At 46.1% G+C, this 144,179-nt stretch overlaps 4 protein-coding genes and 1 long non-coding RNA gene across 18 annotated transcripts in view; 4 read left to right on the forward strand and 1 right to left on the reverse strand.

The window, feature by feature from the left end:
* The first annotated feature begins 17,260 nt into the window (after window positions 1-17,260).
* Window positions 17,261-76,458, forward strand: CCDC120 (coiled-coil domain containing 120). Of its 7 annotated transcripts, none has more exons than XM_056540902.1 (11): window positions 17,261-17,271; window positions 50,313-50,361; window positions 57,300-57,372; window positions 61,782-61,915; window positions 63,133-63,249; window positions 66,192-66,432; window positions 67,309-67,359; window positions 67,968-68,130; window positions 68,747-68,848; window positions 70,524-71,402; window positions 75,182-76,458. In XM_056540902.1, exons 3-11 carry the CDS (start codon window positions 57,336-57,338, stop codon window positions 75,288-75,290), a joined length of 1,833 nt encoding a protein of 610 aa, XP_056396877.1. In that variant the 5' UTR covers window positions 17,261-17,271; window positions 50,313-50,361; window positions 57,300-57,335; the 3' UTR covers window positions 75,291-76,458. The 7 variants fall into 7 exon arrangements, with proteins under 7 accessions (XP_056396877.1, XP_056396875.1, XP_056396874.1 ...); XM_056540900.1 differs by lacking the exon at window positions 17,261-17,271 and adding an exon at window positions 21,772-21,844; XM_056540899.1 differs by lacking the exon at window positions 17,261-17,271 and adding an exon at window positions 21,796-21,875 and having other exon boundaries at window positions 75,182-76,457.
* A 2,084-nt stretch (window positions 76,459-78,542) lies between these two features.
* On the reverse strand, window positions 78,543-84,624 carry LOC130291682 (uncharacterized). 4 transcript variants are annotated; one of them, XR_008847998.1, is made up of 3 exons: window positions 84,490-84,624; window positions 83,311-83,436; window positions 78,543-79,373 (listed from the first exon to the last, which is right to left on the reverse strand). It is a non-coding gene; the product is annotated as an uncharacterized LOC130291682 (long non-coding RNA). The 4 variants fall into 4 exon arrangements; XR_008847997.1 differs by lacking the exon at window positions 84,490-84,624 and adding an exon at window positions 84,174-84,210; XR_008847995.1 differs by lacking the exon at window positions 84,490-84,624 and adding an exon at window positions 84,113-84,200.
* UBA1 (ubiquitin like modifier activating enzyme 1) lies at window positions 84,493-118,970 on the forward strand. 4 transcript variants are annotated; one of them, XM_056540781.1, is made up of 26 exons: window positions 84,493-84,610; window positions 98,426-98,539; window positions 98,658-98,716; window positions 99,655-99,823; window positions 99,973-100,107; window positions 100,705-100,811; window positions 102,845-102,935; window positions 104,094-104,226; window positions 104,330-104,427; window positions 105,215-105,361; window positions 105,449-105,625; window positions 105,706-105,816; window positions 106,964-107,044; window positions 107,181-107,336; window positions 107,557-107,722; window positions 108,679-108,875; window positions 110,746-110,810; window positions 111,859-112,054; window positions 112,147-112,221; window positions 112,302-112,491; window positions 112,582-112,670; window positions 114,420-114,512; window positions 114,723-114,914; window positions 114,994-115,095; window positions 115,949-116,049; window positions 117,854-118,970. In XM_056540781.1, exons 1-26 carry the CDS (start codon window positions 84,554-84,556, stop codon window positions 117,987-117,989), a joined length of 3,237 nt encoding a protein of 1,078 aa, XP_056396756.1. In that variant the 5' UTR covers window positions 84,493-84,553; the 3' UTR covers window positions 117,990-118,970. The 4 variants fall into 4 exon arrangements, with proteins under 4 accessions (XP_056396756.1, XP_056396757.1, XP_056396759.1 ...); XM_056540782.1 differs by lacking the exon at window positions 84,493-84,610 and adding an exon at window positions 84,674-84,694; XM_056540784.1 differs by lacking the exon at window positions 84,493-84,610 and adding an exon at window positions 84,776-84,795.
* Window positions 118,971-128,063: 9,093 nt separating this feature from the next.
* Window positions 128,064-137,279, forward strand: LOC130291683 (transforming protein RhoA-like). The gene is made up of 5 exons (XM_056540786.1): window positions 128,064-128,210; window positions 130,552-130,709; window positions 131,030-131,150; window positions 135,025-135,155; window positions 136,427-137,279. Exons 2-5 carry the CDS (start codon window positions 130,554-130,556, stop codon window positions 136,598-136,600), a joined length of 582 nt encoding a protein of 193 aa, XP_056396761.1. The 5' UTR covers window positions 128,064-128,210; window positions 130,552-130,553; the 3' UTR covers window positions 136,601-137,279.
* Window positions 137,280-141,773: 4,494 nt separating this feature from the next.
* LOC130291684 (ficolin-2-like) overlaps window positions 141,774-144,179 on the forward strand; it is an 8,688-nt gene continuing 6,282 nt past the window's right edge. Inside the window, exon 1 of one of the 2 annotated variants that reach the window (XM_056540788.1) lies at window positions 141,774-142,111. In XM_056540788.1, coding sequence (XP_056396763.1) covers window positions 142,039-142,111 — 73 coding nt within the window. In that variant the 5' untranslated portion in view covers window positions 141,774-142,038. The remainder of the gene's footprint in view (window positions 142,112-144,179) is intronic. The other variant, XM_056540787.1, reaches the window with a different exon arrangement.

Here is a 144,179-nt window from a genome sequence, read left to right on the forward strand (position 1 = left end):
TGTATGCAGGTACGTGGGTGGCTGGGGGCACTCTGTTTATACCTGTATGCAGGTACGTGGGTGCCTGGGGGGGGGCAGTCTGTTGATACCTGTATGCAGGTATGTGGGTGGCTGGAGGGGAGTCTGTTTATACCTGTATGCAGGTACGTGGGTGGCTGGGGGGGAGTCTGTTTATACCTGTATGCAGGTACGTGGGTGGCTGGGGGGCAGTCTGTTTATACCTGTATGCAGGTACATGGGTGGCTGGGGGGCAGTCTGTTTATACCTGTATGCAGGTATGTGGGTGGCTGGGGGCACTCTGTTTATACCTGTATGCAGGTACGTGGGTGGCTGGGGGCAGTCTGTTTATACCTGTATGCAGGTACATGGGTGGCTAGGGGGGGGCAGTCTGTTTATACCTGTATGTAGGTATGTGGGTGGCTGGAGGGGAGTCTGTTTATACCTGTATGCAGGTACGTGGGTGGCTGGGGGGGAGTCTGTTTATACCTGTATGCAGGTACGTGGGTGGCTGGGGGGAGTCTGTTTATACCTGTATGCAGGTACGTGGGTGGCTGGGGGGGAGTCTGTTTATACCTGTATGCAGGTACGTGGGTGGCTGGGGGGCAGTCTGTTTATACCTGTATGCAGGTACGTGGGTGGCTGGGGGGGAGTCTGTTTATACCTGTATGCAGGTACGTGGGTGGCTGGGGGGAGTCTGTTTATACTTGTATGCAGGTACATGGGTGGCTGGGGGGCAGTCTGTTTATACCTGTATGCAGGTACGTGGGTGCCTGGGGGGCAGTGTGTTTATACCTGTATGCAGGTATGTGTGTGGCTGGGGGGGCCGTGTATTTATACCTGTATGCAGGTATGTCGGTGGCTGGGGGGGCAGTCTATTTATACCTGTATGCAGGTACGTGGGTGGCTGGGGGGAGTCTGTTTATACTTGTATGCAGGTACATGGGTGGCTGGGGGGCAGTCTGTTTATACCTGTATGCAGGTACGTGGGTGCCTGGGGGGCAGTGTGTTTATACCTGTATGCAGGTATGTGGGTGGCTGGGGGGGCCGTGTATTTATACCTGTATGCAGGTATGTCGGTGGCTGGGGGGGCAGTCTATTTATACCTGTATGCAGGTACGTGGGTGGCTGGGGGGCAGTCTGTTTATACTTGTATACAGGTACGTGGGTGGCTGGGGGGCAGTCTGTTTATTCCTGTATGCAGGTACATGGGTGGCTGGGGGCAGTCTGTTTATACCTGTATACAGGTACGTGGGTGGCTGGGGGGCAGTCTGTTTATACCTGTATGCAGGTATGTGGGTGGCTGGGGGGGGCCGTGTATTTATACCTGTATGCAGGTATGTCGGTGGCTGGGGGGCAGTCTGTTTATACCTGTATGCAGGTACGTGGGTGGCTGGGGGGGCAGTCTGTTTATACCTGTATGCAGGTATGTGGGTGGCTGGGGGGGCCGTGTATTTATACCTGTATGCAGGTATGTCGGTGGCTGGGGGGGGGCAGTCTGTTTATACCTGTATGCAGGTACATGGGTGGCTGGGGGGCAGTCTGTTTATACCTGTATACAGGTACGTGGGTGGCTATGGGGCAGTCTGTTTATACCTGTATGCAGGTACATGGGTGGCTGGGGGGAGTCTGTTTATACCTGTATGCAGGTATGTGGGTGGCTGGGGGGCAGTCTGTTTATTCCTGTATGCAGGTACATGGGTGGCTATGGGGCAGTCTGTTTATACCTGTATCCAGGTATGTTGGTGGCTGGGGGGCAGTCTATTTATACCTGTATGCAGGTACGTGGGTGGCTGGGGGGGGCAGTCTGTTTATTCCTGTATGCAGGTACATGGGTGGCTATGGGGCAGTCTGTTTATACCTGTATGCAGGTACGTGGGTGGCTGGGGGGGCAGTCTGTTTATACCTGTATTCAGGTACGTGGGTGGCTTGGGGGCAGTGTGTTTATACCTGTACGCAGTTACGTGGATGGCAGTCTGTTTATACCTGTATGCAGGTACGTGGGTGGCTGGGGGGCAGTCTGTTTATACCTGTATGCAGGTACGTGGGGGGCAGTCTGTTTATACCTGTATGCAGGTACATGGGTGGCTGGGGGGAGTCTGTTTATACCTGTATGCAGGTACGTGGGTGGCTGGGGGGAGTCTGTTTATACCTGTATGCAGGTACGTGGGTGGCTGGGGGGCAGTCTGTTTATACCTGTATGCAGGTACGTGGGTGGCTGGGGGGCAGTCTGTTTATACCTGTACGCAGGTACGTGGGGGGCAGTCTGTTTATACCTGTATGCAGGTACATGGGTGGCTGGGGGGAGTCTGTTTATACCTGTATGCAGGTACGTGGGGGGCTGGGGGGGCAGTCTGTTTATACCTGTATGCAGGTACGTGGGGGGGCAGTCTGTTTGTACCTGTATGCAGGTACATGGGTGGCTGGGGGCAGTCTGTTTATACCTGTATGCAGGTACATGGGTGGCTGGGGGCAGTCTGTTTATACCTGTATGCAGGTACGTAGGGGGCTGGGGGAGAGTCTGTTTATACCTGTATGCAGGTACGTGGGGGGCAGTCTGTTTATACCTGTATACAGGTATGTGGGTGGCTGGGGGCAGTCTGTTTACACCTGTATGCAGGTACATGGGTGGCTGGGGAGCAGTCTGTTTATACCTGTATGCAGGTATGAGGGTGGCTGGGGAGCAGTCTGTTTATACCTGTATGCAGGTACCTGGGTGGCAGGGGGGGGCAGTCTGTTCATACCTGTATGCAGGTACCTGGGTAGCTGGGGGGCAATCTATTTATACCTGTATGCAGGTATGAGGGTGGATGGGAGGCAGTCTGTTTATACCTGTATGCAGGTACGTGGGTGGCTGGGGGGGAGTCTGTTTATACCTGCATGCAGGTACGTGGGTGGCTGGGGGGAGTCTGTTTATACCTGTATGTGGGTGGCTGGGTGAACAATGACCAGTTCTCTACACTTTAGAAATAGCAACGTAACAGCAGGAAGAACAGCTCTGGAGCACATACTTCTGCTGACATTGATCCCCAGGGTGTGAAGACATCACCACACAACCCTTAGACGCTCTTTATAATGTCTGCACATTGCCTGGTATTTAGTAAATTTTTAACCACATTTACGGCTATAGGTTACCCTGTGTGCACCGGAGGGTGATAAGCATGATGGGAGTGCTGCATTCCCCACACTGATATAATACCTGCTTGTGAATTATTATAGAGGTAATAGTACAGCCACAAATAGGTTAGGTTCTTACAACAGGTAATATGTACAGGGGCCTAACAGGGTATATAGACAGTGGTCTAAATGGATATATAGACAGGGGCCTAACCCGGTATATGGACAGGGGTCTAACAGGGTATATAGACAGGGGCCTAACAGGGTATACAGACAGGGGCCTAAAAGGGTATATAGACAGATGCCCAAAAGGGTATATGGACAGGGGCCTAACAGGGTATATAGACAGGGATCTAACAGGGTATATAGACAGGGGCCTAACAGGGTATATAGACAGGGATCTAACAGGGTATATGGACAGGGATCTAACAGGGTATATAGACAGGGGCCTAAAAGGGTATATGGACAGGGGCCTAAAAGGGTATATAGACAGGGATCTAACAGTGTATATAGACAGGGGTCTAACAGGATATATAGACAGGGGCCTAACAGGGTTTATGGACAGGGGTCTAACAGGGTATATGGACAGGGGCCTAACAGGGTATATGGACAGGGGTCTAACAGGGTATATAGACAGGGCCCTAACAGGGTATATGGACAGGGGCCTAACAGGGTATATAGACAGGGCCCTAACAGAGTATATGGACAGGGGCCTAACAGGGTATATGGACAGGGGCCTAACAGGGTATATGGACAGGGGTCTAACAGGGTATATAGACAGGGGTCTAACAGGGTATATAGACAGGGGTCTAACAGGGTATATGGACAGGGGCCTAACAGGGTATATGGACAGGGGTCTAACAGGGTATATGGACAGGGCCCTAACAGGGTATATGCACAGGGGTCTAACAAGGTATATGGACAGGGGCCTAACAGGGTATATAGACAGGGCCCTAACAGGGTATATGGACAGGGGCCTAACAGGGTATATAGACAGGGCCCTAACAGGGTATATGGACAGGGGCCTAACAGGGTATATAGACAGGGGCCTAACAGGGTATATGGACAGGGATCTAACAGGGTATATGGACAGGGGTCTAACAGGGTATATGGACAGGGGTCTAACAGGGTATATAGACAGGGGTCTAACAGGGTATATAGACAGGGATCTAACAGGGTATATGGACAGGGGTCTAACAGGGTATATGGACAGGGGTCTAACAGGGTATATAGACAGGGGTCTAACAGGGTATATAGACAGGGATCTAACAGGGTATATGGACAGGGGCCTAACAGGGTATATAGACAGGGATCTAACAGGGTATATGGACAGGGGCCTAACAGGGTATATAGACAGGGATCTAACAGGGTATATGGACAGGGGTCTTTTTCATTCTCCCATGATAATGACAATGATGGCGATTATTATATTAATGATGATGATATGGATGGTTATAATAATGTTGGTTTATAGTAATGATGAGGACGATGGTGATCGTTATGTTAGTGATGTTGATGATAGTGATAATGATGCTTATGCTGATGATTATGACAATGAAAATAGTAATGATGATGATGATTATGACAATGAAGAGAGTAATGATGATGATGATGATTATGACAAAGAAGAGTAATGATGATGATGATTATGACAATGAAGATAGTAATGATGGTGATGATGATTATGACAATGAAGAGTAATGATGATGATGATTATGACAATGAAGATAGTAATGATGATGATGATGATTATGACAATGAAGAGTAATGATGATGATGATTATGACAATGAAGATAGTAATGATGATGATGATGATTATGACAATGAAGAGTAATGATGATGATGATTATGACAATGAAGATAGTAATGATGATGATGATGATTATGACAATGAAGAGTAATGATGATGATGATTATGACAATGAAGATAGTAATGATGATGATGATTATGACAATGAAGAGAGTAATGATGATGATGCTGATGATTATGACAATGAAGAGTAATGATGATGATTATGACAATGAAGATAGTAATGATGATGATGATGATGATGATGATTATGACAATGAAGATGTAGTGGAGATGAAGTAATGATGGTGATGATTTGGTGATGTCTGGATTTGTCCTCTGTCACTAGAGGGCGCTGTTGATTCCCATTTTCCTCTTTGTCTCGGCGCAGCTGGAGGCCACAACTTGTTGCAGGAATAAAACCGATCTGCGATGAATGTTACGTCTGTGAACACGACTGGTCTCAATGTATCAGTATAATGTACCGTGTAATCACAAAACACAACATTGCAAATCAGCGTGACACCATAGTGAGCCGCACCTCTGCATAGCGCCTTCTAGTGTCAGAGGGAGAGAACAGCAGCCCCTATGTATGAAGGCCTGCAGCCCCTATGTATGAAGGCCTGCAGCCCCTATGTATGAAGGCCTGCAGCCCCTATGTATGAAGGCCTGCAGCCCCTATGTATGAAGGCCTGCAGGCCCTATGTATGAAGGCCTGCAGCCCCTATGTATGAAGGCCTGCAGCCCCTATGTATGAAGGCCTGCAGCCCCTATGTATGAAGGCCTGCAGCCCCTATGTATGAAGGCCTGCAGCCCCTATGTATGAAGGCCTGCAGCCCCTATGTATGAAGGCCTGCAGCCCCTATGTATGAAGGCCTGCAGCCCCTATGTATGAAGGCCTGCAGCCCCTATGTGTGAAGGCCTGCAGCCCCTATGTGTGAAGGCCTGCAGCCCCTATGTGTGAAGGCCTGCAGCCCCTATGTGTGAAGGCCTGCAGCCCCTATGTGTGAAGGCCTGCAGCCCCTATGTATGAAGGCCTGCAGCCCCTATGTATGAAGGCCTGCAGCCCCTATGTATGAAGGCCTGCAGCCCCTATGTATGAAGGCCTGCAGCCCCTATGTATGAAGGCCTGCAGCCCCTATGTGTGAAGGCCTGCAGCCCCTATGTATGAAGGCCTGCAGCCCCTATGTGTGAAGGCCTGCAGCCCCTATGTGTGAAGGCCTGCAGCCCCTATGTGTGAAGGCCTGCAGCCCCTATGTGTGAAGGCCTGCAGCCCCTATGTGTGAAGGCCTGCAGCCCCTATGTATGAAGGCCTGCAGCCCCTATGTATGAAGGCCTGCAGCCCCTATGTATGAAGGCCTGCAGCCCCTATGTATGAAGGCCTGCAGCCCCTATGTATGAAGGCCTGCAGCCCCTATGTGTGAAGGCCTGCAGCCCCTATGTGTGAAGGCCTGCAGCCCCTATGTGTGAAGGCCTGCAGCCCCTATGTGTGAAGGCCTGCAGCCCCTATGTGTGAAGGCCTGCAGCCCCTATGTATGAAGGCCTGCAGCCCCTATGTATGAAGGCCTGCAGCCCCTATGTATGAAGGCCTGCAGCCCCTATGTATGAAGGCCTGCAGCCCCTATGTATGAAGGCCTGCAGCCCCTATGTATGAAGGCCTGCAGCCCCTATGTATGAAGGCCTGCAGCCCCTATGTGTGAAGGCCTGCAGCCCCTATGTGTGAAGGCCTGCAGCCCCTATGTGTGAAGGCCTGCAGCCCCTATGTGTGAAGGCCTGCAGCCCCTATGTATGAAGGCCTGCAGCCCCTATGTATGAAGGCCTGCAGCCCCTATGTATGAAGGCCTGCAGCCCCTATGTGTGAAGGCCTGCAGCCCCTATGTGTGAAGGCCTGCAGCCCCTATGTATGAAGGCCTGCAGCCCCTATGTATGAAGGCCTGCAGCCCCTATGTATGAAGGCCTGCAGCCCCTATGTATGAAGGCCTGCAGCCCCTATGTATGAAGGCCTGCAGCCCCTATGTATGAAGGCCTGCAGCCCCTATGTATGAAGGCCTGCAGCCCCTATGTATGAAGGCCTGCAGCCCCTATGTGTGAAGGCCTGCAGCCCCTATGTATGAAGGCCTGCAGCCCCTATGTGTGAAGGCCTGCAGCCCCTATGTGTGAAGGCCTGCAGCCCCTATGTGTGAAGGCCTGCAGCCCCTATGTGTGAAGGCCTGCAGCCCCTATGTGTGAAGGCCTGCAGCCCCTATGTATGAAGGCCTGCAGCCCCTATGTATGAAGGCCTGCAGCCCCTATGTATGAAGGCCTGCAGCCCCTATGTATGAAGGCCTGCAGCCCCTATGTATGAAGGCCTGCAGCCCCTATGTGTGAAGGCCTGCAGCCCCTATGTGTGAAGGCCTGCAGCCCCTATGTGTGAAGGCCTGCAGCCCCTATGTGTGAAGGCCTGCAGCCCCTATGTGTGAAGGCCTGCAGCCCCTATGTATGAAGGCCTGCAGCCCCTATGTATGAAGGCCTGCAGCCCCTATGTATGAAGGCCTGCAGCCCCTATGTATGAAGGCCTGCAGCCCCTATGTATGAAGGCCTGCAGCCCCTATGTATGAAGGCCTGCAGCCCCTATGTGTGAAGGCCTGCAGCCCCTATGTGTGAAGGCCTGCAGCCCCTATGTGTGAAGGCCTGCAGCCCCTATGTGTGAAGGCCTGCAGCCCCTATGTGTGAAGGCCTGCAGCCCCTATGTATGAAGGCCTGCAGCCCCTATGTATGAAGGCCTGCAGCCCCTATGTATGAAGGCCTGCAGCCCCTATGTGTGAAGGCCTGCAGCCCCTATGTGTGAAGGCCTGCAGCCCCTATGTGTGAAGGCCTGCAGCCCCTATGTATGAAGGCCTGCAGCCCCTATGTATGAAGGCCTGCAGCCCCTATGTATGAAGGCCTGCAGCCCCTATGTATGAAGGCCTGCAGCCCCTATGTGTGAAGGCCTGCAGCCCCTAGGCGTCTCATCATGACGCATGGTTACATCTATGGAATGATAAACTTCCACGTATAGACATTCTCCAGACGAGAACGAGCTTAGATAGACAAAATACAGGCTGGCACGTTATATGTCTCAGATTAGATAAAAAGGAGCCAAAGATAGAGACATCTGTAGGAATTAGTGTTTGAAAGACTGCAGGATATCAGGGCATAGTGGCTGGAGGGCCACAGGTCAGGGGCCACTAAGATTTAACAAACTACTACTCTCATCATGTCCTGACATAACCACACTCCCACCCACAGCAGCTGGTCCTGTTGCCCCCTCAAATCTTCATGACCCCCGGCTTGATTCTCACTCCCTTGTTTGCTACATTGTAAAGAATCCAACACCGAGCACAGGTTATTAATAACAATTAAAATAAGAGATGAAAGCGACCTGGATCGTCCGCTTCTCTCTGGGTCGCCCCTCGCATGGGTGTCTTCTATGGTACATAAACCCTTATTCATAGGGACCTCCTGCAATGAGGAATATAGAGACTGGGAGCCAACACCAAACTCTGCTCCCGGACCTTCTCAAATCATAAAACCTGGAAAACCAAGCAAAAGTTATACTGCACTGATACACTGTATCAACCACTCAGCTGTGAGCAGGACTGGGTGAAATCGAAGCATGAAGAATAGATAGGAAGATAGATATGAGATAGATAGATATATAGATAAATAGATAGATAGATATGAGATAGATAGATATGAGATAGATATGAGATAGATATGAGATAGATAGATATGAGATATAGATAGATATGAGATTGATAGATAGATAGATATGAGATAGATAGATAAATAAATAGATATGAGATATAGATAGATATGATATAGATAGATAGATATGAGATAGATAGATAAATATGAGATAGATAGATATGAGATATAGATAAATAGATAGATAGATATGAGCTATAGATGAATAGATATGAGATAGATAGATAGATATGAGATAGATAGATCGATAGATAGATAGATATGAGATAGATAGATAGATAGATATGAGATAGATAAATAGATATGAGATAGATAGATATGAGATAGGTAGATAAATAGATATATATCGATAGTGTACCTGCACTTTAGGTGACTTTTCAAGATAAGCAGTTGTATACATGAAAAGCCGCACGATTCGTGACCATTATTTAACCCGTATATGGTATATTCTCAACAGTTTTCTAAAATTTTCAGTTGTCCCTAAGCAAGTGGGTGTAGACTGGCCTTTACAATTTCTCCCATACACGGCAGACACACAGAAGAGGGGATCTATATCTATAGAGCACCCTCAGAAGCAGCAGTATGACAGACATTATAGAGAAGTACTGAGCAATGTAAGCTGTGACTCCAGCACTGGGGTGGGATTTAATACTTACTATAAATCTAAACTCCTTATCTTTCATGATTTTTAACCCTTCCTTCCATTCCTCTACCTGCAGTTCTTTCGGGGATATCCAATTCCTCAGTATGGTTGTCACGATGCCGGCTGGCAGGTAGTGGATCCTCTGTGCCAGAGAGGGATTGGCGTGGACCGTGCTAGTGGACCGGTTCTAAGCCACTACTGGTTTTCACCAGAGCCCGCCGCAAAGCGGGATGGTCTTGCTGCGGCGGTAGTGACCAGGTCGTATCCACTAGCAACGGCTCACCTCTCTGGCTGCTGAAGATAGGCGCGGTACAAGGGAGTAGGCAGAAGCAAGGTCGGACGTAGCAGAAGGTCGGGGCAGGCAGCAAGGATCGTAGTCAGGGGCAACGGCAGAAGGTCTGGAAACACAGGCTAGGAACACACAAGGAACGCTTTCACTGGCACTAAGGCAACAAGATCCGGCAAGGGAGTGCAAGGGAAGTGAGGTAATATAGGGAAGTGCACAGGTGATTACCCTAATTGGAACCACTGCGCCAATCAGCGGCGCAGTGGCCCTTTAAATCGCAGAGACCCGGCGCGCGCGCGCCCTAGGGAGCGGGGCCGCGCGCGCCGGGACAGAACAGACGGGGAGCGAGTCAGGTAGGGGAGCCGGGGTGCGCATCGCGAGCGGGCGCTACCCGCATCGCGAATCGCATCCCGGCTGGCAGCGGGATCGCAGCGCCCCGGGTCAGAGGACGTGACCGGAGCGCTGCAGCGGAGAGAGTGAAGCGAGCGCTCCGGGGAGGAGCGGGGACCCGGAGCGCTCGGCGTAACAGTACCCCCCCCCTTGGGTCTCCCCCTCTTCTTGGAGCCTGAGAACCTGAGGAGCAGACTTTTGTCAAGGATGTTGTCCTCAGGTTCCCAGGATCTCTCTTCAGGACCACAACCCTCCCAGTCTACTAAAAAAAAATTTTTCCCTCTGACCTTTTTGGCAGCCAAAATTTCCTTGACCGAGAAGACGTCCGAGGAGCCGGAAACAGGAGTGGGAGGAACAGATTTGGGAGAAAAACGGTTGAGGATGAGTGGTTTGAGAAGAGAGACGTGAAAGGCATTAGGGATACGAAGAGAAGGAGGAAGAAGAAGTTTATAAGAGACAGGATTAATTTGACACAAAATTTTGAAAGGACCAAGATAGCGTGGTCCCAACTTGTAGCTAGGGACACGGAAGCGGACATATTTAGCGGAGAGCCATACCTTGTCTCCAGGGGAAAAAACGGGGGGAGCTCTTCTTTTCTTATCCGCGAACCTCTTCATGCGTGAAGAAGCCTGTAAGAGAGAATTTTGGGTCTCTCTCCATATAATGGAAAGGTCACGAGAAATTTCATCCACAGCGGGCAGACCAGAGGGCAAGGGGGTAGGGAGGGGGGGAAGAGGGTGACGGCCTACACCACGAAAAATGGGGATTTGGAGGAAGATTCAGAGACCCTGAAGTTATACGAGAATTCGGCCCATGGAAGGAGATCTGCCCAGTCATCCTGGCGGGAGGAAACAAAATGTCGCAAATAATCACCCAAGATCTGGTTAATTCTTTCTACTTGTCCATTGGACTGGGGATGATATGCAGAGGAAAAATTTAATTTAATCTTGAGTTGTTTACAGAGAGCCCTCCAGAATTTAGACACGAATTGGACGCCTCTATCCGAGACAATCTGCGTAGGCAACCCGTGAAGACGAAAAATGTGTACAAAAAATTGTTTAGCCAACTGAGGCGCAGAAGGAAGACCAGGAAGAGGGATGAAATGTGCCATTTTGGAGAATCGATCAACGACCACCCAAATAACAGTGTTGCCACGGGAAGGGGGTAAATCAGTAATAAAATCCATACCAATCAGAGACCAAGGCTGTTCGGGGACAGGCAGAGGATGAAGAAAACCAGCGGGCTTCTGGCGAGGAGTCTTATCCCGGGCACAGATAGTGCAGGCTCGCACAAAGTCCCCAACATCCGTCTCCAGAGTCGGCCACCAATAGAAGCGGGAGATGAGTTGCACAGATTTCTTGATGCCCGCATGACCTGCGAGATGGGAGGAGTGACCCCATTTGAGGATTCCGAGGCGTTGGCGTGGAGAAACAAAGGTCTTCCCTGGAGGAGTCTGCCTGATGGAGGCAGGAGAAGTGGAGATCAGGCAGTCAGGTGGAATGATGTGTTGCGGAGAGAGTTCAACTTCTGAGGCATCCGAGGAACGAGAGAGAGCATCGGCCCTAATGTTCTTATCGGCAGGACGAAAGTGAATCTCAAAATTAAATCGGGCAAAGAACAGAGACCACCGGGCCTGGCGAGGATTCAGCCGTTGGGCAGACTGGAGGTAGGAGAGGTTCTTGTGGTCGGTGTAGATAATAACAGGAGAACTTGATCCCTCCAGCAGATGCCTCCATTCCTCAAGTGCTAATTTAATGGCTAGAAGCTCTCGATCCCCGATGGAGTAGTTCCTCTCCGCTGGAGAGAAGGTCCTAGAGAAAAAACCACAAGTGACAGCATGCCCGGAAGAATTTTTTTGTAGAAGAACAGCTCCAGCTCCCACTGAGGAGGCATCAACCTCCAATAGGAAGGGTTTGGAAGGGTCAGGTCTGGAGAGGACGGGAGCCGAAGAAAAGGCAGACTTGAGTCGTTTAAAGGCGTCTTCTGCTTGAGGAGGCCAGGACTTGGGATCAGCACTTTTTTTGGTTAAAGCCACGATAGGAGCCACAATGGTAGAAAAATGTGGAATAAATTGCCTGTAATAATTGGCGAACCCCAAAAAGCGTTGGATAGCACGGAGTCCGGAGGGGCGTGGCCAATCTAAGACGGCAGAGAGTTTGTCTGGATCCATCTGTAGTCCCTGGCCAGAGACCAAATATCCTAGAAAAGGAAGAGATTGGCATTCAAACAGACATTTCTCAATTTTGGCATAGAGTTGGTTGTCACGAAGTCTCTGAAGAACCATACGGACATGCTGGCGGTGTTCTTCTAGATTGGCAGAAAAAATTAGGATATCGTCCAGATATACAACAACACAGGAGTATAACAGATCACGAAAAATTTCATTGACAAAGTCTTGGAAGACGGCAGGGGCGTTGCACAGTCCAAAGGGCATGACCAGATACTCAAAGTGTCCATCTCTGGTGTTAAATGCCGTTTTCCACTCGTCCCCCTCTCTGATGCGGATGAGGTTATAGGCGCCTCTTAAGTCCAATTTAGTGAAGATGTGGGCACCTTGGAGACGATCAAAGAGTTCAGAGATGAGGGGTAAGGGGTAGCGGTTCTTAACCGTGATTTTATTAAGACCGCGGTAGTCAATGCAAGGACGTAGGGAGCCATCTTTTTTGGACACAAAGAAAAATCCGGCTCCGGCAGGAGAGGAGGATTTACGGATAAAGCCCTTCTTTAGATTCTCCTGGACGTATTCGGACATGGCAAGAGTCTCTGGGGCAGAGAGAGGATAAATTCTGCCCCGGGGTGGAGTAGTACCCGGGAGGAGGTCGATAGGGCAATCATAAGGCCTGTGAGGAGGTAGTGTCTCAGCTTGTTTTTTGCAGAAAACATCCGCGAAGTCCATATAGGCCTTAGGGAGACCGGTTACTGGAGGAACCACAGAGTTACGGCAAGGGTTACTGGGAACTGGTTTTAGACAGTTCTTGGAACAAGAGGACCCCCAACTCTTGATCTCCCCAGTGGACCAATCCAGGGTAGGGGAATGAAGTTGAAGCCAGGGAAGTCCAAGGAGAATTTCCGAGGTGCAATTGGGGAGGACCAAAAGTTCAATCCTCTCATGATGAGATCCGATGCTCATAAGAAGGGGCTCCGTGCGGAAACGTATGGTACAGTCCAATCTTTCATTATTTACACAATTGATGTAGAGGGGTCTGGCGAGACTGGTCACCGGGATGTTGAACCTGTTGACGAGCGAGGCCAAAATAAAATTTCCTGCAGATCCAGAGTCCAAGAAGGCCACAGCAGGGAAGGAGAAGGCAGAGGCAGACATCCGCACAGGCACAGTAAGACGTGGAGAAGCAGAGTAGACATCAAGGACTGTCTCACCTTTGTGCGGAGTCAGCGTACGTCTTTCCAGGCGGGGAGGACGGATAGGACAATCCCTCAGGAAGTGTTCGGTACTAGCACAGTACAGGCAGAGGTTCTCCATACGGCGTCGTGTCCTCTCTTGAGATGTCAGGCGAGACCGGTCGACCTGCATAGCCTCCACGGCGGGAGGCACAGGAACAGATTGCAGGGGACCAGAGGAGAGAGGAGCCGAGGAGGAGAAACGCCTCGTGCGAACAGAGTCCATATCTTGGCGGAGTTCCTGGCGCCTTTCAGAAAAACGCATGTCAATGCGAGTGGCTAGGTGAATGAGTTCATGTAGATTAGCAGGGATTTCTCGTGCGGCCAGAACATCTTTAATGTTGCTGGATAGGCCTTTTTTGAAGGTCGCGCAGAGGGCCTCATTATTCCAGGACAATTCTGAAGCAAGAGTACGGAATTGTACGGCATACTCGCCAACGGAAGAATTACCCTGGACCAGGTTCAACAGGGCAGTCTCAGCAGAAGAGGCTCGGGCAGGTTCCTCAAAGACACTTCGGATTTCCGAGAAGAAGGAGTGTACAGAGGCAGTGACGGGGTCATTGCGGTCCCAGAGCGGTGTGGCCCATGACAGGGCTTTTCCGGACAGAAGGCTGACTACGAAAGCCACCTTAGACCTTTCAGTGGGAAACAGGTCCGACATCATCTCCAGATGCAGGGAACATTGGGAAAGAAAGCCACGGCAAAACTTAGAGTCCCCATCAAATTTATCCGGCAAGGATAAGCGTATCCCAGGAGCGGCCACTCGCTGCGGAGGAGGTGCAGGAGCTGGCGGAGGAGATGACTGCTGAAGCTGTGGTAGTAACTGTTGTAGCATAACGGTCAGTTGAGACAGCTGTTGGCCTTGTTGCGCTATCTGTTGTGACTGCTGGGCGACCACCGTGGTGAGGTCAGCGACAACTGGCAGAGGAACTTCAGCGGGATCCATGGCCGGATCTACTGTCACGATGCCGGCTGGCAGGTAGTGGATCCTCTGTGCCAGAGAGGGATTGGCGTGGACCGTGCTAGTGGACCGGTTCTAAGCCACTACTGGTTTTCACCAGAGCCCGCCGCAAAGCGGGATGGTCTTGCTGCGGCGGTAGTGACCAGGTCGTATCCACTAGCAACGGCTCACCTCTCTGGCTGCTGAAGATAGGCGCGGTACAAGGGAGTAGGCAGAAGCAAGGTCGGACGTAGCAGAAGGTCGGGGCAGGCAGCAAGGATCGTAGTCAGGGGCAACGGCAGAAGGTCTGGAAACACAGGCAAGGAACACACAAGGAACGCTTTCACTGGCACTAAGGCAACAAGATCCGGCAAGGGAGTGCAAGGGAAGTGAGGTAATATAGGGAAGTGCACAGGTGATTACCCTAATTGGAACCACTGCGCCAATCAGCGGCGCAGTGGCCCTTTAAATCGCAGAGACCCGGCGCGCGCGCGCCCTAGGGAGCGGGGCCGCGCGCGCCGGGACAGAACAGACGGGGAGCGAGTCAGGTAGGGGAGCCGGGGTGCGCATCGCGAGCGGGCGCTACCCGCATCGCGAATCGCATCCCGGCTGGCAGCGGGATCGCAGCGCCCCGGGTCAGAGGACGTGACCGGAGCGCTGCAGCGGAGAGAGTGAAGCGAGCGCTCCGGGGAGGAGCGGGGACCCGGAGCGCTCGGCGTAACAATGGTCAATCTAGCAAAAAACAGAATACGATGTAACAGACACTCATATTTCCCCATATTACCGATAGCTCCTTGCAGTATAAACTCTATCGTACGCGGAAATGCATGGTAGACTTAAATTTATTCTTATTTTAATTTAAAAAAAATTTTTTAATTCTTCTCTCCTTCCCTCTGTGCCTGAAGCTGGGAGTGGGGTGGGGGGTGATAATAATGAATTGGTATACTTTTTAGATGTAAACATGTATAAGTTGGTTATATGGTCTTTTTGACTGGTGCTGCTATGTATATCTGAATTGTATACTGTAGTTTTGGAAATTTTACTATTACAATAAAGTGTTAAATAAATAAAAATACTTACTATAAATACCTGTAATTTCTCTGCAGTCTCACTGCCTCTTGTTCTCTCCAGTCATTCTCCACTCATCTTCCTCTCCATAGACTTGTTTGGGCAGCATGTAACGTCATCTCTCAGGGAGCTATTAGTCTGTCTTGTAAATACAAGAGGAAAGTAAGCTTTTTTTTGCATCCTAGTTAGGAAACACTGATTTAGGGGAACCTGCCACTATAATGCAGACTCATGTGTAGTTTTGTGGGCAAAGATTCAATTTTATTTACAATTTATTGATTGAAAACTCATTTCAATCTGGCCTTAAGAGTCTGGTGGGTGGTCTCACTCAATGATTGACAGCCTTCCCTGTATGAGCAAACACACAGATAGATGTCAATTATTAAGTAGAACCTCCCACTGGACACCTAAGGCCAGACTAAGCCAGATTTATCACAGTGATAGGTAAATTTTATGCATTTGTAGACAGTCAAGTCTTTAAGGGGTACTCTGACGTCAGGTGAAAAAAAATGCAAATGCTGCAAAAGCACATAGCATAGTTTACCTGTCTGTCCTATTTCTCATAATATTATTGTTTACTTCCTGTCTGAGAAGTTGCTTAGTACTACAATTCCCAGAATGCATTGCTTTCCTTCAGCTTTTCTTCCCTTAGTTCCCCACCCAAAGCTGCTGTATTCACTCGCTGTCTGCTCCTCTGTCTGTGCTGTAACCACACCTCATTCTTCCCTAAAGGTCCCAATAAAGATATATATGTATATGACAGGGGGAAAGTGAAGCAGACTGTAGGGGCTGGTCAGAGGTGGTGACATCACTCAGGGGGTGGGGCTAGAGTTTGGAGTCAAGATCCAGCCACACCTCCTTAGACAGAGGATGATATGTTGACAGGAGAGAAGGGGGAGCCGGGGAAACAGCACCACATTAACAATGAAAGGACTATTAAACTTCCTGTCAGAGGAGAGGGAAGAGCCGGGAGCTGCTGAGACAATACCACAATGAAGATGAGAGGACAACACAACTTCCTGTCAGGAGAGAGAAAGAGTCGGGAGCTGCTGAGACAACACCACATTGACGATGAGAGAACTACACATCTTCCTATCAGGAGGGAGGGAGGAGCCAGGGAGCTGGAGGCAGCACCACACTAACAATGAGAGGACTACACAACTTCCTGTCAGGACTGTATCAATCAAAAGCATGCTAAAAACGATGAGAAGTGTGATCTATATTAATTAGGTATATATCTTGGGGCGATACTAACTGCCTAACTTTACATTAAAAAATTCCACACCGATTTTGGCGCATTTTTTTTTGTCACAATCCACACCCTATTCCTGCCAAGCTACACCCATTTTTCAGTAAGACAAGCACGAAGCCCAAAAGGGTCTAAAAAGTAGCTTAAAAGCATAATAAATGTGGTTGAAATAATCCTAGTGTGCCTCAAGTTATGGCAAAACTACAACACCCAGCAAGCCCGGACAGCCTTTGGCTGTCCGGGCATGCTGGGAGTTGTAGTTTTGCCCGAGCTGGAGGCAGCCTGGTTGGGAAACACTGCCCTAATGGCTTCACTTTGAGGCTTGAGTGTTAGCTTGCACTTTAACCTTCCACCACCAGATGGCGAACATCCTCCATAAATTACTCTAATCCCCTCTAAACCTTCACCTGAGTCACATGTCTCAGTAGTTTCCCATATTCAGTAGATGGTGAATATAAGAAAACATCTGATTTATGATTTATTTTCAGCAATAATTTTTTTTTCATATTGACCCATCAAGAATAATAAAATCCAATGCATCGTTGTCACGGTAACTTGTGTATATCTATTTCTTCAACAGCTTCTGTAACTATGGCGATTGTCACGTAGGGTTTACTACGTTGCTAGGGCTCCACTGGGAGATGGAGTGAGGCAAACGGCAACACAGTAACAATTGTTCCCTATGGGGAGAATAATATGGGGGGGGGGGTGTTAGGACCTGGGGGGTCCTCATGACATAAGGGTTTATTATAGGGGTAAATGGGAGCCACACCAACCTCTATGTAGTGAGCTCCCCCTAGTGGTGAGGGACTTAATTACCCAACTATGACTGGGAGGGAAGCAGAGGATTTGGTAGAGGATAGATAGATAGATATGAGATAGATAGATAGATATAAGACGATAGATAGATATGGGATATATATATAGATAGATATGAGATAGATAGATAGATGGATATGAGATAGATAGATAGATAGATAGATATGAAATAGATAGATATGAGATAGATAGATATAAGACGATAGATAGATAGATAGATAGATGGATAGATATTAGATAGATATGAGATAGATAGATAGATAGATATGAGATAGATATGAGATAGATAGATATGAGATAGATAGATAGATAGATATAAGACGATAGATAGATATGGGATATATATATAGATAGATATGAGATAGATAGATAGATATGAGATAGATAGATAGATAGATATGAAATAGATAGATAGATAGATATGAGATAGATATAAGACGATAGATAGATAGATGGATAGATATTAGATAGATATGAGATAGATACAGTAGATATGAGATAGATAGAAATGAGATAGATAGATATGAGATAGATAGATAGATAGATAGATATGAGATAGATAGATAGATATGAGATAGATATGAGATACATATGAGATAGATAGATATGGGAAAGATAGATTGATAGATAGATAGATAGATAGATAGATAGATATGAGATAGATATAAGACGATAGATAGATGGATAGATATTAGATAGATTTTAGATATGAGATAGATACAGTAGATATGAGATAGATAGTAATGAGATAGATAGATATGAGATAGATATGAGAGATAGATAGATAGATAGATATGAGATAGATATAAGACGATAGATGGATAGATATTAGATAGATGATAGATATGAGATAGATACAGTAGATATGAGATAGATAGTAATGAGATAGATAGATATGAGACGATGGATAGATGGATAGATATTAGATTAAGATAGGATAGATAGATATAAAATAGATACAGTAGATATGAGATATGTAGATAGTCTTGGACGTGTACAGTAGTTTAAGCAGATTATGACCCACTTTCCTGTAGAAGTAAATGTACGTTTTGCTCGGACGCAGACAGAATACCGATTACCTAGGTTAACCCTTCTATGCCTGGGGCACATGGCCTTCCATATTACAGTGTCTATGTATTCCGACCCCCCCCCCCCCCCCCAGGCCCTTCCTGTTTCCATCACCCCCTTTCTATTCAGGACACTACAGGACTGTTTTCTATCATATAAAGGGATGTCACAGGGACAGGATATGAGCCTCAGTGCAATCTGCAGCCAAATCCATCCATGTCTATTAACCTCTGCATGCCCAGCACCCCGCAGGTGACAGGGAATCTTCAGTGGAAAACATTGGATCCAATATCCCTCTAAGCTGATGACTTCATTACATGGGGTTATATTAAACCACTATCTCCCAATTAATGGTTAAAGGGGTACTCCGGTGGAAAACTTTTTTCTTTTTTTTTTTTTTTATCAACTGGTGCCAGAAAGTTAAACATATTTGTAAATTACTGCTATATAAAAATCTTAATCCTTGTGTATCTTAATCTTGTGTAGTTCTTTGCAGTCTGACCACAGTGCTCTCTGCTGACACCTCTGTCCATGTCAGGAACTGTCAGGAGAGGTCTGCTATGGGAATTTGCTTCTACTCTGGACAGTTCCTGACACGAACAGAGGTGTCAGCAGAGAGCACTGTGGTCAGGTAGAAAAGAAATTAAAAAAGAAAAGAACTTTCTCTGCATTATACAGCAGCTGGAAGGATTAAGATTTTTAAATAGAAGTAATTTACAAATCTGTTTAACATTCTGGCACCAGTTGATAAAAAAAAAAAAAAAAATATTCCACCGGAGTACCCCTTTAAATCTGTTTCTAGGGAAGCTGAATGACAACCAATATGGCAGTCATAATCAGTTCCATAGAGATCACTACCCAGCTTTTCCAAGCCTCTGATTTGAAAATTTGGTAAAGTCTCCTGACTGTCTTGTATAACTATGTGGATTTGACATGTAGGACACTATAGCTGAGGGCCTGGTGGGAGCTGTAATATATGATATATATCAGTGAAGACAAGTCCAGTCCTGGCCCTCACTTTGTCAGTCTATACTGGGGGGCTGGCATTATATTCAGGATGGGCCCTGACACATGGGGAAGCCTCAGTGATGTCTCTGTGGGGCTCCAGGCCCTTGTGCATGGTCTGAGGGTCAGTCCGCAGTATTTGCCATTAAAAGCAATCAGTAGCCAAATGTTGATGTAATATCACTCGGCATTGTTGTCCCCCTGGGTGACAACCAATATGGCACCAGTACAGCTGGGGGGGCTGATCTGACCTTTCTGCCCATTAGACCGGGATTATATCCTATTGGTGGACTTTTGGCATAAATAACCCTTATTCCATGTCAGCAAATGGGCAAAGGCAATAAATAGGTTAAGTAGATATGCCAATATGTTGTAACACTACTGGGTCAGGCACCTGTGCCCACATGCCGTGGTCCTGAATGGGTTAAGCAACTGTGCCCACATGCTGTGGTTCTGAATGGGTTAAGCACCTATTCCCACATGCTGTGGTTCTGAATGGGTTAAGCACCTGTTTCCACATGCTGTGGTTCTGAATGGGTTAAGCACCTGTTTCCACATGCCGTGGTTCTGAATGGGTTAAGCACCTGTGCCCACATGCTGTGGTTCTGAATGGGTTAAGCACCTGTGCCTACATGCTGTGGTTTGGAATGGGTCAAGCACCTGTGCCCACATGCTGTGGTTCTCAATGGGTTAAGCACCTGTGCCCACATGCTGTGGTTCTGAATGGGTTAAGCACCTGTGCCCACATGCTGTGGTTCTGAATGGGTTAAGCACCTGTGTCCACATGCTGTGGTTCTGAATGGGTTAAGCACCTGTTTCCACATGCTGTGGTTCTGAATGGGTTAAGCACCTGTTTCCACATGCTGTGGTTCTGAATGGGTTAAGCACCTGTGCCCACATGCTGTGGTTCTGAATGGGTTAAGCACCTGTTTCCACATGCTGTGGTTCTGAATGGGTTAAGCACCTGTGCCTACATGCTGTGGTTCTGAATGGGTTAAGCACCTGTGCCCACATGCTGTGGTTCTGAATGGGTCAAGCACCTGTGTCCACATGCTGTGGTTCTGAATGGGTTAAGCACCTGTGCCCACATGCTGTGGTTCTGAATGGGTTAAGCACCTGTTCCCACATGCTGTGGTTCTGAATGGGTTAAGCACCTGTGCCCACATGCTGTGGTTCTGAATGGGTTAAGCACCTGTGCCCACATGCTGTGGTTCTGAATGGGTTAAGCACCTCTGCCCACATGCTGTGGTTCTGGATGGGTTAAGCACCTGTGCCTACATGGTGTGGTTCTGAATGGGTTAATTGTGGCCAGATGCTGTGGCACTGAGTGGGTTAAGCACCTGTTCCCACATGCTGTGGTTCTGAATGGGTTAAGCACCTGTGCCCACATGCTGTGGTTCTGAATGGGTTAAGTACCTGTGCCCACATGCTGTGGTTCTGAATGGGTTAAGCACCTGTGCCCACATGCTGTGGTTCTGAATGGGTTAAGCACCTGTGTCCACATGCTGTGGTTCTGAATGGGTTAAGCACCTGTGTCCACATGCTGTGGTTCTGAATGGGTCAAGCACCTGTGTCCACATGCTGTGGTTCTGAATGGGTCAAGCACCTGTGTCCACATGCTGTGGTTCTGAATAGGTTAAGCACCTGTGCCCACATGCTGTGGTTCTGAATGGGTTAAGCACCTGTTCCCACATGCTGTGGTTCTGAATGGGTTAAGCACCTGTGCCCACATGCTGTGGTTCTGAATGGGTTAAGCACCTCTGCCCACATGCTGTGGTTCTGGATGGGTTAAGCACCTGTGCCTACATGGTGTGGTTCTGAATGGGTTAATTGTGGCCAGATGCTGTGGCACTGAGGGGGTTAAGCACCTGTTCCCACATGCTGTGGTTCTGAATGGGTTAAGCACCTGTGCCCACATGCTGTGGTTCTGAATGGGTTAAGCACCTCTGCCCACATGCTGTGGTTCTGGATGGGTTAAGCACCTGTGCCTACATGGTGTGGTTCTGAATGGGTTAATTGTGGCCAGATGCTGTGGCACTGAGGGGGTTAAGCACCTGTGCCCCCATGCCCTGCAGTGAGGCCGCCCTGTACCTGGCAGTGGCCACGGACTGAGCGGCGGAGTCTTTGAGTCTGTGGTAACGAAGAGGTTAAACCTTCATTCCTGGAATTTTTGGAATCCAGAACCTTGAGGTCGGACCGTACCAATTCACAGACAGGTCTGCTGGGGGAGGGAGGATCGAGGACAACCTCTGTGAGGAATGGTTTGATCTTGTAGCCAGGGCTCCCCCGGGTTGGACGCGCAGTTGGTGTGTTCCGCTGGAAGCTCCTGTATGAGCGGAGAGTGCAGGTTGGTACCTGCGGCCGGGGAGGTGAGATCGGTGAGTGCCCGGGACGGGCGATGGGATCGGGGGTGCCCGCTGTGTGTGTGCCCGCCCCGGATCCTACCTGACAGACTGTGATTACCGTGTGTGTGAGCCCCAGACTGATATATTGTACCGCGCGTACTATACGTGTGAGCAGGCGGATGTTTACACTGTGCGGCTGATGCTGTGTGAGTGTATGGAGCGTGTTATGTATATATGTATGTGTATATATGTATATATGTATGGAGCGTGTTATGTATATGTGTATGGAGCGTGTTATGTATATATGTATGGAGCGTGTTATGTATATATGTATGGAGCGTGTTATGTATATATGTATGGAGCGTGGTATGTATGTGTATATATGTATGGAGCGTGTTATGTATATGTGTATGGAGCGTGTTATGTGTATATGTATGGAGCGTGGTATGTATATATGTATGGAGCGTGTTATGTATATATGTATGGAGCGTGGTATGTATGTGTATATATGTATGGAGCGTGTTATGTATATGTGTATGGAGCGTGTTATGTGTATATGTATGGAGCGTGGTATGTATGTGTATATATGTATGGAGCGTGTTATGTGTATGTGTATATGTATGGAGCGTGTTATGTATATGTGTATATGTATGGAGCGTGTTATGTATGTGTATATATGTATGGAGCGTGTTATGTATATATGTATGGAGCGTGTTATGTATATATGTATGGAGCGTGGTATGTATATATGTATGGAGCGTGGTATGTATGTGTATATATGTATGGAGCGTGTTATGTATATGTGTATGGAGCGTGTTATGTGTATATGTATGGAGCGTGGTATGTATGTGTATATATGTATGGAGCGTGTTATGTATATGTGTATATGTATGGAGCGTGTTATGTATATGTGTATATGTATGGAGCGTGTTATGTATGTGTATATATGTATGGAGCGTGTTATGTATATATGTATGGAGCGTGTTATGTATATGTGTATGGAGCGTGTTATGTATATATGTATGGAGCGTGTTATGTATATATGTATGGAGCGTGTTATGTATATATGTATATGTATGGAGCGTGTTATGTATATGTGTATATGTATGGAGCGTATTATGTATAATATATATATTATAATATGTGTGTGTGTATGTATGGAGCGTGTTATGTGTGTAATATGTGTATGTATGGAGCGTGTTGTGTGTGTGTGTGTGTGTATATATGTATGGAGCGTGGTGTGTGTGTGTGTGTATATATGTATGGAGCGTGGTGTGTGTGTGTGTGTATATATGTATGGAGCGTGGTGTGTGTGTGTGTGTATATATGTATGGAGCGTGTTGTGTGTGTGTGTGTGTGTGTGTATATATGTATGGAGCGTGGTGTGTGTGTGTGTGTATATATGTATGGAGCGTGGTGTGTGTGTGTGTGTGTGTATATATGTATGGAGCGTGGTGTGTGTGTGTATATATGTATGGAGCGTGGTGTGTGTGTGTGTGTATATATGTATGGAGCGTGGTGTGTGTGTGTGTGTGTATATATGTATGGAGCGTGGTGTGTGTGTGTGTGTGTATATATGTATGGAGCGTGGTGTGTGTGTGTGTGTATATATGTATGGAGCGTGGTGTGTGTGTGTGTGTGTGTATATATGTATGGAGCGTGGTGTGTGTGTGTGTATATATGTATGGAGCGTGTTGTGTGTGTGTGTGTGTATATATGTATGGAGCGTGTTGTGTGTGTGTGTATATATGTATGGAGCGTGTTGTGTGTGTGTGTGTATATATGTATGGAGCGTGTTGTGTGTGTGTGTGTATATATGTATGGAGCGTGTTGTGTGTGTGTGTGTGTGTATATATATGTACGGAGCGTGTTGTGTGTGTGTGTGTATATATGTATGGAGCGTGTTGTGTGTGTGTGTGTATATATGTATGGAGCGTGTTGTGTGTGTGTGTGTGTGTATATATATATGTATGGAGCGTGGTGTGTGTGTGTGTATATATATGTATGGAGCGTGTTGTGTGTGTGTGTATATATGTATGGAGCGTGTTGTGTGTGTGTGTGTGTATATATGTATGGAGCGTGTTGTGTGTGTGTGTATATATGTATGGAGCGTGTTGTGTGTGTGTGTGTGTGTGTATATGTATGGAGCGTGTTTGTGTTTGTGTGTGTGTGTATATATGTGTGGAGCGTGTTGTGTGTGTGTGTATATATGTGTGGAGCGTGTTGTGTGTGTGTGTGTGTGTGTGTGTGTATGTATGGAGCTTATTATGTATAATATATATATATATATATATATATATATATATATATTATAATATGTGTGTGTTTGTGTGTGTGTATGTATGGAGCGTGGTGTGTGTGTGTGTGTATGTATGGAGCGTGTTGTGTGTGTGTGTGTATATATATGTATGGAGCGTGTTATGTGTATATGTATGGAGTGTGTTATGTGTATGTATATATGTGTATATGTATGAAGCGTGTTATGTAGATGTATGTATGGATCCTGCATACATGTGTGTGTGTGTGTGTATATATATATGTGTGTATGTATGGAGCATGTTATGTGTATATACATGTATATGTATGGAGCGTGTTGTGTGTGTGTGTATATGTATGAAGCGTGTTATGTGTATATGTATGAAGCGTGTTATGTAGATGTATGAATGGAGTGTGCGTACGTGTGTGTGTGTGTGTATATAAATATGTAATATGTGTGTGTATGGAGCGTGTGTGTGTGTGTGTATGGAGCGTGTGTGTGTGTATGGAGCATGGTGTGTGTGTATGGAGCATGGTGTGTGTGTATGGAGCGTGGTGTGTGTGTGTGTGTGTATGGAGCGTGGTGTGTGTGTGTGTATGGAGCGTGGTGTGTGTGTATATATATGTAATATGTGTGTGTATGGAGCGTGATGTGTGTGTGTATGGAGCGTGATGTGTGTGTGTGTGTATGGAGCGTGATGTGTGTGTGTGTGTGTGTATGGAGCGTGATGTGTGTGTGTGTATGGAGCGTGATGTGTGTGTGTGTGTATGGAGCGTGATGTGTGTGTGTGTGTGTGTGTGTGTATGGAGCGTGGTGTGTGTGTGTATGGAGCGTGGTGTGTGTGTGTATGGAGCGTGGTGTGTGTGTGTATGGAGCGTGGTGTGTGTGTGTATGGAGCGTGGTGTGTGTGTGTGTATGGAGCGTGGTGTGTGTATGTGTGTATGGAGCGTGGTGTGTGTATGGAGCGTGGTGTGTGTGTGTGTGTGTATGGAGCGTGGTGTGTGTGTGTGTATGGAGCGTGGTGTGTGTGTGTGTATGGAGCGTGCTGTGTGCGCGTGGAGCGTGCTGTGTGCGCATGTAGCGTGCTGTGTGCGCATGTAGCGTGCTGTGTGTGCGTATGTGTATGGAGCGTGCTGTGTGTGTGTGTGGAGCGTGCTGTGTGCGCATGTAGCGTGCTGTGTGTGTGTGTGTGTGTGTGTGTATGGAGCGTGATGTGTGTGTGTGTGTATGGAGCGTGATGTGTGTGTGTGTGTGTGTGTGTGTATGGAGCGTGTGTGTGTGTATGGAGCGTGGTGTGTGTGTGTGTGTATGGAGCGTGATGGGTGTGTGTGTATGGAGCGTGGTGTGTGTGTATATATATGGAATATATGTGTGTGTATGGAGCGTGATGTGTTTGTGTGTATGTATGGAGCGTGCTGTGTGTGTGTGTATGTATGGAGCGTGCTGTGTGTGTGTATGGAGCGTGCTGTGTGTGTGTGGAGCGTGCTGTGTGTGTGTGGAGTGTGCTGTGTGTGTGTGGAGTGTGCTGTGTGCGCGTGGAGCGTGCTGTGTGCGCGTGGAGCGTGCTGTGTGCGCATGTAGCGTGCTGTGTGTGCGTATGTGTGTGTGCGTGTGTGGAGCGTGCTGTGTGTGCGTATGTGTGTGTAGCGTGCTGTGTGTGCATATCTGTATGGAGCGTGCTGTGTGTGTAGCGTGCTGTGTGTGTGTGTGGAGCGTGCTGTGTGTGTGTGTGGAGCGTGCTGTGTGTGTGTGTGGAGCGTGCTGTGTGTGTGTGTATGGAGCGTGCTGTGTGTGTGTGTGTATGGAGCGTGCTGTGTGTGCGTATGTGTGTGGAGCGTGCTGTGTGTGCGTATGTGTGTGGAGCGTGCTGTGTGTGCGTATGTGTATGGAGCGTGCTGTGTGTGCGTATGTGTGTGGAGCGTGCTGTGTGTGCGTATGTGTATGGAGCGTGCTGTGTGTGCGTATGTGTATGGAGCGTGCTGTGTGTGCGTATGTGTATGGAGCGTGCTGTGTGTGTGTGTGTGTGTATGGAGCGTGCTGTGTGTGTGTGTATGGAGCGTGCTGTGTGTGTGTGTATGGAGCGTGCTGTGTGTGTGTGTGTATGGAGCGTGCTGTGTGTGTGTGTGTATGGAGCGTGCTGTGTGTGCGCGTGTGTTTGGAGCGTGCTGTGTGTGCGTGTGTGTATGGAGCGTGCTGTGTGTGCGTGTGTGTATGGAGCGTGCTGTGTGTGCGTATGTGTATGGAGCGTGCTGTGTGTGCGTATGTGTGTTGAGCGTGCTGTGTGTGCGTATGTGTGTTGAGCGTGCTGTGTGTGCGTATATGTATGGAGCGTGCTGTGTGTGTGTATGGAGCGTGCTGTGTGTGTGTGTATGGAGCGTGCTGTGTGTGTGTGTATGGAGCGTGCTGTGTGTGTGTGTATGGAGCGTGCTGTGTGTGTATGGAGCGTGCTGTGTGCGCGTGTGTATGGAGCGTGCTGTGTGTGCGTGTGTGTATGGAGCGTGCTGTGTGTGTGTGTATGGAGCGTGCTGTGTGTGTGTATGGAGCGTGCTGTGTGCGCGTGTGTGTATGGAGCGTGCTGTGTGTGTGTATGGAGCGTGCTGTGTGTGTGTATGGAGCGTGCTGTGTGTGCGTGTGTGTATGGAGCGTGCTGTGTGTGCGTGTGTGTATGGAGCGTGCTGTGTGTGCGTGTGTGTATGGAGCGTGCTGTGTGTGCGTGTGTGTATGGAGCGTGCTGTGTGTGCGTGTGTGTATGGAGCGTGCTGTGTGTGCGTGTGTGTATGGAGCGTGCTGTGTGTGTATGTGTATGGAGCGTGCTGTGTGTGCGTATGTGTATGGAGCGTGCTGTGTGTGCGTATGTGTATGGAGCGTGCTGTGTGTGTATGTGTATGGAGCGTGCTGTGTGTGTGTGTATGGAGTGTGCTGTGTGTGCGTATGTGTATGGAGCGTGCTGTGTGTGTGTGTGTGTGTGTATGGAGCGTGCTGTGTGTGTGTGTGTGTGTATGGAGCATGCTGTGTGTGTGTATGGAGTGTGCTGTGTGTGTGTGTATGGAGTGTGCTGTGTGTGTGTGTATGGAGTGTGCTGTGTGTGTGTGTATGGAGTGTGCTGTGTGTGTGTGTATGGAGCGTGCTGTGTGTGTGTGTATGGAGTGTGCTGTGTGTGTGTGTATGGAGTGTGCTGTGTGTGCGTATGTGTATGGAGCGTGCTGTGTGTGTGTGTGTGTGTATGGAGCGTGCTGTGTGTGTGTGTGTGTGTATGGAGCATGCTGTGTGTGTGTGTGTGTGTATGGAGTGTGCTGTGTGTGTGTGTATGGAGTGTGCTGTGTGTGTGTGTATGGAGTGTGCTGTGTGTGTGTGTATGTGTATGTGTGTATATATATATATATAGTCCCAAAATAATGCAGCACTACTTATCCAGTCCAGCAAACAATGGTGGTGCCAGCGTCCAAAAAAAGACTCGATCAAAGTCCTCCATAGACAGAAATATATATATTTATATAGCGTGGTGTGTGTGTGTGTATATATGTGTGTGTATATACGTGTATATATATATATATATACACACACTGCTCAAAAAAAACACATTAAACAACACAATGTAACTCCAAGTCACTGACACTTGTGTGAAATCCCACTGTCCACTCAGGAAGAACACTGATTGACAATCAATTTCACATGGAACAGACAACAGGGGGTAATTATAGGCAATTAGCAAGACACCCCCAATAAAGGCGGTTCTGCAGGCTGTGACCACAGACCACTTCTCAGTTCCTATTCTTCCTGGCTGATGTTTTGGTCACTTTTGAAGGCTGGCGGTGCCTTCACTCTAGTGGTAGCATGAGACGGAGTCTACAACCCACACAAGTGGCTCAGGTAGTGTTTCCCAACCTGTTGCAAAGCTACAACTCCCCGCTGCAGACGGTCAGGGGCATGCTGGGAGATGTAGTTTTGAAACAGCTGAAGAGCCTCAGGTTGGGGATCACTGCTGTAGTGGATGCTGTGTGTGTGTGGATATTGTATTTTATACCAGTGGTCTGCAAAATTACAACTTTGGCTGTCCGGGCATGCTGGGAGTTGTAGTCTGGCAACAGCTGGAGGTCCACATTTTGAAAAACACTGTTCTGTACTGTGGATACATATATACAAATTTACCAGTATTTGTTACTTGTTAACTCTGATTGATACATTGTTTCTGCAGTGAGGTGCATTAGTATGTGATCCTCAACCTATGGCTTTCCAGCTACTGGTGAACCACAACTCCCAGCATGCACTGGCAAGAAAAGATCATGAACTGCTGTAAGCTGGTGATTCCCAACCTGTAGCTCTATAGCTGGTGGTGAACTACAACTCCCAGCATTCCCTGACAAGAAGAGATCAGTCTCTCCATGCTGGTGATTTCCGATCTGCGGCTGTCAGGGCATGATGGGAATTGTAGTTTTGCAACAGCTGGAGAACCACATGCTCCTGCGCCCTTGCCCACACCCCACTGTATATACCCATGTAGCTGGTATCGTATGTGGATGTCATGGGGTCTGCCCCCCTTACCATGGTGAGGCGGCACATTGGTAACCCGCCACCGTGTCGTCTGCCGCTGACAGAATGTTTACTCTTGTTTCCAGCGCTCAGGATGTCGCAGCATATGGGAGATTCCATTCATCCCATATGCGCAGATTCAGAGGAGTCTGTCCTGTCCTGTGCTGGGAATCCCATATACTAGTGTCCGCCATCATGGGTCATAACCAGGACCGCCATCCCAAATTCCGGGGCCCCCATACTGCCAGACAGTGCAGAGCCAGCAGTAAGGGGACCCCATTTTATGTTTAATTTGGCCTGGTCCCCTGGCGGCAGTAATGCCCTGATGGCGGCCCCGGTCATAAATAGCAAGGGATCCTGGGAGTTGTAGTTTTGAAAAAATGCATCTCTTCAGGCATGCTGGGAGTTGTAGTTTTGCAACAAGCGACTGTCGGAGCACGCTGGGAGTTGGAGTTATGCAATAGGCGCCGGTCAGGGGATGCTGGGAGTTGTAGATTCGCAACATCTGGGAGTTGCCATTTTGCAACATGGATTTGTCAAGGAATGCTGGGAGTTGCAGTAGCTGGCATTCTAATTGGGAAAACGCTGAACTTGTTTCTAGTTAGTTTTTTCTAACATGGCAACCTTAGTCCTGGAGGCCGTATTGTCACCCAGCTTTCCCAAGAACAGCATATATTTTTTTTTTTTTAGTGATATCTTGACTAGAGATGAGCGAACTTACAGTAAATTCGATTCGTCACGAACTTCTCCGCTCGGCAGTTGATGACTTTTCCTGCATAAATTAGTTCAGCTTTCCGGTGCTCTGGTGGGCTGGAAAAGGTGGATACAGTCCTAGGATACTCTTTCCTGGGAATGTATCCACCTTTTCCAGTCCACCGGAGCACCGGAAAGCTGAACTAATTTATGCAGGAAAGTCATCAACTGCCGAGCCGAGAAGTTCGTGACGAATCGAATTTACTGTAAGTTCACTCATCTCTAATCTTGACGCGTCTCCTTGTGCATGCTGGGGATATTATTTCTTTGTATTATTATGATTTAATATTATTATTTATTTGTTTATATTTCACTTGGTTTATTATTTATTTTATTTAATTTAACTTATTTATTGTTTATGTTTTTACCTAGTTTCTCGTTATATGTTATAGTTTCCTTGTTTCCAGGGCGCTGCACATATGAATCTTATCTGCTGGGGATTTTATAAACAGGAAATAATCTCCTCATAAAAATAATTGACGTCGGTGCTAATTACAATCTCTGGTAACCTGGGTGGAGACGCGCGCGGCGGTGCAGGTGACGGGAGAACGTGATACGGGTGTGTTGGCCCTGGCGTCGTCTCCTTCAGTCCATTGACAGCCAATATGGCAGTGTTTTTCCAAGCAGGGTGCCCCCCGCTGTTGCAAAACTACAACTCCCAGCATGCCCGGACAGCCAACGGCTGTCCGGGCATGCTGGAAGTTGTAGTTTTGCAACAGCTGGAGGCACCCTGCTTGAGAAATCCTGCCATAAGGTCTATGGAAGCTACAGCTATTATAAGCCTTGCTGTAGAAGTTATCACCCAGCTTTCCTAGGAACTGATAGAACTAGGATAAGGCTGAGGAGAGTGACTTCAGGACAACTGTTCTCCTTAGGATACGTTCTTGGTATTTTTGGCTCATCTGTGACGGTAAAATATGTTGATGTATCTGACGGGCGCCCGAAGCTCAGTGCCCGGCGGCCATCTTTCCTCCTTAAAGGGGTATTCCTGGAAAAGAAATGTTGTTTTTTCTTTATATATAATATAATCAACTGGCTTCAGAAAGTAAAACAGATTTGTAAATGACTTCCATTAAAAAAATCTTAATCCTTTCAATAATTATCAGCTGCTGAAGTTGAGTTGTTGCTTTCTGTCTGGCAACAGTGCTCTCTGCTGACATCTCTGCTTGTCTCGGGAACTGCACAGAGAAGAAGAGGTTTGCTACGGGGGTTTGCTTCTAAACTGGGCGGTTCCCGAGACACGTGTCATCAGAGAGGACTTAGACAGAAAAGAACAACTCAACTTCAGCAGCTCATAAGTACTGAAAGGATTAAGATTTTTTTTTTAATTGGAGTCATTTACAAATCTGTTTAACTTTCTGGAGCCAGATGAGATATATACACACATATACAAAAAAGTTTTTTTCCTGGATAACCCCTTTAAGGTCATTGCCAGCTGTATACGAGATGTATATGTGAAATGTAATCTTGTATTATTATACTGTTTCGCCTTGAATAGTCCTGAGCTGCGCAGATACCTGACGCCGTAAACAGAACCAGTTTTTTCAGTGTCTTCTGAGCAAGGGGGTGCCCCAAAATGGCATGCCCCTAAAGCATGGGCGTAATTGTGTGGGCCTTGGTCCCATAAGGTCTCTCTTTCCTATATGAGTATATATGTAGTATAAATGAAGCATTATAGCCGGGGACCCTATTACAGATTAGCATTGGGGCTAGTTATCTACATGTGACGCCACTGTCCTAGTGAGAGCTATTGTGAGCACCCCCCCCCCCCTTTACAATGCTGTATTGGAGTTTAGGGGGCAGTATCTTGTTTCTGCCCTCCGAATGATGTGACAGTTTCGCCTGAGGAGCTTAACCCGTCTTTGACTCTCTGGCGGAGTGTTACTTTAAAGTTGAAGCAAATTTTTTTGAGATAGTTGCTTTAAAATAAAGAAGTTTATAGAAACCGACGGGTTTCGAAATAGAAACAACTTCATCAGGGATGAGCAATGGTGCATTTTAAACATGGCTCCCCATATCTGCTCAGTTAGGGGTCCATTTTCCATGGCAAAAAGATAAACCACAATTCCGAAGAAAAATCGGCTCCAAATGAGGCGCTTCTTGCGATAGTTCTTAAAAACGACTGCATTATTAAAACATACTTTAACGCGTTTTGAAGTTGGAATGTGCATACCTCAACAATAGTGCAAATATATTTAAAACAAGGCACCAGGGGTGATGTCACGTTTAAATTGTCATTGCACTGTTGTTGTGCTGTGAGGAAGTCATTCTGACTTCAAAACACGTTAATGTCAGCTCATTAAAACTGCTGCTCTATTAAAACATACATCAACGCGTGCTATTGTGGACTTATGTACAATAACGCAAATACATTTTAAACATGGCACAGGTGGTGACGTAACATTAAAAATGTCATTGTGGTATGCGCAGTCCTGATGAAGTTGTGGTTCTGATTTTGAAACGTGTTGAATGTTTTAATAAAGCAGCAGTTTTGAAGTCAGAATGGCTTCTTCATCAGGACTGTGCATACCTGAACAATAGCTCAAGGACGTTTTAAACATGGCGGTGGGGGGGGTGACATTACTTTTAAAATGTCATTGCACTATTGTTGAGGTACTCGCAGTCCTGATGAAGTGCTTCTGAGTTCAAAACGTGTTGAAGTTCATTAAAACTGCTACTTTATTAAATCATACTTCAGCACATTTCCAAATCACAATGACCTCTTCAGCAGGACTGTGTACCACAATGACATTTTAAACGGGACATTACCATCCGGCACCATGTTTAAAATTTGTGCTATTGTCGAGGTATGCACAGTCCTGATGAAGGAGTCGTTCTGATTTTGAAACCTGTTGAAGTATTTTTTTAATAAAGCAGCCGTTTTAAACCACTTCAACGTGTTTTTAATTCAGAATGACTTCTTCATCAGGACTGTACATACCTCCACAAGTGCGCAAAAACACTTTAAACATGAGGCCCAGGGGGCGACATCACGCTTAAAATGTCTTTACGCTATTGTTGCGGCACACACAGTCCTGATGAAGTTGTTCTGATTTCGAAACATGTTGAAGTATTTTTTAATAAAGCAGCAGTTTTAGGCTCCTTTCACACTACCCTCAATAGCTGGCCTGTTGGAAGGTAGCGGGAGAAAAATTTGTGCTTGCGACGTCTTTTTCTCCCGCCATCTTCTGGTGGAATAACGTCCGCAATAACGGAAGTCAGAGAATCCTATTCAAGTGAATGCGATCCTCTGTGCCTGTAATGGCCCCTATTGGGCTCCGTCACACTAACATCCGTTAAAGGCAAAAAAAAGGGCCTAAACAGCCATTCGTGGCGGTGTTAAAGTAGCCTTAAAGAACTTCAGCGTGTTTTGAAGTCAGAATGACTTCTTCATCAGGACTTTGTGTACCGCAACAATAGCGCAAAGACATTTTAAGCATGACATTGCCCCCCCCCTGGGCCGCATGTTTAAAATGTCACTGCACTAATGTTGAGGTACTAGCAGTTCTTCTGAAGAAGTCATTCTGACCTCGAAACACGTTGAGATATGTTTTAATGAAGCAGCTGTGACCCCTGAGTACATATAGCCCAATACATGCATCTAAAGGTGTCCTATGCACAACCTTGTTAGAGTGCCTCCATATGTTACAAAATTACAACTCCCAGCATGCCCGGACAGCCGTTGGCTGTCCGGGCATGCTGGGAGTTGTAATTTTGCAACGTATGGAGGTCCCCAGTTTGGAGACCAATGTACTAGGACATATGGGCAGGGGGTCATCTTCACTAGATGTATATAGACACGGCACAGACGCCTCATGGGAACAGTCGACTGTGTCTGCAGAGGCTGAAGACGGCAGCGTCTTGAGGTTGAGGATTAACGCCGGGGGATTATGTCACAAGAAGCCACGTTGCGAGCCCTGGCAGATTGCAGCTTGTTCTGTAACACACCAGAGCGATGAGGTCAGGCATGAAGGCTTTAGCCTAAAGTGCAAGGAGCAAGTTCTGACAGCGCTGTTAGGTTTCCCGAGCCGCAGCGACGACGGATTTTTAAAGAGGAAGTGCACTTTAATGTATGTCTGTCATCGAGACGTGTCTGAGATCTGTGGGGGTCCGCCACCAAGGAAGTAAGTACTGTCACTCTTTAAAGTGATGTCACATGATGACAACTTCTGTCTTTTATACCCAATTAGGGTATTCGAATGTCTAAGCGGGGGTCCCATTTGTTCTAATAATAATAATAATTCTTAAAGGGGTACTCCCCTGAAAAACATTTTTTTTTTTGTAAATCAGCTGGTGCCAGAAAGTTAAACCGATTAGTAAATTACTTCTATTTAAAAATCTTAATCCTTCTAGTACTTATCAGCTGCTGTATGCTCCACAGGAAGTTTTTTATTTTTGAATTTCCTTTCTGTCTGACCACAGTGCTCTCTGCTGACACCTCTGTTCATTTGCTCCTATTCTGGACAGTTCCTGACACGGACAGAGGTGTCAGCAGAGAGCACTGTGGTCAGACAGAAATTAAAGTCAAAAAGAATAGAACTTCCTCTGGAGCATACAGCAGCTGATAAGTACTGGAAGGATTAAGATTTTTTAATAGAAGTAATTTACAAATCTGTTTAACTTTCTGGCACCAGTTGATTTAAAAAAAAAAAATTTTCCCCCAGTGGAGTGCCCCTTTAATTATATAGCGCACATACATTTTGCAGCCTTGTACACTTAGATTGGTCCCTGTCCCAATTGGGGCTCACAATCTAAACCTATCAGAATCTGCGAGCAAATTCTCGAGACTTTGATTTCCTTCGCTTATTTCCGCAGTAAAATCCTGCACGAAATAAGGGCCGATTTTGGGTGGCGCGGGTTCGTTTAGAAATTCCTGATATTGCGCAGGTCACTTCATAAATTTGTGCAAGTGACAGGAAGCCCCTGGATAGTGTAAAATGAAGAGCGAAACGCTCACACACATTCTTATCCCGGCCGGTCTCTGGAATACATTTGCGCAAAAATCGTTCACAAAAATAATTTTTGCGCAAGTGATAAATTTAGTGCGACAACCAGGGCATCTGCTTATTACAGGATCTGCCCTTATCCTCTCCCCCAAAGGCAAATGCAGCCCAGCCTGAGGCTATGTTCACATGATAGAATTTCCGTGCGGAATTCCACACAGACATTCCGTCGTAGCAGAGTCCCATTGATTTTAATGGGATTCTGCTGCGCTATGCACATGGCAGAATTTCCGTGGTAGATGATTTCCGGAGTCCGCAGAAAGAATAGACATGTCTATTCTTTCTGTGGAGTCCGCACAGAAATGCATTGCCGTCTATGAGATGGCGCATTTCCCAGCTGTCCTAGCGCCGGTATTTTCTGCCAGTGGAATGTCCGGAAGGAGATTTTCCGTGCGGACATTGCATCGTCTGAACAGAGCCTGATAGACCTAAGAGCCCAGTCACAATACGGAATGGGCCGTAAGGCTATGTTCACACGCCGGAATGCCTATATGGAAAATCTCCGTGCGGACATTCTGGAGACAGAGGGCCACGCATAATATGCCGGCGCTAGGAACGTGCCGTCTCATAGATGGCTATGCATTCTGTGCGGTGTCCACACAGAATGAACAGAATCCCGTTGAATTCAACAGGACTCGGCTGCTTCGGAATCATTGGAATCCGGCATGGAAATTCCGACGTGTGAATATGGCGTTAGGATAGGTCCAGACCAAGGAATATTTTCAGGCGGAGATCCCGAGGGTGGACTGCGCCAGTGGAATTAGATTCCGCTGACAAAATTAGCAAGATTGTTCTCTCTGCGGCTGATGCTCCTGATGGCGCTGAAATTCTGTAGTGTGCGCTGCGCAGCAGGAAGCCCATTGACAGCAATCAGATTCTGCTACATCGGAATATCCAAATGGAATTCTGCTTGGAATTTCCATAGTGTCAACAGTTTTAAAGGTAAACTTCTACTTTCATTTTTTTAATAATTGTTTTGGTGTGAGGGGGGGGAAAGGTGTAGGGCATAACGAGCAGTCGGGTCCTCACCCACCTGTATTGCAAGATGATGGCTAAAGCCAAAGAAAGAGTTTTTTATTTTCTCTTTGACTGCGAGAACAATGCGCTGTCTGTATGGAAGTCACAGGGATCTATTCAGGAACCAAAACTATTGCTCCATCCTTGGCTGCCTCCAATTACTTCTAGTAACTATGATCGACTTACAGGAAGACTGAACAGTTCATGTAGATTAGTGGGTGTCACCCAGCTTTTCCTGGCATTAAAAATGGCGTACCTGCTTAGTGGTCTGGGTGGGGTGTGTCTGTCGCCGCCCTTCAGTGGTCTCCAAACTGTGGCCCTCCGCATGTTGCAAAACTACAACTCCCAGCCTCTGGCTGTCTGGGCATGCTGGGAGTTGTAGTTTTGAAACCGCTGGAGCCCACTGTCTTAGAAAGATGAATGACTACTGCGGTAGCAGAAATGGCGGCCATACTGGAATGCTGGGTGTCAATCGGTACCCTTCACCATGGGTTGTACCCAACATTCCCAGACATCTGATAGGCAAGTTTGCCTAGTCATGCATCATCCCCCATACTCATAGGATACTATAGGATTGTGTGCATTCCGATGGCGGCTCTTATGATCGTATGCCAATATTATCGAGGTGTGTCTATTTTTCTTGGCCAGTTTATCCCATACACCCCGGAGCAGCTGGGATCTGATATCAGGAACACGTGGCCCTGTGGCTGTGTATAAGACCGTGACGTCCATTATAATCAGTGAACACCCAATACCCTGTATCTGAAACTGGACAGTCCCTTTAAACCATGATTCCCAGCTATTGCAAAACTACAACTCCCATTGTGCCCTGACAGCCTTTGGCCTACAACTTAAATCCATTGTAATCGGTGGACTTTCAGTACCCTGTACCCAAAAATGGACAGTCCCTTTAAACCAGTAACGCCCCCCCCCCCCCCCCCCCAACCTGTGGCACTTCAGCTATTGCAAAACTACAACTCTCATCATGCCCTGACTTGGCCTACTACTTTTATCCATTAAAATCAGTGGACACACATTACCCTATACCCGAAACTGGACAGTCCGTTTAAACCAGTGTTCCCAGCTATTGCAAAACTACAACTCCCATCATGCCCTGACAGCCTTGGGCCTACAACTTTTATCCTATAGAATCAGTGAACACCTAATACCCTGTATCCGAAACTTGACAGTCTCTTCAAACCAGTGTTCCCAGCTATTGCAAAACTACAACTCCCATTGTGCCCTGACAGCCGAAGGCTGTCAGGGCACAATGGGAGTTGTAGTTTTGCAACAGTTGGAGTGCCACCAGTGTTCACTCTATTGTTCCCTGCTTTCGTGGGTGCGATACGTAAGAGAACATCCAGGAAAAATCCCTGCCCCCCATCACCATGACTGTAACTCGTATCTCCAGCGCCGAGAGCTTCCTGGGACATTTCCATACATAGGTGCGAATATCAGAGCTGCTAAATTTAGTGTGTGCGGCCCTTTAAGAAAGCAGGTTCCATTCAGTTCAGTTTTTACGGCCTGGGAAACAGGCTCCTATTTATATGTAATGGTGCCGCCATAGATACTGACTATATGCTCATGCCCTGTCACAGGAAGTGAAGGCGGCCATTTTTAGGGGCATAAAGCCAGGCCTCATGAATATTTCCTGGTCGGTAATAGATGTCGAATGAAAAACCTCTTGTAAAATCTACATGAAATGTCCTGATTTACACAGGTCCTGTCCGTCCAGGTCATTAGGCCCCTGCCGCTATAGTACAAATGCGAAAATACATATATATCAGGCTAGTGTGAACCCAGCCTTAAAGGAAATCTCCTGATACATTGCGGGAGATTTTTTTTTTTGGGGGGGGGGGGGGGGGGGGGGAGCGGTCTTTGTTGTCAGGCTCCGCCTCTTCATACAATGGCTGGGTTAATCGAAACCTGTCTAAGTGTATGTTCGCGCTATGGAATTGTGGGAGAAAATTATTTTTCTGCTTCATGGTAAAATATAGCAGAAATTATGTAGAATTGGTGCTTATTTTTCCAAAGAAATCCCATTTGCTTAAAGGGGTACTCCGCCCCGGTGTTGGGAGATTTATCAAACTAGTGCAAAGGAAAAGTTGCCCATAGCAACCAATCAGATCGCTGCTTTCATTTTACAGAGGCCTTGTTAAAAATGAAAAAAGCGATCTGATTGGTTGCTATGGGCAACTGGGCAACTTTTTCCTCTGCACAGGTTTTAATAAATCTCCCCCCATTATCCCTTCTCCAAAGGAGAGGGGATAACATGTCTGATCGTGGGGGTCTGCGCCACCCTACCAGTCGTCCAGTGCACGGCGCAAACTACGCTCCGTGCCGGATGACTGTCCATCACAACTGCCACTCCCCCTCCCATAGACATGAATGGAAGGGGCGTGGCGTGACTTCACGATCACAGAAGCCTCAGGCTTCAGTGACCGTAACGCCGCCGGCATAGAGATCACGGGGGTCCCATTAGCCGGGTCCCCCGTGATTTAGACTTGTTTAGGATAGGGGATAACATGTCTAGGGGCGGAGTACTCCCTCTAAAGGGGTTATTCTGCCAAAAACAGTTATCCTCCATACAGTCGCAGGGGGTCTAACCTCTGCGGCCCACTGGGGCCTCCCACTCCCTGAATGGAGCTGTGGGGTGGGCATACACTCCATGCCTATTGGAGCGCCAGAGATACAGCGCTGTATCTTTCTCTTAGGGTACGTTCACACGCGCAGATTTTTTAGTGGGTTTTCCGCTGCGTATTTGAAAGTGGGCGGGCTCTTCTCGGCTATCCGCAGCTGATTTTCCGCGGCGGAATGTACACTGTGGAAAATCCGCCGCAAGCCCCATTGAAGTCAGTAGGGACTGTGGCAGATTTTCTGCTGCAGACAGCCGAGAAGAGCCCGCTCACTTCCAAATACGCAGCGGAAAACCCACTAAAAAAAACGCGCGTTTGAACGTACCCTTAGTCTCATTGCCCTGTGTCCTCTGACAAAGCTACATCCGCAGCGAAACATGTCGAGGGAGCCTGAGAGTTAATGTTTTTAATATAGTCCATTCTTGTATGTTACAGATACATACGGTGAGGCGTTACCTCCTATGACTGAGATCTGTAGATCCATAGTGAATTGCATTTCATATATATGGAGAAGTGAGCTCTTAATTTTTAACCCTTTGTGTTTGTGGCATTAATAAAGATTACTTCGGCATATATTTTAGGTGACCACCCTCGGATGATCTAGGAGTGTACTCGGGTATCTTTGGCTCTTCCATAGACCTGTGGCACTTGCCGCTTCATGAATCTGGCATAGCTGGGGGCTCCAGTAGTCGGATCCCCTGCTGAAAGATTGAACATGTTCTTTCCTCCCCTAGAATTCGGTTCTGCGCCAGAAATGTTAGCGTGAAAGTAGTCACTGAGAAACTGATGCACGGTGGAATTCATGCAGAATTTAACCGAGATTCCCCATTGATTTTTTTCGTAGTGTAAACAAGCCCTAAAGGGAAAGCTATCTGTTGCCTATAGCAACCAGTAAGCTCAGCTTTTATTTAGCCGGAGCAGTTTAAGGTATGAAAGCTGAGTTCTGACTGGTTACTATGGGCAACAAAGGCAGTTTCAGTTTCATACAGTTTTTTTCATTATCTCCCCTCCATTAGGCAAGCTGTCTATAAGAAAATCTCTTTGTTGCCAATGGCAACCGATCGCTGCTTGACCAATCACAGCTTCAACTTAAATTCTGAAAGCGCAGCTCTGACTGGTTTCCATGGGCAACAAAGGCAGTTTTAATTTTAAACAGTGTTCGATAATCTCCCGTCAATAAAGCAGACTTATGGAAACGATCTGTAAGATAAAAAAAATTGTCTTTGTTGCCCATGGCAACCATTAAACTCCGGTGGAAAACTTTTTTTTAATTTTTATTTTATTTTTATTTTTTTAAATCAACTCTTTGTACATGACTTCTATTAAAAAAAATCTTAATCCTTCCAGTACTTATTAGCTGCTGAATACTACAGAAGAAATTCTTTTCTTTTTGGAACACAGAGCTCTCTGCTGACATCACGAGCACAGTGCTCTCTGCTGACATCTCTGTCCATTTTAAGAACTGTCCAGAGTAGGAGAAAATCCCCATAGAAAACATATGCTGCTCTGGACAGTTCCTAAAATGGACCGAGATGTCAGTCAGCAGAGAGCACTGTGTTCCAAAAAGAAAAGAATTTCCTCTGTAGTATTCAGCAGCTAATAAGTACTGGAAGGATTAAGATTTTTTTTTAATAGAAGTAATTTACAAATCTGGTTAACTTTCTGATACCAGTTGATTTAAAAAAAATTAAATAAATAAATAAATTAAAAATTTCCACCGTAGTATCCCTTTAACCATTTCCACTTCTGCTCGGCAATCACAGTTTCTACATAATTCTGAAAGCTGAGCTGTAATTGGTTGCTATGGGCAACAAAGACAGATTATTATTTTTTTTTTTTTCTATAGACTGTTCTAATAAGTCTGCCTAATTTTAGGAGGGGTGATCAAACAATGGGAGAGATTTATCAAAACCTGTCTAGAGGAAAAGTTGCTGAGTTGCCCATAGCAGCCAATCAGATCGCTTCTTTCATTTCTGAAAAATGAAAGAAGCGATCTTATTGGTTGCTATGGGAAACTCAGCAACTCTTCCTCTAGAGCAGTGGTCTCCAACCTGCGGACCTCCAGATGTTGCAAAACTACAACCCCCAGCATGCCCGGACAGCCGTTGGCTGTCCGGGCATGCTGGGAGTTGTAGTTTTGCAACATCTGGAGGTCCGCAGGTTGGAGACCACTGCTCTAGAAGGTTTTGGTACATCTCCCCCAATGTCTAAAATGTAACAATTGTCTGTCGAACATAGCAACCAATCAGAGCTCAGATGGTAAAACAAAATAAAAGCTGATCTGTAATGGGTTGCTATGGGCAACAAAGACTGTTTTTTTTGTTTTCTTTCAGATTGTTCTACTAAATCTGTCCTGCTTGAAGGGGCGGAGCCTGACACTGTAATTCTGCTGTGCTCCGCCCCCTGATTTATTTTTTATTTTTAATATGAACCTGTACTAAAGTTCAAGAAGCTATAATAGGACAGGAAGTCCTGTAGATTATAATTAAACGCCTACAAATCCGAACCAATATAAAGTTATAAAGCAATAAAGTAAAATGATGGGCAGGTGCTCCCAGCACTCCCGGGTACACCTCGCCACCTAGATGGCATAAGTGCTGCGGGCCGAATACGAGCGGAGAAGCGACTGGAAGTGGGAGCGGACAGGTAAACCTACCAACTTGTGTGCCCAGGATTCTGTGCTGGCATCAGGGACCACATCTGGATGATTGCCTGGTGTGTACTAACCAATGCGTCTCCAGCTGTTGCAAAACTACAACTCCCAGCATGTTGGACTATATAGTATAGGTCAGTGTTTCCCATTCAGGGGTGCCTCCAGCTGTTGCAAAACTACAACTACCAGCATGTTGGACTATACAGTAGTATATAGTATAGGTCAGTGTTTCCCACTCAGGGGCGCCTCCAGCTGTTGCAAAACTACAACTCCCAGCATGTTGGACTATATAGTATAGGTCAGTGTTTCCCATTCAGGGGTGCCTCCAGCTGTTGCAAAACTACAACTCCCAGCATGTTGGACTATACAGTAGTATATAGTATAGGTCAGTGTTTCCCACTCAGGGGCGCCTCCAGCTGTTGCAAAAAACTGCAACTCCCAGCATGTTGGACTATACAGTAGTATATATAGTATAGGTCAGTGTTTCCCACCCAGAAGTGCCGCCAGCTGTTGCAAAACTACAACTCCCAGCATGTTGGACTATGTAGTAGTATATAGTATAGGTCAGTGTTTTCCATTCAGGGGTGCCTCCAGCTGTTGCAAAACTACAACTCCCAGCATGTTGGACTATGTAGTAGTATATAGTATAGGTCAGTGTTTTCCATTCAGGGGTGCCTCCAGCTGTTGCAAAACTACAACTCCCAGCATGTTGGACTATACAGTAGTATATAGTATAGGTCAGTGTTTTCCATTAAGGGGTGCCTCCAGCTGTTGCAAAGCTACAACTCCCAGCATGTTGGACTATACAGTAGTATATAGTATAGGTCAGTGTTTTCCATTAAGGGGTGCCTCCAGCTGTTGCAAAACTACAACTCCCAGCATGTTGGACTATGTAGTAGTATATAGTATAGGTCAGTGTTTTCCATTCAGGGGTGCCTCCAGCTGTTGCAAAACTACAACTCCCAGCATGTTGGACTATACAGTAGTATATAGTATAGGTCAGTGTTTTCCATTAAGGGGTGCCTCCAGCTGTTGCAAAGCTACAACTCCCAGCATGTTGGACTATATAGTAGTATATAGTATAGGTCAGTGTTTTCCACTCAGGGGTACCTCCAGCTGTTGCAAAGCTACAACTCCCAGCATGTTGGACTATACAGTAGTATATAGTATAGGTCAGTGTTTCCCACTCAGGGCCGCCTCCAGCTGTTGCAAAAAACTGCAACTCCCAGCATGTTGGACTATACAGTAGTATATATAGTATAGGTCAGTGTTTTCCATTCAGGGGTGCCTCCAGCTGTTGCAAAACTACAACTCCCAGCATGTTGGACTATACAGTAGTATATAGTATAGGTCAGTGTTTCCCACTCAGGGGCGCCTCCAGCTGTTGCAAAAAACTGCAACTCCCAGCATGTTGGACTATACAGTAGTATATATAGTATAGGTCAGTGTTTTCCATTCAGGGGTGCCTCCAGCTGTTGCAAAACTACAACTCCCAGCATGTTGGACTATACAGTAGTATATAGTATAGGTCAGTGTTTCCCACCCAGAAGTGCCGCCAGCTGTTGCAAAACTACAACTCCCAGCATGTTGGACTATACAGTAGTATATAGTATGGGTCAGTGTTTCCCACTCGGGTGCCTCCAGCTGTTGCAAAACTACAACTCCCAGCATGTTGGACTATACAGTAGTATATAGTTTAGGTCAGTGTTTCCCACTCAGGGGTGCCTCCAGCTGTTGCAAAACTTCAACTCCCAGCATGCCCGGACAGCCAACGGCTGTCCGGGCATGCTGGGAGTTGAAGTTTTGCAACAGCTGGAGGCACCCTGGTTGGGAACTGCTGGCCTAAGCAAAATCTAGGGCTCCAGACCGGTGGTGTAGGTAGGAAGCCTGTGGAGAGCCCTGGCCGGGTTGCTGGCGCGGCTGCGGGTGAGTCAGGAGTCGGCGCCGGCGTGTTCACACCTGCTGGGTGTAGGGAAGGTTTCTTTGCTCATTTGTATTGAGCAAGGGCCGTGCGGATAGACGTTTCCTGCTGGGCCAGATACCAACCTGTACTGAGGGAAACGCCGACAAGAACCCGCTGTCCGGCGTATGGTGTATCTAAGCCAAGCGTGTGGGATACTGTTGGCCGAGCTGGAGTTTCCAAACCTGTCTCGTGTGTGTGATACTGTCTGTTGTGACCGTCAGGTGTAGGTAGGTTGTATCTAAGCATACAAAGTATTTTAACCTTTCGTGTTACTGTCTGCTGAACCACAGATCTAAGCCTATGATGTGTTACGGCTGTGTTCACACGTAGCGGATACGCTGCCAACTTGCTGCAGATTTTGAGTTTCCTATTGAAGTAAATTGGGAAAATCGGCAACAAATCTGCAGCGTATCCTCAATGGGGAGATTCATCGAAACCTGTGCAGAGGGAAAGGTGACCAGTTACCCATAGCAACCAATCAGATCGCTGCTTTCACTTTTTGAGAAGGAGTCTGAAAAATGAAAGAAGAAATCTGATTGGTTGCTATGAACTGATGTATCTAGGCTTGTCATGTGTGGTACTGCCTGCTGAGCTGATGTATCTAGGCCTGTCATGTACGGTACTGCCTGCTGAGCTGATGTACCTAGGCCTGTCATGTGCGGTACTGCCTGCTGAGCTGATGTATCTAGGCCTGTCATGTGCGGTACTGCCTACTGAGCTGATGTATCTAGGCCTGGCATGTGCGGTACTGCCTGCTGAGCTGATGTATCTAGGCCTGGCATGTACGGTACTGCCTGCTGAGCTGATGTATCTAGGCCTGTCATGTGTGGTACTGCCTACTGAGCTGATGTATCTAGGCCTGTCCTGTGTGATACTGCCTGCTGAACTGATGTATCTAGGCCTGTCATGTGCGGTACTGCCTGCTGAGCTGATGTATCTAGGCCTATCGTCTGTGATACCACCTGTTGAGCTGACAACTAGGCCTGTCATGTACAGTATTGTCATTTGAGATGTTGTATCTAAGCCCATAGTGTTTGATATGTTGTTGCTAGGGTGTGATATTGCCTGCGGGGCTGATGTATCTAAGCCTGTCCTTGTGATACTGCCTGCTGAGTTGATGTATCTAGGCCTATCATGTGTGATACTGCCAGCTGAGCTGATGTATCTAGGCCTATTCTGTGTGATACTGCCTGCTGAGATAATATATCTAGGCCTGTCTTGCGTGATACTACCTGCTGAGCTCATGTATCTAGGCCTATCATCTGTGATACTCCCTGCTGGGCTGAAAACTAGAACATTCATGTAAAATATTGTCTTTTTGAGCCTGTGTATCTAAGCCCATCATGTTTGATACTATATTCCTAAGGCATAATACTGACTGGTGAGAGTGTATGTAAACCTTTTGAGCTATAACAATGTTTCCCAAACAGGGAGCCTCCAGCTGTTGCTTTTGGCTGTTCAGGCATGTTGGGAGTTGTAGTTTTGCAACAGCTGGAGGCACCCTGTTTGTGAAACGCTCCCTGCTGAACCTGTGTATCGAAGCCTTTGACATAGGATAGTGTCTGGGGTGGCAGTGTATGTGATCCTGTTGAACGGTGTATCTAATCCCATTACATGTGATACTCGTGGGATACTCTGTATCTATGTATCTAAGCCTCTGAACCACTACATCCCTCATACTGTAATGTTACAGTGGAACGTATGACCTCCATTAAGCAAACAGGGACACATCCAGAGTGATCGCAGCATTCCTGGGCGACGTGTCATGACCCAGAAAGGCTGGGGATACGATGACATCATCCTGACAGGTGGCTTGTGATAAGGTCTGAGGATGATGTCATCATTACCTGTACAGCTAGGGATGTAGCGATGATGACAGCGCCCTGAGACTTACTTGATCTATAACCTAGATATGTATCTCCGTAAAGCCTACAGGTATCAACCCCTATAGCAGTGGTCTCCAAACTCTGGACCTCCAGCTGTTGCAAAACTACAACTCCCAGCATGCCCGAACAGCCGTTGGCTGTCCGGGCATGCTGGAAGTTGTAGTTTTGCAACAGCTAATCTATTGGTACAATTTGCCGTTCTCTTTGATCATGCCTACTTATTAAAGGGGTACTCTGGTGGAAATTTTTTATTTTTTAAATCAACTGGTGCCAGAAAGTTAAACAGATTTGTAAATTACTTCTATTAAAAAATCTTAATCTTTCCAGTACTTACTTGCTGCTGAATACTATAGAAGAAATACATTTTCTTTTTGGAACATAGAGCTCTCTGCTAACATCACGAGCACAGTGCTCTCTGCTGACATCTCTGTCCATTTTAAGAACTGTCCAGAGTAGGAGAAAATCATAATACAGGGATTTAAAGGGGTACTCAGGTGAAAAACTTTTTTTTTAAATAAAGAAAAATCAACTGGTGCCAGAAAGTTAACCAGATTTGTAAATTACTTCTATTAAAAAATCTTAATCCTTCCAGTACTTATTAGCTGCTGAATACTACAGGGGAAATTCTTTTCTTTTTGGAACACAGAGCTCTCTGCTGACATCATGACCACAGTGCTCTCCTAAAATGGACAGAGATGTCAGCAGAGAGCACTGTGCTCGTGATGTCAACAGAGAGCTCTGTGTTCCAAAAAGAAAAGAATTTCCTCTGTAGTATTCAGCAGCTAATAAGTACTGGAAGGATTAAGATTTTTTTAATAGAAGTAATTTACAAATCTGTTTAGCTTTCTGGCACCAGTTGATTTAAAAAAAATAAATTAAATAAAATAAAGTTTTCCATCGGAGTACCCCTTTAAATCATAACCTCCCTGGAGCTATAGTAGCAGCCATATTGGCTCTCACCCAGCTTTCCTAGGAACAAAATGTGAAATCGCACGTGGACAATTGCGACAGATTAACAAGGAGTCCTAATTTTTATCTTCATCTAAAATTATCCCATTACATAATCCCTTTGTACCAGCGGCAGGGTAGAATTTTAGTTGCAGCGTTCAGCGCGCCAAGGTTAACAATAAGGTGAAATGCATGTACTGTCTTGTGGCGGAACCAAGATAAAGGAGGAGGTTACCTTTAAAAAGTAATCTTACCCCGAACCTGCCCTGTAACAGTACCCAGGAGCGCTGCCACCCTGTGCCCTCACTGGCAATATGGCCGTATCTATTTCCACCATCAGAACCGCTGGCGCGTGTTGGATCTATCAACGCGCAACGTCTGACCGGGACTGAATTCTATATATTGTCAATTACAATCAATGGATATGGCTAGAGCAGTGTCTCCCAACCAGGGGGCCTCCAGCTGTTGCAAAACTACAACTCCCAGCATGCCCGGACAGCCGATGGCGGCAGATGGCTAAATTCCATAGGCGAACTATATAAGGCTTTTTACATGCGTCCAACGGATTGTCAAAATGGACAGCCTGAAAGCGGATGCTAAATACCGTATATACTCGAGTATAAGCCGAGTTTTTCAGCACGATTTTTCGTGCAGAAATTGCCCCCCTCGGCTTATATACGAGTGAACTCTCCGCCTGTCAATCCCTTCTCAGTGGTCTTCAACCTGCGAGCCTCCAGATGTTGCAAAACTAAAACTCCCAGTATGCCCGGAGTTTAGCAACATCTGGAGGTCCGCAGGTTGAAGACCACTGATTGAAGGGATTGACCACAGTGATGATGAAGGGGGGGGGGGGGGTGATGACAGGCGGTGATGATGACGGGGGTGTTAATGACGGGGGGTCTGAATGATGACAGGGGGGAATGATGTATTTCCTACCCTAGACTTATAGTCGAGTCAATAACTTTTCCTGTGTTTTTGGGGTGAAATTAGGGGCCTCGGCTTATATTCGGGTCAGCTTATACTCGAGTATATACGGTAAACAAAATTGGATGGATCTAAAAAAAAAAACATATATGTCAGATGTATGGTAGTACATTTTTTTTATGTTTATTTATTTTTTGTCCATTTTATGTTTAAAAAAATAAATCCTATCCGGTTTCTGTTTCTGCTATTGCCCATGTGTAAAAAACAAAAAAAAAACAAAAAACACATGATGGATTGATCAAAACGTACGGTGATGCGATTTAATGATTTTACATAGACAACAATGTTAAAAAAACTGGATATAATTCAAATCCATTTTTCATCCCCCAAATAAGGCAAAAATTATCAATAGATTTCAATGGGTATGTCTGGATCATTATTTTTCAACTAGCGTGCCTCCAGCTGTTGTAAAACTACAACTCCCAGCCGAAGGCTGTCTGGGCATTGCTGGGGGGGTTGTGGTTTTGAAACAGCTGGAGGTCCACACTTTGGAGACCTAGGCTATAGACCAGTATGCCTCCAACTGTTGCAAAATTACAACTTTTAGCTGTCCGGGCATGCTGGGAGTTGTAGTTTTGCAACAGCTGGAAGTCCGCAGTTTGGAGAGCTACATGTTGGCGGTGTCCACTGTGCCAAAGGCTGTCTGGGCATGCTGGGAGATGTAGTTTTACAACAGCTGTAGGTCCACAGTTTAGAGACCTACGCTATAGAGCAGTGTTTCCCAACCAGGGTGCCTTCAGCTGTTGCAAAACAACAACTGCCAGCATGCCCAGGCGGCATGCTGGCAGTTGTAGTTTTGTAACAGCTGAAGGTCTACAGTATGGAAATTTTAGGCTATTGACCAATGTTTCCCTACCAGCTGCCTCCAGCTGTTGCAAAACTAAGTCTCCCTTGCTGGGAGTTGTAGTTTAGCAACAGCTAGAGGCACCCTGGTTGGGGAAACACTCTTTTAACTATACAATTTGCAAGGGTAGAATGATATGAACTCGAGACCAGGGGGTTTAGCCGTGTAGGTGGATGGGGCAGATGGTATTAAAGGGGTACTCCACTGCCCTGCTTCGGAAGCTCCGCTCCCCAGCGTCCGGAAGTTTTATTGTTCCGAACACTGCGTGCGGGCTTCCGTGTTCCGCGCAGCCCCCTTGTGACGTCATGCCCGCCCCCTCAACGAAAGTCTATGGGAAGGGGGCCGACGGCTCGTGACGTCACGAGGGGCCGCCCTGAACACGGAAGCCAGCACGCAGCGTTCGGGAACAATAAACTTCCGGACGCTGAGGGAGCGGAGCTTCCGAAGCAGGGCAGCGGAGTACCCCTTTAACCCCAGGGGCAACGTGTTATTAACCCCTAATGTTCGTGGCGCCAGAGTGGAACCACCCAAACGATATCTCTAAACGTTATGGTTTAATGGAGGCTTTACTGAGGTCAGACAGTGGTTATAGTCTCTACAGCTCGGCCAGAATCCCAGGGAGGTGACCAGAAACACAGAAGGACCTCGCAGCTTGCTGGGACCAATTATACTTGTAATGGACTCTAGATTCTAGACTTTAGGCCTGACTAGACTGTAGGTAGCGGCAGCAGACATAGACTTGACTTACTGGAAGTGACTGTAGATTTGAGGCCTTCCAGGTAACTGGACACTATACCTGAGACATCTGGACTAGAAATGGGCGAACTTACAGTAAATTCGATTCGTCATGAACTTCTCGGCTCGGCAGTTGATGACTTTTTCTGCATAAATTAGTTCAGCTTTCAGGTGCACCGGTGGGCTGGAAAAGGTGGATAAAGTCCTAGGAGACTCTTTCCTAGGACTGTATCCACCTTTTCCAGCCCACCGGAGCACCTGAAGGCTGAACTAATTTATGCAGGAAAAGTCATCAACTGCCGAGCCGAGAAGTTCGTGACGAATCGAATTTACTGTAAGTTCGCTCATCTCTAATCTGGACATCTGGTCTTGACTGGACCCCAGTAGAAAGAGAAGCCAAAGAGAGAGATTGCAGCACCTCCTTTTCTTATAAAGGGGGCTGAACTAGAAGCCCATAGGTCAAGCTGGGGGTCATGTGTTAAGCTGGTGACTCTCTGGGTAACATAAACATAACATGTGACATCTCAAATGTGGTGCCGGGGTGGAAGGATGCGATGGGGTGTTGCTGAGTGGTGGTGTAGGGTATGTTGGTGTTAACCCTTAATTTTCGTGATGCCAGGGTGTGGATTCCTTATGGTTAATAGTCCTACCGCCAACCGTCCCACAAACGGCAGGGAGAAATAACGGAACGTCCACAGCAGATTTTATGAAGTAACTTTACTGTATATTTTATGCAATGGCATGGAACATAACAGTCTTTTTATAGAGGACCGTAGTTCAGGTTCCTCACAGGTTTGCTGGGACTCCGGAATCAATGAGCTTTTGGTGCTAGCCACAGTGCTACTATTTTTAGGAGATTTGAGTTTCTAGTAGTCACACATAATTCAGTAGTTTGAGCTTTGGGTAACTCGCGGTTTTGTGGCTCCTAGGTATTAGGCTTCAGGCCTAGCTTGAATTGATGATGAGATATGAAATGTGCTTTCTCTGATAATCCGGAACTAAGAGAGAGAATTTAGTGGCAGCAGCCCCTTATATATTAAGGGGGTGGAACAAAGCTTGTTGGATAGCCAAACCTGTCAGTCCTGACCCCTGGAACTCTGGGTGTATCACATGACCCAAAGGTCCTTAAACCATAGCATAACATAAATTAAAGGCACATACAGAGGTATCCTAGATTAATTAAATATATACATTAAATATTAGCATATTAAGGGTCGACTAGGGGTTAGCCCTTCAGGAGAGCCCATTAGCATGGAGGGACTCTGGCTGAGGGGACTCCAGACCAAGTCCTGTACCGGGACACCACATAAATTGTCCTTTAGACAATTACATTAGTCCTCCAAAGGTCCTTTATTCTGTCTATACATTAGCATACTGCCTATATACCTATTACAATAAATAACATGGTACCAACAACAGGGGAGACACTGCAGGAGAGTCCCTGAGGGACTCAACCCGACAGGGCCTAAGTGTAGTGCAGGACTATGTTCTGTACTGGGACATTGCCGTTTCAATAAATTCTACTCCATCGGGGAGTCAGGGGGAGAGCAGGGCCTCCTGTCAGGTGTCACAGGATTTAGCAGGCGTCCGGGCCGGTGAGGTCTGACCGTGTGTGTACCGCGCTGCGCTAGGTGTGTCCGAACAGCCGTATTAGCAGGGAGGGGGTGTGTGATTATTATAAGCATATAATTGTCGCACCAGTCATGTCAGCGCAGCGGACACTGCCAACAACACAGACTGTTATTTGTAGCTGGAAACTTTTTGCCCCCCCCCTTAGAGACCTGCCCTGGTGAATCACCGGGTGCTTCTGTATAACCAGTCCTTCCAATAAATGTGCACGTTACATAAGGTGGCGGGCACAACACGGGCATTCACATGTGACAATATGGCGTCTGCCTTATAAACAGCTACAACATCAGTAGGGAGCAACAGAGCGGCCCCTCAAATGGTAAACTGGAGCCCCCGCATATTGCTCATTCATGCGCCCATCTTGGGAGAGAAGGGTCAGACACTTGTTCGGGGGGGGGGGACTTCATGGCCGCCATCTTAGTTGCCGCGTTGCTTTCCCAGCAACAGACATGACTGACTTGGTACAAGATCTGGAGCCCGGGCCACACACAGATGTAGCAGAGCTCGGTGGGATTTCTTGTACTCTTATACCATGTACCGTACACGGATGATGTAGTAGAGACAGTAGCAAGATAATTGCAAAAGTTTCAATTCTTATTCATTTGTATTTTCCTATTTTTTTTTTTTTTCAGATTCGGGGCAGCATTGTGAGGTGAATGGCCGTCTGCTGGGTCACAAACGGTAAGAAATGTCACTGTATGTCAAGGGCTATGAATGGGGTAGGGGGAGGGGGGGGATAAGCGGCACCCAGATACCTCCGGTGACATAGGACCAGATTAGCTGATGTGTGTGTGTAAGCTCCGGTACAAAGTCCCCTTAATTCATAAGTCGTCCTTTCCTGGTGTGATCGTTTTCTGGGAAAGCTTAGTGGCGGCCAATAAGGCTGCCATTATAGCTGCCATGGGGGACTGTCATCCGGCTTGTCATATTTTTAAAGCAATTTTGAAATCCTGCGCATGGGCCATGAATGAACATTGAGGCACACGCGCACAAAGGGAGTCTGACAGGATATGGGCCGGACTCTCACATGCCAGGCACGTGCGCAGGATTTTAACACTGCTCGCCGCTCAGAGTGGACTGTGTATGGCAGGGTGGACTGTGTGTATGGCTGTGTATGGCAGGGTGGACTGTGTATGGCAGGGTGGACTGTGTATGGCTGTGTATGGCAGGGTGGACGGTGTATGGCAGGGTGGACGGTGTATGGCAGGGTGGGCGGTGTATGGCAGGGTGGGCGGTGTATGGCAGGGTGGGCTGTGTATGGCAGGGTGGGCTGTGTATGGCAGGGTGGGCTGTGTATGGCAGGGTGGGCGGTGTATGGCAGGGTGGGCGGTGTATGGCAGGGTGGACGGTGTATGGCAGGGTGGACTGTGTGTATGGCTGTGTATGGCAGGGTGGACTGTGTATGGCAGGGTGGACTGTGTATGGCTGTGTATGGCAGGGTGGGCGGTGTATGGCAGGGTGGGCGGTGTATGGCAGGGTGGGCGGTGTATGGCAGGGTGGGCTGTGTATGGCTGTAAACGGCCATTACAAAATCCCATTAAGTTCTATGGGATTTTTACATTACGTTGTAACCCATCATAGCCCGTTATTAATAACTGGTTACAACGGATAATGTAAAAATCCCATAGACTTTAATGGGATATTGTAACGGACGTCTTTAAGGGTTTTCATAATGGAACATTAAAACGGAAGAACTTTATAGTGTGAAAGCAGCCTTATGGAACGCATTATTACTGTAACATGTACATGACTGAGCATAAACCATGTGACAGAAGCAGGGATCAGTCTAATGAAAATATGGGTGATGCTGATATCCCAATAGTCCAACCCCCCCCCCCCCCCCCCCACACACACACACACACACACACACATACACATACACACACACCTGCATTTTTGGGAAGGGGTATGGTATTTTAGTAACGCCACAGAACACGGCACATTTTTGGGTGAAGGAGGACTCGCTCAGCTTTCTATCAAGGTATGTGCAGAATGTCATCCACCCTGTAATCACTCTGCAGATGATTGCTCTTTACCAGTGTTTACCAACCTGTGTGTCTCCTGTCCCAGCTTGCTGGGTGTTGTAGTTCTGCGACAGCTGGAGGCACCCTAGTTAGGAAAACTCTGCTCTAAACAATGACGGCCCTTGTGTTTGTGCTCGTACTTAGAGCGCCGGACTCTGTGACCTAAATCACATTATGAGTGCGATGGCTTTACAAAGCATTGTGCCAAGTTGTCATCCAGCTTTCCTGGAGACCTGAATGGAAAATCTGCCTTAGACCTTCACACACAGCTTTTTTAATTTAATTTTATATTTTATTATTATTATTATTATTATTAAAGCATACATGTGTTGAAAGCTTCGTAAAGATCGACGGAACAACACCGTAGTTCACACCGTGACGTGGATTTTTTTTTCGAACACAAATTTAAAATCTGCATTGCGCAATGTGACTGCGAATATCCTACGTAGGGTAGTCTGGATGAGAATAAGCCCCCTCCCAATGAGCGGGACTAGCCTGCATCCAAAACCTTGGCTGAATCGGCTCCATCGAAAAAGGTTTGGGTGACAACTCCTATGAAATATATAACGGCGGGCACCCAACTTTCCCAAGATCCGATCTTGTTAGAAGGATAATTTGAGGATTCAGTTCTGTTCCTTGAGTTCACCTGTAAGGTTACAGTAGTCATGGCGGGAGGGGATGAGGTCAGCGGAAAAATATTTGTATTGTAATTTGAGGATTGTACAGAATCCTGGTGAGGCGTGGACAATGGCATGCATTGTGTTAATGATTGACGGAGCGCGGCGATCGGGGAGAGGCGTTGCGAAACCTTTTTTTTATTTCTATTCTGGTCGGTGTGTTACATCAGAGGCTTAGGACACGCAGATCCCAGGTGACGCCAGATTCGGAAGCAATTCCGGTCTTGTTACTTGTTTGTTTGCAGAGGTGACACTGATGCCTGATATTTCGGTGATTCAGCTGTAACCTTTGGCACCGTGACACAAGAGTGGGGGGCGGGGAGGGGTGGCACAAAGGGCAGGAGAGGCATGTACCCAGGGCCGGCTTCTTGTAATTGCTGGACCATGGGCATCAGTATTATGGGGTCTTTTAAACTACACCCCCCCCCCCCAGTGGACCTGGGCATCTGACTGGGCTTGTTGGCACTGGTGCTATATGCCAACCAGTTCCTCAGGAATTGATTGTTTCGTCTTCTGTAGAATCTGCGTCATACCCCCCTGCCCATGGATGAAGGGAGCCTGGTGCAGGTTTACAGGCTATAGGGCAGTGTTTTCCCAACTAGGGTTCCTCCAGCTGTTGCAAAACTACATCCCCCAGCATGATGGTATCCTTGTATGTCAGTGTTTCCCAACCAGGGTGCCTCCAGCTGTTGCAAAACTACATCTCCCAGCATGCCCGGACAGCCGAAGGCTGTCCGGGCATGCTGGGAGTTGTATTTTTGCAACAGCTGGAGGCACCCTGGTTGGGAAACGCTGATCTAGACATATCTTTTGGTTGCTATTGGCAAAACGTATATCCAACACATGCACCCGTTTTGATCGGTTTTACGTTTTTGCCCTACTTATTTATTTATTTTATTTATAAATTTTTTATTACATTTTTTAGTCAGATCGTAGTTGACCGTGATATTTTTCATCCTGATTCAAAAGAAGGTTTGGAATCCTATCCGTGTTTTTTTTTTATTTATTTATGTATTTTTTTAGTTTATTATTTTTTTTAAACATTGTTTATATAAATCGTATGGCATTGTATCGCCGTATGTTTCGATCCGTTTAATTGTACACAGTTTAAATTGTTTTTTTTTTTTTAAACACGCGCAGTAGCTTAGGAAGATTAAGTAGAAAGGTAAAAATGGATCAGATTTAAAAAAAAAAAATAAATGTGAAAAAGTGTGTACGGTTTTTAGACGATGCATCCATTTAACATACGATTTTTATGCCAACCCTCTCAACAATACGTTAGACAGATGCAAAAATCGTGATGGCGGGCTTATATAGTTCGCCTATACAATTCAGTCCTCTGCTGCCTTTTGGCTGTCCCGGCATGCTGGTTGTAGTTGTAGTTTTGCAACAGCTGGAGGCACACTGGTTGGGAAACGTTGGCGTTTGGCTGTCTGGGCATACCCGGGGTTGTAGTTTTGCAACAGCTGGAAGCACACTGGTTGGGAAACCCTGCTATAGGACAATGGGCTAAGCAGAACTGCCCCCCTAAACACCGGCAGGGCTGTGTGTGTATGTATATGTGTGTGTGTGTGTGTGTGTGTGTGTATATATATATGTATGTGTGTGTGTATATATATATATATATATATATATATATAATGTATTTACCAATAATTTATTACATATAGGTTACCCCATAGCTCTATGCGCTGCAGCACTTCACTTTATTACAGTGACTTCTTCCATTCTGTTTATGTACCAGGAGGCTCAGGATGAACAGTATCATAGCTACTGCAGCACTTACAAAGGAGGAGTAACGGGGGAAGGTGACTGCCTAATAATATAGAAAAATATGCCATTCAGGGCATGTGGAAAGCTGGGTATAACTGGCTATTACCTTAGCAGTCGTTTCTGCATTTATCCCTCCGTTTTGGAATGATTGGTAGGAAGGGGTTAAAATGGTGGCCCGTTCTGAGACGTCTCCGAGACATCTTGCTGCCGACCTTGTAAATGTAAGTGTGTCTCGCGTCTGGATGGGCCTCCCAGCTATATAGTCCTTGTCCTGTCATGTTCACCAAATGTATTTCCGACAGGGCCGGCTACTCCTCTTCAGTAAATATTCATGTACGACATTCGGGGAAAGGGGTTTGGGGAGAAATCGCATCCGACGTGCGGAAGAGAAGCAAAAAATTCCACCTAAAAGAATAAAGAAAACAAAGTTCTCCAGTAAATAGAAGTCCATGAGCGCCTTGTGCTAAATGACAACCAATATATCCGCAATAACATTCTCCACAGTGCTGTCATCCAGCTTTTCCAGACCCCTGCATGTAACTCGCTGATCTATATCACAGTCACAGCTGAGACCATCAAAGAGTAGTGCATGCTGCCAATACTAAACTAAGATGATGGTATCCTTGTATGTCAGTGTTTCCCAACCAGGGTGCCTCCAGCTGTTGCAAAACTACAACTCCCAGCATGCCCGGACAGCCTTCGGCTGTCCGGGCATGCTGGGAGTTGTAGTTTTGCAACAGCTGGAGGCACCCTGGTAGGGAAACCCTGATGTATGTAAATAAAGACATTGGGGGGTGGTCACTAATGCTGATCACACAGGGAGAGACCCTTCTCATTCCATAGACCCCCCCCCCCCATTGTTATTGTGACACTACCAGCATGGTGGGGGTCCCAGAAATCCCTTTCATATGAGTGGACCCCCTGCTGGGTCCCTGGCCATCATGAGAAGGTAGGTAGCCTGATCCTATTCTCAAAAGATCCCAAGAGTGGGGAGCAGCCCCTTTGTTCCCGCAGGATTGTTAACCCTTCCAATCCCGCTCTTCTGGAAATAAGCGGCGCCCGCTACGATTGGAAGCCGCTTATCTCCTTGCACTTATAGTTTGCGTAGCGTAATAGACATGTTAAACAAGCTTCCTGTTTTTTATTTTTTTTATGCTCGTATCATTCGCACTCATCATCACTACTCGTACATTGCCACCTGTTTTATTCCAGCACAGCTGCATCTGTGTTTTATTACTGTAACTTGGACATGTGATCACCAGTCTGACTCCGAAAAGTTACTGTGCTTAATGTGAGTCACAGAAGGTCAGTTCGATGTTATGACTTCTTGTGGACTACAGGATGACCTCATCACCTATGATATACCTCCTATTAGCTCCCAGATCCCTCCCCACTCACTTTTGTATACTGCTGCGTCTATCTCTATATGGGATCGGGATGTATAGTAGTTATACACCACCTCTTCCAGCTCTATCTGTATACTTCTGCTATTTCTATGGAATCATTATATATAGTAATTATACACCTCCCTTCCAACTCTAACCTGTATACTGCTGCTGTCTCTATGGGTCAAGGTGTATAGTAGTTATACACCTCCCCTCCAGCTCTGTCTGTATACTGCTGCTACTGTCTCTATGGGATCAGGATATATAGTAGTTATATACTTCCCCTCCAGCTCTATCTGTATACTGCTGCTATTTCTATGGGATCAGGATATATAGTAGTTATATACTTCCCCTCCAGCTCTATCTGTATACTGCTGCTATCGCTATGGGATCTGGATATATAGTAGTTATATACCTCCCTCCCAGCTCTATCTGTATACTGCTGCTGCTATCTCTATGGGATCAGGATATATAGTAGTTATACACCTCCCCTCCAGCTCTGTCTGTATACTGCTGCTACTGTCTCTATGGGATCAGGATATATAGTAGTTATACACCTCCCCTCCAGCTCTATCTGTATACTGCTGCTATCGCTATGGGATCTGGATATATAGTAGTTACATACCTCCCTCCCAGCTCTATCTGTATACTGCTGCTGCTATCTCTATGGGATCAGGATATATAGTAGTTATATATATAGAGATATAGATATATTTATTTATATATTTTTCTGGTTTTGCTATGATTTCCAAAAGTCATGGCAAAAATGAAAACCTTGTACCACAATTGTACAAAATGTGATAAACGTGTAAATGTTACCAAAAAAAATATATTTGTTGTAGCAAAAGAAAGTCTGGAAAAAAAAGTTTCTAAAATCGCTAACAAGGCGTAAAAAAAAAATAAGCAAATGGCAAAATTACTGCTAATGTTTTTTGCAGTTTTTTGGGGGGTTTAAATGGAAAAAATATTAGGCTGAAAATATGGACTAAGCGTGCAGGGAATAGTATTGCAGGTTCAGATTTTTTTTTTATACCAAACCTTGTGTTTTGTGGGGTTTACAAAAAACGTGAGTTTCTCTTGCGCCCTTCCGTGTCCGCTCCTTTATCTATAAAGCAGATGTCCTTGAAGTTGGTGTTTTTTTTTTAGTTCTTGGGCATTTGGTGTCTGCGTGGAGGAGGGGAGGGCTGGGACTTTAAAAAAAAACTTTATTGGTGCCGGACTCAACTTCTCCCCCATCAATCTCCTTTCTTCTCTCATTTCTATTCAAATCGGCCTTATTGACATGGTAGAAGCCACTTCTTTGATGCCAGAGCACAGTGCGGGTGGGGGGGAGGGGGGGGTTTGATGAGGGTCTCAAGTGGTCTAGTGCGAAACTGTATATACCGTGTGTGTGTGTGTATATAGATATAGACATATATAGAGATAGAGATATATCGATATAGATAAGATAGATATAGATCTATAGATATGCAGTATAGATATAGATATATAGATAGAGATATATATTGTGTATGTGTTGTTTATGTGTGTGTATATCGTTCTATACATAGTAAACACACACTATATATATATATATAATTTTTATCATCATTTTTATTCTATTTTCATTAATCATTTTTATTATTTTATTAATTTATTAATATTTTTATTTTAGTTTTTATTTTATTTATAATAATAATAAGAATTAATTATTATTACTGACTGCCACAACCTGTCGCTGCTCATGTTTTCAGTTTGACCGATCTCCATTATATTTTTAGGCTTCCCTCAACGCTGATAGGAGCTGCGGAACAAACATGGAGGTGAAAGGTCCCTGTGGCATCTCTACGTCAGGTAAAATACTCTATACCGGTATATAATGTAAGTGCCCATAGCACTGTTTCCCAACCAGAATGCCTTCGGCTGTCCGGACATGCTGGGAGTTGTAGTTTTGCAACAGCTGGAGGCACCCTGGTTCGGAAACACTGGCCCACATATATTAGGGTGGGTTCACACTCCATTTGTAGTGTACGGGTGCCGAATCCGGTTGGGAGGAGCGAAAACCGTCCGCTCCCGTATCCCAGCCAGATCCGACTCGAACCCCATTCATTTCAATGAGCCAACCGGAGTCAAACGCTGACTCTGGCTCATTTTTGCCCCGTATACAGTTCTCTAACTGAACCTAAAACCGTGGTATACCACGGTTTTAGGTCTGGTCAGAAAACCATATGTGGGGCAAAAATGAGCCAGAGTCAGCGTTTGACTCCGGTTGGCTCATTGAAATGAATGGGGTTCGAGTCGGATCTGGCTGGGATACGGGAGCGGACGGTTTTCGCTCCTCCCAACCGGATTCGGCACCCGTACACTACAAATATAGTGTGAACCCACCCTTAGATTGGTTTTGACTGCCACTGATCTAATGCAGCCGCTGGAGGCAACAGCTGCAGGCACCCTGGTTGGAAACACTGGACTATATTAGATTTGTTTCGTTTGAATTTGCCATTGATCTAGATCAGGGGTCTCAAACCTCTAACTCTCCATCCGCTGTGAAACTACAACTCCCAGCATGCTGGGAGCTTTAGTTTTTGCAACAGCTGGGGAGCCGCAGGTTGGAGACCCCTGATGTACAGATTCCACATCTGGAATCATCATGGCTTTCAGGCCCCGCTGGCTGATATCGAGGTCGATTACGACAGAACACGTTCAATGTGGGACTCGACATGGGAAGCAATATGGGTGTGGAAGGATCTTGGAAAACCGCCACCCAATGCAAATGTAGTCCTAAAAAATCCATGGCCCGGGGCATCAATGCTAATCCAGGAGATGGTGTATTCACATAGAGAGGTCACTATACAGGCCAGGGATATAGTACTAAATCAGTGGCTGCAACTGGATCTATCTATCTCATATCTATCTATCTCATATCTATCTATCTCATATCTATCTATCTCATATCTATCTATCTCATATCTATCTATCTCATATCTATCTATCTCATATCTATCTATCTATCTCATATCTATCTATCTATCTCATATCTATCTATCTCATATCTATCTCATCTCATATCTATCTCATCTCATATCTATCTATCTCATATCTATCTCATCTCATATCTATCTCATCTCATATCTATCTCATCTCATATCTATCTATCTCATATCTATCTCATCTCATATCTATCTCATCTCATATCTATCTATCTCATATCTATCTATCTCATATCTATCTCATATCTATCTATCTGTGTCATATCTATCTCATATCTATCTATCTCATATCTATCTATCTCATATCTATCTATCTCATATCTATCTATCTCTCTCTCTCATATCTATCTATCTCTCTCTCTCATATCTATCTATCTCTCTCTCTCATATCTATCTATCTCTCTCTCTCATATCTATCTATCTCTCTCTCTCATATCTATCTATCTCTCTCATATCTATCTATCTCTCTCATATCTCTCTCTCTCTCTCTCTCTCATGTCTCATATCTATCTCTCTCATGTCTCATATCTATCTCTCTCATGTCTCATATCTATCTCTCTCATGTCTCATATCTCTCTCTCTCTCTCTCTCTCTCTCATATCTCTCTCTCTCTCTCTCATATCTATCTCTCTCATCTCTCTCTCTCTCTCTCTCTCTCTCTCTCTCATATCTATCTCTCTCTCTCTCATATCTCTCTCTCTCTCTCTCTCTCTCTCTCTCTCTCTCTCTCTCTCTCTCTCTCTCTCTCTCTCTCATATCTATCTCTCTCTCTCTCTCATATCTATCTATCTCATATCTGTCTGTCTCATATCTGTCTGTCTCATATCTCTCCTACATAATACACAACCATCATGTCGGTCTCGCACCCCTGCAGCCTGTTTAGCAGCTGACACTCGGCTCTGGAGGAATGTGACGCTTCCCAGCTGTTGTGCTGCTCGCAGATCTTTATCGCCATCAGGGGGGCTTGTGAACAAGTCAGTGCAAGTGTGAATACCGCCCTGTACATGCTGGTTTAGCTCTATGGGTAGGTGGGTAAGGTCATATTTTTGAGACCACATGGAGGGATGAATGTCATTGGACCGCCAACCATCTAAGCCAATGTTTCCCAACCAGGGTGCCTCCAGCTGTTATAAAACTACACCTCCCAGCATGCCTGGTCAGACGTCTGTATTAATGTACTGTTATTAAGGCAATCTATGGCAGTAATATATTTACTGTATAGCACCATCCGCAGTTACATCAATGCTGAATCCACATACTTTGAGGGCCCAGTTATTTGGACACTGTATGGCAGTATTATTAGTGCCCTGTTGGGTGCTATATGGACCACTGTATGGCAGTTTTTCTAATGCCCTGTATGGTGATATTCGTGCACTGTATGGCAGTATTACTAGTCCCCTTTATGGTGGAATTTGGGCTCTTTATGGCAATATTACTAGGGCCCTGTATGGTTGTATTTGGTCACTGTATGGCAGTATTACTAATGCCCTGTATGGTGGTATTTGAGCACTGTATGGCAGTATTACTAGTGCCCTGTATGGTGGTATTTGAGCACTGTATGGCAGTATTACTAGTGCCCTGTATGGTGGTATTTGAGCACTGTATGGCAGTATTAGTAGTGCCCTGTATGGTGGTATTTGGTCACTGTATGGCAGTATTACTAATGCCTTGTATGGTGGTATTTGTGCACTGTATGCCAGTATTACTAGTGCCCTGTATGGTGGTATTTGTGCACTGTATGGCAGTATTACTAGTGCCCTGTATGGTGGTATTTGTGCCCTGTATGGCAGTATTACTAGTGCCCTGTATGGTGGTATTTGAGCACTGTATGTCAGTATTACTAGTGCCCTGTATGGTGGTATTTGAGCACTGTATGTCAGTATTACTAGTGCCCTGTATGGTGGTATTTGAGCACTGTATGGCAGTATTACTAGTGCCCTGTATGGTGGTATTTGTGCCCTGTATGGCAGTATTACTAGTGCCCTGTATGGTGGTATTTGAGCACTGTATGGCAGTATTACTAGTGCCCTGTATGGTGGTATTTGTGCCCTGTATGGCAGTATTACTAGTGCCCTGTATGGTGGTATTTGAGCACTGTATGTCAGTATTACTAGTGCCCTGTATGGTGGTATTTGAGCACTGTATGGCAGTATTATTAGTGCACTGTTGGGTGCTATATGGACCACTGTATGGCAGTTTTTCTAATGCCCTGTATGGTGATATTCGTGCACTGTATGGCAGTATTACTAGTCCCCTTTATGGTGGAATTTGGGCTCTTTATGGCAATATTACTAGGGCCCTGTATGGTTGTATTTGGTCACTGTATGGCAGTATTACTAATGCCCTGTATGGTGGTATTTGAGCACTGTATGGCAGTATTACTAGTGCCCTGTATGGTGGTATTTGTGCACTGTATGGCAGTATTACTAGTGCCCTGTATGGTGGTATTTGAGCACTGTATGGCAGTATTACTAGTGCCCTGTATGGTGGTATTTGAGCACTGTATGGCAGTATTAGTAGTGCCCTGTATGGTGGTATTTGGTCACTGTATGGCAGTATTACTAATGCCTTGTATGGTGGTATTTGTGCACTGTATGCCAGTATTACTAGTGCCCTGTATGGTGGTATTTGAGCACTGTATGGCAGTATTAGTAGTGCCCTGTATGGTGGTATTTGGTCACTGTATGGCAGTATTACTAGTGCCCTGTATGGTGGTATTTGTGCACTGTATGGCAGTATTACTAGTGCCCTGTATGGTGGTATTTGTGCACTGTATGGCAGTATTACTAGTGCCCTGTATGGTGGTATTTGTGCCCTGTATGGCAGTATTACTAGTGCCCTGTATGGTGGTATTTGAGCACTGTATGTCAGTATTACTAGTGCCCTGTATGGTGGTATTTGAGCACTGTATGGCAGTATTATTAGTGCACTGTTAGTGGTATTTGGACACTGTATGGCAGTACTAGTGCTCTGTATGGTGGTGTTTGTTCATTGTATGGCATTAATATTAGTACCCTGTATAGTGGTATTTAAGCACTGTATGGCAAAATTACAGTATTTGGCCCTGTATGGTGTTTGTTAACATTTCTTTCCTTATCTTCACATCAGCCCATGTTAGTTGATCCAACCTGTGCGTCCTGTTAGGGTTAAGGCTCCATACTTTTAGCGGTATATGGAGGGATACTGTCCGGTGTCGTTAACCAAGGAGACTGTGGCTCTCGTCATCATGTAATCTATTTGTAAATGTGACCCCCATTGTGCTTTTCTCCGCAGGTGGTGCCCTCTTTGACTCCTCTTCTAAGCAGAGAGCCCAGCTGATCTCCGACCTCTCCGAGAAGCAGCGAGACCTCCAGGAGTCCCTAAGGCAGAAAGTCAATGAGCTGCGGAGGCTGTGCCTGCAGGAGGCGGTGGGTAGTGCGTCATTGTGCCGCCACATCACAAAACGGCGCAGTTTACACCAGTGATCCGCAACCTGCTGCGCTTTAGCTGCTGAAAAACTACAACTCCGTTTTTTCTTACGGAGTGTGACTGATCCTTTAAGGGTAGGGTCACACGGGCCGTATTTTGCCGCTGCTTATTTTCCTACCCATTGAAGTCAATGGGTAGCAAAATCAGCTGCGTAGATTGACTTCAATACGAAGGAAAATCCGCAGCAGCAAAAGACAGCACGTGTCACCCTACCCTAGTATTTTTCAAACTGTGTGTCTCCAGCTGTTGCAAAATTACAACCCCCAGCATGTTGGGAGTTGTAGATTTGCAACAGCTGGAGGCACCCTGGTTGGGAAACATTGCATCAAGGGCAGTATTTCCCAACCAGGGGGCCTTCAATTGTTGCCAAACTACAACTCCCAGCATGCCCGGACAGCCAAAGGCTGTCCGGGCATGCTGTGAGTTGTAGTTTTGCAACAGCTGAAGGCTCCCTGGTTGGGAAACATTGCCATAAAGTAATGTTGCAATGTGTTTCAAGGCCTTCGGCTGTCCGGGCATGCTGGGAGTTGTAGTTTAGCAACAGCTGAAAAGTGGTGTGTCTAAATTCAGTTCGCATTCAGGACCACAGCGGGGTGGGGTGGCGTCAGGGGGGGTGGGGGTAGTGGGAGAAGTGACGACCGTCCTGAGGACTTTTGGCCCTCTGAGCAGCGGTTGTCACTTTTCGAGCCCCGCAGCTGTTACATGCACATATGTATGTAAACATTCCCTGGAGATAACCCAGAAAGGCTCCTTGAATGGCTGATAACAGGGAACAATAGATGGCATTTGCTTTTACAGCCAGTGGAGAGAAGATACACTTATTTATTTATTTTTTATTTCTTTATCTTTTTTTTTTTTATCTTTTTTTTTTTTGTGGTTTAGTGTCCCCTTTAAGAAAGTGCAAGCTTACAAGCCTTGTAAATGAATGTCAGATATTGGTGAGGGTACGGCCTGACACGGCATGACGGCTTATCCCCTTGTGTCCCCGGCTGCATTCCCTGCCCCCACCGCCGTCACACAGGAACTAATGAGGCTTTACCGATTTATTTTTACTTTTTTTTTTCTGCTGCCTCTATTGACTGAACCATTAAAGCAACAGGCCCTTGTATCTAACTTTTACTATGATGAGTCTGTAACACATGGATCTATCCTATAGGAACTGACGGGGCAGGTCCCCCCAGAGTACCCACTGGAGTATGGCGAGAGACCCCCAGTCATCGCAAGGAGACAGCGGGCGTTTCGAGTGAGCGCAGCCACCGTAACCAGAGCAGAGGTCAGTACTTGCAAGGTCCTAGGGTCACAGTTGCGGTTTATGGGGGGGAAAGTCCGTACAGATGTACTTAAAGGGGTACTACGTGGAGGGAAAAAAATTTAAATCAACTGGTGGCAGAAAGTTAAACAGATTTCTAAATTACTTCTATTTAATAATCTTAATCCTTCCAGTACTTATCAGCTCCTTCCTGTGGGGCATGCAGCAGCTAAGTACTGTAAGGATTAAGATTATCAAATAGAAGTAATTTACAGATCTGCCAGGTGCTGCACAGAGATCGCAGGGGGGTCAGTGTGGTGGGACTCCCGCGACCGGACATCTTATGCCCTATCTTTTGTGGGGAATACCCCTTTAACACAGCCATGATGTAATAGTACGTCAGTGGAGCTTTAAAGGGGTTCTCTGGTGCTTACACCTCTTATCCCCTATCCAAAGGAAAGGGGATAAGATGCCTGATCCCGGGAGTCCTGCCGCTGGGGACCCCCGTGATCTTGAACGCGGCACCCCGTTTGTAATCAGTCCCCGGAGCGTGTTCGCTCCGGGTCTGATTAGGGCGACCACTGGGGACAGGTGTCGTATCGCAGGGGGGTCTGACTGATGGGACCCCCCCGCTCCATTAATCTCTGTGCAAGCGCCGGAGATGCCCAAATACAGCACTCACTGGGGTCTCTTCTACGCTCCCATAGAGAATGAATGGAGCGCGTGCTGTCCCCCGCACATACTCCTCTCAAAAAGCCAAGGCCAGTACAGGAGATCGCGGTGGGTCCCAACAGTCAAACCCCCATCGATCAGATGCTTATCCTCTATCCTGTGCAAAGGGGATATGTTACTTTTTGCTGCACAACCCCTTTAACATACATTATAGGGGTACTCTGCCCCTAGAAATCTTACCTCCTATCCAAAGATGTCTGATTACGGGGTCCCGCCGCTGGGGACCCCTGCGATCTCTGCTGCGGCACCCCAGACATCCGGGGCACAGAGCGAACTTCTCTCCGTGCCGGATTACTGGCGATGTGGGGCGGAGGCTTGTGACGTCATGGCCACGCCCCCTCAATTCAAGTCCATGGGAGGGGGCGTGAAGGAAGTCACCCCCCCCCCCCCATAGACTTGCATTGAGGGGGCGTGGCCATGATGTCACGAGCGAGGTGTGGCTGTGACATCACGAGCCTGCGACGCTCAAAACGAATGCCGGGTGCAGCAGGGAGATTGCAGGGGTCACCAGCGGCGGGACACCCGCGATCAGACATCTTATCCCCTAAGATGTCTAGGGGAAGAGTACCCCTTTAAGGACTCCTGTCTCTTTAAGAGTATTAAGTGCCTCCATCCATGCTGGGGCCGCTGGTACATTATCTCTTCAGTCATTTCTCGCTCCCACAATCATATTTTTTCCTGGCATCCATTGAGCTGATCCTGACGCTATTTCCAGCAGGAAGAGTCAAAAGATTCCCAGACTAAAAATGAAACCTCTGCTGCATCTGAATGAACATGGCCGGCGTCCAATGCAGTCAGGTGCTGTTATGGGATCAGGCCCGTCCTTGGTGGAAAACGCTCTGGATGTCCTTGAGGCTCCGTTCTCATTGCTTTGTTGTTCGTCCTCCGAGGCTTCGGATGTATTAAGAAACTATTAACCAATATTACCCTACAGATATATTATAGATTATATAGGAGATGAGATGACTGACATCTACTGGCTGTTCTCAGTACTGCAGCTCTTGTAACACATTGGGTTTCAACAGTGTTTTCCAAACAGCAGTGTATAGCAGTCTTATATGGGGACCACATGGCTGTATTAATGCACTGTTATTCAGGCATTCCATGGCAGTAATATATGCTTACTGTATAGCACCATCTGCTTACTGTATAGCACCTGAATCCTCATAAACTGTACTGTATGGCAGTATTATTAGTGCCCTCTATGGTGATATGTGGGCCCTGTATAGCACTATTATTAGTGCCCTGTATGGTAGTATTTGGGCACTGTATGGCGGTATTTGGGCACTGTGTGGCACTATTAGTGCCCTTTATGGTGATATTTGGGCACTGTATGGCACTATTATTAGTGCCCTGTATGGTGATATGTTTGCCCTGCATGGTAGTATTAGGGCACTGTATGGCACTATTATTAGTGCCCTGTATGGCAGTATTAGTGCCCTGCATGGTGGTATTAGGGCACTGTATGGCACTATTATTAGTGCCCTTTATGGTGATATTTGAGCACTGTATGGCAGTATTTTAGTTCCCTCCTATGGTAGTATTTGGGCACTGTATGGCATTATTATTTGTGCCCTGTATGGTGGTATTTCGGGACACAATACTGTTTTTCCAAACAGTGTGTCTCCAGCTGTTTCAAAACTACTTGTTGCAAAACTACTGGGTTACAAGTTGTGTGGTCTCCAGCTGTGATGAGACTACAACTCCCAGCATGCCCTGACACAGCATCCTTACAGCACAAGGTGATTGGCGCAAAATGCTTGTCATATTAAAGGGGTTATCCAGGAAAAAAACTTCTTTTTTTTTTTATGTCAACTGGCTCCAGAAAGTTAAACAGATTAGTAAATTGCTTCTATTAAAAAATCTTAATCCTTTTTAGTACTTATGAGCTGCTGAAGTTGAGTTGTTCTTTTCTGTCTAAGTGCTCTCTGATGACACCTGTCTTGGGAACCGTCCAGAGTAGAAGCAAATCCCCAAAGCAAACCTCTTCTACTCTGTGCAGTTCCCGAGACAGGCAGAGATGTCAGCAGAGAGCACTGTTGCCAGACAGAAAAGAACAACTCAACTTCAGCAGCTGATAATTATTGGAAGGATTAGTATTTTTTAATAAAGTAATTTACAAATCTGTTTTAACTTTTCTGGAGCCAGTTGATATAAAAAAAAAAATTCCTGGAATACCCCTTTAACCCTTAGAATGTCCTGATAACCAGAGCTTTGCTTCTTGTTTCCTGCAGGAGGTACAGTTGGAGCGCTTGGAGAGGGACTTCACCCTGCAGATGCAGATGGCGGAGGCGGCCCGGAAACTGAGCTTGGCAGCGGAGCAGAGCGCGGAGCTCACCATGGAACAGCGCAGGAAGCGGAGGCTTGTGTATCTGGATGCGCTACGTCGACTGCAGGAGTTAGAGGAGCAGAGCAACAACCTGCGCAGGAAGCTGGGCCTGAGACCCACACACAGGGTGCCACACAGTCTGCTGGGTGAGTTTCTGCCAATATGATTGTACTGGGACCCTTATCTAGGGTGGTGCCTGGTGGGTGTCACATTCTACTAAAGCTAACTATACACATTAGATAGGTGTCTGCCAAACCTGATGGGACGACCATCTAATGTCTATTGGGGCAAGGATTGGGCATGTTCAATTTCACTTACCAAACCTTTTGTCTATGGGGAGGTAAGCTGCCACCAAAGAATCTGGCAGCTGAACATATGCATGCTCACTGTAGCCAAGCATGCATATGTATATGGGATCCAGAGAAATAACTGCTGTCCAAATGCTCATGCAGCCAATGGCTATCTTATCCGTATGGACAGCTTAAAGGAGTACAAAGGATAGGGGATAAGTGTCTGATCTCCTGCTTGGCCCCTGACTCTCCCCATGAATGGAGCAGTGTTGACCCCCACTGAAAGTGGTGGCCGACATGCCCCCTCCATGCATCTCTATGGGAGAGCTGGAGATACATAGTCTATGTATCTTCAGCCCTTCTATAGAGATACATGGAGGGGGCTTGTTGATCACCGCTTTGTTTGGGGGTCCACAGCCTCCTCCCACAGAGCAGAAATCACTCCGTGCACAGGGAGAGAGGGGTGTCGGGCAGTCAGACCCCCCCCCCCCCCCCTTAATCAGAAATTTGTCCCCTATCCTTTGGACAAGGGATAAATTGTTTAGCACCACAGTACTCCTTTAAAGATACCCACACACTTCGTCTATGGGATGAGTTGGTTTGCTTATCCAACAGCTATTTCAGCACCTCCCTCCAGTTCACATGCACACTTGGCTCAGCTGAGTGTGCATATGTTTTTCCATCAGAGAAAACTGTTCAGCCAACATTTATCTTTGTTTTCTCTCCTTCCAGATGAGGCGTACCAATCTGAATGCAGCTCATTATCGGAGAGCGCCAGCCATGGTAAGACCATTAATGATTTTTTTAAGTAAATCTTTCATCAGGGTCACTTGTCAGTACAGATAGGTTGTGCAAGGTAACACTGATGACAACGGTACTCACCTTGTTCCGTGCCGTCGTTCTCCGGCAATCCTCTTCGGTATCTTCAGTTCCAGGTCAGACTTGGAGCATGGGCGGAGCTTAGTGACCCAGCAGAGAACAGCAGCGGTGACATCACTAAGCTCCGCCCATGCTCCAAGCCGGGCCCGGAACTGAAGATACCAAAGAGGATTGCCAGAGAACCACAGCACGGAAGGTGACAAGGTGAGTACTGTTGTCATCAGTGTCACCTGCACTACCTGTCCATACCGTCAGAGTAGTGCAGGTGACACTGATCACAGATTTCTATTAAAGGGTACTCCGCTACTTAGCGTTCGGACCAAAATGTTCCGCTTAGAGACGGCGCCGGGGCCTCGTGAAGTCAAGCCCTATCCCCTCAATGGAAGTCTATGTCACGCCCCCTCCCATAGACTTGCATTGAAGGGATGAGGTGTGATGTCACGAGGGGCCTCTTTAATGGATTTGGTGAGGATGTTATGGATTTTGTATGTAAATCTGCTGTTCTCCTGCAGATGATGTCCTATCATCCGGTATGCGTCCGTCGCCTCCTAGACTGTCTGAACACTCCCGGGCTGTCTCCAACAGTCCAGAGAGAAGGGTGGGCTGGAAAGCATCCCCTGTAGAGCTGTACTGTGAGGTCCACAACCGGCGCAACTCCATGGCGAGTACAGCAAGGTAAGAGCGTAGGTACAGTAGGGTTGAAATCTCATAGGGCTGATGATGTAATATACGTCCCAAGCCGAAATACGGAGCGGTCTGCTGCTCGGTCTACATGTGCCATCTGGGTTAATGCTATATGATGTTGCCCTCTATATTCTAGTGGCTGTCCTTCTATTGGTAGCTGTTGGCATGATGGGAGTTGTAGTTTGCAATAGCTAGAGAGCCACTAGTTGGAGAACATGGCTGTAGCTGTATAGGCTTATGGGCGCTGCACAATGTTTTACCTTCATAGAATGTTTATGAGCCATAGGCAGAGGGCTATATAGATCTATCATTGATAGTCTAGCCCAAAGATAGACCCTTGATGTGTTATTAATGGCGGCTGCTCCCACCAATCCGCTAGTGCCGTGACCACTTATTGTACAGTGTGATTTATGTCAATATGGTTGTGTTTGGTACTGCAACAAGGCCCCATGTACGTAAATGGAGTGAAGTTGCATCAAACACAACCACATAGACAGTGATTGTGCTGTATAGTGGTGTCGGGGTACCCAACTAATTACTGTACCCAATAATCACTGTTTATGAAACTGCTTTGTATACAGTATTTGCTTTTTTTTCCCCCTCTTAGCCCCACTCGGTCATTTCCTCGGAGCCTGTCCAGTCTGGAGGGTCGGAGTGTCCCTGCTACCCCCATTCTGAGTCGTAACGCCTGCAGCAGCTCTGCCCTGAGGTGGGTATTGATGGTACATAGTAATGTTAGGTGGGATTTACCAACCTTCTAGCGTATGGGGGCCTCCTGACTCCAACCCAATAGTCTGAGAGGAAAGAAGCCTCTGGTAATTGGATTTTACTAAAGGGGTACTCCGGTGGAAAAAAAAAAAAAATATATATATATATATATATATATATATTTTTTTTTTTTTTATCAACTGGTGCCAGAAAGTTAAACAGATTTGTAAATGACTTCTATTAAAAAATCTTTACCCTTCCAGTACTTTTTAGCAGCTGTATGCTGCAGAGAAAATTATTTTTCTTTTTGAATTTCTTTTGTTTTGTCCACAGTGCTCTCTGCTGACATCTCTGTCCATGTGAGGAACTGTCCAGAGCAGGGGAAAATCCCCATAGCAAGCCTATTCTGCTCTGGAAAGAGGTGTCAGCAGAGAGCTCTGTGGACAAGACAAAAAAGAAACTCAAAAAGAAAAGAATTTCCTCTGTAGCATACAGCTGCTAAAAAGTACTGGATGGGCAAAGATTTTTTTAAAGGAAGAAATTTACAAATCTTTAACTTTTAAACAGTTGATTTAAAAAAATAAATAAAAATAAAAAGTTTTCCACCGGAGTACCCATTTAAGTCCCATCCTTTTCTTCTCATGGGGAGATAACTTTCTGCAAGAAATTTCTAGCAGTTGCTTGTTTTCTTTTCTCTATTTAAAACATCTGCATGCTCATCTGAGCCAAGTGTGCACGTGTATGGAGTGTAAAATAGCTGGTGGCCGAACAATGCCATTGTGCAACGTCAAGAATGACTGTCAAACTTTTTTTTTTGGGGGGGGGTTGACAGGCGTAGTGTTGATGGGGGGCAACAGCGGGTCACGATGGACCCCATTATAGTCAATGGGGTCCGTCGGACGCCGCTGTTCTTCAGCGATAATAGCGGGAGAAAAAGACTGCGCAAGCAGTATTTTTTTTCTCCAGCTATTCTCCCCGGCGGTCCTGACGGCCGTCGCGCTACCGTGTCATAACAGTAGTGTGAAAGGGGCCTTAGGCTGACCATACAGATAAAATATCAGAAGACTTGTTCAACCAACAACAACTCTCTCCTGAACCTCCATACACGTGTACGCTCGGTTCAGCTGAGCGTGCATATGTTCTGAATGGGAAGGGGGGGGGGGGAAAGCTGCTACCAGACTATTGGTGCCATCTTCTCTCCAAAAAGAAAAAAGATTGGGGACAATTGAACTACAATATGTCTGAGTCAAGAGGTCTGTATACATGTTAGACCGGTGGTCTCAAACTGTGGCCCTCCAGATGTTGCAAAACTTCAACTCCCAGCATGCCCGGACAGCCGTTGGCTGTCCGGGCATGCTGGGAGTTGAAGTTTTGCGACATCTGGAGGGCCACAGTTTGAGACCATTGGGTTAGACCAGGCATAGGCAACCTTCGGCACTGCAGATGTTTTGGACTATCATCTCCCTTTATGCTCTTACAGCCAAAATGCTGCAAAAGCATCATGGGAGATGTAGTCCAAAACATCTGTAGTGCCGAAGGTTGCCTATGTCTGGATTAGACAGTCAGCTGATCATTCTGAAATTGTATATGGCCAGTTTTGGTCCCAAATAATCTCCCAATTCTTATAGATAAGTGGTATCTGACGTTAAGGCCATCGATGTTCCTTCATCTTGCAGGTCAGACGGCTCAGGATTATCTCAGAGACAGTGGACTGGTAGCCAGGACTCTCAGGTGGGCTTCGCCAGCGACCGCACAAACATCCATTCGACGCGGAATCGGCGTAGTAACAGCTCGGAAGCTTTGATCGAGAGACCCCTTCCTTCAGAGACCCAGGGAAAACCATCCTTCAAAAGTTCTGAAGCCTTGAGTGAGCGCCCTCAGCCCGGGGCCGGACCCTCTCACCACCAGCAACGGGGAACAAGATCTCCAGACCCCCGGACCCCGAGCAGTAATACTCGGCTTCCTTATGAAGACATCTTGTTGGATTACTACATGGAACGACAGCAGCAACAGCAGCGAGGGTGGGTGGAACCCGATGGGCACTGGTGGGTGGAACCTGATGCCCCATGGTGGGCAGATCCTGACGGCAACAGCCATTACTCCCGACGAGATGGCTATTATGATGGGTACCCGGGAAGTCCAGCCCTGCGGAGCCGGGCAGAGACGCAACAGCGCAGGAATCCTACCCGCAACAAGTCGTGTGGCCCCCATTTGACTGATACATCCCATTTCCAGCAACCTTGGCACTCCTCTGATGGCTTCCAACAGCGCCCTGCCCCTCAGGTTTCCCACCCAGGGCCACGCTCTCGGAGCCAACCACGGGCTCCGCCACCTGAGACCATGGAGAGGAATGTGCATAAAGCTTTGGCTCTGGAGGGACTGCGGGACTGGTACCTCCGCAATTCGGCAGCGCCTGCTGGAGTGCAGAGGGGCCCTATCCCTCCTCACATGCAATATCAGAGATACTATCGCCCCGGGTACCACGATGGACACTATCAGGCTGGATCCCCTCTTCCACACTCCATCAGTTTCACTGGGGCCCCAATGCATGGCAGGTATGAGATTCTCTACTAGGAGTCGCCTCCTGTTCACACAGGCCGCCGTGCTCCTCTCCGATCACTCCGGCACTGCTATGCCATTAGTTATATTACACTACAGCTTCAGAAATATTATAACATTCACTTTTTTTCCTGTCCGGGCCAAATGCATTTCACATATAATGTTATGCAAAAAAACTATTTTAAAGGGGTTCTCCGGTATTGCAGCTCTTGGCCTCACACCCGCAGTAAATGATTTATTCTCTGTAAGATACGGAGGGGGTGAGGCAAACGATCAATTCTCAATGGAGGTGAGAACGCACCTGCATAGGACGAATCCTAGAGAGACCTCGTTGTCTGCCAGAGATGTGCGGCTACAAGCTGGAACACTGAAGTGTCTGTAGGCTTGGCTATAGATAGTGTCTGCACCATGCAAAATAATAATAATAATAATAATGGTGGCAGTTTTCCCCATAGCAACCAATTGCACAACCTTTTTCCTTGCCTTAAACGGATGTCCACCTCTGAACACCATTGTATAGTGATATCTGGATCTACGTGAAAAGTTGAATAGCATTGTAAAAATATTTATAATCCAGATCTGCACTCAGTATTCTGCTGGTGAGGTTACTGTGTACATACATTACTTATCCTGTACTGATCCTGAGTTATATCCTGTATTATACTCCAGAGCTGTACTCACTATTCTGCTGGTGAGATCACTGTGTACATACATTACATTACTTATCCTGTACTGATCTTGAGTTATATCCTGTATTATACTCCAGAGCTGTACTCACTATTCTGCTGGTGAGGTCACTGTGTATATACATTACATTACTTATCCTGTACTGATCCTGAGTTATATCCTGTATTATACTCCAGAGCTGTACTCACTATTCTGCTGGTGAGGTCACTGTGTACATACATTACATTACTTATCCTGTACTGATCCTGAGTTATATCCTGTATTATACTCCAGAGCTGTACTCACTATTCTGCTGGTGAGGTCACTGTGTACATACATTACATTACTTATCCTGTACTGATCCTGAGTTATATCCTGTATTATACTTCAGAGCTGCACTCACTATTCTGCTGGTGAGGTCACTGTGTACATACATTACATTACTGATCCTGTACTGATCCTGAGTTATATCCTGTATTATACTCCAGAGCTGTACTCACTATTCTGCTGGTGAGGTCACTGTGTACATACATTACATTACTTATCCTGTACTGATCCTGAGTTATATCCTGTATTATACTCGAGAGCTGTACTCACTATTCTGCTGGTGAGGTCACTGTGTACATACATTACATTACTTATCCTGTACTGATCCTGAGTTATATCCTGTATTATACTCCAGAGCTGTACTCACTATTCTGCTGGTGAGGTGACTGTGTACATACATTACATCACTTATCCTGTACTGATCCTGAGTTCTATCCTGTATTATACTCCAGAGCTGTACTCACTATTCTGCTGGTGAGGTCACTGTGTACATACATTACATTACTGATCCTGTACTGATCCTGAGTTATATCCTGTATTATACTCCAGAGCTACATTCATAACTGTACAATGGGTTTTGAAGGTGGACATATGATGTAAATAAGGCATTTTGAATTATTTTATAATAATTCAAAAGTAATAACAACCAACGACACAATCTTCATGCACGGCAACTCCGCCTGCTTTTTACTTCTTGCCTCTATCGCCACCTTAAGGCGGGCTGGAGAAGTAAAGAATCCATCTGGTTGCTATGGGCACCTCCATATTTTCTTTTTACCGTCCTGGAGGGGGAGGTGGGATCGCTGCTGCAGTAAAAAACTGCTTCATAGTAACATTATATCTGAAAGCTTTTTCTTTTGTGGAATATTTATTTTTATTTTATGTTTTTTAATTTTTAAAGTTAGATGTCCTCTTATAAAGTGTAGCTCCACCTTGTACAGCGAACCTGTATGTACAACAAATGGCAGACATATTGGGGGAGATTTATCAAAACCTGTGCAAAGGAAAATAGCCCAGTTGCCCATAGCAACCAATCAGATGGCTTCTTTCATTTTGCAGAGGCCTTGTTAAAAATGAAAGTAGTGATCTGATTGGTTGCTATGGGCAACTCAGCAACTTTTCCTCTGGACAGATTTTGATAAATCTCCCCCTATGAATCCAATTGAGCAATTTCATATACTGTATCTGTTTCAGGGAAAGCTGGGTGATCACCTCTGCATACACTGGCTTACCAATCACCTTTTATTTATTTATTTATTTATTTTTAATTTTTTTTTGCCGAATAGCGCAAATCTCATATTACTTGAGAGCTGAGCTGGTTGTTCAGGACTCTGGAAAGCCGGGTAAGAGCTTTTAGGGCATGTTCACACGGTGGAAAATTTGTCTAATGTCCGCCCGGAAAACATGTTCCGCCAGCGCTTGTATCGCTCGGAAATGCATAATCTCCATAGACGGCAATGCGTATGCCGGCGAACGAATGAAGTGTTCATTCTATCGGCGGAACCGGAATGTACATCTGCCACGGAAATTGCGCTATGTGCACGGTGCAGCAAACTGTGTCTCCAGCTTGTTGCAAAACTACAATTCCCAGCATGCCCGGACAGCCGTTGGCTGTCTGGGAATGCTGGGAGTTGTAGTTTTGCAACAACTGAAGGCCCCCTGGTTGGGAAATACTGCCCTTGATGCAATGTTTCCCAACCAGGGTGCCTCCAGCTGTTGCAAATCTACAACTCCCAACATGCTGGGGGTTGTAATTTTGCAACAGCTGGAGACACACAGTTTGAAAATTACTAGGGTAGGGTTACACATGATGTCTTTTGCTGCTGCGGATTTTCCTTCCTATTGAAGTCAATCTACGCAGCTGATTTTGCTACCCATTGACTTCAATGGGTAGGAAAATAAGCAGCGGCAAAATACGGCCTGTGTGACCCTATCCTTAAAGGATCAGTCACACGCCGTAAGATGTTTTTTTTTTATTTTATTTTTTTTTAAATCTGGCGTTAAGGATATTCCAGGAAAAATTTTTTTTTTTTTTCTTATAACAAAAATTAAAAATATCAAATGGCTCCAGAAAGTTAAACAGATTTGTAAATTACTTCTATTAAAAAAAAAATCTTAATCCTTCCAATAATTATCAGTTGCTGAAGTTGAGTTGTTCTTTTCTGTCCGACAACAGTGCTCTCTCCTGACATCTCTGCTTGTCTCGGGAACTGCACAGAGTAGGAGAGGTTTGCTATGGGGATTTGATTCTACTCTGGACAGTTCCTGAGACAGGTGTCATCAGAGAGCACTTAGACAGAAAAGAACAACTCAGCAACTTAAGCAGCTCGTAAGTACTGAAAGGATTAAGATTTTTTAATAAAAGTAATTTACAAATCTGTTTAACTTTCTGGAGCCAGTTGATAGATATAGATATATATATGATAATCCTTTTTAAGCGGACATTGATTTGACACCCAGCTTTCCCGGAAAAAAAAAGTGTCCAACGTGGGGCTACACTTTTTGCGTTGGTAGTTATTGTGCGCTGCTTTGTAACTTTCTAACGCTTTTGTTTCTGCTTTCCTTTTTTCTTTTCTTACCCCACCCGCCGCCTGTAACATAAAATCCCCCCCATGTTACTCCTCTTCCCATCGTACATTACTCCATGCAACACATACTCCTAACCCGCTTCAATTTTCCCGCCAAAAAACCCCAACTCCTCATTTCAACCAAACGCACCCCTCAATTGTATCACGCGCACGTTCTATACCCCTCCCCATCTATCACTGGCTCTCTCACCCAGACACTTTTCAGAGTACGTCGACGAAGAACTGTACAACCAGTCGACCGGGCCCACCCGGGTGCCAGGACAGCGGTCAGCAGAGGGCACGCCGCCCGGGACTTTAGTCTGACACAGGACCCTTAATGGACGCGCCTCACTTTCTCTCTGCGCTACGGAGCCTCTGACTCCGCCACCAAAATGAAGACCGATCTTCCAAGAGGAAAGAACTCCCCAAAATACTCCACCACCGGTTCTGCGGCAATAAACCAACACGAGTGGACTGGGCAGCGGCAGGGACTGTCCCCAAACCATCGGCTCCGGTCTCCGCCATCGCCTTCTAGTGCAATAAGTAGACAAACCCTCCGATCCTTGATTTTTTTTTCTTCACCAAGAGGTTTGTTTGCTGCAAAGGGGAATGTTCTAGAAATATATATATTTTTGTTTTTATGGCCAACAATGCCAAGTAACTATCAAGTATGAAGTTCCTCCCTGGTGGGGGTGTATGATATATATATAGATAACGTTTCTATGTCCAGGTCGGTTATGTGTTCTGTACAGTTGCAGGCGTCAGTCCCCAACCCCCCCCCCCCCACCCCCCACGGTGAAGCGAGAAAAGCGATTTCCCTATGGACGCTGTACTGATGCTGCCGCTGGAAGCTGTGTCCTTCAAGAGGATGTAGCTGAGCTCAGCGGGTGACTACTGCTAGGACGAAGACCCTCCCTACTGTATATTCGGCTTTTGCTGTCTTCACACTGAATGTTATTAAGTAGAGACACTGGAGAAATGCTATGGGGGGGCCGAAGAGATTTTTTTTTTGACCCCCAGGATGGAGGGGGCCGAGCTGGACTCGAAGCCTCTGATTTGGTCAGGTTTGTCTTAAAGTAGTACTCCGGTGAAAATGAACTTATCCACAGGAAAGGGGATAAGTAGCCGTTCGCTGGTGGGTCTGACCGCAGGTGGCCCACTCAATATCCAGGATAAGACCCTGGCACTTTCAGCGAGGAGTGCGTGTCATCTACCGGTAGAACGCACGCGCTCCATTCATTTCTATGACAGCACGTGTCATCTACCGATAGACCGCACACGCGCTCCATTCATTTCTATGACAGCACGTGTCATCTACCGGAAGACCGCACGTGCTCCATTAACTTCTATCAGAGCACGTGTCATCTACCGGTAGACCGCACGCGCTCCATTAACTTCTATGGGAGCACGTGTCATCTACCGGTAGACCGCACGCGCTCCATTAACTTCTATGGGAGCACGTGTCATCTACCGGTAGACCGCACGCGCTCCGTTCACTTCTATGGGAGCACGTGTCATCTACCGGTAGACCGCACGCGCTCCATTCACTTCTATGGGAGCACATGTCATCTACCGGTAGACCGCACGCTCTCCATTCCTTTCTATGGGAGCACGTGTCATCTACCGATAGACCGCACGCGCTCCATTCATTGGGAGCGCCGATGATGCCAGAGAGCTGTACTCAGGTCTTTTTGCCGCTCCCATAGAAATGAATGGAGCGTCGGGTCCCATCCCGGTGATCTCTGAGTCCGCACCGGTCGGATCCCCCACAATCAGCTACTTATTCTCTATCCTGTGGATAGTTAATTTTCACCAGAGATCTCCTTTAAGGCAGTGTTTTCTAACCAGGGTGCCTCCAGCTGTTGCAAAACTACAACTCTCAGCATGCCCGGACAGCCGAAGGCTGTCGGGGCATGCTGGGAGTTGTAGTTTTGCAACAGCTGGAGGCACCCTGGTTGGAAAACACTATTTTAAGAGAAAAAAAATAATCAGAGTTTGTAATATCTTGTGGTTGCTTTTAACTGTTACTAACACTGCGTTGTGACTGGATAACACTGTGCAATATGTACAAAACGGAAAAATTTTATCGAGACGGGAGGGAAAAAAAAAACCTTAATTTGTTATTGGTCGGAACAGTTTAACAATAAATGATAAAGAATAAAAAAAAATGTGACAATCGCTGAGATGAGACAATTCCCTACGCAGGAATTTCAGTCATAAAAAAAAAAAAAAAAAGTTTGTCCGGTTTATTTTATCGTCATATCATCAACGATACATGGAAAATGGGAAACGGTTTGGATCCCAGCCATTAGGATGATCATGCTGGAGAAGAGAGGTACGTGCACGTGCAAAGTCTCCAGACCCTATCCCTTTTTTTTTTTTTTTTGGCACATTTTATGTTACTCCATCATTCTTCCCTTAATCCCCCATAATGACAGTGATTACAGAAGAAATTTTGGGAAATTATAAAAAAAAAAAAAAAAAAAAAAAAAAATAAGGAAAAACTACAATCTTGCAGTGACTGAAGTATTCATACCCTCTACTCAGGACATAGATGAAGCCCCTTTGGCAGTGATTCTGGCCTCCAGTCTTCTTGGGGATGAGGCTACAGGGTTTACGCACCTGGATTGGGGGATTTTCTGCCATTCTCTCGCCCTCTATGAGGTTGTTCCATTGGGTTCGGGCTCTGGCTGTCCACTAAAATACATTCACAGAGCTGTCCCTAAAGGGGTACTCCGCCCCTAGACATCTTATCCCCTATTCAAAGGATAGGGGATAAGATGTCTGATCGTGGGTAGTCCTGCCGTTTTAAAGCTTGGGGTGCAGCTTCGGAGGCTTATGACGTCACGCCGCGCCCTGCTCATGATTTCACTGCCACGCCCCCTTAATGCAAATCTATGGGAGGGGGCGTGACTTGCATTGTGGAGGCATGGCCGTGATGTCATGAGTCTTCCCCCCCCCCATTCCCCATTGCCAGTCATCTGTCATCGGAGCGAACTTCGCTTTGTGCACCGGATGTCTGGGGTGCCACAGAGATCGCGGGGGTCCCCAGCTGCAGAACCCCCACGAACAGACATCTTATCCCCTTGTGAACAGCTCTGATCAATTGCGGTCTGGACTGGTGCAGTTGCCCATAGCAACCCAATCAAATTGTATTTTTTTACAGGCCTCTTTAAAAAGAAAAATGCAGTTTGGTTGCTATGGGCAACTGCACTACTCTTCTCCACAGGTTTGATAATGTTGTCGACTTGCCCATAGCAACCAATCAGATCGCTTCTTTCATTTTGAAAAAGGTTTCTGAAAAATGAAAGTAGCGATCTGATTGGTTGCTATGGGCACTATCAGGTTGTGATAAATCTCCCCCAATTTGCATACCACACACTATATTTAGTAGATACTGCCCTACCAAGGTTTATATCCAGCCATAATAACATCTGGAATATAGGGGCCTATGGCTATGGCTGATGTATACTATTAGATTTGTTCGGATACATTTAGGTTAACAAAAAAATGCACCAATACTGCAAATAGTAATGCTTATGTGTAAAAAGAACAACTAACACATGGCCAAGGAAAATATAATTATAATATTTAATATGCAGTAATAAATCTGCTATGAAAGGATTTGCCACAGAGTCGTTGTGGCCGTCCTGCTTGTGAGGTGCGGCCTCCATGGATTGGACTTGTTTCTCCAGAACGTCCCACAGATGGTCGATCGGATGAGATTTGGGGAATCTGGAGGCCGAGTCACCATCTTGATCTCTTTGTCATCTTCCTCGTTCCTGAACAATGTCTGAAGTGTGGCCCGGGGGGAATTATCCTGCTGAATGGGGTCACTGCCGTTAGGGACTTGGTCTGTACAATGGGTAGGTAGGTGGTACGTGTCACAGTAACCACCACATGATGCCAGGACACAAGGTCTCCAGCAGAACATTGCCCATCACACTGCCCCCGCCATATTGTCTTCTCATAGCCCATCCTGCTGCCATCTTTTTCTCAGGTGAGTGACACACACCCGGCCATCCACATGATGCAGAACGTCATCTATGAGACCAGGCCAAATTCCTCCATGATCCATGTTGATGCCACTGTGCCCATTGTAGGCCTTTTTGGTGGTGGACAGGGGTAAGAATGGGGGCTCTGACAGGTCTGAGGTTACATAGTCCCATACACAGTAGCTGTGATGTCTTGTGTGATCGGACTCCTTTCTAACATACACGACAGGAGGTTTTTCAGTATTTATTTTTTTACAGCTGCTCTTCTGTGGGATCGGTCAGTGGTTTTGGTGTTTTATGATCAGTAGGCCTTTTTGGTGGTGGACATGGGACACGTGGGCTCTGACGATCCTGAACCTCTACTACCCAACGGATTATCCAGGGTATGGATGTGGGGTCTTGTTGGGAACATCTTTGAGAAAATAAGACGAATTAAGTTAATGAAGTTAACTTTAAAATAATTCTGTATTGCAATCTTTCCCAACCTTTTTCAGCTCGGGGCACCCCTCAGAAATGGTTGGCACCCCTACAAAAACCATTGCTAAAAAGAATCAATGCACAATATCTATATTATATATATATATATATATATACATATATTGCTCAAAAAAATAAAGGGAACACTAAGATAACACGTCCTAGATCTGAATGAATTAACTAATCGTATGAAATACTTTCGTCTTTACATAGTTGAATGCACTGACAACAAAATCACACAAAAATTATCAATGGAAATCAAATGTATCAACCCATGGAGGTCTGGATATGGAGTCACACTCAAAATCACAGTGGAAAACCCCACTACAGGCCGATCCAACTTTATGTAATGTTCTTAATACAAGTCCCAATGAGGCTCAGTAGTGTGTGTGGCCTCCACGTGCCCGTATGACCTCTCTACAACGCCTGGGCATGATCCTGATGAGGTGGGGGATGGTCTCCTGAGGGATGTCCTCCCAGACCTGGACTAAAGCATCCGCCAACTCCTGGACAGTCTGTGGTGGATGGAGCAAGACGTCCCAGATGTGCTCAATCGGATTCAGGGGAACGGCCTTCCTCTTGTAGGAACTGCTGACACACTCCAGCCACATGAGGTCTAGCATTGTCTTGTATTAGGAGGAACCCAGGGCCAACCGCACCAGCATATGGTCTCACAAGGGGTCTGAGGATCTCATCTCGGTACCTAATGGCAGTCAGGCTACCTCTGGCAAGCACATGGAGGGCTGTGCGGCTCCCCAAGGAAATGCCAACCCACACCATTACTGGCAAATGCCAAACGTCCTGCACGGTGTTGGGCTGTAAGCACAACCCCCACCTGTGGACGTCGGGCCCTCATACCACCCTCATGGAGTCTGTTTCTGATCGTTTGAGTGGACACATGCACATTTGTGGCCTGCTGGAGGTCATTTTGCAGGGCTCTGGCAGTGCTCCTCCTTGCACAAAGGTGGAGGTAGCGGTCCTGCTGCTGGGTTGTTGCCCTCCTACGGCCTCCTCCATGTCTCCTGATGTACTGGCCTGTCTCCTGGTAGCGCCTCCATGCTCTGGACACTACGCTGACAGACACAGCAAACCTTCTTGCCACAGCTCGCATTGATGTGCCATCCTGGATGAGCTGCACTACCCGAGCCCCTTCTGTGGGTTGTAGACTCTGTCTCATGCTACCACTAGAGTGAAAGCACCGCCAGCTTTCAAAAGTGACCAAAACATCAGCCAGGAAGCATAGGAACTGAGAAGTGGTCTGTGGTCACCACCTGCAGAACCACTCCTTTATTGGGGGTGTCTTACTAATTGCCTATAATTACCCCCTGTTGTCTGTTCCATGTGAAATTGATTGTCAATCAGTGTTCTTCCTGAGTGGACAGTGGGATTTCACACAAGTGTCAGTGACTTGGAGTTACATTGTGTTGTGTAAGTGTTCCCTTTATTTTATTTTTGAGCAGTGTGTGTGTGTGTATATATATAATGTATGTGTGTATGTTCCAGCATCACTTCCAAGCGCTAAAGATATTAACATGCAACTTGGTACACGTTACCAATATTTCAACTACAAACATAGGATAGGTAAATTAACCCTTACCCACCCCCATTTGTGAGGGTCGGGGTTTTTGTTTAAAGGACATTGCAAATCTATGGGAAATGTATGTTCCAGCATAACTTTCGTACGGCTGGAGATATTTCAATAATACTTGGTCACATGTTACTTATATGTCAAATAAAAATATATGATAGGTAAATTAACCCTTATCTGCACCCTTTATGTGAAGGATGGGGTTTTTGTTTCAAGTCATATGCAAGTATATAGGATTTCTGGTACCTTATTTCACAAGCTGCGTTCTGTATCCCCCGGTGAATGCATCAGTCCGGCTTGCAAGCCACACCGTCCGTGCATGCCACGCCCCATCTCACAAAGCCACACCCACCATTTAAGCCACACCCTTTTATTTTCTACGCTTTTTGTGCATCGGTCTGTCCTGTAAATCATGCCCACTCCCACAAAGCCACGTCCCCTTCTATTTTCAGCTTAAAACTTCTTAATTCAGCCGCACCTGAGGAAAGGATATGTGGACGGGATAAAAGGACAAGATGTGAGGACAAGATATGAGGTTGGGATATTATGTTAGGATATGAGGACAATATATAAGGACAGGATATGAGGACGCGATATGAGGACAATATATAAGGACAGGATATGAGGACAATATATAAGGACAGGATATGAGGACAATATATAAGGACAGGATATGAGGACAATATATGAGGTCGGAATATGAGGACAATATATAAGGACAGGATATGAGGACAATATATAAGGATAGGATATGAGGACAATATATGAGGTCGGAATATGAGGACAATATATAAGGACAGGATATGAGGACAATATATAAGGACAGGATATGAGGACAATATATAAGGACAGGATATGAGGACAATATATGAGGTCGGAATATGAGGACAATATATAAGGACGCGATATGAGGACAATATATAAGGACAGGATATGAGGACAATATATAAGGACAGGATATGAGGACAATATATAAGGACAGGATATGAGGACAATATATAAGGACAGGATATGAGGACAATATATAAGGACAGGATATGAGGACAATATATAAGGACAGGATATGAGGACAATATATAAGGACAGGATATGAGGACAATATATAAGGACAGGATATGAGGACAATATATGAGGTCAGAATATGAGGTCAGAATATGAGGTCAAAAGCTTCCTCCTTTGTTGATTTTCCTCCCCAACAAGGATTAGGAAGGAAAAAAAAAAATCGGGCAACGCCGGGTACTCAGCTAGTATATATAACTATGAAGATTACAGAGCTGTCAGAGTCACGTGGTGACCCAGAAAAAGTGTCATTCCCAGCCCCTAGGGGTCGCAGTGATGTTCCTGTGGAGTAGAGACCTCACACCCTAGGATCCCTGTAGTGGTGGAAAGCCATGGGGTCCTGGGCCATTAAGTTGACATCTTCCCCACAGATCTGCCACGTCACCCCTGGAGGGTCCTCACAGCACCCCATTGTGCCACAGGACCCTAGTTGGGAATTGCTATTGTACTGCATAAAGGAAAACAACCATGTATAACAAAAAACAGTAAGTTATAGTATAACACAAAATCATACAAATACAATGGGGGAGATTTATCAAAAACTGCTGTTGCCCATAGTAACCAATCAGATCATTTTTCACAGGCCTCTTAAAATGAAAGAAGCAATCACCACTCTTCCTCTACACATTTTGATAAATCTCTCCCAATGTGTAAATAGGTCTCCCCCACCCACAAGTACATCTGCGGCACACCCTAATCTTCTCCTAGCCACCATTGGGTACCTTCAGTTCGTGCACATTGAATAGATGAGCCCCATAGGGTGCCCTGTTGTGGGACAGGAAAGAAGGGTTTCAGGCTTATCCTTTAGGGTAGGATCACATGGAACGGATCCGTATCGTATTTCACACTGCGGATCCGTCGATGATGGACCCTTAAATTTGCCTACAGCTGTGCCTGCTCGAAGCAGCAATCCGCCGCTATGAGCAGACACACAGAAATCTGCTAGCCACCGCACGCATGCGCAGTGTACTCGCATACATCAGGGCCGCTCCCCCTGCTCCCTGAGCTAGGCCTGAGCAGCTGCGATGTGTGCGACTACACTGCACATGCGCACAACGACTCGGAGAGCACTGTGTCTGCTCGTATAGGCGGATTGCTGCTACGAGCAGACACAGCTGGAGGCACATTGAAGGGTCCGTCATCTGCGGATCCGCATCGTAAAATACGTTGCGAATCCGTTACGTGTGACTCTACCCTTAAACTTCAAATTCACTTTACTACTCACAGAAGCTTTCTTGCTACTAGCACTGGATCTTCTTCAACCTTCAAGCAGATTCCTCTCAGCTGCTGCAGCACTCTTTGAACCAAGATCAATTACAGGCTGTCCCTCTATGTCCTCTCTCTGCTTGCTCTGCAAGATTTGAAAATCCCATATGGCTATGAGCATGTGTCCAAATACTCCTACTTCCCCAGCTTTAGTCACTGCTTAGTTCGTCTGCTTGTTTAGTCCGCCATCTACTGGACACCTCATGTAATTACAGGATAATACACAACAATAATCCCGGGGGGTTACAATATATTAGCAAGGATGATTTAAGATGACTGACCCCATGATGGGTTCCCATCATTGGCAGGCCATTGGGATATGCCATGGCATGTTATTTTTATAGAGGGAGGAAATAGGCAGTATACATCTTATCTATAATTAAGAAAAGCCAATTAAGAAAAGCCATTACATGGCTAATAATCCACCTCTTTGTCGGTGTTGGGGTGGGTGATGGTTCATAGTCATGGAACCCTTTGAAATTTGCAAAATCCACAGCCTTAAAGCTGTGTTCCTCAACCTGTGGCTCTACTGCTGTTGCAAAACTACAACTCCCAGCATGCCCGGACAGCCGCAGGCTGTCCGGGCATGCTGGGTGTTGTAGTTTTGCAATGGTTGAGGAAAACTTCCTTATGGAGCAGTGGTCTACAAACTGTGTGGACCTCTAGCTGTTGGGAAACTACAACTCCCAGCCAGCCCGGACAGCTGTTGACTGTCCGGGCATGCTGGGAGTTGTAGTTTTGCAGTGGCTGAGGAAAACTACCTTATAGAGCAGGTTTATATGAGTGAATATTAAAGGAAGGAGAGCTGTGGGGGTCACTCACTCCATAACATTGGTCTACAAACTGTGTGGACCTCCAGCTGTTGGGAAACTACAACTCCCAGCATGCCCAGGCAGCCGTTCACTGTCCAGGCATGCTGGGAGTTGTAGTTTTGCAACAGCTGGAGGTCCACACAGTTTGTAGACCAATATTATGGAGTGTAATCTTACATAGTGACCCCCACAGCTCTCCTAATATAAACTTGCTCATATTAGTATGTTCAGCATTTTCTACACGTGTCCCCCCCCCCCAAGTTTATATGGTACAGTCCTCCCTCTCTCCCAGTCGCGCCCGCTCTGACGTCATTCCAGTAGCCCACCGAGCTTCACGATGCCATCACCGTGCGCCGCTCCCGTGACGTAATCTCGTGCGACGCGGGAGACATGGAGGAGCGGCCGGCGAGGGACAGTGACAATTCATTGTGTGATAATCGTTCCCAGGTAACGGACTCGGGAGATGGCGGCCGAGGCCCGAGCCGGCTCCGGTGCTCCGCTTCTGTGGGGTTGATGGCTGATGTGGAGCACGTGCGTGCCGGGGAGCTGCGCATAATAGACCGGGGGAGGGGGGATGGGGTAGACGGCGCACAATGTGTGGAGCTTAAATACTCTGCACCGGAACACGTGGAGTAAGAAATCTGTATACACGGGCCGCAGCTATATATAGGATTGGGGTGTACCCTGGGGGTCTACCAGCATGTTGGGAGTCGTAGTATCTCAACAGCTGGAGAGCCACAGGTTGCAGAGCGCAATTGAGCTCCAGGATGCTATGTACTGCACTCCGGCATCTAGGGGCGCTATTGTGACGTTAAACGGGTACTCCACTGGAAAACATGTTTTTTAAAATCAACTGGTGCCAGAAAGTTAAAGAGATTTGTAAATTACTTCTATTTAAAAATCTTAATGCTTCCAGTACTTATCAGCTGCTGTATGCTCAACAAGAAATGTATTTTCTTTTTAAATTTCTTTTCTGTCTGACCACAGTGCTCTCTGCTGACACCTCTGTCCAGGTCCAGAGTACAGCAAATCCCCCATAACAAACTTCTCCTGCTCTGAACAATTCCTAAAATGGACAGAGGTGTCAGCAGAGTGCACTGTGGTCAGACAGAAAGGGAATTCAAAAAAGAAGAGAACTTCCTGCGGAGCATAAAGCAGCTGATAAGTACTGGAAGGATTCAGATTTTTAAATAGAAGTAACTTACAAATCTGTTTTAACTTTCTGGCACCAGTTTTTTTTTAAATATTTTTAATCAACAGTTAAACAAATTTGTAAATAACTTCTATTTAAAAATCTTAATCCTTCCAGTACTTATCAGCTGCTGTATGCTCCTCAGGAAGTTCTCTTCTTTTTTGCATTTCCTTTCTGTCTGACCACAGTGCTCTCTGCTGACACCTCTGTCCATTTAAAGAATTGTTCAGAGCAGGAGAGGTTTACTATGGGGATTTGCTTGTACTCTGGAGAGTTACTAAAATGAACAGAGGTGTCAGCAGAGAGCACTGTGGTCAGACAGAAAGGAAATAAAAAAAGAAAATAACTTCTTGTTGAGCATACAGTAGCTGAGAAGTACTGGAAGGATTGACATTTTTAAATAGAAGTAATTTACAAATCTCTTTGGGGGAGATTTATCAAAACCTGTGCAAAGGAAAAGTTGCCCATAGCAACCAATCAGATCGCTCCTTTCATTTTGCAGAAGCCTTGTTAAAAATGAAAGAAGCGATCTGATTGGATGCTATGGGCAACTGGGCACCTTTTCCTCTGGACAGGTTTTGATAAATCTCCCCCTTTAACTTTCTGTCCCCAGTTGATAAAAAAAATATATATATATTTTATTTTATTTTTTTCCCAGTGGAGTACCCCTTTAAGCTTATATTTGGTTGGGTATTGCTATATATGTAGTTGTATCACTTTTTCTGTACTCTTTCCTGCTTGTGTTAGGACCCCTGTGCTTTCTAAGTATGGGGGGGGGGATGAGGTATAGTCACAATAATGTGTTGGCTATCCTTGGTGGGATCAGGCTCCCCTTGGGCCCTGGCTGCCCGCTTGCCCTGCTAGCCCCCTACTAAACATTTGGCTACCTATGTGAGGCTGTGTTCGCACTTTACTTTACTTTTTTTTTTTTTTTTTTTTTGTGAACCCACTGAGATTAGGTTAAACGGATAACATTTCCACTGCGTACTGCTAGCGCAGTGGTCTCCAACCTGCAGACCTCCAGATGTTGCAAAACTACAACTCCCAGCATGCCCGGACAGCCAACGTCTGTCCTGGCATCCTGGGAGTTGTAGTTTTGCAACATCTGGAGGTCCGCAGGTTGGAGACCACTGTGCTAGAGTTATCTGTTGGCGTCCCGTAAATAAAGGAATGCCAACGTATACTGTAGCGCACTGCATGGGTCGTATCCATTTCTATGGCCCAAATGGGATCAACTAGTTACAGCAAACCATGCGATTGTGCCCTGTCCAGTTAGCGTATACTAGCGGGAAATTAACCAGAGTTGCTTGGTTACTCCATTCCTTTGGCTGTCCGGGCATGCTGGGAGTTGTAGTTTTGCAACAGCTGCAGTTTGGAACGAAACGTAGTGTGAATGCAGCCTTATAGGTTCAAATCCAGAGACAATGTGACAGTCTTCCTGCCCTGATTGGTCTAGTGGGGTGTTGTCATGGAGACCATTTGGGGCTCCAGATCACCATCCACATAAATAGCTACTTCCCTCCTGGCCCGGTAAAGGGGGACTGATGGGTATACATGGGGGGCAATTATGATCTGGAAATTGTAAAAATCGAATGGCGATTCCTTCACAATGTCTCAGTAGTGCAGCCTCACACTGTGTCTATCAGATGTAATACTTTCAAATGATGTCACCGTGTGGGCGTACAGTGGCATCGCTGCCTATAGACCAGTGTTTCCCAACCAGTGTGCCTTCAGCTGTTGCAAAACTTCAACTCCCCAGCTGGCGGTCCACAGTTTGGAGACCTCTGGTCTATAGTTATGACCTCCTGTGTAACTTGCATCCCCCTTAGGGCAGTATTGCCCGATCTGTGCCTCTCAGTCTGTTGCAAAACTACAACTCCCAGCATGTCCCGCCAGCCCAGGGCTGTCTGGGCATGCTGGGAGTTGTAGTTTCACAGCAGTTGGGAAACAATGCCTTTAAAGGGGTAGTCCAGTCTGGAAAAACTTATCCCCTATCCTAAGGATAGGGGATAAGTTTCAGATCACCGGGGGGTCCGCCTGCTGGGGGGTCACTGTGATCTCCTGTTTGGGGCCCGGCAGCCCGAGAAGGGGCGTGTTGCCTACCTCACGAAGCGGCGGCCGATACGCCCCCTCAATACAACTGACAGAGCTGGAGCGCTGCCTTCGTCAATCTCCGGCTCTGTCATAACGCTGTATTGAGGGGGCCTGTCGGCCGCCGCTTCGTGCAGTGGTCAACACGCCCCCTTCCCGCGGGCTGTCGGGGCCCCGTACAGGAGATTGCGGGGGGGCCCCAACGGTCGGACCCCCGTGATCTGAAATGTATCCCCTATCTTTAGGATAGGGGATATGTTTTTCAGGACTGGACTACTCCTTTAAGGCTGTCATTACAGGATGGGAGTTGTAGTGTTGCAACAACTCAAGGGCCGCTGTTTAGGGGCAGCCTTCGTAGGACGTGCTGTGATTTGTAGTCCCGCAACAGTCGGAGAGCCAAACATTGGGGAACAGTGCCTAACGGCGGTCAGTACACAATGGGAGTTGTAGTTTTGGAGGGCCGCAGGTTGGACACCCTTGCCCCCGTACCACATAAGTTCCCAATTTGTGGCTCTCCAGGCTGTCAGGACATACTGGGAGTTGTAGTCTCACAACAGTTTAGGGAAGCCAAAAGGTGGGGAACAATGTCTGAAGGCTGTCGGTACACAATGGGAGTTGTAGTGTGTTGCAACAACTAAAGAGCTGCAGGTTCTGAAAAGAGGTCATTAGGCAGTGTGTTCCAACCAGGGTGCCTTCAGCTGTTGCAAAACTACAATTCCCAGCATGCCCGGACAGCCAACGGCTGTCCGGGCATGCTGGGAGTTGTAGTTTTGCAACAGCTGAAGGCACCCTGGTTGGGACACATTGCCATAAAGTAATGTTGCAATGTGTTTCAGGGCCACGTTCTTGTGTTAAGCAATCTGAGCACAACAAGTCGCAGCATAGCCTGCTGTATAACTTAGGGGGGTGAGTTAGGCACAGGTTGTGCAGAGGAGCCGTTGCCCATAGCAACCTATCAGATTGAAAGGCCTCTGAAAAATGAACGCTGGAATCTGGTTGTTAGAGGCAACTTTTCCACTGCACAACCTCTCCACCATTGTCTCAGCACATGGAAGAAGTTTGCATTATGTCACATGTTCCAAGAAAAAAAAAAAAGACGTCCATATTTGATAAGAACGGCTAATGCGTTCCGCAGTGGAACGCAAAGCCATTTTCGTTTTTTTTTTTTTTTGTGTAACCCTCCTTCCTCAGAGGTGATTGGTTGGCGCCGCTCACGTGACCAGGTGAGGCGCGCCTGCCTCTGACACGCAGACACGTGGTTTGGAAGCTGTCACAGCAGACGCAGGTAGCCTGGGCGTGGCTTCGGCATGTCTTCGGCCTCTTATTGGAGGAGGCCGACCACGCCCACGCAGTATATTGATGAGGCCCGGCGCGCTGCGCTCTTTTTCTCTGCCGTGTTCCGGGCGGCCGCCATCTTGTTTTTGTGTTAGGCCGGAGCCGGTTGTGCGAGGAATTGAGGGTGAAGAGCGGGGCGCGCCCCGGTGGGATTGGTGAGTGACCGGCCCCGGGACATGATAAGCCTGTGTGAAGAGATATCTGGGAGGGGTCTGGTACATCCCTAGGGTGACTACAGCAGCCATGACAGCCCGGACTGTGATGTCACTGAGTCATCCTGAGACTGTATACTGCCCTATGGGTATATACTGCTTACTGCTCCCATATATATATACATATCTATAATCTCACTTCCCTCTGTATATAGCCTCTACCAAATACTGTATGTATATATATATATATATATATTCTCACTTCCCTCTGTATATAGCCTCTACCATATATATATATATATATATATATATATATATATATATATATATATATATATATATATATATTTCCCACTATCTATGCACACAGCTCTGAGATATTTACACACACACACACATTCTCTTGGTATATACCAGTGTTTCCCAACCAGGGTGCCTCCAGCTGTTGCAAAACTACAACTCCCAGCATTCCCGGACAGCCGTTGGCTGTCCGGGAATGCTGGGAGTTGTAGTTTTGCAGCAGCATGTTGAGGATAGCCTGTAGGGAGTTGTAGTTCTGTCACAGGTTATAAATGATCTATAGCATGTCTTCAGCATCTTCAGTCTCAGCTTCTGTCTCTCTGTTCCCTCTTGGCTGTCCGGGAATGCTGGGAGTTGTAGTCTTGCAAAAGCCTCAGGTACCCTGGTTGGGAAACACTGGTTTATACCATATGTATTTGTCTCTGTGTGTGTAGGCTCTACCCTCTGTATACCACACCTGTAATCTCTATATGTACCATATATACTCCCTGCTATCTATATATACAAAGCTCTGCCTGATGTATACCACACCTATATATACTCCCTGCTATCCATATATACACAGCTCTGCCCGCTGTATACTGCACCTATATATACTCCCTGCTATCTATATATACAAAGCTCTGCCTGATGTATACCACACCTATATATACCTGCTATGTATAAATATACACAACTCTGCCTGCTGTTTACCGCACCTATATATACTCCCTGCTATCCATATATACACAGCTCTGCCCGCTGTATACCGCACCTATATATACTCCCTGCTATCTATACACAGCTCTGCCCACTGTATACCGCACCTACATATACTCCCTGCTATCTATACACAGCTCTGCCCGCTGTATACCGCACCTATATATACTCCCTGCTATCTATACACAGCTCTGCCCGCTGTATACTGCACCTATATATACTCCCTGCTATCTATACACAGCTCTGCCTGCTGTATACCGCACCTATATATACTCCCTGCTATCCATATATACACAGCTCTGCCCGCTGTATACCGCACCTATATATACTCCCTGCTATCTATACACAGCTCTGCCCACTGTATACCGCACCTACATATACTCCCTGCTATCTATACACAGCTCTGCCCGCTGTATACCGCACCTATATATACTCCCTGCTATCTATACACAGCTCTGCCCGCTGTATACTGCACCTATATATACTCCCTGCTATCTATACACAGCTCTGCCCGCTCTATACCGCACCTATATATACTCCCTACTATCCATATATACACAGCTCTGCCCACTGTATACCGCACCTATATATACTCCCTGCTATCTATACACAGCTCTGCCCGCTGTATACCGCACCTATATATACACTCCCTGCTATCTATACACAGCTCTGCCCGCTGTATACTGCACCTATATATACTCCCTGCTATCTATACACAGCTCTGCCCGCTGTATACTGCACCTATATATACTCCCTGCTATCTATACACAGCTCTGCCTGCTGTATACCGCACCTATATATACTCCCTGCTATCTATACACAGCTCTGCCCGCTGTATACCGCACCTATATATACTCCCTGCTATCTATACACAGCTCTGCCCGCTGTATACTGCACCTATATATACTCCCTGCTATCTATACACAGCTCTGCCCGCTGTATACTGCACCTATATATACTCCCTGCTATCCATATATACACAGCTCTGCCCGCTGTATACCGCACCTATATATACTCCCTGCTATCTATACACAGCTCTGCCCGCTGTATACCGCACCTATATATACTCCCTGCTATCTATACACAGCTCTGCCCGCTGTATACCGCACCTATATATACTCCCTGCTATCTATACACAGCTCTGCCTGCTGTATACCGCACCTATATATACTCCCTGCTATCTATACACAGCTCTGCCCGCTGTATACCGCACATATATATATACTCCCTGCTATCTAGATATACACAGCTCTGCCCGCTGTATACCGCACATATATATATAGCCCTCTGTGTATCACACATGTAGGCTGTAATTGTATATACCATACATACTGTGATATACATTTCTGCCCCTGTATATCACACCGGTAGGCTGTATATACCATATTTACTTATTTATATACATACAGCTCTGCCCTACTTATGCCACGCCTGTAGACTGCATACCATATATATAATATATATATTTCTGTTCTTTGTATATCACACCTGTATATACCATTGTTACTTCTTATTTATATACATACAGCTCTGCCCTCTGTATACCACACCTGTAGGCTGTATATACCATGCATATAATTTTTTTTCCCTTTGTATATCCTGTAGGTTATATATACCATATATATTTCTGCCCTCTGTATGCCACACCTGTAGGCTGTATATACAATTTTTGATTTATGATTTATATAGAGAGATAAAATATATATACTGCCCCTGCAGTCTGGAGATATATGATATGATAGATATAGATATAGATAGATATAGATATATATATATATATATATATATATATATATATATCTGCTTTACATGAAATTCACCAAGTGATATATATGTATTTCCATTTATTCCTCAAGTTCACCTTAGATTTTTCCATTGACCATTTTTCCGCCGTAGCGTCTTATTGGTCGCCGCTGCGGCGCCGTATTGATTAGGACTGAGACTTGTCGGGACTCTGTACCCTACCTGTGAGCCGTTTCTGGGCGTTGCTGATGGGACTAAAATATGTAAATCTTTTTTGGCGTTACGTGACGAGCAGCACTCCTTTTAAAGTTTTTGTCAATAGGAAAGTTCGGAGCATTCGCTGCGTTCCTTTTCGGATAGGATCAGAACCGTCGCTATGGAGGACTCCTGCATTGTCTGACCCATCTGGATCTTTGAAGAGACGCAGGTTTAATTCATTTACTGCCACGGATTCCGTCCCCCGGGCGTGTACGGAGCGAGCGAACCTGATGCCGGCCGCCGCCCAGAGCTTCCGCTTTCCTGGAAAGGATTAACCCCTGAGTGCCCGGAGCTGGAGTGTCGGGGATTTCCACCCGAGGACTTCAGTGTCACATACGTCTATAGTAGCCGTTCCCCCCAATATGTTGCTTTCCGGCTGGTGCAGAACTACAAATCCCAGCATACTGGCAACCATAGGACAGTGTTACCCTACCTGTGACTCTCCAGCTGTTGCAAAACTACAACTCCCATCATGCCATGACAGCTGTAGGATAGTGTCGCCCTACCTGTGACTCTTCAGCTGGTGCAGAACTAAAACTCCCAGCATGCCTTTACAGCTATAGGACAGTGTTACCCAACCTGTGACTCTCCAACTGTTGCAAAACTACAACTCTCAGCATGCCCGGACAGCCGTTGGCTGTCCGGGCATGCTGGGATTTGTAGTTTTGCAACAAGATTCTTTTGCTGCTGTGTACGGTTTACGAGCTCCTAATGCTTTGGTCGCCTCTACTGATATCCATTACTCCCCATCTGAACTGCGTCTTATGTTCTATCAAAAACATTGGCGCACATCACCTGACTATAAATTAATTCAATGCAGGTTTTCCCACTTAAAAGGGTACTCCGGTGGAAAACATCAACTGGTGCCAGAAAGTTAAACAGATTTGTAAATTACTTCTATTAAAAAATCTTTACCCTTCCAGTACTTATTAGCAGTTGTATGCTACAGAGGAAATTCTTTTCTTTTTGAATTTCTTTGTCTTGTCCACAGGCCTCTCTGCTGACACCTGATGCCCGTGTCAGGAACTGTCCAGAGCAGAAGAAAATCCCCATAGCAAATCTAAGCTGCTCTGGACAGTTCCTGACACGGACAGAGGTGTCAGCAGAGAGCACTGTGGACAAGACAAAAAAGAAATTAAAAAAAAATAGATTTTTCTCTGTAGCATACAGCTGCTAATAAGTACTGGAAGGATAAAGATTTTTTAATAGAAGTAATTCACAACACCAGTTGATTTAAAAAAAAAAAAAATAAATAAATAAATATATATATATATATATATATATATATATATATATATATATATATATATATATATATATATATATTTATATATATTAATTATAATAATGTTTTCCACCGGAGTATCCCTTTTTAAATTGGGAAGTCAAAATCTGCCGGGCCTGATCTCATCCAGTCCATATGAGGCACGGAACATTGAGAGACATGTGATACATAGTAACCAATCCGGCACCTGAAGGACTGGTTCAGATCAATGTAAGGCTGTGTTGACACCACGTTTTGTACATACGGGTGCCGGATCCGGGGGGGGGAGGGGCAAACTGGGCGCTCCCGTACCCCGGCCGGATGAGCCCGTGACTCCATTTACTTTAATGATCCGACCGGAGTCAAACGATGACTCCGGTCGGCTCAGTTTTGACCCGTATGTGGATTTGGACCGGACCTAAAACCGTAGTATACTACGGTTTTAGGTCCGGTCAGGAAATCACATACGGGTCAAATCTGAGCCGACCGGAGTCATCGTTTGACTCCGGTCGGATCATTAAAGTAAATGGAGTCACGGGCTCATCCGGCCGGGTTACGGGAGCGCCCGGTTTGCCCCTCCCCCCCCGCCGGATCCGGCACCCGTATGTACAAAACGTGGTGTGAATGCACCCTAAGGCTGTATTCACTACACATTCCACCGGAGTAACCCTTTAACATATTAATTGTTTTGGCGGGAATCCACTTTAATATGCATTGATGTCTATTGAGATGGCGCGTTTCCGAGCGGTCCTATCACCGGCTTGTTTTGCTGGCGGAATATCTTTCTCCCACAACGATATAATAGATCTCCACTGTCTGTTGTCTGGCGCTTCCAGGTTCACAGACCTAATGTCACGCCCGTCATCACCTCAGATTTTCACATCCTTCGCCTTTTTATACATGTGGTAGCTTGTTAGGTTTGTTGACATTTTGTTCATGTGCATATTTTGCTGCGGATTTTGCTACCCATTAATGGGGTCCAAAGGATGGAGGATAAGATGTCTAATGCCCTGTGCTTTAGATTGCCCTACAGCCGCCACACCCCCTCCATTCATGTCTATGCTACGTAGTCACGCCCCCTCCCATAGACATGAATGGAGGGGGCGTGGCATGACGTCAGGAATACGGAAGCTCCAAGCTTCCATGTTCCGGATGACAATGCTGCCGGCCCGGAGATAGTGGGGGTCCCCTGCATCGGGTCCACCATGATCAGACAACTCATCCCTTTTCCTTTGCATAGGGGATGAGATGTTTTCTGGCGGAGTACCCCTTTAAGATCAATAAGTGGCAAAATCGTCTGTGAAAAATGTGCAGCACAATACGCACACTGTCGGACTTTTTGGGGGTTACCGCAGTAGAAAATTGCAGATTTTCCTCTGCGGGTAAACCAGCCTGTGTGAACCTACCTTAACCCCTTAAGGACCGCCGATATTTCCGTTTTTGCACTTTCGTTTTTTCCTCCTCACCTTTTAAAAATCATAACCCTTTCAATTTTGCACCTAAAAATCCATATGACTGCTTATTTTTTTTGCGCCACCAATTCTATTTGCAGTGACATCAGTCATTTTACCCAAAAATCGACTACGAAATGGAAAACAAAATCATTGTGCGATGAAATTGAAGAAAAAACGCCATTTTGTAACTTTTGGGGGCTTCCGTTTCTACGCAGTACATTTTTTGGTAAAAATGACACCTTCTCTTTATTCTGTAGGTCCATACGGTTAAAATGATCCCCTACTTATATAGGTTTGATTTTGTCGGACTTCTGGAAAAAATCATAACTACATGCACGGAAATGTATACGTTTAAAATTGTCTTGTTAAAATCTTCTGACCCCTATAACTTCTATTTTTCTGCGTACGGGGTGGTATGAGGGCTCATATTTTGTGCTGTGATCTGAAGTTTTTAGCGGTATCATTTTATATTGATCGAACGTTTTGATCGGTTTTTATTCATTTTTCATGGTATAAAAAGTGACCAAAAAGACGTTATTTTGGACTTTGGAATTTTTTTGCGCATACGCCATTGACATTGTAGTTAATGATATATTTTTATATTTCGGACGTTTACGCACACGGCGATACCACATGTTTATATTTATTTTTTCTTTTGTTTGGTTTTTTTATGGGAAAAGGGGGGTGATTTGGCCTTTTATTAGGGGAAGGGTTAAATGACATTTAACTTTTTAACTTTCTTTTTTTGCAGTGTTGTAGTTCCCATAGGAGGCTATAACACTGCACACACTGATCTTATACACTGTTCACTGCAAAGCCATAGCTTTGCATTGATCCGTGTTATTGGCGGTCGATTGCTCAAGCCTGCATCTCAGGCTTGGAGCAATCAATCGCGAAGGGACACGTCGGAGGCAGGTAAGAGGACCTCCACTCGTGTCCCAGCTGATCAGGGCACCGCATTTTCACTGCGGTGGTCCCAATCAGCCCCACTGAGCAGCCGGGAAGCTTTCACTTTCGTTTTAGACGCGGCGTTCAACTTTAAACGCCCCGTCTAAAGGGTCAATAGCGCGTTGCACCGCAATCGCTGCAGCGCGCTTTTAGCCCAGCGTCCCGGCTTCAGTTACATGCCGGGCAAGAATGTAAATATACGTCCTTGGTCGTTAAGGAGTTAAAGGGGTACTCCACTGGAAAAAAAAAATTATATATATATTTTTTTTTTATTTTATCAACTGGTGCCAGAAAGTTACAGATCTGTAAATTACATCTATAAAAAAAAAAAAAAAAAAATCATCTGCGGTTATGCACCACAGGAAGTTCTTTTCTTTTTGAATTTCCTTTCTGCCTGACCACAGTGCTCTCTGCTGACACCTCTGTCCATTTTAGAAACTGTCCGGAGCAGGAGAGATTCGCTATGGGGATTTGCTCCTGCTCTGGACAGTTCCTAAAATGGACAGAGGTGTCAGCAGAGAGCACTGTGGTCAGGCAGAAAGGAAATTCAAAAAGAAAAGAACTTCCTGTGGATCATAACAGCATCTAAGTACTGGAAGGATTAAGTTTTTTTTTTTTTTTTTTAATAGAAGTAATGTACAAATCTGTCTAACTTTCTGGCACCAGTTGATTTAAAATTTTTTTTGTTCCAGTGGAGTGCCCCTTTAATGTTCTGTTCAAGCCACAATCGTTGCTCCTGTTGTAATGGCAGCACCAGACCCATCAAACATCCAACAGACCCTATTGACAAATAAAGGGCTGGTCATGGTGTATCCATTGAATAGCGCCGTGCTTCCCGTCAGATCAGACAGAACCTCTAATGGTAATTCAGACGGAGCCTTAGGGCGTCCATAGAAGAACAGCAGGAACTGGGGTCATATATGGTCATACGTGGCAGATATTCCTATGACTCTCCTGTGCATGTGACATTGTCCGCTGCAGAAGCGACCTCCTAAACATGCATGACAAGGCGTTACTGCAACAAATCAGTCTAGTGTGAACGTGACCCGAGTCAGTTCTGTAGGTCATTGCGGGTGCTGTAGCCGCTGTTATATTTACCTTCTAGCACAGTCACCTCCAATTGTGTTAAAACTACAACTCCCAGCATGCCTTCTTGACAGGCTGGGTAACAAAATGAAACTGTACTGTATAAATATCAGGAGGTCGGAAGTTTTAGTAAAGTTTTTTTTTTTTTTTTTTATTGCATTTTATGAAAGTTCTTAGGAGGTGAAGATGGAGGGATACTGAGAATACTACACTCACCCTCAGGTCAGCAGGTAGTCACTATTTCGGCTATATCATTGGGTTTAGCGGTGTTCCGCTGCCTGGGGCTGGTGACATCTGTATATGGGCGGGAGTCTCCTCCTTGTCCAACACACGACCCTCCAGCTGTTGCAAAACAACAACTCTCAGCATGCTCGGACAGCCGTTGGCTGTCCGAGCATGCTGAGAGTTGTAGTTTTGCAACAGCTGGAGTGCTGCGGCTGGGACAACACTGCCCAAATGGTCCAAAATGGAGAAGACATTTGCTGGGTGCGGCTCCTCGCCCATTCATGTGTGTGATTTTGCTGGTGAACCTTATGGCCGGACATGGGTTTTCCCCATTGGTTAAAGGGGTTCTCCACTGCCCTGCCTTCCGGAGCTCGGCTCGCAGCGTCTGGCAGTTTATTACTCCGAACGCTGTGTGCGGGCTTCCGTGTTTGAGGCCGCCCCCTCGCGACGTCACGCCTGCCCCCTCAGCGAAAGTCAATGGGAAGGGGGCATGACAGCGGTCGCGCTCCCTTCCCATAGACTTTCGTTGAGGGGGCGGGCGTGACGTCGCGAAGGGGCGGCCTCGAACACGGAAGCCCGCACACAGCGTTTGGAGTAATAAACTGCCAGACGCTGCGAGCGGAACTCCGGAAGGCAGGGCAGTGGAGAACCCCTTTTAAAGGAGTAGTCCAGTCCTGAAAAACTTATCATCTATCCTAAGGATCGGGGAGAAGTTTCAGATCGTGGGGGGTCTGACCAATGGGACCCCCGCAATCTCCCGTATGGGGCCCCGGCAGCCCGCGGGAAGTGGTCGTGTCGACCACCTGCCTTTGGCAATCTCCGGCTCTGCCATAGAGTTGTATTGAGGGGGCATGGCAGCCAACTCTTCATGCGGTGGTAGACACACCCCCTTCCTCCGGGCTGCCAGTGCCTCGTATGGGAGATTGCGGGGGGTCCCAGCGGTCAGACCACCCGCGATCTGAAACTTATCCCCGATCCTTAGGATAGGTGATACGTTTTTCAGGACTGGACTACTCCTTTTAATAAGGGTTGGAGTAGTCGGACCTGCGGCGACCAGTTTATTGCGGCATCTGCTTTTTTTTTTATTATAAATTTTTTTTTAACACCCCCCCCCCCCTCCTCATACCCTGCACTTTCTATGTACTAAGTAGCTGTCGAACCGTTCCTGTGAACCAATGGGGTGTGCCGGGAGGAGGTTTAGTTTTGCCAACAGTACGTCACAGGCACAAGTCCTTATACTGGGTGAATGAGAAAAGTAACTTTTGGAACAAACCAATGAAAAATGGTTAAAAAAAACTATTGTGTTCTAAAGGGGTTAAAGCTGAAAGAGGAGAATTCGCTCTGCGGCCCTGTTAGGATCCTGTCCTTAGTTTCTGCTCTTGGGTGGGAAAGTCACAGCTGTCGTGCGGAGGAGGAGGAGGAGGGGGGGTTATTATTTGGTATCTCTCATGTTATCTGTTCGGGGTGGGATGCGGCTGTTCTATAATCTGATCTGTTTCCCTTTTTTATTTGCAGATGTCCAGCTCGCCGGTGTCTAAGAAGCGTCGCGTGGCCGGATCTGATACAAAGACGGGTTCAAACTGCGCATCCTCCAATTCTGTGAGCACAGAGCGGACAGCGCCAGCCAACGTAAGCCAGAACCCCCCCCCCCCCCCCCCCCCAACCCTACCTCCCCGACAGCTTCATTACTCGTTAGAGGTCAAGTGCTGATCGAGTGCTGACCATACGTTTTTCTTTTTCCTTTCAGGGCATGGCTCGGAACGGGAATGACGTCGAGATCGATGAGGGGCTGTACTCTCGTCAGCTGTGAGTATGAGCAGACCGTGTAGACAATGGTGCCTCCATATGCTGCCATATCAGAGAATATTGGTGTTAAATGGCCACTTTATTTAAGAAAAACTCTTGACATTTCCCAGCAACTTGTCAAAAGTTTTGATTTTGCAGGGGTCATCGTGTTCAGACCTCCGCGGATCAGGAGAAGTTTGTGCTCAGCGCATTCTCTCTAGACTATGTGACATGATTGAGACAAACTCGCCATGTAGGTCTATGACAGTGGTCTTCAACCTGCGGACCTCCAGATGTTGCAAAACTACAACTCCCAGCATGCCCGGACAGCCAACGGCTGTCCGGGCATGCTGGGAGTTGTAGTTTTGCAACATCTGGCGGTCCGCAGGTTGAAAATCACTGGTCTGAGATTGTCTGTCTCAATCACATGACACAGGCAGGGAAAGTGTGCAGCAGCGCAGACTTCTCTCGGCTCGTTTGGATCGGTTGAGATCTGAATAACTTGTGACATGTGAGAAGTTTTTCACAATGACAGGTTCTATTTAAATGCAATGTTGTTGAACATTACACAAGGAGTTGTCCTGGGATCTGGAATGATACTACTATGGCACACCAAATCTTGCTCTGTGCCAACACAAGCCAGTCACTTTCTTCCGCTTGAAGGGGGCGTTTGCTAACTGGTGACTGGCATGTGTAGGCAAAAAGCGAGCCACATGCAGTGGTCAAGGGCCACATGATGTTACTGCAACATTGGACACTTTTGGAGAGAGAGAGAGAGATCCAGAAGTAGACAGCTGGGGGTGAGGTAAAGTTAGAGTTTTAGATTAGAATACAGTATGAACCCATGATGGGGGCACCATTGTATGTGGACGTACATATTGAACTCTTTTGAGTGCACTGTATGGTTTAATGTATGATATTTTTTATTCCTCTCATTGACATCCGTTCCATTTTTTCAGGTATGTCTTGGGCCACGAGGCCATGAAGCGGATGCAGAACTCCAATGTTCTCGTCTCAGGGATGAACGGTCTCGGTGTGGAGATTGCAAAGAACATTATCCTAGGAGGTGTTAAATCGGTCACCGTCCATGACCAGACAAACACTGAATGGGGAGACCTCTCCTCCCAGGTCAGCAGACTGCTATAGGCTATCTTTGGAAGTCCCATAGAGTTTAAAATGGGAGTTGTGCAGGCACACTGCTGCTCCATTAATTTGAGGGATAAGGGGCCCCTGTTCTCATATTCCCCATTCAGCCTTGTGTTGTTGTTTTGTGACAGTTCTACCTCCGTGAGGAAGACCTTGGCAAGAATCGAGCGGAGGTAGCGTACCCCAGACTGGCCGAGCTGAACACCTACGTGCCTGTATCTGCCTCCAGCAGCCCCCTGACTGATGAATTCCTCTCCAGCTTTCAGGTAAGTCTCACAAGGACCAAATGCAAGTGTTATATCTTGTAATGTGTTGTCTTCAAGAAAATGTCAATTGCTTGGGGTCCTTTAAAGAGTACCTCTCCTGATCTTGTTAAATGTTATAATCCCCCCCCCCCCGTTCACTGCCCCCCATCATGATAAACCACTCCATGCCTTTATTTTTATTTTTTACTTTTCTACCTCGATATCGCTCTGTATTTTCTGCTCAGTCTCGGTCGGATTCACAGACTGGGAAGGGGCGTTCCAAGAGATGGGGGGGGGGGGGGAGAAATGTGCTTCGAACAAGTAGAGACACCTAGTGGCAGCTTTTTAAAACATAGAGCTTAATTTCTTTTTTTTTTTTTTTTTTGTACATTAGAAAGATTTTTTATTTACCATAAGGAGTGCAATAGCAAAAAAAAATTTTTATGACAGTGCCCATTTAAATTAGAGTTACAATGCAGACCCAACCGGATGAGTACTGTTTGTGGGTATAGCGCCTAACTCCAGCTTTGTACATTGCATATTTAGATATATATGTGTGTGTGTGTATATGGAAATGTATATATGGCACATATTTTATTTACATATTTTTGTCCTCAGCTTGTGATTCTCACCAATTCAACACTAGACGAACAGCTACGAGTGGGAGATTTCTGCCATGGTCACAATATAAAGTTCATTGTAGCTGACACCAGGGGTCTGTTCGGGTGAGTGGTTATTGTACAGTTCTACTGCTTATGTAATCTTTAATTTTAATTTGGTACTATATTTCAAAACATCCCCTATTCACTAGATATGGGATAAGTGTCTGATCGTGGGGATTTGACCTCTGGGACCACCCGTAATCTTCAGAACTGGGTCCTGCTCCTATAGAGAATGCTTGGAGTGTTTGCCAACACACCTCGCCATGCACAGGAAGAGACTGGGTCCTGTTCTGCAAATTACAGGAGTTCTGCATATAGGGGGTACATTTTGAAGTAGTGGCAGATCAGCACAAGATGGACTGCTGTCTGGTGCATCCACAGTGTCAAATACACACAGTGTTCTAGGTAAATGTACACTGCCCAGAAAAACTAAAGGGAACACTAAGGTAACACATCCTACATCTGAATGAATGAACTAATTGTATGAAATACTTTCCTCTTTACATAGTTGAATGCGCTGACAACAAAATCACACACAAATTATCAATGGAAATCAAATGTATCAACCCCTGGAGGTCTGGATATGGAGTCACACTCAAAATCACAGTGGAAAACCCCACTACAGGCTGATCCAACTTTATGTAATATCCTTAAAACAAGTCCCAATGAGGCTCAGTAGTGTGTGTGGCCTCCACATGCCCGTATGACCTCCCTACAACGTCTGGGCATGATCCTGATGAGGTGGAGGATGGTCTCCTGAGGGATGTCCTCCTAGACCTGGACTAAAGCATCCGCCAACTCCTGGACAGTCTGTGGTGGATGGAGCGAGACGTCCCAGATGTGCTCAATCGGATTCAGGGGAAGGGGCGGCCAGTCCATAGCATCAATGCCTTCCTCTTGTAGGAACTGCTGACACACTCCAGCCACATGAGGTCTAGCATTGTCTTGTATTAGGAGGAACCCAGGGCCAACCGCACCAGCATATGGCCTCACAAGGGGTCTGAGGATATCATCTTGGTACCTAATGGCAGTCAGGCTACCTCTGTAAAGGACATGGAGGGCTGTGTGGCCCCCCAAAGAAATGCCACCCCACACCATTTCTGACCCACTGCCAAACTGTTCATGCTGGAGGATGTTGCAGGCAGCAGAACGTTCTCCACGGCATCTCTAGACTCTGTCACATGTGCTCAGTGTGAACCTGCTTTCATCTGTGAAGAGCACACTGCGCCAGTGACGAATTTGCCAATCTTGGTGTTCTGTGGCAAATGCCAAACGTCCTGCACGGTGTTGGGCTGTAAGCACAACCCCCACCTGTGGAGTCGGGCCCTCATACCACCCTTGACACATGCACATTTGTGGCCTGCTGGAGGTCATTTTGCAGGACTCTGGCAGTGCTCCTCCTGCTCCTCCTTGCACAAAGGTGGAGGTAGTGGTCCTGCTGCTGGGTTGTTGCCCTCCTACGGCCTCCTCCATGTCTCCTGATGTACTGGCCTGTCTCCTGGTAGCGCCTCCATCCTCTGGACACTACGCTGACAGACACAGCAAACCTTCTTGCCACAGCTCGCATTGATGTGCCATCCTGGATGAGCTGCACTACCTGAGCCACTTGTGTGGGTTGTAGACTCCGTCTCATGCTACCACTAGAGTGAAAGCACTGCCAGCATTCAAGTGACCAAAACATCAGCCAGGAAGCATAGGAACTGAGAAGTGGTCTGTGGTCACCACCACCTGCAGAACCACTCCTTTATTGGGGGTGTCTTGCTAATTGCCTATAATTTCCACGTGTTGTCTGTTCCATGTGAAATTGATTGTCAATCAGTGTCTTCCTGAGTGGACAGTGGGATTTCACACAAGTGTCAGTGACTTGGAGTTACATTGTGTTGTGTAAGTGTTCCCTTTATGTTTTTTGAGCAGTGTATTTAAGGCATACTCTTAAAAGTACAGCACAGGCCTTTCACTATCCAATGCTCAAGAATGTCGCAGTTCTGAAGGTCTCTGGTGTGAATTACTGTAAAATATCAGATGAAGGCTGAGGGGTTTATCATATTCTGATCCTATTTCATGTACTGAACAACTCTGAATTTCCTCTGGTACAGGCAACTGTTCTGTGACTTTGGTGATGAAATGGTCGTACTGGATCCCAACGGAGAGCAGCCCCTAAGTGCCATGATTTCCATGATTACAAAGGTATGAACACTGAATATCTAGAAATGTATTATTGTTAATATGTATGAGCCCCCCCTTCACCTTACTGCACTGTATTCACTCGGTGCTTGGGGACAGAGGCCGAAAAGGTGTTCTCTTCTTCTCTTGTATTTGTCAGTGAATCCTGTTTTAAAGGTGTACTCCCGTGGAAAACATTATTTATATTATTATTATTATTTATATTATTATTATTATTTATATTATTTATATTTATATCTATTTTTTTTTTTTTTTTTTTTTTAAATCAACTGGTGCCAGAAAGTTAAACAGATTTGTAAATTACTTCTATTAAAAAATCCTAATCCTTTTAGGGGCTATATACAACAGAGGAAATGTTTTTTTTCTTTTTAGATTTCACTGATGTCATGACCACAGTGCTCTCTGCTGACCTCTGCTGTCCATTTTAGGAACTGTCTAGAGCAACATATGTTTACTATGGGGATTTTCTCCTGCTCTGGACAGTTCTTAAAATGGTCAGCAGAGAGCACTAAAATCTAAAAAAATAAGCATTTCCTCTTTAGTATATAGCCCCTAAAAAGTACTGGAAGGGTAAAGATATTTTTAATAGAAGTAATTTACAAATCTGTTTAACTTTCTGGCACCAGTTGATTGAAAAAAATAAAATAAAAAAGTTTTCCACGGGAGTACCCCTTAAAGCCAGTGTGCCTGCAGCTGTTTCAAAACAAACTCCCAGTAGGTTGTTCGGGCGTGCAGGGTGTTGTAGTCTTGCAACAGTCGGTGACTCACTGGCTTAATGTAATAGCATAATTTGCTGCACAATGCCATACGGGGACATCCCAAACAAAAAATGGGTACCTGTGGACGGTATAGACCAGTGGTCTCCAACCTGCGGACCTCCAGATGTTGCAAAACTACAACCCCCAGCTTGCCCGGACAGCTGTTGGCTGTCCGGGCATGCTGGGAGTTGTAGTTAAGCAACATCTGGAGGTCCGCAGGTTGGAGACCACTGGTCTATACTGTAGCATGTATATGCCTTTGTATGCGTTGTAGGGGAAATACTCCGAAATACACTGTAGACGTAGGGTAAATTGAGCGGAAGCATGGCTGGAGAGAAGGACGTGTTTTGTCCATGTGTTTGGAGAACATTACAGTATGATACAATGGTTTTCGTTTTCTTAGGATAACCCGGGCGTGGTCACCTGCCTGGACGAGGCTCGTCACGGCTTCGAAAGCAGCGATTACGTAACGTTCACCGAATTACAAGGCATGACCGAGCTGAACAACTCTGATCCTGTGGAAATCAAAGTACTAGGTATGATCATCCTTCCCACCTCTCTTCCCCATTCCCCTCACAGTAACCTGCCCCCAGCTGTTTGTATATAGAGAGTATCATTGTCCTTGTTCCTTCCTTGCAGGACCATACACATTCAGCATCTGCGACACGACAAAGTTTACAGACTACATCCGCGGGGGCATCGTCAGCCAAGTAAAGATGCCGAAAAAAATTAGCTTTGTAAGTGGAGATTCAGCACTTATATTGTGTTACCTCTTTTGAGAAAAGTTACCCTCATTTAAATGTTTGTTTTAATTTATTTATATGATTATTGTTAATTTTAAAGTGTGTACTTTTATTTTTTTACCGTATATACTAGAGTATAAGCAGAGTTTTCGTGCTGAAAACGCCCCCCTCTGCTTATACTCGAGTGAACAAAAACCACTTCTGACTTAGCTGTGAGGGGATGGGCCAGGCGATCCATCTTCGGCCATCTATGCTGCAGGGACCGTCCAGTGGGGAGGGTTAGTCGTTCCGGGCTGTCCATCTTCACGGACGTCCCTGCGCGTCGTCAACGCAACGTCACTAGTCCTTTGCCGGCCCGGTGAGGAAAAGAGGGCCTCCCGGTGAAGATGGACAGCCCAGAATGACTAACCCTCCCCACCAGACTGTTCCTGCAGCATAGATGGCCGAAGATGGGTGGCCCGGACCAGCTCACTGGACTCAGCTTCCCACCGAGAAAGCAACAACTGGGGAGGGGAGTAGAAAACAAAAAAATGACAAAGAGATTGACAGGCGGTAATGATGGGGATGGTGACGGGGGTCTGGATGATGACATTTGGGGGGGGGGGGGGGGGGATATGATGCATTTCCCACCCTAGGCTTATAGTCGAGTCAATAACTTTTCCTAGGTTTATGGGGTGAAATTAGGGGCCTCGGCTTATATTCGGAACGGCTAATACTCGAGTATATACGGTATTTATTTTTCAGTTTTTTTTTTATATAATTTTTTTTTTTTTTCTTCTAGAAACCCTTAAAGGAATCTATCCAGGAACCAGAGTTTGTCATCACAGACTTTGCAAAGTTTGACCATCCGTCCCAGTTGCACCTGGGATTCCAGGGTCTGCACGCTTTCCAGAAAAAGAACGGACGCCTTCCCAAGCCCCGTAATGAGGTCGGGGCCCACGCCTCTTGTGTGTTTTGCATGTAAGTTTGTAAAGATTTTAAATGATTAACTTTTTTTTTTTTTTTTTTGTATCAGGCTGATGCCACTGAGCTGCTGGCCCTTACCAAAGAAATCAACGAGAAGTTATCTGGATCTGCAAAGCAGGAGGAGCTGAAAGAAAGCCTTCTGAAGAAGCTGGCATTCCAGGCCACCGGAAACCTCGCGCCAGTTAACGCTTTCGTGGGGGGCTTAGCAGCACAGGAAGCCATGAAGGTATCCCATGCATTCCGCTGTCTACTTCTTACAAGTCACTATGCTGTCATTGGTTGTACTGACTGGTTTTCTGCCTGCAGGCCTTGTCTGGGAAGTTCACACCAATCATGCAGTGGTTGTATTTTGATGCCCTAGAATGTTTGCCTGAAGAAAATGAAGATTCTCTGCTGACAGAGGAGAACTGCAGTCCTGTAAGTGTTCACCGTCTGGGCTCTTCTGCTGTATATTATAACAAAATCTCCCATCGAGTACCCAGGGTTTATTATACTTCAAAACCAGGGCATGAAGCCCCTCCGGGACTGAGCCCTTGACTAGGGTTAACCCTTTAAAATATCACTCTTACTGATTTACACTAAAATTACCCCAATATTGTACATAAATACAAAAATTGTGCATTAAAAACACAACCAGGATCTCAGAATCAGGTTGTGAATATGATGTTTGTTATAATAGGTAAAGAACCCAACGAGACAAGAAACAACACATGGAGCTGTGACACAGCATATTCCCATAGGCCACATTATACGCCAGCATTGGTAATGCCTACAAACAGGAGTGTTAAACCTGTGTGAATGTCAGAACCCGGCATTAGTATCCCACACCTTGATAAAGCTGGTTCTTTCCGGCGAAACGTCGGTGGGATGCTAAGGAGAATTGTATTTTAATTATCAACCAGGAATTGAATAGAGGAGGAATCAGAGGATCAAATATAGGGGAAAATATATTGACCCTGAAATAAGGAATAACAGTGATATGATCCTCTAATACTCCTAGTTGATTATTGGTCTGAATAGGACCTGATTCCAATATCCTGGTTGTGTTTTTAATACACTTTTTTTTATTATTTATGCACAATATTGGGGTAATTTTAGTGTAAATCAATAAAAGTGATATTTTAAAGGGGTAACCCTAGTAAAGGGCTCAGTCCCGGAGGGGCTTTATGCCCTGAAGGGAATTGGTTTTGAACTTCTGCTGTATAAACGCCAAAGAAAGAGACCAAATAACAAAGATTATATCAAAATATTATCATATTATATTAGTATAAAAAAAAATACATAAAAATGACTAAAAACGCATGATACATAATGCTGTATCAGCAACTAGAACAAAAATAAATGTTTGTGCATACATAATACACGTTCGTATGTTATTAGGGCCAATCATCTCATAGTGTGAATTAATAGACAGAAAACAGGACTAATAGCAAAGGCAAAGGGAAGAAAATAAAGATACATTTTATACACATAGAGGACTTCTTTAGTATTGGTTGCTTTTTCATTTGGATAAACACCTTTCAGCGTCTTCCTAATACTTGTTCTGCTCCCCCCCCCAAAACAGAAGAAATCTCGCTACGATGGGCAAATTGCTGTGTTTGGATCTGACTTCCAGGAGAAAATTGGAAAACAGAAGTACTTTCTGGTATGTGACATCACTTCTATTTTTCTAGACACAGTTGGTCCATGTTCTACTTGGATGTAAATGTAAGAATTTAATTCACCACTGTCGGGGCTTTTCCAAATTCGGTGTGAAATTCAAACAATATGTCTCTCTCCAGGTTGGTGCTGGCGCCATTGGCTGTGAGCTGCTGAAAAACTTTGCCATGATAGGTTTAGGGGCAGGAGAAGGCGGCGAGGTCATTGTGACAGACATGGACACCATAGAAAAGTCCAATCTGAACAGACAGTTCCTCTTCAGACCCTGGGATGTTACGGTAAGTGCCGCTTTACTGTAGGCTAGTGTTTCCAAACCAGGGTGCCTCCAGCTGTTGCAAAACTACAACTCCCAGTATGCCCGGACAGCCTTCGGCTGTCCGGGCATGCTGGGAGTTGTAGTTTTGCAACAGCTGGAAACTTCCTGAATGGGAAACACTGCTTTAGAGTCTCTTTTGGCTTCCAGTTTTGCTGACATTGCTGTTTCCTGTCCAATTACAGAAAATGAAATCTGAAACGGCAGCCGCAGCAGTGAAGCAGATGAACCCAAACTTGAACGTCATAGGGCACCAGAATCGTGTGGGAACGGAGACTGAAAAGGTTTACGATGATGATTTCTTCGAAGCACTAGATGGCGTCACCAATGCACTTGATAATGTGGATGCCAGTAAGTTGACTATACTAATACAGTGAAATCTCCCTTAGCGGACACCTCCCAATAGGGGACAGTTTTTAATTCCCCGGCAGAGTCACATGAGACTTAATGTATTTGCAGCCTCCGAATAGGGGATATTCCCAATAGTGGACGCGGACACTCCCACAAAGGGACAAAACACTCCCAATAGGGAACAAGAGGGGACAAAACACTCCCAATAGGGGACAACCAGGCTTATGTGCTGGCCCTACATTGTACTCAGGGTCGCCATCAGGGGGTGTACAGCCAATACCCCAGTAAGGGGCCCAGGCCCCCAATGCAGCACCAAGAAGCAGAAGACCTCAGTGGTCTCATGCTTCTGTACATCTGTCAGCAACATCATACATCCCGCCCCCCCATGTTCTGTATTACTGAAGTGCATGCACTGACTGGTATCTGGTAGCGCCCCCCCCCCCACAGTACAGGGAGGTATTACATGTTCTGTACTCTTTACCTGTACCAGGGTTAGCTGCTCCTTTGGACACCAGGTGAGGACGGCTCCATATTACATGTACTGTACAGGACCCGGATGAAGCTCCTGTCCTCTACATAGACAGTGATTACAGCTCCCAGCAGATCTTCATTACTTTTATATGGAAGGAATTGCTTTATCTATATTAGTTATCTACTTATTATTATTCTTTAATCCTGACTTTTTTCCTATTTTTGGGTGACATTTTGGGGCTTCAGAGTCAATTACCAGGTTTCCATAGTTATGCTCTCAGCATACAATTAAAATTGTAACTCGAGGGACCGTTGTACCAGTAAAGATTGTCAATATCAAGGCACACGCTCATATTTGAGGACTGTTTCCACTTACTAAGTCGCTGAAAGTTGTTTTGCACCATTCAGTTTAGTCCTTACATTTGCCTTCATCGTGGTTTTTGTTTTTTTCATTTTGACTGATTTCTCTGTTTTTTTCCTCATAGGGATGTACATGGACCGGCGTTGTGTGTACTACCGCAAGCCACTTCTGGAATCTGGAACATTGGGAACCAAAGGGAATGTCCAAGTTGTGATACCTTTCCTCACAGAGTCTTACAGCTCAAGCCAGGACCCCCCAGAAAAGTCCATACCAATATGTACCCTGAAAAACTTCCCTAATGCTATTGAACATACTTTACAGGTAGCTGCATACTGACACATAGTAAAATATTTCCTGGTCTGCTCTGCTTGGGATAATGTGTAAAAGTTGTCAATGTATAACTAACATCCGCATGAATAGTGATGTTAGAGGCTGCAAGGGTTACCATGGTAAAGGAGACTTGGGATTTGAATGTGTTGTCCGTGGGCACAAAAGGTTCTACCTATTTTGCTCTCTGGTTGTCTCGTAAATAAACTGCTACAAGACGAGAGGAGACGGGTGCCAGTCAGGAATATTGCACGCGGGCATGGTGTTGGAATAGCTAATAGATGCATGGTTTTGCCGCAACATCACGCACCTACTGGATATCACAAGGTTTCTTCACCCGATCATCATGACTTGCCCTGCCCCCTTGGTTCGGAGCAGTAATCTTTCTCTTAGGCTGAACAGGTAGGGCCTTTTCTGCTTCCTGGAAAACCACTATAAGGCTAGGTTTCCACTTGGTTTTTTTCTGGCAGATTTTGGATATCTGCCACTGCAGTTTTTGAGCCAAAGTCAGAAGTGGATCCATAACGGAGGAGACGTGCAAGTCCTTCCTTTATATGTCCTATTCCTTTTGAATACACTTCTGGCTTTGGCTCAAAAACTGCAGTGGCAGATATCCAAATACTGTAAGAAAAAAAAAGTGGAAACTTAGCCCAAGGCCCCATTTACATCATACTTTTGAGGTATACACAGGAATGCTTTCCGTTAAGTATTCAGGTGTATACCATGGTGTGCCCTTTTCATTTTTTTGAGTTCTGCAGCAAAAAAAGCAACAAAAAGAAGAAAAAAAAAATCAGTAGTATAATAGTTTTCTCGATTTAAAGGAGTACTGCAGTCTTAGACACTTATCCTTTATCCGCAAGATAGGGAATAAGTGTCTGATTGTGGGGGGACCCGACCACTGGGACCCCCCGCAATCTCCCTTACGGGGACCCGACATGAGGTAGACGTGTCCCCTCCATACAGCTCTATGGGAGAGGCGGGGAGGCACGAAGACTGCAGAGGCGCGGGGAGGCACGAAGACTGCAGAGGCGCGGGGAGGCATCTCACATAGTGATACATGGAGGGGGCGTGTCGGCCGCAGCGTCATGCTGCGGCAGACACTCCTCCTCCTCCTGCACGGGAGAACCGCGGCAGAGTCGGGGCCCCTTACAGGAAATTGCGTGGGGGTTCCAGTGTTCGGACTCCCTGCGATCAGACACTTATCCCCTGTCCTGCGGATAGGGGATAAGTATTTAGGGCTGTAGATCTCCTTTAATGTGAATGGGCATGTCATGGTATATTTTAAATACATTTTTGCTGGCATCCTAATGCCTACCTTTGGCGATGTGAATGAAGCGTTGATTGCATATTTCCGAGCGCTGGCCGGCGTGTGCCATTTGCGGAATGTCCACAGAAAATTTTCAGAAAAAATTCTGTCGTGTGAACATTGCCTTATGGTATATCTAAAGGATTTCTGGTAAGTAAAGGGGTTCTGCCTCTCACCTTGCTTGTAGTGCCCTGACCCTCAATCTGCCTGGTGAGGTGACTGCCGCAACCAAAACGGGAATAGAAAGATGGCCACGTGTTTGTACTTGTCTCAAGTTCTACTGCCGGGGGAACCAATCCTCCCTTTAGGTTGGACCCCCCCCACTAACTAGAAATTTATGTAATGTCCTGTGAACGCCAAGAAACCCTCTTACTAGAATCAAATAAAAAAACATGTAATAGGTGGCTGTACATGAAAGCAGCCGCGATGTGAATGGGGATATAAACATTTCATAAACATCTGATTAAAATAAAAATCATCCAGCTAATTGATTATAAAGGTAATTGTAAGTTACAGTTCTATTTGGAAGTGACCAAATCTTCTCTGTTTGATCCTCAGTGGGCTCGAGATGAATTTGAGGGACTCTTCAAGCAACCAGCAGAAAATGTCAATCAGTATTTAACGTGAGTATTTAATGTTGAGCTGTCATCGTGGTCTATTCCTTCGGGCCCTGCACTATGTATAATGCAATCTATGTGTCTTGTCCTGAAAGTTTTGTTAATTCGAAATTAATCAAATAGAACAGAACAGGGTTTCCCAACCAGGGTGCCTCCAGCTATTGCAAAACTACAACTCCCAGCATGTCCGGACAGTTATGCCCGTGAGTTGTAGTTTTGCAACAGTAGTAGAGCCACAGATGGAGGGACATCGCTCTTAGGCTGCCGATTTTTGCAAGTTTCAAAGGTTTCCATATCTATGAACCATCACCCACCCAAACACTGACAAATGGGGTGGATTATTAGCCATCTAATGTATTGGCTCTTCTAAGATAAGCAGCATCACGGGGGGGTTTACACTGCCTATCTCCCCTCTTGCATACCATCAGTCATCATTAATCAGCTTTGCTAGTAGGAATCGATCGATTATCGGTCAATATTCACGATTTTGGACATTATCGGTATCGGAAATTACCTTGCAGATAATGCCCCGCCTCCCCGGCCAGAGACCGCCGCCCCATTGCCTCCCCCCATCCCCGGTTTTATAATTACCTGTTCCCGGGGTCCGTAATATTGATATAAGTTATAGGCCTGAAAGGTCGCAGATTATCGGTATTTGCCCTAAAAAATCGATATCGATTGATCCCTATTTGCAAGTATATTTTAACCCCCTCTAAGTGTATTATCCTGCAATTACATGAAGTGTCCAGTAGATGGCGGACTGCACAAGATGATGAATAGAGTAGTGACTAAAGCTGGGGAAGGAGGAGTTTTTGGACTCAAATAGAATCGAACAGGGTTTCCCAACAAGTTTGCCTCCAGCTGTTTCAAAACTACAACACACAGCATGCTCGGACAGCCGAAGGCTGTCCGAGCATGCTGGGTATTGTAGTTTAGAAACTGGTTGGGGAAGAATAGAACAGATAGTGTGCGGGATTCATCCATTTCACGGTCAACCTATAGAACGGAATTTAAAGTACTTGTATTCATAATTACTATTTTCATTGGCCCTCAGAGACCCGAAATTCATGGAGAGGACCTTGAAGCTGCCCGGTTCTCAGCCCTTGGAGGTGATTGAAGCGGTGTACAAAAGCCTCATAAACGACAGGCCCAAGTCCTGGACAGACTGCGTGGCCTGGGCCTGCAACCACTGGCATACACAATACTCCAACAACATCCGTCAGCTCCTGCACAACTTCCCACCAGAACAGGTTTGCAGCCATTGATCATGTGACTTTTTATCCGTATGCTGGATGCCAGAGTATCAGTATTTTTACAGCACTGCTTTTTGTTTTATGTTTAGCTGACCTCTTCTGGTGCACCCTTCTGGTCGGGCCCCAAAAGATGTCCTCACCCACTGTCCTTTGATACGAACACGGTAAGTCGGGAACAAGAGGTGGTTGGATGTGGCTTTTGCTTGAGTTTATAGGGTTATTTATACTGTGTTCCGATCCGCAGCCTTTGCACTTGGATTATATCGTAGCAGCTGCTAACCTCTTTGCACAATCCTATAATATTGCTGGATCGACAGACAGAGCCACCATCATAGATATACTCAAATCTGTCAAAGTGGCAGAATTCGCCCCCAAATCTGGAGTGAAAATCCACGTATCGGACCAAGAGATGCAAAATGCACACGCTTCCATGGGTATGATCTTGGGTTTATGCACTTTCCCCTAGATAGAGATAGACGATGCCATTAACTGAAGACATAATTGTTTGACTTTTGTTTTTTTAGATGACACTCGTCTGGAGGAGCTGAAGCAGTGTCTGCCTACGCCGGAAAGTCTGTCTAGCTTCAAAATGTGTCCCATTGATTTTGAAAAGGTAAAACATCCCCTATGCTTTTGCAATGAATCCCCTTTTTGGTAGTTGATCACAGGGGATTCAGCTGTTGGGTGCATCCTGTATCCATTCGCATGTGTACTGTTCTTCTGCAGTGCTGCCACATGTTAACGATCCATTGCACAAGTTTCATTGAATCAAGCTGCTGTATGTGCTCCCTGTCTGCTCCTCTGCCTGTGGCATTACTTATTACAAGGGAGCATGCTGTATACACACCTCTTTCTACCCGAACTTGCTGAATTAATATGTATATAACTGGGAGATGGTGATTTAGCTTTAGGGGCTGGTCAGATGATTACAGCACTTAGGGGGGGCGGGGCTAGAGCTCAGAGACAAGATCCAGCCACGCCCCCTGAGACAATAGAAGATGAGGGGGACCTGAAGACAACACACAATGAGAGGACGACACAATCTCCTATCGGGTGAATCTTGCCAAATCATGCTGAAGCTAGTTCAATGTGATAAGACTATATATTAGTAATCTATATATCTTGGAGTCATTTTCTGATTCCGAAATACCCCTTTAATACTGTTCTATGGGCAACTTGGCAACTTTTCTCTGGACATGTTTTGATAAATCTCCCCCTGTGTGCACAGCGCCGTATTTATTAGTGTAACCATACTCATAATATAGCTGCTGGACCAACACTCAGCTATCTCTTCCAATCCCCTTATACAAATGAACACTCGACTTTACCGAGCGCTCATGTATTCTGAATGGAGAGAGAGGGATAAGCTGCCGCCAGACACCTTTTTGTGTCCTTCAGACTTCTCTGGCAGTGGCAGAATAGGGCAGTGGAAATTCATTATGGCTTATGTTTTTCTTCCCTGACACAATCTGTCGGGACACTTCCCATACACATTAGATGGTCAGCTGGTGAGGTTAGCTGACGCTTGTCTGTGTATGGGTGCCTACTAAGCTGTCACTCGAAGGCTACATTCACATTTCCATTGCGTCCAGTCAATTACGGCCGTCATTTTGACAGGGCGCAACGGGCAATAACTGGTCCGGATGGACCCCATTATAGTCAATGGGGACAGTCGGGCGCCGCTATTTCTCCCCGGCTGTCGCACTACCTGATCATAACAGTAGTGTGAAAGGGGCCTTACATAGACACACAATCCAATACACAAGTATGGCAGTGTAGTATAGAAGGGATCAAAAGTAAAAGACTAAAAAAAAAAGTTTAGGGGGTCAAAAACAAACAAATTAAACAATCACCACCCTAACTTTTACTATAGTCTCCTGGAACACTTTACACCCCAACCTGTGCATCTCCAGCTGCTGCAGTAGTACAATCTGCATTGCGTCCTGGCAGCCTTCGAATGTCAGGGCATGATGGGTGTTGTAGTTTTCTAAGCAGGTAGAGAGCCGTAGGTCAGACCTTTTGGCTATCAGTGCATGATGGGAGTTGTAGTATCCCAGCCGATCCCGATCTCATTCATTTGAATTAATGACTCCGGTCGGCTAATTTTTGCCCTCTATCAGGTTTTCCGACCGGACCTGCCGCGATCTTAGGTCCGGTCACAAAACAGGATACGGTGAAAAAATGAGCCGACCAGAGTCCCTATCTGACTCCGGTTGGCTCATTCAAATGAATAAGGGGGCCAGGTCCAACTGGGATACACAAGCGCCTGGTTTTCACTCCTCCCCCTCCCCCAATCCGGATCCAGTGATCGGATCGTCAAATTGTAGGGTTACCCCGGCCTAACTCGTGTCTTCTTTTATAGGATGATGATACAAACTTTCACATGGACTTCATTGTGGCTGCTTCTAATTTGCGAGCTGAAAACTATGACATCCCGCCTGCGGACCGTCACAAGGTACGGCACCCGAAGGGTCCTCTGCTTTTATAGGTCTAATGGTGTTTTATGTTACGGTGCCCTGGGCCGGTTGTGATCTACAACAGTGATATGTAGTGTGTCCGGCCTGGTAATATCACTAGGGCACTGTGGTTTATAGAACGGATCAATGCTAAACCTGATCTGATGGGTTCTGTTTTGTAAATTCTATTCTTGCCTCCTTTTTTGCAGAGCAAACTGATAGCAGGAAAGATCATTCCAGCAATTGCTACCACCACAGCAGCCGTGGTCGGCCTAGTATGTTTGGAGCTCTACAAGATAGTTCAGGGGCACAAGAAGATCGAATCCTTCAAGAACGGCTTCATGAACCTGGCCCTCCCGTTCTTTGGCTTCTCCGAGCCCATTGCAGCGCCGAAGCACAAGGTAAGTTGTCGTCTAAGGTCGCTGACCTGGCACCTTCTCCTTTATCTCCTCTGAGTGTCTTTTTCTTCACTCCTCGCAGTACTACGAACACGAATGGACTCTGTGGGACCGGTTTGAAGTCAAGGGTGTCCAGAGCAATGGAGACGAGATGACGTTGAAACAGTTCTTGGATTACTTCAAGGTGAGTTGTTTTACATTAAATGGGCACTGTCATTTAAAAGAAATTTTTGCTATTGCACTTATGGTAAATACGAAATCTTTCTAATGTACTTTGGTGTTTTAAAAAAAATAAATAAATAAATAAAATAAAGCGTCCACTAGGTGTCTCCCTACTTGTCCAGAGCACATTCTCCCCATTCCATCCCCCTCCCCCATCTCATGCACAGGTTTTGGACTCCTGCTGGCCTGGCAGAAGTCCAAAATCAGGAAATGCTGAGGGGGGAGGTGTGCAGCCTTAGCCAATCATGTCCCATCTCACACTGAACTGCTCTGGGCTGTGTGTAGCAGAGTGAGAGAGGAAGTTCTCCCCTGTATGGCTTCAGATGATGTCACGCCTGCTGGGGAACGCCCCTTCCCAGTCTGAATCTGACTGAGCAGAAAATACAGAGCGATATCAAGGTAGAAAACTAAAAAATAATAAAAATAAAGGCAGGGGGTGGTTTATCATGAGGGGGGCAGTGACCTGGGAGGATTATAACCTTTAACAAGATCATGAGGTACTCTTTATTGCTTTATGACACGGTTTCCCAACGTGTCTCTCTCCAGTGGTTGCAAAACTACAACTCCCATCATGCCCTGACAGCCTTCGGCTGTCAGGGCATGATAGGAGTTGTAGTTTTGCAACCACTGGAGAGACACGTTGGGAAATGCAGCCTTATGTGCTTGGAATTCTCTCTTCCACTGTGGGGTATAGAAGTGATACCACTTGTAGGGGCCCTTGAATGTCACCTAGAACCATTATTTGACCTTCTGAGTAGTTCAGGGTGGAGGAGACTGGAGTTATGTATAAACCATATTATGCCTATTGTTTGCAGAAAGAACATAAGCTGGAGATCACTATGTTGTCCCAAGGAGTTTCCATGCTCTACTCCTTCTTCATGCAGGCTGCCAAGCTGAAGGAACGTCAGGAACTGCCGTGAGTATCCTCCATTTCTATTACATAAGCTCAAATGCTTGCTGCCCGATCAGATTGCAGCTTCTGCAGCGACCAAATAAGTTTTTTTTTTTTTTTTTTTTAAATATATAAACTATCTTTATTAAATAACTTTGTAATTACAAATAAAGATAACACAAAATAAAGTAGCATAAGTCAGGCGTATAACATGGCAAACAAATGAAGTAATGCAAAGCAAACAAGGCTCACTGCTAGCAACATAATAAGGAGTCTTAAAGGGGTACTCCGGTGGAAAAAATGTTTTGTTAAGATCAACTGGTGCCAGAAAGTTAAACAGATTTGTAAATTACTACTATTAAAAAATCGTAATCCTTCCAGTACTTCTTAGGGGCTGTATACTACAGAGGAAATGGTTTTTATTTTTGGATTCCTCCTATGTCACGAGCACAGTGCTCTCTGCTGACCTCTGCTGTCCATTTTAGGAACTGTCCAGAGCAGGAGAAAATCCCCATAGCAAACATATGATGAACTGGACAGTTCCTTAAATGGACAGAGGTGTTAGCAGAGAGCACTGTGCTCGTGACATAGGAGGAATTCAAAAAGAAAAAAAATCCTTTGTAGTACAAAGCCCCTAAAAAGTACTGGAATGATTAAGATTTTTTTTTAATAGAAGTAATTTACAAATCTGGCACCAGTTGATAAAAAAAAAAAAATTCTTTTCATGGGAGTACTCCTTTAAAGGTGAAAAACTAAATAAAAAAATCAACTGGGGCCAGAACATTAAACAGATTTGTAAATTATTTGTATTTGAAAATCTTAACCCTTCCAGTACTTATCATGTAAGGAACACAGTTTTAAATGTCTTTTCAGTCTGACCACAGTGCTCTCTGCTGACACCTCTGTCCATGTCCGGAACTGTCCCCAGAGCAGGAGCAATTCCCCATAGCAAACCTCTCCTGCTCTGGACAGTTGCTGACATGGACAGAGGTGGCAGCAGAGAGCACTGTGGTCAGACAGGAAAGAACTGCACAACTTCCTGTGGAGCATACAGCAGCTGATAAGTACTGGAAGGATTAAGATTTTTATATAGAAGTAATTTACAAATGTTTAACTTTCTGGCACCAGGTGATTTAAAAAAAAGAAATGTTATTTTTTTTTTTTTATCGGAGTAACTATTTAATACAGGAAACCATGTATCCAAAACACAAGCAATGTTGGATTTAAAGGGGTTATACTGCAATAGAAAACAAGTTAATTTCAGTTAATCTGCGAATGTATCCTCACAAAGAAACAAACCTCTCTCATGTCCCAATCCCCGCACCCGCCCAATTTTCCCTAAAACATCACAAACCAAAAACATAATCACAATAACAAATTGCAGCCTTGTGACTATATAGAAAAGAACACAGCACCACCCCTGGTTGTGAGTGGTATTACATCTTGCCCAGAACCACACATATCAACCAGACCTATTAAACTTGCTTTGGCCAGTCAGTTTTCTGACCAGTGTGCCTCCAGCTATTGCAAAACTACAACACCCAGCATGCCCGGACAGCCATTGCCTGAACGGGCATGCTGGGAGTTCTAGTTTTGCAATAGCTGGAGACACTGGTTGGGAAAACACTGCAGTAGGTAGTCACTATTTAGTTATATAGGCACCGTGGTATATATATTCAGCTTCCAAGAGGTCAGTGGTGGTTTCAGTGACCTAGGTGACGACTAGGGGGGGGTGGTGCAGTTTTAGGGGTTTATCACTCAGCTTCTTACAGACCACAACAATTTTAGCGCTGCCCCTGTTGACTCTCCGGTCTCCCTTTTCTTGCAGGATGACCGAAATAGTCACAAAAGTGTCTAAGAAGAAGATCGGGAAACACGTGAAAGCTCTGGTGTTCGAGCTCTGCTGCAACGACGTGGATGGAGAAGACGTGGAGGTCCCCTATGTCCGCTACACCATCCGCTGAGCTTCACCACGTCTCCAGCCGCAATGCACATCGGGGAGGGGGTCTGTGGAGCAGATTGGAAATGGGCACAGGTGGTAGAGGGGCCGAGGGAACTTTAATGGGGAAAAAAAAAATTATAATAAAAATTCTGGGAGTTTTTAAAGCTTGACTGTTCTGCTATTAACCCTTCAGCGCGGTGAAGGGAACATGACCTAAGGGTAGGGGGCGGGGGGGGGGGGGGGTGCACGAATCTCATTGTAATGTAATCCTATCACCCGTCTGGTATTGTGTGAGGTTTGTGATCATTTTCTCTGACCATTATTAACACCTAAGCCCAAACCTATCCTGCACCCCGTTCTCGCACTCCAACACCCCTATAGAGGTGTTGACTCCCAAGGCCTGACTTTTTTTTTTTCCCCCGCCCCCTTGAACCAGTCCGGTCTCTTCAGCGCCTCTTCCCGAGGGTCTCCAGCCGCCAATGACATTTCCTGCTCCTTGTACTGTTAGTCGTGTAGTGCACAAGTTTGCTTAACCCTTCAGCCGCATGAGATACGATTCCGTAGGACAGTGTTTCCCAACCAGTGTGCCTCCAGCTGTTGCAAGACTACAACTCCCAGCATGCCCGGACAGCCGTTGGCTGTCCGGGCATGCTGGGAGTTGTAGTTTTGCAACAGCTGGAGGCACACTGGTTGGGAAACACTGCCGTAGGAGGAAGAAGGGTTATCGGCTGTGAAGAATTGAGCTGGAGAGTGCGGTGCTCTGACTTGTAATACCAACTGCATGGGGAGCATACAAGTTACGATTTTTTATTATTTTTCTTTTTGCCTTGCCCACACTAACAACATTCAGACCCCGTGCCAGTGACCTGAGGGCTAAAGAGCAGTAAGATATAGCTTTAGTGTAATGACAAATACAGTACTGCTGTTCTTGTAGAAATGTCTCTTTATACTGTGTTTTGAAATCTGGAAAAAAAATAAAATAAATAAATAAAAATTTAAAAAATAAGAAAGGAAAGATCTGTCTGATTTTTGTCTTTGTATATGTGAGCATCACTTACCTAAATAATGGTTTGGTGGTTAAAGGGGTACTCCGCTGAAAACCTCTTACCAGCTATCCAAAGGAAAGGGGATAAGATGTTAGATGGTGGGGGTCTTGCCGCTTGGGGATCTCTGGGCCGGGAGCATCGGCGTCCGGAACACGGAAGCTTGCAGCTTCCACGTTCATCAGGTCACGTCCCCTCTATTCATGTCTATGGGAGGTGGTGTGAAGGGTAGTACATAGCTGTCGCACCTCCTCCCATAGACGTGAATGGAGGGGGTGTGGCGGCCGGCATGACAAGTCATCTGGCACAGAGCGGAGTTTGCTCCGTGCACCGAATGACGGGGGTGCTGCAGCAGAGATTGAAGGAGTCCTTAGTGCCAGGACCCCTGCGATCTTAAATCTCCTATCCTTTGGATAGGGGATAAAATGTTTTCAGCGGAGGACCCCCTTTAAAGGGGTACTCTACTGGAAAACGTTTTTTCTCTATCTGCTCCATTGGGGGACACAGACCTTGGGTATATGCTGTTGTTGCTAGGAGACTTGACACTAAGGAAACCAAAAAAGTAATCTCCTCCCAGCAGGATATACCCGCCTACAGAGCCTGAGGTAATCAGTTTAGTTTTAGCTTAGTGTCTGCAAGAGATGGACACTGGTCTGGGGTTCTCCCCAGACCTGGTCTAACTTTTTTTTTTTTTTCCAGATTAGGGACGTTTAGTTTCTTCCCTTTTTATTTACCTTTTTTCAGATGGGGACTCAGGAACATAGCGTTCACTGTTTCCCCATTTGCGATTGAGGGGGCACAAGCATCGTGGATGTACTGTCAACCCCCTCTCGCCAACGGCCAGCGCCTGGGGTTGTACCTCATGGGTCCGGGTCCCCCACTTTTCCCTGCTCGTCTCGCTTTTTACAGCCCGGCATGATGCAGGTGACTAAAAGCTGGCTGAAGACTTCATCAGAAGACTTCATTAGGTAAGTTCTTCTGACTAAGGTGAGTAATGTGTGGACTTCTGAGGTGGCTCTGCTCATCCCCCTCTTACTATCTAGACAAGGGTTCCCTATTACTTTATTGGGGGGGGGCTGGTGGTCAGTGGTGTAGGACTGTCTCGGCACTTCTCTGGGTGCCGGTGTTTTAACAATGGCAGTTCTGTCTTTTTCTTCAGCAGCCGCGGCCGCCGTCTCACTCTATTCTTCTGTGCTCCGGCCGCATTGCGATGCGTTCGGGGTACAGTTTACTTTCACCTTCTCGGCAGTAAGCTGCCGGTGGCGCTTTCGCTCCTCTCTCGGCGGGGTTTGCGCCCTGTGAGTTCAGACGCGCGAACCAGTACAGCCAATGGGAGCAGGCAGAGGAGCTTTCGGACCAATCGGTGGCGCTCCAGTCAAACCCGGCCCCTCTCTTCTCATTGGTCCTGCTGCCCCTGCTTCTCTCTTTCTGAAGAACTTCTCACAGCAGCTGCCTAGTGGGGGACACGGACGCTGGTGAGACTGTTTTATTTTACTCATGTCCGAGCCCAGAACTGTTCCTCCCTCAAAGCAGGTACCTGGGGCCCTGGTCACCTACTATTCTTGCAAGGGCTGCAACTCTAAAATGCCTGGGTCGGCTGAACCCACTTGTTCCGCCTGCACCTCCTGACCCCCCTGGTATTCCTATTCAGGATGCTCCCCCAGACCCAGTGGGCTCTGCTGCCCCTCCAATATGGGTGTCTTCACTCTCTGTCTATCTCTGACTTGGCGCAGGTCTCCCGTTCCCTGGTGACTGCCTTAGAGAGGTCCTCCTTACACTGTTCCTCAAGAGACTCTCGCTCTCCCTCACCCTATGTTAAACGCTCTCACAAGTATAATAGGGGTCATTCCTCTGACTCCTCTCCAGAGTCTTTGTACAGACATAGGCGCTCCCCTCATGGGCATCGTCCCTATGCTACGTCTTACCGCAAGAGTCTTCTAGAAGACTCTCCCCGAGTTGCCATTCTGAGTCCCCAGAACGGCGCACCAGGTCAGTGTCTCCTTCTTCTAAAGATGCCTCCACCCGTTCCCACTCCCCTGGAGAACTAGTTGATGAGGCTTCTGCCTCTGATTCGGAAGACCACACAGACATGACAGACACGGTGGACTCATTCATTTCGGCCATAAGAGACACCTTTCACCTAGAGGACTCAGGAACTTCGGACGCTGTTCCAGAAGTTTCCTTTCATCGTGCCCGTTAAGCTCCCATGCTGAATTGGAAGCCTTGCTGGAGTCTGCCTGGGGGTACCCTGACAAGAGGTTTCAAGAAACGAAGAAGGTTCAAGCGCGTTAGCCCTTTGCTAAGGACCTCATTGCCCGGTGGACTTCACCTCCTACGGTGGACCCACCAGTCTCCCGTCTATCTAAGGCTGGGTTCACACCACGTTTTGTTAAATACGGTTCCCGTATACGGCTGGGAGGAGGGGGTGGGGCTTAATTGCGGCACCCACACTCAGCCTTATTCGGGAACCGTATTTAATGTATGTCTATGAGCCGACCGGAGTGAACCGCAGCCTCCGGTCGGCTTAGTTTTCGGCCGTATGCGGTTTCCTGACCGTAGGCAAAAACGCGGTCGACCACGGTCCTTACGATCTTGGTTTCCCGACTCAGTCAGGGCATTTCTTCTGGGGCTTCCTCGGAAGAACTAGCCGACTTAGAAAATCTCCTGCTTTAGAAAGCAGGAGAATTATGTTCTGCTTCCATGCAGTCGGCCCGCTGTGTTGCTTTTACCACGGGTAACCTAGTGGCTCTCCGTAGATCCGCGTGGCTCAAAGCCTGGGATGCGGACGCAGCCTCTAAAAAAATCTCTGACTTCAGATGCCTGTTTGTCGCCGACTTCCGCCCTCAGCTTCAGCGAATCGCAGGGCTGGCTGCTCCGGGGTCTCCTCCTCCCTGTATAGCAGTACATGTGCTACCCAGGGAGGAGGAGTATAGGAGTAGCCTGCATAGAAATAAACACCTGCCGAGACCCGGTGTAGTGAAGAAAACTGTCTTGAAGCGTTGTCAACCAATCACAGTGACTCAGCACTTTCATCAGTTGATCGGGACACAGAACGCTTTAAGACAGTTTTCTTCACTACACCGGCTTGTAAACTTGCAGTGGAGCTTCAGCGCGGCACTGATAACGCGTGTGTGTGTGTGTGTGTGTGTGTGTGTGTGTGTGTGTGTGTGTGTGCGCACGCGCTGTCTCCACTGCAGTTTACATGTCGGGGAATGGATGGGCTGCGCACGAATCTGAGCGAGTGAATTAGGACAGATTGCCCGGCCGGCATCGGTCTGAATTCAGGCGTGACGTCACGCCAGGCTGCAGCCGGCCGCTAGGAGGGAGACTCCTAATGGCCGGTTTTCAAACGTAAATTTCACCTACCTTTAATCCCCGCCCCCCATGATCTACTGTATGGTCCCGACTCTGCTGTGGCTCTCCCGTGCAGGAGACGTGTTGGTTGCGGCATGATACCGCGGACGACATGCCCTTTCCATGTATCTCTATGGGAAAGGAGGGGATGCAGCGTTCGTACATCTCCGCCTCTCCCATAGAGCTGTATGGAGGGGGCATGTCGGTTGACATGCGCATTAGCCGCAACAATGCTGGGTCCCCTTCAATCAGGGACGATTTTGGCTGGTAGGAAAACCTGGTGTATCAATCAATGGGCAGGACGCTATTACCACCGGTAATTGGCTGAGCTGTACTCACTATTCTGCTGGTGAGATCACTGTGTACATACATTACATTACTTATCCTGTACTGATCCTGAGTTATATCCTGTCTTATACCCCAGAGCTGTACTCACTATTCTGCTGGTGAGGTCACTGTGTACATACATTACATTACTTATCCTGTACTGATCCTGAGTTATATCCTGTATTATACTCCAGAGCTGTATTCACTATTCTGCTGGTGAGGTCACTGTGTACATACATTACATTACTTATCCTGTACTGATCCTGAGTTATATCCTGTATTATACTCCAGAGCTGTACTCACTATTCTGCTGGTGAGGTCACTGTGTACATACATTACATTACTTATCCTGTACTGATCCTGAGTTATATCCTGTATTATACCCCAGAGCTATACTCACTATTCTGCTGGTGAGGTCACTGTGTACATACATTACTTATCCTGTACTGATCCTGAGTTATATCCTGTATTATACTCCAGAGCTGTACTCGCTATTCTGCTGGTGAGATCACTGTGTACATACATTCCATTACATTATTTATCCTGTACTGATCCTGAGTTATATCCTGTATTATACTCCAGAGCTGTACTCACTATTCTGCTGGTGAGGTCACTGTGTACATACATTACATTACTTATTCTGTACTGATCCTGAGTTATATCCTGTATTATACTCCAGAGCTGTACTCACTATTCTGCTGGTGAGGTCACTGTGTACATACATTACATTACTTATCCTGTACTGATCCTGAGTTATATCCTGTATTATACCCCAGAGCTGTACTCACTATTCTGCTGGTGAGGTCACTGTGTACATACATTACATTACTTATCCTGTACTGATCCTGAGTTATATCCTGTATTATACTCCAGAGCTGTACTCACTATTCTGCTGGTGAGGTCACTGTGTACATACATTACTTATCCTGTACTGATCCTGAGTTATATCCTGTATTATACTCCAGAGCTGTACTCACTATTCTGCTGGTGAGGTCACTGTGTACATACATTACATTACTTATCCTGTACTGATCCTGAGTTATATCCTGTATTATACTCCAGAGCTGTACTCACTATTCTGCTGGTGAGGTCACTGTGTACATACATTACTTATCCTGTACTGATCCTGAGCTATATCCTGTATTATACATAATCTGCATAAAACGGTCCATCCACCTGTTTTCGGTTTAGCCGGGAGCCCTCTATCTAGATATACTCTGTAGCCCACCTTCCCACATGCAGGTGAATTGTATACAGCTGAAACCACGCACCTATGCGTTCACCAATGGCCGTGCGATGTTGCGGACAAGTGGCCGGTGGTGAGTGAATTATCCTCTAGATCGTCGTTGGTATCAGGGACAGGTTACTTGTCCAGCATGGCCGTAGTTAACCACTGACATCTCCGCGAGTACCTAGAAATCTTTTCCCCCTGGTTTGTGACCCTGCTCTGTGTTAGAATCGCAGCCTACCCCCATGTGACAGGGCGCAGCTCTCAAGTCAGGGGTCACGCTCTTCAGGAATCGAGGCCCAAGGGGGCGCTGCGCTAATTCTAGAGACTGGTGAGGGTCTTGGGTCAGTCTTTTCAGTGAAATATCTATGGGGGGGAGATTTATCCAAAGAAGAAACGTTGCTGAGTTGCCCATAGCAACCAATCAGATCGCTGCTTTCATTTTTGAAAAGGCCTCTGAAAAATGAAAGAACCGATCTGATTGGTTGCTATGGGCAACTCAGCAACATTTCCTCTGGACAGATTTTGACAAATCTCCCCCTATATGGTTTATATTTTTAGCTCTACCCCTCTGAAGTCTATGTAGTCTGGCTCGCATGATTTATTGCATTTTTTAATGAAGTTTCCATCCTAAGGGCCCATGCACACTACTGATCCAAGTGCAATTACTTGTGGCGGAATCCTATTGATCTCGTTGGGATTCTGTTGTATCGGAACTTCCGACATGGATCCAAATTTAGCTGGAAAAAATAAATGAACATGTTGATTCTTTTGGCAAAATTACACTCGGAAATGCCCCTTTAGTCGACAGGACTTTGAATTGTAGGGGTTAAAGGGGTTATCCAGGAAAAAAAAACACCTTTTTTATATATATATAATCCTTCCAATAATTATCAGCTGCTGAAGTTGAGTTGTTCTTTTCTGTCTAAGTGCTCTCTGATGACACGTGTCTCGGGAACCGCCCAGTTTAGAAGCAAATCCCCATAGCAAACCTCTTCTACTCTGTGCAGTTCCCGAGACAAGCAGATATGTCAGCAGAGAGCACTGTTGCCAGACAGAAAACAACAACTCAACTAGAGCAGCTGATAATTATTGAAAGGATAAAGATTTTTTTAAATAGAAGTAATTTACAAATCTGTTTAACTTTCTGGAGCCAGTTGATATAAAAAAAAAGTTTTTACGGTACCTGGAATACCCCTTTAATTCCTGCTGCATATTCCACACAAAATAGGACAAAGAAGATAATGAAGCTGCAGTACAGAAGGATTCAATCCAGTGGTGTTTTATTCACTCATCCAAACAAGGTACAACGTTTCGCTCCACAAGCCGGACCTTTTTTTTTTTTCAAGCATGTGGATCGAAACGTCGCACCTTGCTCGGTTGAGTGAATGAAATACCTTTGGGTTCGATCCTTTTGGAGTGCCGCTTCATTATCTTCTTTGTCTGAATCTTTGGGGACTGTAAGGCTAGGTTCACACTGCGGAATCTCCAGGCAGAAAATTTCCACTCGGAGATTCCGAGTGCGGCCAGTGCCGGCTGAATCAGTCGGCATTAGGACCACGCGGACACTGCAGTCTCCAATAGACTGCAATGTGTTCTGCGAGTATTTCCACCTGAAGATTGAGCAACGCCATTCTTCAGGCAGAAATTTTCAAGCGGATTTTCCGTTCACAAATTCCGAAGTGTCAATTTGTGAACGGAAATTCATTCGCTATACAGTACATTTTAGCAAGCGGAATTTCTGCCTGCAATTTCAAAGCGCAATTGCAGGCGGAAATTCCGTAGTGTGAACCCGGCCTAAGGGTCTATTCACACGGTAGAATTTCCTCTTGTGCAATTTCGCCTCAAATTAAAGTCCATAGACTTCTATGGGATTCAGCACTCCCATTCACACTTGTGAATTTCCGCTTGCGGAAATTCACAAGTGTGAATGGAAGTGCGGAATCCCATAGAAGTCTATGGGCTTTAAAGGGGTTATCCAGGAAAAAATGTTTATTTTTTCTATATCAACTGGCTCCAGAAAGTTAAACAGATTTGTAAATTTCTTCTAATAAAAAATCTTAATCCTTTCAGTACTTATGAGCTTATGAAGTTAAGGTTGTTCTTTTCTGTCTAAGTGCTCTCTGATGACGCCTGCCTCGGGAACCGCCCAGTTTAGAAGCAAATCCCCATAGCAAACCTCTTCTAAACTGGGCGGTTCCCAAGACACGTGTCATCAGAGACCACTTAGACAGAAAAGAACAACTCAACTTCAGAAACTCATAAGTACTCAAAGTATTAAGATTTTTAATAGAAGTAATTTACAAATCTGTTTAACTTTCTGGAGCCAGTTGATATATAAAAAAAAGTTTTTTCCTGGATAACCCCTTTAATGGGAGGCGGAATTCCACAAGTGGAAATTCTGCCGTGGGAATAGACCCTGAGTCAAATCCCCTGGAGCTGAGCCCCCACTGGGACTAGTCCTTCACAGTGCCTATCCATCTAAAAAAATACCGGCCATGCTAATTTGCATAATTAATTATATATGCGTGACATCACAGGATACATATATATGCGGGGAGGAATTTTGTCCTATTCTGACCCCTATAACTTTTTTTTATTTCTCTTTATACGGGGATGTATGAAGCTCATTTGTTTGCGCCGCAGTCTGTAGTATTTAACGGGACCATTTTTGTTTTGATGGGACTTTTTGATCACTTTTTTTTTTATTAAATTTGGGAGTTGCAGTTAGTTACTAACTACAACTCCCAGCATGCCCTGATACAGCCTGTGGCTCAGCAGCTGCCCTAAATGATAACTACAACTCCCAGCATGTTGGACTATATAGTAGTATTTAGTATAGGTCAGTGGTTCCCAACTAGGGGTGCCTCCAGCTGTTGCAAAACTAAAACTCCCAGCATGTTGGACTATATAGTAGTATATAGTATAGGTCAGTGTTTCCCAACCAGGGGTGCCTCCAGCTGTTGCAAAACTACAACTCCCAGCATGTTGGACTATATAGTATAGGTCAGTGTTTCCCAACCAGGGGTGCCTCCAGCTGTTGCACAACTACAACTCCCAGCATGTTGGACTATATAGTAGTATATAGTATAGGTCAGTGTTTGCTAACCAGGGGTGCCTCCAGCTGTTGCAAAACTACAACTCCCAGCATGTTGGACTATATAGTAGTATATAGTATAGGTCAGTGTTTTCCAACCAGCGGTGCCTCCAGCTGTTGCAAAACTACAACTCCCAGCATGTTGGACTATATAGTAGTATATAGTATAGGTCAGTCTTTCCCAACCAGGGGTGCCTCCAGCTGTTGCAAAACTGCAACTCCCAGCATGTTGGACTATATAGTAGCATATAGTATAGGTCAGTGTTTTCCAACCAGCGGTGCCTCCAGCTGTTGCAAAACTGCAACTCCCAGCATGTTGGACTATATAGTAGTATAAAGTATAGGTCAGTGTTTTCCAACCAGCGGTGCCTCCAGCTGTTGCAAAACTGCAACTTCCAGCATGTTGAACTATATAGTATAGATCAGTGTTTCCCAACCAGGGATGCCTCCAGCTGTTGCAAAACTGCAACTCTCAGCATTCCCGGACAGCCAACGGCTGTCCGGGCATGCTGAGAGTTGTAGTTTTGCAACAGCTGGAGGCATGCCTGGTTGGGAAAATCTGGTATAGGTTATGGTGCAACATTCCGGGAGTTGGTTGGATAAATAACGGCTATTGCATTGCCGGTATTTAAAAAAAAATATATGCCGCCTAGGTGGTGACACTAGCCACAGATTAAAGACCACTGTCTTATACTATAACATACTGGGAGTTGTAGTTTTGCAACAGCTGGAGAGCCACAGGTTGCAGGCCACAACCCTATACTATGACTTGCGCTTTTATTAGACTTACATGTAGCAGCCATGAACAGAACCCACATGCAGAAACATATCTATACACTTATACACCCAGATCACCCTTATGGAACAACTTTTATTTTATTACGTATTTACAGCTCTACACATTTGCCCTTCTCAAAAATGGTGACGCGCTCTATTTGGTCATGTGACCGGCGCATATTTTAGACGTCACCACAAGGGTTCTAGGGACTGGCGGGCCTGTCAGGCTTCTGATTGGCTACTGTGAGCCGTCAATCACATCCTCTTCCTGTCTCTCGTACGTTCCTTCGGATCGCTCGGCTATTGGCTCTCGGCGCTGTCAGTCTTGGGTGGTGCTCGCTCCGATTGGCCGAGGAGGCGGGCGCGTGACACGTCACAGCTGATCGGACGGGTGGAAGCAGCGGGACAGAGCGGACGGTAAGTGGGTCCTTACCGGGGACGGGGAGCAGGTCTGAGCTCTTGTTTAACGGAAAGGAGTTAATGTGCGGTCCCGCCCGGTAGGGGGCTCTGCGCTGGAAGGCCAACTTGCATTTAGGGTGTTTCCCGCCTGGGTGTCACATGACGTCACTCGGAGAGTACATGACGTCACGAGAGGCGCTGAAATGAGTAATGGACGGGATTTAGAGGATCAGTGCGGAGGAGAATAGAGTCATTGGGAAGTAAATAATATCATAATGACATCGTGCCCTGGGCGTGACGTCATGACGCGTGGGCGGGGCTATTGATCAGGGGGGGGGGGGGGGGGAAGTAGCAAAAATAGTATAACATTACTCATCATCCACCAGCAGAATAGTGAGTGCAGCTCTGGAGTATAATACAGGATAGAACTCAGGATCAGTACAGGATAAGTAATGTAATGTATGTACACAGTCACCTCACCAGCAGAATAGTGAGTACAGCTCTGGAGTATAATACAGGATATAACTCAGGATAAGTAATGTATGTACACAGTGACCTCGCCAGCAGAATAGTGAGTACAGCTCTGGAGTATAATACAGGATATAACTCAGGATCAGTACAGGATAAGTAATGTAATGTATGTACACAGTGACCTCACCAGCAGAATAGTGAGTACAGCTCTGGAGTATAATACAGGATATAACTCAGGATCAGTACAGGATAAGTAATGTAATGTATGTACACAGTGACCCCACCAGCAGAATAGTGAGTACAGCTCTGGAGTATAATACAGGATATAACTCAGGATCAGTACAGGATAAGTAATGTAATGTATGTACACAGTGACCTCACCAGCAGAATAGTGAGTACAGCTCTGGAGTATAATACAGGATATAACTCAGGATCAGTACAGGATAAGTAATGTAATGTATGTACACAGTGACCTCACCAGTAGAATAGTGAGTACAGCTCTGGGGTATAATACAGGATATAACTCAGGATCAGTACAGGATAAGTAATGTAATGTATGTACACAGTGACCTCACCAGCAGAATAGTGAGTACAGCTCTGGAGTATAATACAGGATATAACTCAGGATCAGTACAGGATAAGTAATGTAATGTATATACACAGTGACCCCACCAGCAGAATAGTGAGTACAGCTCTGGAGTATAATACAGGATATAACTCAGGATTAGTACAGGATAAGTAATGTAATGTATGTACACAGTGACCTCACCAGCAGAATAGTGAGTGCAGCTCTGGAGTATAATACAGGATATAACTCAGGATCAGTACAGGATAAGTAATGTATGTACACAGTGACCCCACCAGCAGAATAGTGAGTACAGCTCTGGAGTATAATACAGGATATAACTCAGGATCAGTACAGGATAAGTAATGTAATGTATGTACACAGTGACCTCACCAGCAGAATAGTGAGTACAGCTCTGGAGTATAATACAGGATATAACTCAGGATCAGTACAGGATAAGTAATGTAATGTATGTACACAGTGACCTCACCAGCAGAATAGTGAGTACAGCTCTGGAGTATAATACAGGATATAACTCAGGATCAGTACAGGATAAGTAATGTAATGTATGTACACAGTGACCCCACCAGCAGAATAGTGAGTACAGCTCTGGAGTATAATACAGGATATAACTCAGGATCAGTACAGGATAAGTAATGTAATGTATGTACACAATGACCTCACCAGCAGAATAGTGAGTACAGCTCTGGAGTATAATACAGGATATAACTCAGGATCAGTACAGGATAAGTAATGTAATGTATGTACACAGTGACCTCACCAGCAGAATAGTGAGTACAGCTCTGGAGTATAATACAGGATATAACTCAGGATCAGTACAGGATAAGTAATGTAATGTATATACACAGTGACCCCACCAGCAGAATAGTGAGTACAGCTCTGGAGTATAATACAGGATATAACTCAGGATCAGTACAGGATAAGTAATGTAATGTATGTACACAGTGACCTCACCAGCAGAATAGTGAGTACAGCTCTGGAGTATAATACAGGATATAACTCAGGATCAGTACAGGATAAGTAATGTAATGTATATACACAGTGACCTCACCAGCAGAATAGTGAGTACAGCTCTGGAGTATAATACAGGATATAACTCAGGATCAGTACAGGATAAGTAATGTACTGTATGTACACAGTAACCTCACCAGCAGAATAGTGAGTACAGCTCTGGAGTATAATACAGGATATAACTCAGGATCAGTACAGGATAAGTAATGTAATGTATGTACACAGTGATCTCACCAGCAGAATAGTGAATGCAGACCTGCCGTGTGTGACCTCCTCTTCCTTCCCTCCCAGAAATGGCTGCCATACGTAAGAAGCTTGTGATCGTGGGTGATGGCGCCTGCGGTAAGACCTGTCTGCTCATCGTCTTCAGTAAAGACCAGTTTCCTGAAGTCTACGTCCCCACCGTCTTCGAGAATTACGTGGCCGACATAGAGGTCGACTCCAAACAGGTAAAAACAATCATAACAGGATATGGTGGTGATTCCCTACTAGGGTGTGCCTCCAGCTGTTGCAAAACTACAACTCCCAGCATGCCCGGACAGCCAACGGCTGTCCGGGCATGCTGGGAGTTGTAGTTTTGCAACAGCTGGAGGCACACACTAGTAGGGAATCTCTGGGATATGGTGTACTGTGCCAAGAATGTCTCAGCCAGGACATAGTGGGGTCCTCCCAATGTGGTCAGCTGATGTATTTGGGTGAGGGGGGGGTCCTGCTGGTGCAGCACCGTTTCGGACAGTGTTCTGGAGCAGACTTTGGCTTTGTTTTGTAGGTGGAGCTGGCTCTATGGGATACCGCCGGCCAGGAGGATTATGACCGTCTCCGACCCCTGTCCTATCCCGATACTGACGTCATCCTCATGTGTTTCTCCATCGATAGCCCCGATAGTTTGGGTGAGTAATGCCGAAATTGGTAAAGCCCCCGCCTATGGAATTTCCAAATTAAATGGTCACTCTCATTAAAAAAAATTTTTGCTATTGCTCTCCTTATGGTGAATAAAAAAATCTTTCTAATTTACTTTGTTTTGAAAAAAAAAAAAAAATACATTTTCTATGTTTTATTCGTGTTTAAAAAAAGCTGCCACTAGGTGTCTCCCTACTTGTCCAGAGCACATTACATTTCCCTCCATCTCTTGTACAGACTTTGGAATCCTGCTGGCCTGGCAGAAGTCCAAAATCAGGAAACGCAGCCTGGAGTGCTGAGGGGGTGTGTGTGCAGCCTTATCCAATCATAGCTCATCTCACACTGGGCTGTGTGTAGCAGAGTGAGGGAGGAAGTTCTCCCCTGTATGGCTTCAGATGATGTCACGCCTGCTGGGGAACGCCCCTTCCCAGTCTGTGAATCTGACTGAGCAGAAAATACAGAGCAATATCAAGGTAGAAAACTAAAAAAATAATAAAAATAAAGGCAGGGGGTGGTTTATCATGATGGGGGTAGTGATCATGACAGGTACTTTTTAAAGGGGTACTCCGGTGGAAACCTTTTTTTTTTTTTTTTTTTTTTTTTTAAATCAACTGGTGCCAGAAAGTTAAACAGATTTTGTAAATTACTTCTATTAAAAAATCTTAATCCTTTCAGTACTTATTAGCAGCTGTATGCTACAGAGGAAATTCTTTTATTTTTGAATTTATTTTTTGTCTTGTCCACAGTGCTCTCTGCTGACACCTCTGTCCGTGTCAGGAACTGTCCAGAGCAGCATAGGTTTGCTATGGGGATTTTCTCCTGCTCTGGACAGTTCCTGACACGGACAGAGGTGTCAGCAGAGAGCACCGTGGACAAGACAAAAAATAAATTCAAAAATAAAAGAATTTCCTCTGTAGCATACAGCTGCTAAAAAGTACTGGAAGGGTAAAGATTTTTTAATAGAAGTAATTTACAAATCTGTTTAACTTTCTGGCACCAGTTGATTTAAAAAAATAAGTTTTCCACCGGAATACCCCTTTAAAAAGTACCTGTCATGATCACTACCCCCTTCATGATAAACCACCCTCTGCCTTTATTTTTATTATTTTTTAGTTTTCTACCTTGATATTGCTCTGTATTTTCTGCTCAGTCTCAGTCAGATACACAGACTGGGAAGGGGCGTTCCCCAGCAAGTGTGACATCATCTGAAGCCATACAGGGGAGAACTTCCTCCCTCACTCTGCTACACACAGGCCAGAGCAGTTTAATGCTTTATGACAGTGTTTCCCAACCTGTGTTCTCTCCAGCTGTTGCAAAACTACAACTCCCATCATGCCCTGACAGCCTCCGGCTGTCAGGGCATGATAGGAGTTGTAGTTTTGCAACAGCTGGAGAGAGACAGGTTGGGAAATGCCTGTTGATCTGATAGGAATCCTGCTGCACAGTGCACAATACTGAGGTCCGGACATGAATCCAGATGCCACCCTAAAAAACCCATTGTCAATGGGACTTTATTTTGTAGGGGTTATTTTCTGCCGCAAATTCAGTGCAGAATTAACCCCGATTCGGACAGGGATGGAATTCAGCAAGGAAAACCCCCCTCTCTGTATTTTTGTAGTGTGTATGGGCTTTTATGCCAACCTTGTTTCCTAGGGCCCATTCACACTACAGAATTACCTCTTGAGCGGGTGTTGTGCATGCAGCAGGTGCCGCCTGAATGAGTAAGTGATAGGACTGCCTACAGTACAGGGAGGTATTACATGTTCTGTACTCTTTACCTGTATTACTGAACTGCATGCACTGACTGGTGTCTGGTAGCACCCGCTACAGTACAGGGAGGTATTACATGTTCTGTACTACTCTTTACCTGTACTACTGAACTGCATGCACTGACTGGTGTCTGGTAGCGCCCGCTACAGTACAGGGAGGTATTACATGTTCTGTACTCTTTACCTGTATTACTGAAGTGTATGCACTGACTGGTGTCTGGTAGCGCCCGCTACAGTACAGGGAGGTATTACATGTTCTGTACTCTTTACCTTTATTACTGAAGTACATGCACTGACTGGTGTCTGGTAGATCCCCCCTACAGTACAGGGAGGTATTACATGTTCTGTACTCTTTACCTGTATTACTGAAGTGTATGCACTGACTGGTGTCTGGTAGCACCCGCTACAGTACAGGGAGGTATTACATGTTCTGTACTCTTTACCTGTATTACTGAAGTGTATGCACTGACTGGTGTCTGGTAGCACCCGCTACAGTACAGGGAGGTATTACATGTTCTGTACTCTTTACCTGTATTACTGAAGTGTATGCACTGACTGGTGTCTGGTAGCGCCCCCTACAGTACAGGGAGGTATTACATGTTCTGTACTCTTTACCTATATTACTGAAGTGTATGCACTGACTGGTGTCTGGTAGCGCCCCCTACAGTACAGGCAGGTATTACATGTTCTGTACTCTTTACCTGTATTACTGAAGTGTATGCACTGACTGGTGTCTGGTAGCGCCCCCTACAGTACAGGGAGGTATTACATGTTCTGTACTCTTTACCTATATTACTGAAGTGTATGCACTGACTGGTGTCTGGTAGCGCCCCCTACAGTACAGGCAGGTATTACATGTTCTGTACTCTTTACCTGTATTACTGAAGTACATGCACTGACTGGTGTCTGGTAGCGCCCCCTACAGTACAGGGAGGTATTACATGTTCTGTATTCTTTACCTGTACCAGGGTTAGCTGCTCCTTTGGACACCAGGTGAGGGCGGCTCCATGTTACTTTTTTAGGACACTGTGTACTGTACAGGACCCTGAAGAAGCTCCTGTCCTCTACATAAACCAGTGATTACAGCTCCCAGAAGATCTTTATTACTTTTATATGTAAGGATTTGCTTTATCTCTATTAGTTATTTACTTATTTTTGTTTAATCCTCACTTTTTCCTATTTTTGGGTGACCTTTTGGGGCTTCAGAACCAATTAGCAGGTTTCCATAGAGTTATGGGGGGAGATTTATCAAAGGATTTAGACAGTTTTTTCCTGTCTAAATTTGTCGCACAGAAAGTCGCAGTCTAAATATGTGCGACTTTTCTGCGACTTTTGCTGTAGAGGATTTTTAGAACATGATGCATTCTAGTCTATTTTAGACGGAAATGCATTGGAAAATGCATTGGTGCTGAATTTAGTGCGACTTTTGTGCGACAAGTCGCATCTGCCCAAAATACGCTGAAATGTCAGACCATGTTGGAGCAGGTCTAAATGCAGTTTAAGCTGTAGACCCTGAAGTCTGAGCACAGAATTTATCAAGGGCTGTGAGACCTTTGATAAATTAGGAACACAATAGACAGGAGACGACCACATACGCTGGTCTATAAGCATACCCAGAATAGACTAGATTAGGAAATGTCCCCCATGGTCTCAACATACAATGGTCGTCCCAGAACCAATTAATATTGTAACTTGAGGGACCCCTGTATTAACAAGCCGCGTTTGTGGCTCTGAGGGTCCAGGTCGTCTATTAGTGTTAGTGGCCGGTATAGTCCTACATTTCGCTTGTATGGCAGCGTAGTCTACCCTGGCAGTGCCTGAATACCAGTGTTCACGTGCATTGGGTTCTTAGTGTCTTCCTGATTCCTATACACCAGTGTTTCCCAACCAGGGTGCCTCCAGCTGTGGCCAAACTACAACTCCCAGCATGCCCGGACAGCCGAAGGCTGTCCGGGTATGCTGGGAGTTGTAGTTTGGCCACAGCTGGAGGCACCCTGGTTGGGAAACGCTGCTATACGCCTAAAGAGAGGTCATGTGTGATTGTCTAGGGATTTTTGTATTTTTGAATTGTAATTCATTTTATTTTTTTTTCCAGAAAACATCCCTGAGAAGTGGACTCCGGAGGTGAAGCATTTCTGTCCCAATGTGCCCATAATATTGGTAGGAAATAAGAAGGATCTGAGGAACGATGAGCACACTCGGCGTGAGCTAGCTAAGATGAAGCAGGTGGGTGACCCAAGGAGCTGTGCCAGTCCTGCGCCCGGGCACTGGGGGGGTTAGTGTAGCTAATGGGAAGGGAAGGTTGTTTTTTGTAGTTGTACATTATGCAGCTGTTGGACGTGGTTTAGCCCTTATACCATAATTGAGACAAGCCCCTGCCCCCTCCCGTAATAATATGCTTCCAAGATGACCAGTGAGTGGAAAGGGGGCCTTTTCCTACCCATTTAAGGAAGATTGAGGTACGTATACAGCATGCTGCCTTGTGCTGAATAATGCCACTGGCAGAGGAGCAGACGGGATGAATACAGCAGGTGCTGCAGATTTACTGACTGCAGAGCAATAGTCTGCTGTATACTGACATGTTCTGCAGCAGCTGAGGTGGATCAGCCAGCGTAAAGATGAGTGTTAGGCGGCATTCACACCACGTTTTTGCAGTACATTTCCCGTATACGTTTTCAATGTGAAAACCGTATTGAAAACCATACGCCAAAAGATGCATCAGGTTGTGTTTGTTTTGCATCCTTTACGGTTTTGTCAGTTTTTTATCCTGTACACAAAATCGTAGCCTGCCACGGTTTTTGGTCCGGGTGAAAAACCGTATTGAAACGTATACTTTTTTTTTTTTTTTAACATGGGAGTCAATGGGAACCGTACAGAACTGTATGTGCGTTCGGTTCCATCCAGTTTTCACCATACGTTTTTTTTACTTTGCACAGTTTTATTTTTTCTTGGAATTTCAATCAAACAAGTGAAACTTTATTAATAATGGAGTGAAAAGTTAAAAACGTATACGTTTTTTTTTCTTAAACAGATGCAAACAGACATCATTTTTTTTTAAAACCGTATACGGATTAATATTTGTAGACCCTTTTTGATTCAGTTTAGTACAGTTTTGAGGATGAGGAATCAGTTTTTTTTATCAAGAACCTGATACGGGAACTGTATTGCAAAAACGTGGTGTGAACGCAGCCTTATTGTGCTCATTAGAGTGAGTGAATTTACAGTAAATTCGTCACGAACTTCTCGGCTCGGCAGTTGATACTTTTCCTGCATAATTTAGTTCAGCCTTCAGGTGCTCCGGTGGGCTGGAAAAGGTGGATACATTCCTAGGAAAGAGTCTCCTAGGACTGTATCCACCTTTTCCAGACCACCGGAGCATGGGAAAGCTGAACTAATTTATGCAGGAAAAGTCATCAACTGCCGAGCCGAGAAGTTCGTGACGAATTTACTGTAAGTTCACTCGTCTCTAGTGCTCATGTTACTGTTTCTCCCTATAGGAGCCGGTGAAGCCCGAAGAAGGCCGGGATATGGCAAATAGGATCAGTGCTTTTGGCTACCTGGAATGCTCGGCTAAAACAAAGGACGGTGTGCGGGAAGTGTTTGAGATGGCCACCAGAGCCGCGTTACAGGCCAAGAGAGGCCGCAAGAAGAACACGTGTAATCTCCTCTAAAGTGCGGCCAAACAGCGAAAGAGAGAACCTCCCCCATTGCCCCCTCCCCTCCTTCCTCGCGCATTCCATCTTTGCCCCCCTCCCTCTGCCCGCTAGGCTCCGGTTCCGTCCTGTGCCTTGTGGCTGATGAGGGGCGCCCCCTTCCCCATCACGATGAAGCTGCGCACCACTCCTTCTATGCCTGCCACACTGCCTTATTACGAATGGACCTTTCCAGAGGTCAAGCCGTGGGGAGGAGGCAATGCCAACGCCTGCCGGTCCTTCCCGCCATCACGAGACGTGGTCGGTGCCATGCTTTGCCGGTCCCATCCACTAGGAGACAGGATCCGTGTTCTTTAGGAAACTTAAGATAATGTCGGGCTCAGGTGCCATGTTTATTTTGTTTATTTTAGGACTTTCGGAGGAGTTGGTGACGTCTTTTGCATCTTCTAAACCTTATGGGGGAAGGAGGGAGGGGGGGGACGACGGGCAGTGCCATGTTCTCCGTGATCTCTCCTCGATAACCAGCGCTGGTTTAGGAGTTACGCGGTAGCAGAATTTTGGGGGATTTTATTCTGCTTTACACACACACAAAAAAAAAAAAAAAAATGTAAAAATAAAAACTGATCTTCCCTTTCTATATATACATATATATATATATATACGTCTCAGATGTTTGTACGTGAGCGAGCTTGGCCCACTCATCCGAATCGGAGACGGGCAACTTGCTCTTGTGCTACTGCAAGCCCTGCTGGGATCTATAGTTCCACTAGAGCTCCCGGGGGGAGGGGATCATTCAGCGAGCGGATGTGGGCCTAGAGCAGTGTTTCCTACCCAGGGTGCTGCCAGCTGTGAGAAAACTACAACTCCCAGCATGCCCGGACAGCCTAGAGTCCTGTGCTCAAGTAGAAATCTGGATTTTGCACTCCCTATCCTGGGAAAAGAGGTGGAACAAGACAGTCCTTAAAGGGGTACTCCGGTGGAAAACTTTTTTTTTTTTTTTCTTTTAAGTCAACTGGTGCCAGAAAGTTAAACAGATTTGTAAATTACTTCTATTAAAAAAAATCTTAATCCTTCCTGTACTTATTAGCTGCTGAATACTACAGAAGAAATTATTTTCTTTTTGGAACACAGAGCTCTCTGCTGACATCACGAGCACAGTGCTCTCTGCTGACTTCTCTGTCCATTTTAGGAACTGTCCAGAACAGCATATGTTTGCTATGGGGATTTTCTCCTACTCTGGACAGTTCTTAAAATGGACAGAGATGTCAGCAGAGAGCACTGTGCTCGTGATGTCAGCAGAGAGCACTGTGTTCCAAAAAGAAAATAATTTCCTCTGTAGTATTCAGCAGCTAATAAGTACCGGAAGGATTAAGATTTTTTAATAGAAGTAATTTACAAATCTGTTGAACTTTCTGGCACCAGTTGATTTAAAAAAAAGTTTTCCACCAGAGTACCCCTTTAACATTCATTGGCTAAGGCAGTGCTTCCCAACCAGGGTGCCTCCAGTGCAAAACTACAAGGCTGGCCGGGCATTCTGGGAGTTGTAGTTTTACAACACCTGGAGGCATCCTGGTTGGGAAACATTGGGCTAAGGGGTTGGATTTTTGCAACAGCTGGAGGCACACTGGGTGAGGAGATACTTGCATAAACCCAGGCCAGTGTTATTCAAACAGAATGCCTCCAGCTGTTGCAAAACTACAACTCCCAGCATGCAAGGACAGCCTTCGGCTGTCCGTGCATGCTGGGAGTTGTAGTTTTGCAATGGCCGGATTCACCCTGGTTGGGAAACACTGTTCTAGAGCTTCTAATGTCAGGATGGGGTTAAGAAACAGGAAAAGGAAGCGGTTTTGCAGAAGAGCGGCGGCTCCGATTGTTTTCTGTGCCATATCACGTCCCCCCCCCCCCCCCCCATCCTGTGCCTCCGTCTCCTGATGTTTGGGCTCAGCCCTCGCTTTGTTTTTCTATGTGTTTTTAAAAGATGTCTAATTTTATTCCTCTTTTTAATGTTGATAAAAAAAATTTTTTTTTTTTTGTTTTTTTTTTCCAAAAAAGATTTTACTGAATACACCCTTTCTCAGCAAGCAGAATTTCACAATAAAACTGTGTAGTCATGTTTAGTAAAATCGCCTCCGGCCTCTGTTCTGTTTGTTGGTTTTATCATCTTGGGGAGAGTAATAAGGTTTAAAGGGGTACTCCAGGGCTACAGGGGCTGTAAAGTTAGTGTTGTTTATAATATAGTACCTGTGTTTCATGGTGGTCTTGTGATCTTTGCCCCGATGTTTATTTTTAGCAGCTAACAAAATGAGTGTCGTTTTCCCAGGGTACAGTGTGGCCCGAGACATTACATCACTAGTCAGGTGTTCAGTGGGAGCCTGTCTGCTTCAATGAATGGAGCAATCGCTCGGTGTTGCAGGGAATTGTAGTTTTGCAACAGCTGGAGGCACCCTGGTTAGAAACGCTGGTTTATTGTTTACTACATGGCATGGAAGGCAGCTCGGGTGTGCTTCAATGGGTGAAGCAACTGCTGGGTGGGGGGTGGAGATTATCCTTCATAGGGCTGCAAAGTGACTACACTTACAAACAAGGAATTATGGGACTTGTAGTTGGGGAGAGGAAACTCACAAAAAGCCAGCCACAGTATTATGGTAATCTCACAACATAGCCATTTAGCCCCAAGACAAGCGCAGATCCTTCCTAAGCATGTCCATTACTGCCTGACAGGTACGTACTAAAATTACCTTATGGTGGAGAACCCCTTTAAGACTACGTTTCCAATCCAAAGCATAGGGGATACAATGTCTGATTGTAGGGGTCTCAGCGGTGGGACCCCTGAGATTTCAGTGCAGCACCCAGGTCGTTATGTCATGGCCGCCCCTCGTGACATCACAACACCCCCTCTCATAGACTTGCATTGAGGGGGCATGACGTCACGAGGAATATGGCCGTAATGTCACGACCCAGCTGCCCGCTTCAAGCTGGGGTGGCGGAGTACCCCTTAAAACTTACTTTGGAGGTCACCAACTAATGTGATCCAGACTTTTTTTTTTTTTAATTGTCTCTCATGTTTTGTGCGCCAGATTTTTGCCCCAGAAACCCAAACCAACTCTCCATTTTACACAGAAAAACTGAAAAGGGGTCTGACCACCAAAAAGGGGGTGTGGTTGCAAAAAAAAAAAGAGGGCATGTCCCCATCAGTTTTGAAAAATCCCAACAAGCGCAGCCTAAGGGTCTATTCACATGGCAGAGTCCACACTCCCATTCACATTTCTGCAGAATTTCTGCTTGGATTCCGCACCAATTCAGCACAAAATCCTCACAAGCAAAAGCAGAATTGGGGCGGATAAGTGGAAATCTGCCGTGTGAATAGACTCTTAGGGTACGTTCACACGAGCGGATCCCTAGCGCATATTAGGCTGCGGATCCGCCGCTGTTTGCTGCCTTTACATGTGCCTGCTCGGAGCGGCAATCTGCTGCTACGAGCAGACACATTGAGATGTGCGAGTTGCTGTGCGCATGCGCAGTGTACTCGCACATCGCGGCAGCTCTCGGCCTAGCTCAGAGCAGGGGGAGCGGCCGCAATGTGTGCGAGTACACCACGCATGCGCACGGCAACTCGCACATCTCAGTGTGTCTGCTCGTAGCCGCTCCGAGCAGGCACATGTAAAGGCAGCATACAGCGGTCCTTCAGCGGCGGATCCGCAGTGTAATACGCGCTGGCGATCCGCTCCCATTCACACTTCTGCAGACGGCTGTCCGGGCATGCTGGGAGTTGTAGTTTTGCAACAGCTGGAGGCACACTGGTTGGGAAACACTGGTGTATGAATATGGTACAGGTTTGTAGGGTTCAATATCTATAACACTGCAGACATGAAGCCTTCTGCAAACCTCTGTAACCACTTCCTGCCCGGCCCTTACTGGACCACGAAACTTCCCCATATGGTGCACGCTGAACGCATTATACATGTTCTCTATAGGACTGAGGCCGCTCCGCTGTAATATGGTCGTCTGTTAACTTTTGTATTATGGTCTTATTCCCCCCCATAGAATTTTGTGTCCTGCCCTGAGTACTGTGTAATGCCTACTTTCCCCTGTGGGGGCGCTGCAGGGAAGCTGAACGCTTACCAGGTTGATCACAGATGATTGCTGGGGGGGGGGGGGGGGGGTCTCAGTAGGGAGGATACTTTGTGATCAGCTTATTGTTAATGCATTCCTTCTAATAGATAGGGATTGGTCAGAGCAGAGGACCACTTTTAAGGTCCTAAGAACCAAGAAGCTCACTCTTCAGTTCCAGAAAGAGAAGTAAAACGATGGAGGACAACATAAAAAAGACAAAAGGAAAAAAAAAGAATGAGGAAGCTAATTTTGTTGGGTCTCGCCGCTTCACACGGCCTGGCCTGGGCTTCTTTCTCGCATCCTCCTCTTGTGGCTGCTGTTCCTGGTCTGGCCTCTAGAGTGCGCATGTGCCCTTGTTGTAGTTTAAAGAGCCAGCATGCTCACTCCAAATGTCTCCTCCATCTCTGCCTCCCTGGCACTACCTATCTAAGGCTGCTTTGCCTGCTCACTTGTGCCTGAGCCTAGTGTGGTTTTGCCACAGCAAATGCGCGTTGTTCCTGGTCTGTTAGGGTGGGTCCACACTACGTTTGTAGTGTACAGTTGCTGGATCCGGTTGGGAGGGGCGAAAACCGGCCGCTCCTGTATCCCAGCTGGATCCAGCCCAAACCCCATTCATTTCAATGAGCCGACCGGAGTCAAACGAGTCATTACTTTTATTAAAAAATCTTAATCCTTCCAGTACTTTTTAGGGTCTGTACACTACAGAGGAAATTATTTTCTTTTCGGAACACAGAGCTCTCTGCTGACATCTCGAGCACAGTGCTCTCTGTTGACATCTCTGTCCATTTTAGGAACTATCCAAAGCAGCATATGTTTGCTATGGGGGATTTTCTCCTGCTCTGGACAGTTCCTAAAATAGACAGAGATGTCAGCAGAGAGCACTGTGGTCATGATGTCGGCAGAGAGCTCTGCGCTGCAAAAAGAAAATCATTTCCTCTGTAGTATTCAGCAGCTAAGAAGTACTGGAAAGATTAAGATTTTTTTTATAGAAGTAATTTACAAATCTGTTTAACTTTCTGGCACCAGTTGATTTAAAAAAAAAAAAATAATACGTTTTCCACCGGAGTACCCCTTTAATAATAAACTTCCTGACTTCATTGTTTCAATTCCATGGAACGTGAGGAAGTTATTTCTGATTGGGAATAGAACATATAATAGAGAACAATGGACACTGGGGCGGCAACCGTTATATAATCGGGAGCCGGACCAGTTACCACAACAAATGTCATAAATAGGCAATAGGTGCGCATCAGGTCTGGACAAGGAGAACGGACACTTTACTACATAATAATTATTTATTTATTTCTATAGCGCCTACAGATTCCGCAGCGCCATCACTCACTATGAAGATTTGCTGGTTTACCCCTCTCTGGATCTCTATGGTGGTTCCCAGTAAAGCTGAAGACTCGTGTCCAGGTAGGTCAATCAGCTGCTGACTGGGCCCCTAATACAATGGTGTAGATAGACGTAGACCCCCCAGGTGCAAAATTCTTAGGGGCGCAATATCTGTACCCCCTGACTTGGCCTGGGGAGTGTTACCGCTCAGTACTGTACGGGAGCTGGGATCCAGTGATAGGAGTCCTGGGAGAATGTGCAGAGTAACATTCAGCCAATCCTGTTGGTGACCATTACATTTGTAGTCTTGGCCCAAGATGTTGCCGGTGGCGGATAAGCCGCACATGGGCTGGTGAGTAGTGGACACCAGGGAAGGAAGGGTATAGGGGTCACTTGGGAAATAGTTAGATATAAGGTGATATGGGGAAGGGCAGGCTATAGGGATGGCTTGAGGAAAGGTAGGATATAAGGTGATTTTGGGGGAAAGGCAGGGTATAGGAGGGACATGGGAAAGGACGGGGTAAATGAATGACTTGGGGAAAGGTAGAATATAAGTTATCTTGGAAAAGGACAGGGTATACAGTAGGCATTGCATGGTAAAGGGCAGGGTATAGGGATGGCATGGTAAAGGGCAGGGTATAGGGATGGCATGGTAAAGGGCAGGGTATAGGGGTGGCATGGTAAAGGGCAGGGTATAGGGATGGCATGGTAAAGGACAGGGTATAGGGATGGCATGGTAAAGGGCAGGGTATAGGGATGGCATGGTAAAGGGCAGGGTATAGGGATGGCATGGTAAAGGGCAGGGTATAGGGATGGCATGGTAAAGGGCAGGGTATAGGGATGGCATGGTAAAGGACAGGGTATAGGGATGGCATGGTAAAGGGCAGGGTATAGGGATGGCATGGTAAAGGGCAGGGTATAGGGATGGCATGGTAAAGGGCAGGGTATAGGGATGGCATGGTAAAGGACTGGGTATAGGGATGGCATGGTAAAGGGCAGGGTATAGGGATGGCATGGTAAAGGGCAGGGTATAGGGGTGGCATGGTAAAGGGCAGGGTATAGGGGTGGCATGGTAAAGGGCAGGGTATAGGGATGGCATGGTAAAGCAGTGTTTCCCAACCCAGTCCTCAAGGCACACCAACATTCCGGGTTTTTTCAGTTACTCCATTGGAATAGAACAGGGAAAAATTTAAATCCTGGACTGTTGGTGTGCCTTGAGGACTGGGTTGGGAAACACTGTGGTAAAGGACAGGGTATACAGTAGGCATGACATGGTAAAGGGCAGGGTATAGGGATGTCATGGTAAAGGGCAGGGTATAGCGATGGCATGGTAAATGGCATGGTATAGGGATGGCATGGTAAAGGGCAGAGTATAGGGATGTCATGGTAAAGGGCAGGGTATAGGGATGGCATGGTAAAGGGCAGGGTATAGGGATGGCATGGTATAGGGCAGGGTATGGGGATGGCATGGTAAAGGGCAGGGTATAGGGATGTCATGGTAAAGGGCAGGGCATAGGGGTGGCATGGTAAAGGGCAGGGTATAGGGATGGCATGGTAAAGGGCAGGGTATAGGGGTGGCATAGTAAAGGGCAGGGTATAGGGATGGCATGGTAAAGGGCAGGGTGTGGGGATGGCATGGTAAATGGCAGAGTATAGGAGTGACATGAGTAATAATAGGATATAAGGTGACTTGAAGAAGGGCAGGGTATTGGGGGTATAGGGGTGACTTGAGGAAGGGCAGTTTGTATCGGTGACTTGAGGAATAGTAAGATATAAGGTGACTTGGAGAAGGGCAGGGTATAGGAGTGGCAGGGTAAAGGGCAGGGTATAGGAGTGGCATGAGGAATAATAGAATATAAGGTGACTTGGAGAAGGGCAGAGTAGAGATAAGTGAAAGGACCATGTATAGTGGTGATATGTGGTGAGGCATCAGGGTATATCAGTGGTTTGGAGAAGGGCGGACTATAAGGGGACAGATTTCTGAGGAGGATAATGAAGGGACTAGATAGAGAAGGGCAGTAGGTGAGGAAGGGCCAGGAGGTTGACTTAGAGAGCGAGGCTGTAGAGCTATGGATATGGGACTGTATGAAATTAGGAACAGCAGGGAATACGGGAAAAGGTGGGAAACTGCAGAGTGAGGTAAGGGGTT

The sequence above is a fragment of the Hyla sarda genome, chromosome 9 (genome assembly GCF_029499605.1).
Source record: "Hyla sarda isolate aHylSar1 chromosome 9, aHylSar1.hap1, whole genome shotgun sequence".
NCBI classification, from domain to species: Eukaryota; Metazoa; Chordata; class Amphibia; order Anura; family Hylidae; genus Hyla; species Hyla sarda.

Excerpts from the sequence above, each read along its gene's own strand:
- CCDC120 (XM_056540902.1), top strand. The coding sequence starts at position 57,336 with ATGGAGGTGAAAGGTCCCTGTGGCATCTCTACGTCAG. Across the intron at positions 68,131-68,746 it reads TCCATGGCGAGTACAGCAAG|CCCCACTCGGTCATTTCCTC; the intron begins GTAAGAGCGTAG and ends TCCCCCTCTTAG. Across the intron at positions 71,403-75,181 it reads GGGGCCCCAATGCATGGCAG|ACACTTTTCAGAGTACGTCG; the intron begins GTATGAGATTCT and ends TCTCTCACCCAG.
- UBA1 (XM_056540781.1), top strand. The coding sequence starts at position 84,554 with ATGGAGGAGCGGCCGGCGAGGGACAGTGACAATTCATTGTGTGATAAT. Across the intron at positions 110,811-111,858 it reads AATGTCAATCAGTATTTAAC|AGACCCGAAATTCATGGAGA; the intron begins GTGAGTATTTAA and ends ATTGGCCCTCAG. Across the intron at positions 114,513-114,722 it reads CGCCTGCGGACCGTCACAAG|AGCAAACTGATAGCAGGAAA; the intron begins GTACGGCACCCG and ends CCTTTTTTGCAG.
- LOC130291683 (XM_056540786.1), top strand. The coding sequence starts at position 130,554 with ATGGCTGCCATACGTAAGAAGCTTGTGATCGTGGGTGATGGCGCCTGC. Across the intron at positions 130,710-131,029 it reads TAGAGGTCGACTCCAAACAG|GTGGAGCTGGCTCTATGGGA; the intron begins GTAAAAACAATC and ends TTTGTTTTGTAG. Across the intron at positions 131,151-135,024 it reads CGATAGCCCCGATAGTTTGG|AAAACATCCCTGAGAAGTGG; the intron begins GTGAGTAATGCC and ends TTTTTTTTCCAG.